Below are 119,970 nucleotides of genomic sequence, written 5' to 3'. Positions count from 1 at the left end.
CCGGCTGCTTTAAGATGGATCCTGTGGCGCTGTGGTGTTTCCGGGGTGCTCCTGGCAGCTGCCGAGGACAAAAGCAGGAATCCTGTGACTTTTCCAGGGATGCTGACTCCTTTCTTTCCTGGAAAACCTCCCCCCTCTTTGGCAGACACCGAGGGGCTGCTTTGTTCCAAGACAACTTTGCTTTCTCTCCTGAAAGAAAACTCAAATTTGGCATTTTTTTGCTCGATTTCTGTTTTTAATTTTGCTGTTTCCCAGTTCAGGGCTGGGCCTTTGCTGCTTTTCCCATCTTTTCTGTGTGGTTGTAACGTGAATCCAACATAAATAATGCATGGAAAAGCGCTGGGCTGGCAGGCAGGAGTTGTTAGGTTGGAAAAGTGACTTTGTTTACAGGAGTTGGGACCTGGGCCTGGTTTTGTGTCAATTCTGGCCTTAACAAAGCTCCATCCTCATCCTCATCCCAAGGGATTTGGTTGAAACCCAGCCCAATCCAATCATCCCTTCTCCCAGCTGATGATTAAATGGGGAATATCCCAAGTTTTCCAAATTAATTATCAGGATTTTTTTTTTTCCTCTCATTCTCTCTGGATGTTTTTTGGGGGGGGATAAAACCCCCCAAAATCTGCTGGAAAAACTCCACCACAAAGGGTCCCAAAAATGGGGGGAAATAGTGAATAATAATGGGAAAAATGAGGATTTTTTTTCCCATGTTTTTGCTCCTGGCAGGTGGTTTGGATACTCTGAGTAGGATACTCATGAGATACTCCTGGGTGTAGAGGGGTTGGACCCTCAAATCTCAGGTGTGAGAAGGGAAGGGATTGGGATCAGGTGTGAAGCACAAAGTGAGTCTGGAGCAGAAGGAGGAGGCGAATGGGAATCTGGGAATGAAAATGGGAATTTTGGAATGAGAATCTGGGAATTCCATCCCAAGGAACTCTTGGAGGTTCCCAGGATTGTGAGGAAAGGGATGAACATAGGCAGCAGGAAAAGGGAATTTTTTTGGTGTTTCCTTTGGTGGGAAAAGGGGGAACAAATGGATTTAAGGAAGTTTGGCTTCTCACTGGAGCCATTGTGAATCCCAGTGCTCTATCCCAGCTGGGGTGACCTTGGGAAAAGGAATTATCCATAAGGATCATGGTCCTGGATTGGATCCTCCCTCTGGTCCTGTCACCCCACTGAGAAAAATGGGGAAGCTCTGGGGGTCTCCAAAGGAAAATTCCCTGGATAAAAATGAGTTTTATCCAGAAATTCAGATTACAGCAGGAATGGGGCAGTTCTGGGATGCTCCAAGGAGATATTCCCTGGATAAAGAAGAGTTTTATCCAGGAGTTCAGAAATTAGTAGGAATGGAGAAGTTCTGGGATGCTCCAAGGAAATATTCTCTGGATAATGACCAGTGGAGCTCACCTGGGCAGGTGAAACTTGGAACTGGAAACTTTGGAATTTGTTGGTTCCATCTGGAGCTTTGGAATTTTTCAGCTCCATCCTGCCTTGCTCAGGGGAGGAGGAGTCTCCAAGGGAAAAGTTTGGGATTTGTTTGAGGAATCTGGGAAAGTGGAGCAGCCCCATCCCCAGGACGTTCCTGAGGCTCTGATTTTATCTGGGAGTGCTCGGCAGGAATTTCTGGATTTGTTTTCCACCGTGGGGGTGGATTTTCTGTGGGGTTGTAATTTACTCATCTGGGAAGCACCAACCTTCCAAATCCCAGCAGAACTTCATTCCCAGGGAGAAAAACCTGGAAGTTCAGACAGAATTCCTTCGTTTCTTTGTTTTCTGGGAGCTGTGGAATTCCCTGTTTTCCACATTTTTTAAATGCAGCTGAATTTGGGAGAATCCAAACCCAGTGAAAAAAAATCAGACTTTCAGATAAGAAATATCAGATTTTACTTTAATTTAAACAGTAAAACCTGTGAGGAGACTCCTAAAAAAACAAGGAAAAAGCCTCTGGCACTTCCCTTTATTCCTCAGGTTTTGTTTGCCCTTCCCAAAATATTCCTAAACCCTGCCAGGATCCATCCAGGGCTTGGATTCCCTTACAATTTTGTCAGATCTTGTCAGGGAGGTCTGGATTCCTTCCTGCCCCGGAGGGAATTCCTTTCCAACCTCATTTTCCTCATTTTCCGTGTTGTTGGATGACTTCTGTTCCATCTTTTCCATTTTCCCCCCTCTTCCCGAAACCCCTTCATTCCTTTCTGGGCTATCCAGGATAATTATTGCATAATTCCAGGGATTCCAGCTCAGAATGAACTTGCTGGAAGTTTAAATGTTCCATAATCCCCGGTTCCCCCCCCCCCCTTTCCCCTTTTTTTTTTCCCTTTAATCCTGAGTTGAAAGAAACAGGGCTGGGTTATTACGGATTAAAAAAGAGGAGGATTTATCCCTCGGCTTATCGGGATCACCATTCCCACTTAATGAGATTGGAGGACAAGGATTATCAATGGGGAAAAAACCAGGGATGAGTTGGGGCGGACAGAAATTCCTTATAACATCTCCTTATGTTCCATCCTGGAATTTTGAGACCCAGCTCTGTTTTCCTCAGGGATGCCATTGGGAGGGAGCATCCAAAGGGCACAGCAGAGAGGGAATAGTGGAAATTTTCCCGTAAAATGAGAATTTGGGGGTTTTTTTCCTTGCATTCCTCTGCTTGCGAGCCTTAAGCAAGAGGTTGGCGCGTTCCCAGTTTGCTGGGAGTGCAATTGGAGCTTTGAGCAATCCAGGCTTGGGAAGAGCTGATGAATCCCTGTCCTGGATTCTGGGATGCTCCTTTCCCACCTCTGGAAGCAAACCTGGAGATCACGAGGAGTGGGGAAGTAGGAGCAGAACCCCCGGGGTTGGCGCAAGGTGAAGCCGGAGGTTCATCGCAATTCCTGGCAGGTTTTCCACAGCTTTCCACCTCCTTGGCAGCAGAATTTTGCTCTCATCTTTGGATCTCATCTTGGAATTTTGAGACCCAGCTCTGTTTTCCTCAGGGATGCCATTGGGAGGGAGCATCCAAAGGGCACAGCAGAGAGGGGATAGTGGAGATTTTCCTGTAAAATGAGAATTTGGGTTTTATTTCCGTTGCATTCCTCTGCCTGCGAGCCTGAAGCAAGAGGTTGGAGCATTCCCAGTTTGCTGGAGGAGCATCCAAAGGGAAGAGGGAGCATTGAGCAATCCAGGCTTGGGAAGAGCGGATGAATCCCTGTCCTGGATTCTGGGATGCTCCTTTCCCACCTCTGGAAGCAAACCTGGAGCCTCACAGGGAGTGGGAGAGCAGGGGCACAACCCCCGGGATTGGAGCAAGGTGAAGCCAGAGATTCATCGCAATTCCTGGCAGGTTTGCCGTCTCTTTCTGCCTCCTTGGCAGCGGAATTTTGCTCCTTTTCCCAGGGACAGTCGGAATCTGATCCTGCGGCTCTGTCAGCCTGAATCCCAAATTCCTCCTGAAATCTCCTGGCATGGACAGGCCAGGCTGGCAGCTCCAAGTGGGAGCTGGGAGGGCGGGAAGGTTCTGCTTGGATCTGTGGAAAATGCACCAAAAATTCCCTTTTTTCCCCTCTGAATTGTTCCCTTTCCCTGCTTATCCCGAGTTCAAAGAGCTGCAGAATCATGGAATAATTTGGGTTGGAAAATTGAAGCTCATCCCACTCCACGAGCAGGGACAACTTTCCTTATCCCAGGTTGCTCCAAGCTGGCCTTGGACACTTCCAGGGATGGGGCAGCCACAAATTCTCTGGAAAACCTGGGAATGCCGAGGCCGGGAATGTCCGTGGGTAGGAAAATCCTCCTGGATCCGGCCGCTCTCCAGGGTGCTGAAGCCCCTCCTGGGGATTTGGGAACCGCACGTCATTCCCCGAGTTCCCATCTCCCTGCTCCCACTGGAATCCAGGATGAAAAGGGAAAACTGGGATACACTGGAACAATAGAATGCAGGGAAGGTGGGAATTCCCCCTTTTCCACCCCCGATGTGGTTTTTAAGCTGGAGTTTGGATGCTGGGTGGTCTCCACAATTTAGGATGAATTTTAAACCCCGCCTGGGTAAAGCCTGGCTCTGCTGGGCTGAGTTTAGGGCTGATCCTGCTCCTGGTGGTGGTGACCTCCTGAGGTAATTCCAGCTGGAATTGTTTGGAAATCTGGCTGCCTCTGGGATTTTTGGGAGCAGGGAACAAGATCCTCTCCCTCTTTGTGTGGCTTTGGGGATTTTTGTTCTCCTGGACAAAGCTCAACTGCCCATCCTTGTAGGAGCAGATTTATTGGCTATTCCTTTTTAATGGATATTCCCAGCAGCTTTTAATGGGTATTTCCAGCAGTTTTTGGTGGATATCCAGAGCTGGTTTTGGTGAATATTTAGAGCACTTTTTTGGGATATTCTCAGCAGTTTTTATTGGATATTCCCTGCAGTTTTTGCTGAATATTCAGAGCAAGTTTTGTTGGATATTTACAGTGCTTTTATTGGATATTCCCAATAGTTTTTGGTGGAAATTCAGAGCAGGCTTTGTTGGATATTCAGAGTTCTTTGGATATTCCCAGCAGCTTTTTTTTTTTTTTTTTTAATATTACTGACAGTTTTAATTTGGTATTCCCTACAGTTTTTATAGGATATTCCCCCAACCTGTGAGCAGGGAAAGAATCCCAGCCTTCCCTTTTTCCCCAGGTGAAGATCAGCCAGCCCCTCAGGCTCTTCCCAACCTCTCAGGCTCCTCCCAGTCCCAGACTCTTCCCCTGGGTTTTGTTTGCCCTCCCCAAAGTATTCCTTTGGATTTTAAACCCGCCAGGATCCATCCAGGGCTTGGATTCCTTTACAATCTTTCTCAAATCTTGTCAGGGAGGTCTGGATTCCTTCCTGGCCTGGAGGGAATTCCTTTCCAAACTAATTTCCCTCATTTTTGGATGACTTGTGTTCCATCTTTTCCCTTTTTTCCCCTCTTCCCGAAGCCTTCTCAGCTATCCAGGATGGTGACACCACCAGCCACTCTGGATTTGCAGACACAGCCCCATTTGTGGGGCCGGGATCGCTCCGTGTGGGATAAAGGCCCCTCTGTGATTCCAGCCGGGGCCGATGGAATGCGGGGCGCAGGAGAAGCTCCCGTCCCTGCTGTCACTTCGGTGGTGTCACATTCCTGAAATCTGGCTTTGACATTCCCTGCAGAGCCGGCCACAAAGGCTCCTTGTTGCGGTCTCCTTTGGGATGGGGCTGAGGCAATCCCAGCTGGGAGCGGGAGGAGGGGAGGGACAGGACGGGGCTTTGTGCCACCCGCACGTGCCAGGACACCCAGGGAGCTCCTCTGGTGGCACTTCCGACAGGCTGAGCGTGGTGGGAATGGTCAGCCTGGAGAAGGGAATGTTGTGTGGGGAAACTGGGATTTGGTTTGTGTGGGGAAACAAACTGGGATTTGGTTTGTGTGGAGAAACTGGGATTTCGTTTGTGTGGGGAAACTGGAATTTGGTTTGTGTGGGGATATCGGGATTTGTTTGGTTTGCATGGGGAAACTGGGATTTGGTTTGTGTGGGGATATGAGGGTTTGGTTTGTGTGGGGAAACTGGGATTTGGTTTGTGTGAGGATATCGGGATTTATTTTGTGTGGGGATATTGGGATTTGACTTGTGTGGAGACCTCAGGATTTGATTTGTGTGGAAACCCAGCATTTAATTTGTGTGGAAACCTCAGAATTTAATTTGTGCGGATTTCATTGGTATGGAGACCTCAGGATTTGAATGGTGTGGAAAACTCAGGATGTGAAGGGGTTGCAAGGAATGAAAAGAGAATCTGCCTCAGGAATTGGGGTGGTGGGACAAGAGGATGGGTTCAGGGAGATTTGGGTGGGAATTTGGGAAAGAATTTTTCCCTGTGACAGAGGGGAGGCCCTGGATGGAATTTCCAGAGAATCCATGGGTGGCCCACCCCTGGAAGTAGAGATATCAGAATTTGATTTGTGTGGAAACCTCAGGATTTGATTTGTATGGGAACCTCAGGGTTTGATTTGTGTGGAAACCTAGGGATTTGATTTGTATGGGAACCTCGGGATCTGAAGGAGTTACAAGAGAGGAAAAGGGAATCTGCAGCAGGAATTGGGATGACAAGATGAGGGAATGGGTTCAGGCTGAAAAAGGGGAAAATTGGGTGGGATATTGGGAAGAAATCTTCCCTGTGAGGGTGGAGAGGCCCTGAGATGGAATTCCCAGAGAATCCATGGGTGGCTGACCCCTGGAAGTGTCCCAGGCCAGGCTGGATCCAGCAGGGATAGTGGAAGGTGTCCCTGTGGTGGCACTGGGGGACCTTAATCTCCCTCCCAACACAAACATTCTGTGATTCCACCTCAAATCCACGCAACAAATTGATAATCCCATTTCCTTCTTCCCCTGTATCTGGAAAATTTCAATTCCAACAGAAAATACCTCAAACCCAAACTTCCTATCCAAACCCCCTTAATTCCCAGGAAAGCTGAAATTTGGCTGAATTCATCCACATATTTTTTTTACACCCAACACCAGAACTGCACATTTTAGAGGGCGGATTTTTCCTGAATGTCCTTCAAAACCTGATTCTGCACATCCCAGGCTGCCATTTCCTGCTGACAGCTCCGGGATCCAGCTGCCAGCGCTCCCCAGGGATTTTATTCCTGCCCATCCCAGCAGCTGGGACCAGCCTGGGGATTTTTGGTTGACCTCTTCTGAATCGTGCTGGCCCCGGTGACAGCTGCGAGGCTGAGCTGGCCCCGGCCCAGGACAGCAGGCTGCTCCCCCATGTTTGATTCCAGGAATTCTGGCTTCTTTGTCTCCCTTTTCCAGCCTTTTTGGACAGGCCTGGGATTGGGATGGGGGTGGGAATGTTTCCTGGGACTGACACAGCTGAGCTGGAGGGAATTTGGGGTTTTCTAAGTGTTCCTGGCAGGATTTTTGACCCAAATCTCAGATTTGGGAATAGACACTTCTTGGGAATTCCTATCTGTGAATAGTTCTCAGAATTCCTCTTCCAAATCCCAGAGCAAGGTGAAAAGCAGGAATATCCAGGGATGAAACCCCCTAGGAAACAAAACAAAACCCTTTTTCCCAAGGGAAAAGCAGTTCCTGCCCTATTGTCCGGTGAAAAGGGGGTGGGAATGGCTGGGATTGATCCCAAACAGCTGCTGGGACGTGGGAGGACAGATGGCTCAATTATGCTCCAGAATGGGATGGGCAGTGTGGGGTTTGGGAGGCTTTGGGATCCTTTTCCCTGGAAATCTGAGCTGGGAGAGGGCGTGGAGGGGATTTGGGAGATCTTGGGATCCTCTTTTTAGTAAGGGAGGGGCTTTGGGAGGTTTTGGGATCCCCTTCCCTGCAAATCTGAGCGAGAAGAGGATGTGGAGGGGATTTGTGAGATTTTGGGATCCTTTCCCATTAAATCTGAGCTGGGAGAAGCCATGGAAGGGCTTTGAGAGATTTTAGGATCCTTTTTCCACTAAATCTGAGTGAGGACAAGCCATGGAGGGGCTTTGGGAAGCTTTGGGATCCCTTTATCACTAAAGGAGGGGCTTTGGGAGATTTTGGGATCCCCTTCCCTGCAAATCTGAGCGAGGAGAGGATGTGAAGGGGATTTGGGAGATTTTGGGATCCCCTTCCCTGTAAACCTGAGTGAGGAGAGGATGTGGAGGGGCTTTGGGAGATTTTGGGATCCTTTTTCCCCTAAATCTGAGTGAGGACAAGCCATGGAGGGGCTTTGGGAAGCTTTGGCATCCCTTTCCCACTGAGGGAAGGTCTTTGGGAATTTTAGGATTTTATTCCCACCAACCTAAGCCAGGAGAGGCTTTCGAGGGCTGTTCCCAGGAGATCCCCCCGGTGCCGGTGGATGTGCCAGTTTGGGATGTGTCAATCCCAAATTGTGCCACCTCGGAGCGCTCCGTGCCACCCTCCTGCTATTTCTGCTCCCGATCTGTGCCACAGCCGGAGCTGTCCTTGGGATGGGGCTCCAGAGGCCATAAAACCCCACAGGATTTGGGATTTGAGTTGCCCAGGGATAATTTTAGCCCCGTGCTCTGCTAGAGGAGAGGGAAGAGTGGAAATGGGGCCCTGGGATGGAGCTGAGCCCTCTGATCCAGGGTGTGGGATTCATCCAGCTGGAATCTCATCCCAAAACCTCATCTCAGGGGGTTTTTATGGGAAAAGAACCCAAAGTATTCCCCTGCGAGCCAGGAGAGGGGGTGGGATGTGATTTTAAGCAGGGAAAGATAAAATAGGAGTGCAGGAATAGCTGGGAACGCTGGAAGAAGAGGAGCGGGAAGTTCAAGGTGCACCGAGGTGATAATTGGGATTTCTGAAGTGTTAATTGGGATTTCTGGAGGGTTTTTGCAATTCAGCTTGGAGTGATCATCAGGAAAATTCTTCCCTTTAATTCTTCCCTTTATTCCCCCTTGTTCTTCCCTTTGTTTCCCCCAGGAGAAATTTTTGGGACATTTCCAGGGTCAGGAGAAATTTCTGGGGACATTTCCACTCTCCAGAGTCGGGGAAGGTCCCAAGGATGTCTCCAGAATCAGGAATAATCCTGGGGACATCTCCACCTTCCCGGATCAGGAGGAATTCCTGAGGAATTCCAAGAGAATTCCTCCCAATTCTCCAGGATCAGGACAAATTCCTATGGACACCTCTAGTCCCCAAGGAAGATCCTGGGGACACCACCAGGAGATGTCCCAGGGCCAGCACAGCTCCAGCGGCACAGAGCCAGCTCCAAACCCAGGAAATTGGGAAGCTAAGGCTTCTCCAGGTGGAATTTCCTTGCTCTGGGAAATCCCAAAATCCTTGTGGAGGACCAGTCCAGCACTGTCAGAGTGACCTGGGGGTTCTGGGAAGTGCCACCATGGCCACCCTTGGGAATGCCGCTGTTCCCTCCTCCTCCTCTCCCTCGGAAATCATGGAATGGCCAGGAACACCCAGGGCAGGAGCAGATCCTCTCCAAATCCCATTTTCCCTTTGATATCCCAACAGAACATCCCAGGAGCTGCTTCAGGGAATGAAATTAAAACCCGCTCAACCCCGCTCAGATCTTGTCTCTCTTTCATGTTCCCTCTCCAAGAGGCTGGAGCGGCTTTTAATTCCAGCAAATCCAGGGAAAACGAGGAGAAGGAACAAATCAGCAGGGAAGCAGTTTTATGGTTTCAAATCCTGAGTTTGCTTCTCTCAGTGTCCCATCCTTCTCCCTCCCGGCCCCATTCCGATTTTCCAGCTGTTGGAAATCTCTCTGCCGTGCCCGGTGGGCATCGCCCAATCACAGAAAATCAGGGATCAGCCAGGCTGGAATTATCCTGGAGGCTCCTGAGGGTTTAATGAGGCTCAAAGTGGAACCAAAAGGGGTTTGTGGTTGGAGAGGGAGGATTTGGGGTGTCCTGGAGATGGAGGGATCTGGGATGGGATTTGGGGAAGCACCAAAACCTCGGGAGCATCTTCTGGAAGCTCCAAGTTCTCAAAATCGCTCAAAAGAGGGAATTTTGCTGGTGGAGATAAGAAAATTCCCCTTGGCATGATGTTCATTCCATATGGGGATGGGGGAGCTGGAAAACTGGGAATGTTGCTGTGTTCGTTCCCAAATATCAGAGTTTGGATTCACCTGGGCCAGGATAAAGGTGAATCCTTGCAGAGCACATTGGGAAGCGGGGAAATGGGAATTCTTGCCCCAAAAGGGCTCGGAGCCGGCACCGGGACATCTCCTCCTCCCTGCCTTCCCTACTCCCAGCCGTTTAATCAGGAAAATGGGAATTGCATATTAATGAGATGCTAATGAAGCCGAGGATGGGATCGGGCGAATCCTCATTTAAAGCTACAAAGCGGAGCTTTGTTTTTAAGGCGGGTTTATCGCTGCTGGGCCCGCCTGATTAGTCCTAATCTCCCGCTGCTCTCCGTTGGGAAATTCCCGCTTTTATTCTTTGGGAAGTCTCTCCCGAAGTTCCTGCACCACCCTGCAGGGAAATCCCGGACAATTGTCCCAACAAAGATTCCTCTCCCCACATCCTCCTTCCTCCATTTACTCTCGAATTTCTGGATACCCAGCCAGGCTTCATCTGGATTTTTAATTTTATTTTCAGTGAAATTCCCTCTTTTCCCCCATTGGGGTTGGCTCTTTCCCAGCTGGAAAATCCCAGGATGAGCGATGACGGTGCAGGAGGTTGGGAAATGCGGATCCTTGTGATCCACTCCCCAGTTCCTCTGGAATTTTCTTGCTGTGAAAGGGAACTGCCACCACTGCAGAGGCGAAAACCCCAAAAATTCCAAGCTGGAATATCAGTGGGATAGTCAGAAATTCGTGGCTGGGAATTCTCAGTGCTGGGGATGTCTCTGCTCTGCTTTTCCCCAGGGCTGGGAACAAAAGGAAGCTGCATCTGGGAACAAAACGCTCTGGGAGCGTGTCACCCGCTGGGGACACGGGGACAGGCCCAGGCTGGCACTCGGGCACGGGGAGGGCACAGAGTGGGCAGTGTCCTGTGCCCCATTGTTCCCGAGGGAAAAGGCAGGGAAAGAAGGGAAGGACGGAGAAAGTCGGAATTACGGATCAGGGCTGTGGAGTCTCGGTGCTTCTCCGGGATGGAGGGGTTGGGAAAAGTCAGGGAGAAGGAAAGGGGGATTTTGGGGGTGTGGGGGGCTCAGGGCATCCTCGGGATGTGGGAAATTTTAGGAGGAAACGGGGACTTTTTGGGATGTGGAGAGTTCAGGATGTCCTTTTTAGAATGTGGAAAATCTTCGAGGGAAATGAGGATTTTTGGGATGTGGGGAGCTCAGGTTGTCCTTCTCAGGAGGTGGAAAATCTTAAAGGGAAATAGGGATTTTTTGGGATGTGGGAAGCTCAGGGTGTATTTCTCAGGATGTGGAAAATCTTAGGGGGAAATAGGGATTTTTTGGGATGTGGAGATTTCAGGATGTCCTTCTCGGGATGTGAAAAATCTTAGAGGGAAATGAGGATATTTGGAATGTGGGGATCTCAGGACATCTTTCTCAGGAAGTGGAAAATCTTTGAGTTTGGGATAGAGAGAGGGAGAAGCTCAACCTGAGCTTTGGAGGGGGAAAAAAATGGGAGAGGGAATGGGAGGAATTCCCTGCCCTTGGAATAATGTGTGAGGAGATGGAGATTTCCTGTAAATCCTGGGATTTGAAGAATTTTTGGGGGTAATTCCCTGCCCTTGGAATAATCTGTGACAAGGTGGAGATTTTCTGTAAATCCTTGGATTTTAGACATTTTTTATTTGAGATAAAAAGAGGGAAAACCTCAACTTTGGAGGGGAAAACTGCCTGATGTGGGAGAGGGAAAGGGAAGTGGCTCCCCATTCCTGGAATAACCTGTGACAGGGTGGAGATTTCCTGTAAATCCTTGGATTTGTGACATTTTTTTGGGGGGATAAAGAGAGGGAAAACTGTGCTGGACATGGGAGAGGGAAAGGGAGGTTACTCCCTGCCCTTGGACAATGAGGAGGTAGAATAAATCAAGTCCTTGGAGATGTGGGATCTGCCCCGCTGTGGGATGGGGACATTCCTGTGGGAAGCACACGGGAGAAGGTTTGGAGCTCCCTGCAGCCTTCAGGAATTTGGAGGGAAGTGGGATTTTTGGGATGGGGCTAATTCCAGAGCAGCTGGGCTGCCCTTCCAAGGGCAGGGATGGAGCAATGGGAAGAACAGACAGAGAGTTTGAGAATTCAGAGCAGGAGCTGATGGAGCAGAATTCCCTCGGGAGCAGGGAATCAGCACCCAGGAATGGGACAATTCCAGGACTATTTAAAGCCAGGCTTTGCCTGCTCTGCTTTCCCAAATTCCCCTCCTGCTCAGATGCTCTGAGCCCAGAGGCTCTGGAAAACCAGAGGAGTAGGAGCAGGGCTGGGATCACCATGGGTTCCTCCAGGAAGATTTTCCTCCTAATTAAGCTCAACAATAACAACAACAAAAAGGAATTTTTCCCTTTTTAATAATAAATCAGGAGCGTTTTCCCGATGGGAACACCGAGCCTTTTCCCACCAGCTTCCAGAGGGTCTGCTCCGAGCTCTCTCTCATTCCTCATGAATAATTTTCCGGATTTCTCCCCTGTCCTGCATGGATTGGTGTTGCCATGGCCACCGGTGAGGGATGCGATCCTGAGGGATGCGGGAGAGCGGCAGGAAAAGGGTTGGGAAAATGGGAAAATCCCAAAAAGGGGTCTGGCATCCTGCAGGGATGCTCCAGATAATCCCGCTCCCAGTTTTTTGTGGGGTTCCCTGACATCCTGAAGGGGTTTTGTGACTGGATTTTGTGGGATTCATCTATCCCAAATGGAAATTCTGGTTTTTCCATGCTCTGAGCACTTGTTCCGAATTGGGCCTGGAAAAAGGGAGAGAAATCCTTCCCAAAGCCACGTAAGGGAGATTCCCAATTTTTCACATCACCTCAGCCACAGTGGGACATGGTCCACATTCCCACATTGTCCAGGGAAAAACTTGGGATGGTTTTTTTGGGACAGATCGTGCCCGGATCCTGTGCCTGAGGTGTGCCAGAGGTGGGATCCTTCCCCCTCTCCTCAATTTTTCATGGAAAATCTTCTCAGTATTTTACCAAAGTTGAATTCCAGCTCCAATTTCCAATGTGCAGAATTCAAGGAATTTGCTGATCCAACCCTCAGTCCCAATTCCTGCTCTTTGTTTCACTCAGCTCCGGGGTTTTAATGGATTTTCACGCTTTTCCCATTGAATATTCCCAGCAGGAAACTTTGGTGGATCGGAGATGAGGTGGGAGGAGTTAAATATTGAAATTTCCCTTTCCTTTGTTTTTTTCCCTCAACTTTAAACTCCGTGATTTTCCTGCGGATTTTCCCTCCCTCTTCCAGTGGTGTCAGCAAAGGGAGATTTATGTTTCCAAGGATTTGCAGGACACAGATTCCACCTTTTCCAGGGATTTTGGAAAGTTTTAGCAGATAAAAATCCTCACTTCATTCATCCCTGTCTCAATCCATCCTTTGACATTTTCCAAGGAAACCCTAAATTCCAACCCGACTTTTTAATTCCCCAAAGTCGCTTTTATTTTTATGGAATTTTTAACCACGGCTTCCCTGGGCTCCCTCCTGAGCTGGGTTTGTGCCAACTTCATTATCCCAGAGCCAAAAGCTTCTCCCAATTAATTTATTCCCATTCTGGAGGCAGCTCAGGCGGCAGATGGAGAGGTGGTGACACCGGGATTTGATGATTGAGTGACAAAGGGTGACAATCCCATGGAGAGCGACGGGAAAAGTTGTGAGAAATGCCAGGGAATGGTGAGAAAAAGTACAGAATGGTGGGAAATAGCAGGGAAGGGTGTTGCCCTCCTCGGGGAATGAATAAATTTGAAATTTCGTCGTGTTCCTGTGGAAAATGTCCTCGAGGGCTGTTGCAATTCCTGGGAAAAGAAGTGGGAATGGGATCACCAAAACCTGCCAGGAATGGTGGAGCACACCTGGAACATCAGCTTTGGGTCACCAGGTGGGTTTTTTGGGAATGAGCTTCATAGAAGTGTCCGAGGCCAGGTCAGTTCCCACTGGGATCATTTGGTTCCTACTGGGATCACTCAGTTCCCATTGGGATGAATCAGTTTGCAGTGGGATCAGTTGGTTCCTGCTGGGATAAATCAGTTCCCACTGGGATCATTCAGTTCCTACTGGGATGAATCAATTCCCACTGGGATCAGTTGGTTCCTGCTGGGATCAGTTGGTTCCTGCTGGGATAAATCAGTTCCGGCTGGGACCAGTTGATTCCCACTGGAAATCCCACTGGGATCAGACAATTTCCAATGGAATCAGTCAATTCCCACTGGAAATCCCACTGGGGTCACTCAGTTCCCACTGGGATCAGTTGGTTCCTGCTGGAATCAGTTGGTTCCTGCTGGGATAAATCAGTTCCCACTGGGATCATTCAGTTCCTACTGGAATGAATCAATTCCCACTGGGATCAGTTGGTTCCTGCTGGAATCAGTTGGTTCCTGCTGGGATAAATCAGTTCCTACTGGGGTCACTCAGTTCCCACGGGGATCAGTCAATTTCCACTGGGATCAGTCAGCTCCCACTGGGATCCCTCAGTTCCCACTGGGATGAATCAATTCCCACTGGGATCAGTCAGTTCCTGCTGGGACCACTCAGTCCCCGTTGGGATCACTCAGTTCCCACTGGGATCACTCAGTTCCCCCTGGGATCATTCGTTTCCCACTGGGATCAGCTTCACCTGATGCCCTTGGCAGGATGGAGAGCCAGGTCTGGGATCCCAGGATGGGATCAGGATCTGCTGTTCCTGTGTCCAAGGGTTCCTCTCACACAGGAGAGGAATCCCAAGTGTCCCTGCTTCCCCGGGTGGATTTTCCCATGGGAACAGACGTCCTTGGCACGGATGAGCTGTGGGTTGTGTCCAGCAGGGAAGGGAATTCCAGCCAAACCCTCTCCTAGCTCCGTGTGATCGGAAAAACGCGGAGTTTTCCTCTCTCTGAGTGTTGCATCCATCATTTTATTCACAAAACCTTGGAACATCCCGAGTGGGAAGGGACTCCTGGGGACCCCAAAAATCCCAAACATTCCCGTCCTTGGAGAGGCTCAGGCTGCTCCAATCCCAGGTGCAGAATCCGGCAGCAGGAGCTGAGGTGGGACCCGAGAATCTTTTCCAGAGGCTCCGGATCCATCCCAGGGCTGTTTTCCCACCTGATTTAACCCTTGGCTGATCCCAGGGCCAGATGCCACCAGGGAGGGGTGGCCTGGGGACACTCTGGGGACAGGCACAGACCGTGTCCCCCCGTGCCACCAGCTCCGGGGGTTTTCTGGGAGCAGCGTGGGATGGATGGCCCTGGAAAGGAGGTGACAATGGCACAGCGTCACCTCCACCTGTCCTGGGCTGCCAGGGGGGTTGGGATGGGATTTATTGGGATTTTCTGCTCCATCAGGAACAGGACAAGGAGACTGGAGTATCCCTGAGTCACCACCCCGCAGATTCTTTGGGATTTTCTGTTGGGATTCCTGGGAAAATGGTGCTGGAGCAGCTCTGGTGCCCCCCAGTTTTTTACAGCTTGTTTGTGTGTTCTGTTGACTTATGGGGTTTTGTTGTAAAGATTAATTGTTTAAAGATAAAAACCAGGTTTTTATCATTTTTTTTTATATCATGACACCAACCCAAGGGGATTTTCTGCTGGTGGCAAAGCTGCTCCGTGCTCCTCAATCAGCTTTAATGAAGCAATAAACGGAGCTGCCGGAATGTTCCCCGGGAACAGCAATTCCCAAAGTTTTACTGTTCCTCCTGCAGCCATAAATCGGGATAAGCTGGGATAAAAATCCAACTGCTGCTGGGAGCATCCTGCTGGTCCTAACGAGCTGATTAAATCAAATCCCTCACTGTTTAATTTTGTTGAATTCCAAGCCCAGATTCCCTTTGCTTCCCATTTCCTGCTCTGGGAGCTGGGGCTGTTTTCCAGGAGTGGGGGTGTAGGGAAGGGATTTTTCCCATTGTTATCCCAAAAAATCTCATTTTAACAAATGGGAATAAATGAATTCCAGCCCGTCCTCAGAGTGATTTGTGCACCCAGTGGATCCCAGGGGACAGGGGGACATTTCAGGTGCTGCTGGTTTTAGGGATTTTAGGAATTCTGATATGGAGATGACTTTGGGGCAGATTCCCTGCAGGGGGATCCATGTCCTGGCTGGTGCTGGAGTGGGATCTCCTGGGAATTTCTGCAGGAAGAGGAGCTGTTCCCATGGGTTGTTATTTCAGATCCTGGAGAGAGTAAAGAGGGAATTCCACAGAATTCTGAGGAGCAGAGCAGGGCTCAGCTTGTCCTGCTGGTGAGGGACCAACCCCAACCACCCCTTCCCCTCTCTGTGCCTCCCTTTGGGATTTAGGGATGAGCCTGGCAGATTTTTCCTGCTTTTTGGGCTGCTATCAGATCCTTTCTATGCCAGAAAAAGGCCGGGAAAATGCTGATTTTTGGGAAAAGCTTCTCCCCTGCTTTTGCCCCGTCTCCAGCACCCCGAGTTCAGAATGTCCCTGCTCCCTGTGGCAGCTCCAGCCTCTGTGTGACAGGAGAATTCCCCGTTCCCGACGGGAGCAGCGGGGACAATGCGGGGCTGTGTTCTCCAGGAGCCACCTACACGCGCAGGAATTGTTCCCGTGGATTGTTCCCAGGGATTGTTCCCTCTGCCCACATCTGCTCCGGACAAAAGGGCCCTGGAGGAGCCTGGAGGAGCCTGGAGGAGCCTGGCATTTTCTAGAGGATGAATTTCCTGTGTGCTTTTCCCTGCTCCCAGCCAGCGCTTCTCTATGTGATCCTCAGGATCGTCCTGGATCATCCAGCCAGGGCATTCCTGCAGAATTCTGCCCATGGTTCAGGCCAGAGATTCTGTGCTGCTTTTACAGCTCAGGAATTGTAAAAGGAATATCAGGAATTACATTTCTTCCTGATATTCCTGGATTTTTACAGCAGGGCCTAGAGGGATTTGTAGGAAGAAGCTGCCCTTGGATCCCTGGAAGTGCCCTATGCCCAGTTGGAGAAATCTGGAATAGGAGAAGGTGCCCCTGCGCTTGGGATGAGCTTTAAATTCCCTTCCCAACCCAAACCATTCTAGGATTCCGTGATTTCCCATCAGAGCTTGGGCTCAGCCCTTTTCTATTCCTGTATTTACAAATATCCCCCAGGAATCTGTGCCAGGAACTTCCTCCTTCCCTCTCAGCTATTCCGCACCCCCAAATCCAAGGAAAACAAGAAATTCCTCACTTTTCAGCCCCAAACTCTTCCTATTTAGACCCTTTTTAACCCTCTCTGCTTCCCTCTCCTAAAATATCCCTGTTTGAAATGGATTTAGAGCTTTTTGTTGTCTTTTTGGGGTCTGCATTTGTTACCAGAGGGATTAAAGGTGTCTGCGTGGAAAATCCTGGGAGCTTGGATGGGATCTTGTCACTGTTGAGTAAGAAATGACACAGACTCACCAGAAGGATGGTTTGGACAGCATAACACAACTTTTCTTCAGATTCCCCATTTTTTTATACATTCTTCCCATACAGATAGACCTGATTTCTCAATTAATCAATACATTTCACCTGATTGGCTCATTAACAAGGCACCTTTCTTATAAACAATTTTTGAGAAAAACAGGAAAACAGAGAGTAGGAAAACAACACCTGCAGGTTGTTTATAATAAAAATAAGCTATCATTACTTATTTTCAACTCCCTGAAGTCTCAAAAGCCGATTCTGGGAAAACTTACCTGGTTTTCTCACTCTCTGGCCAGGCTGTCACATCCACAGCATCTGGCAGCAGCGAGGGGAACATCTGGATCCTGGCTGGGAATGGGATTATTTGCAGACCAGCTGGGAAAAATCCCAATCCTAGAATTCTGCTGGATCAATGTCAGGATTTTTGGGACAACAGCTCCAGACCCCTAAGCTCATCCCGATGCCCTGAGGGATTGGATATTCCTCAGTGATTTTTACACATAAAATATAATTATTGTTAATTTTTTTCAACAGCAAATCCACATTTTATTCAATCCCATGGGCTCCATTTGGATCCTACTGCTACCAGGAATTTTCTCTTTGTCCCTGTGCGCTCACTCCAGGACCGGAGCCCAAACAACCCCATAAATCCTTCCAGCAGGACAATCCTGGGCTCAGGAGAGCTGTTCCCACGTGTCCCCCAAATCCTGGCCACCATTCCTGGCCCCATTCCCACCATTTTTTGGGCGGAAACGCCGTGTTCCCGAAATTTCCAAAGGGAAAACTGAGCCAGGATTGGCTCAGTGATGTGACTCTGCGGCTGTTTTTTTTCCAGCTGAGGATCCCTCTGCGCGTGCCACCACCCCAGGGGACACCCCAAAGTCACCCCAAGGGACATCCCAAGGTCCTGAGGCCACACAGGGAAGCTCCAAGATGATCCCGAGGAGAGCCCAGGTCACCTGCGCCGGAATTGCCTTCGCCCTCTGCCTCCAGCACCTCGTCAGCGCCATTGAGGTCCCCCTGGACCGTAAGTTTGGGATTTATCCTCTCCCAAAAACTCCTCGCTGGGATGGGAAGGAGGTGGGATGAAGGTGGGAACATTCCAGGTGGATTTTCTCCTCCACAGCTGAGTTTTCTCCTCCACATTTGGATTTTTCTCCTCCACATTTGGGTTTTCTCCTCCACATTTGGGTTTTCTCCTCCACATTTGGGTTTTCTCCTTGACAATTGAATTTTCTCCTCCACATTTGCGTTTTCTTCTCCAAATTTGGGTTTTTTTCCTCCTCAATCAGGTTTTCTCCTCCACATTCGAAAGGAAAAGGGTTTTTTGTGTAGGGTTTCCAAGGCCTGCAAAAACTGGATTTGCTTTCTGGCTCTGCTGGGAACAGGGTTGGAACAGGTTGAATTAACCTCCTGTCTTTTTCCCTCTATGCTTTCCCTTTGGGAATAACAGCAAATATCCAGAGTGAATGTAAGTGTTCCCTTCCCCAGAACTGCATGAAGGGTCCCTGAGCAGTGGCACAAGGGGGATGTGGCCCCTTCTGAGCCACGTTTCCTGCATGTCCAGGTTGGGAAAGTCATGGAAAGGCTGGAGCAGCTTGGGAAGAGCTCCCAGCTCTCTGTGCTGTCCCCGGAGCAGGGGCCGGGCTGTGTTTGCCATGGAAAAGTTGTTCCTGCAGGATTTGGGTTTGGAGAAGGGCAGGAATCCCCTCCTGGCTCCTGTTCCAGGCTCAGCCTCTCATCCTGATGAGTTGGGAGCATCCCTGGATGCTTGGATCTTCACAGCCTTGGATCTTCTCCCCAGGAGATGGGATCTGCAGTTCAGAGATCAGGGCCGGGTCCTATGCCATCCATGGGGTTCCTGTGTCCCCTTTTCCATCCCTGCCCTCCTAAATTCCAGCTCTGAGCTCCTTTGGGCTCATCCTGGGGGGTTGGGATCTCTTCCTTGCACCAGGAATTTCTCAGGATCCCTGACCCAGCCCCTTCTGAGCTGCAGATCCAGGATGAATTCCCACTGGGTTCACCCTGTGGGAACAGGAGGCTGGAACTGGGACATTCCCTAAGGAGACCAAGATACAGGGAGGGAATTGAGGATTTTTGGTAGCTAAAGGACACTGTGATGCTCCGAGAGGTGATGAATTCAGGGAATTCACAGGAATTTCCTCAGGATTCAACCTCCAAATCACAAACCTGGGTGGGGGAAGGGGATGAGATCCCAGCAGGAACTGCTGTGGGATGGCACTGAGGGATCTCCCCCGGTTCCTCACGGATTTCCCTTTCCTCGCAGTGCCGCAGCCCCCCACGATCACCAAGCAATCCATCAAGGATTACATCGTGGATCCCAGGGATAACATCTTCATCGAATGTGAAGCCAAAGGCAACCCCGTTCCCATGTGAGTGCATTCCCAGCGCTCATCCCGCTGTCCCTTGTCACTCCGGAACCTCTCCCACCCTCCCTGCCCAGCCCATCCCACTGTCCCTCACCGCTCCGGAGCCTCTCCCACCCTCCCTCCTAATCCATCCCACTGCTGGCCCACCACAGGTAGGGACATCCCTGGGGACATGGTTCCAAACCCAGCTTTTCCTTGCTGTTCCAGCTTCTCCTGGACGCGGAATGGGAAGTTCTTCAACGTGGCCAAGGATCCCAAGGTGTCCATGAGGAGGAGATCGGGGACTTTGGTCATCGACTTCCACAGCGGGGGCCGGCCCGACGACTACGAGGGCGAGTACCAGTGCTTCGCCAGGAACGATTATGGCACGGCTCTTTCCAGCAAAATCCACCTCCAGGTTTCCAGTGAGTGATTCCAGGGAAGCAGAGCAGGGCCATGGGAGGTCTGGGGGGAATGTCCAGCGCTCAAATGGCTCCAGGTGTGTCCAGGTGTGTCCAGGAGACGGGGAAGAAATGGGGTTGTGGTTGGGAATGGCTCAGGGTGGAAGGGGATGGATTTGAGGGTGTGGAATTGAGGATATGGATTTAAGGGTATGGATTTCAGGGATGGATTTGGGGGCATGGGATTGAGGATATGAATTTAGGGGTCTGGATTTCACGGATGGATTTCAGGGGTATGGATTTGAGGGCAGAGAATTGAGGATATGAATTCAAGGGTGCAGATTCCAGGGATGGATTTGAGGGTATGGATTTGGGGGGTTTGGATTCAGGGGTATGGATTTCAGGGATGGATTTGAGGGTGTGGAACTGAAGATACGAATTTAAGGGTATGAATTCCATGGATGGATTTGATGGATGAATTTAAAGGGATGGATTTCAGGGTATGGATTTGAATATAGGCTTGAGGACATGGATTTGAGGGGATGGAATTGAGGATATGAATTCAAGGGTATGGATTCCAGGGATGTATTTGAGGGTATGGATTTGGGGGGTTTGGATTTAGGGGTATGGATTTGACGGATGAATTTGGGGGCATGGATTTCAGGGGATGAATTCCAGGGAGTTTTGCACACACCTAGATAAATTTTGTTCTGAAACCAGGCTGGATCCAGCGGGAATCACTCCTGAGGAATCCTTTCCTCCTTTCCTCACTTTCCTTTGCTTCCCGCGGCAGAATCTCCGCTGTGGCCCAAGGAAAAGGTGGATGTGATCGAGGTGGACGAGGGGGCCCCGCTGAGCCTGCAGTGCAATCCCCCACCCGGCCTCCCCGAGCCCGTCATCTTCTGGATGAGCAGCTGTGAGTTGGGAGCGCCTTTCCCACCTGGAATTCTGGGAATGGTGGCTCCATTACCTGTGGGATTTAAAATAACCATGGGTGGGGTTGTTGCTGATAGTTTGGTGTTGGTTCTGTCAGCCTGGGGTTGTTCTTGTTAGATTAGGCTTGGTCCTGATAGTTTAGGGTTGTTTCTGCTAGTTTAGGGTAATTTCTATTAATTTAGGGTAATTTCTGTTAGTTTAGGTCACTTCCTGCTACTTTAGGGCTGATCCTGATAGTTTAGGGTCATTTCTGCTTGATTCGGATTGTTTCTGCAAGTTTAGGATTGTGGTAGCTAGCTCAGGGTCATTGCTGGTAGTTTAGGGTAATTACTGCTAATTAAGGGCACTTTCTGCTAGTTTAGGGTAGTTTTTAGTAGTTTGGGGTTGTTACTGGTAGTTTAGGGGTTTTTTTCTGCTAACTTAGGACACTTTCTGCTAGGTTAGGGTAGTGGCTGCTAGCTCAGGGTCATTGCTGGTAGTTTAGGGTAATTACTAATTAAGGGCACTTTCTGCTAATTTAGGATCGTTACTTTAATTTGAGGGTTTTTTCCTGCTAACTTAGGACACTTTCAGCTAGTTTAGGGTAGTTTTTAGTAGTTTAGGGTTGTTACTGGTAGTTTAGGAGTTTTTTTCTGTTAACTTTGAACACTTTCTGCTTATTTTGGGTCGTTATTGTAATTTAGGGTTGTTACTGTAATTTGAGGGTTTTTTCCTGCAAACTTAGGACACTTTTGGCTAGTTTGGGGTAGTTTTTAGTAGTTTGGGGTTGTTACTGGTAATTTAGGGTTTTTTTCTGCTAACTTAGGACACTTTCTGCTAGTTTAGGATCGTGGCTTCTAGCTTAGGCTCATTGCTGGTAGCTTAGGTAAATTACTGCTAATTAAGAGCACTTTCTGCTAATTTAGGATAACTTTCTGCTTGCTTAGGACACTTTCTGCTAGTTTAGGGTCGTTATTGTAATTTAGGGTCGTTACTGTAATTGAGGGGGTTTTTCCTGCTAACTTAGGCACTTTCTTGTAGTTTAGGCTCATAACCACTAATTTAGGGCATTTCCTGTTAATTTAGGGCAGCTTCTGTTAGTTTAGAGCCCTTCCTCCTACTTCGGGCTCACCATCCCTACTCTCCACCTCACATGCCCCATTCCTTCGCCATTCCCGTTCTCCGTAATTCCCGCCTAGCCCTGAATTCCCACCTGGTCCTGAATTCCCACCTGGCCCTGAATTCCCACCTCTGCCCCGCAGCCATGGAGCCGATCCCACAGGACAAGCGCGTGTCCCAGGGCCACAACGGGGACCTTTACTTCTCCAACGTGCTGGCGCAGGACGCGCTGACTGACTACAGCTGCAACGCCCGCTTCCACTTCACCCACACCATCCAGCAGAAGAACCCCTACACCCTCAAGGTCAAAACCAGTAAGTGGCTCACTGGGGGACCAGTTTGGGCTCCATCCCAAAGGGTTTTCCAGCCGGGAATCCAGTAAGGGAAGAGCAGCTCCCGTGGTTTGGTTTGGGTGGGGTGAGGATGGGTTTGGGTGGTTTTGGGGTGGATGGGGAGGGAGGGGTTGTAGCTTCCTTAGAGGTGGTTTGATGTAGGAATTGCCAATTTTGTGTGTTTGGGGTAAAACTGGGAGTGCTTTGCAGATGTGGCATTCCCAATGTCTCCAGGGAAATGCAGGAATTGCCAGTTTCGTGTGTTTGGGGTAAACTGGGAGTGTTTTACACCAAACTGTCTCCAGGGAAATGCAGGAATTGCCAATTCTGTGCATTTTGGGTAAAACTGGGAGTGTTTTGACAGAGATGTGGCATTCCCACTGTCTCCAGGGAAGTGTAAAATATCCAGAGGTAGCTTGAAGCAGGAATCACCAAATCCCAATGTTGGTATAAAACTGGGAGTGTTTCAGCACAGTTGGGGCACTCCCACCACCTCCAGGAAAATGCAGGAATCACCAATTCCATGTGTTTGGGGCAAACTGGAGAGTGTTTCACAAATGGGGCATTCCCACATTCCCGCCATCTTCAGGGAAATGGGATCTTTGGTGCAGGGATCACCAATTCCGTGTGTTTGGGATTAATTGCAGAGTTTTGACACATCTGGAGCATTCCTACTGTCTCTAGGGAAATGTAAAATATCCAGAGGTGATTTGGGGCAGGAATCGCCAATTCCGTGTGTTTGGGATAAACTGGAGAACGTTTCCGTGTCATCAGGGAAATTCATCTCCAGGGAAGTGTAAAATACCCAGAGGTAACTTGGAGCAGATCTTTGGAATAAAACTGGGAGTGCTGCCACATTCCCACCAGGTTCAGGGAAATGTAAAATGTCCGGGGATATTTTGGGAAGGTGGAGTTGGCCATGGCTTGCTCCAGGGGATTAGAGCTGGAAAAATGAGTGTGGAATGTGGCTGTGGATATTCCTGGGCCTTCTTTGCTCTGAGAAGTGCCTCTGGGAATGTGGGAATCTGGTGGGAACCTCTGGAATCTGGTGGGACACTCGGGCTGGGCGTCCCCAGGTGTCCCCATCGAGCACCGATGAGGGGACACCAGGGGCTCTCTCCAGAGCCTTTACATTGGTTCCACGCCATTCCAGGGCACATTTTCCTCCAGGAATGAGAATTCCTGAAGGAAAAGGAATTCCTGGTGCACTGGGGTGACTCTGGAACAGGGAATGGGGGCAGTCTGTGGGACATGACGACCTTGAGCTGTCACTGGGTCTCGAGGTGACAAAATCCTCCATGAACATTGACCATCAGCGGGCAGGAGATCCTACCCATTCCCAGCATTCGCAGGAAAATCCAGCTGGGAGGTGCTGGCGGGTTTTTGGGAAGCACCAAGCACTCCTGAGTGCTGGTGGGAGGAATTTGATTTCCCGGCAGCTTGAATGAACAGGAATGAGATGAGAGGGACCTGGGAGTGACAAGTTTTCCACCTCGGTGTAGCAGCTCCTCCTCGGTGCAAAGCTGGAGTAGGGAATCAGGGATTTAAATAATTCCAATGGGTTCTTTTCCAGTGCTGGGAATGTGGGCAGCTCATTCTGGATACAATTAGTAAATTCCAGATATTATTTGTGAGTTCCAAATATTTGTCTGTTTGAAGAGCTGGGCAAAGAAAATCCTGGTGTTTATTTTTGGGAAAAATCCCAGCAAACAAAGATCTGTGGGGTTTGGAGCCTCCAAGGGCTCCACCCTGGTGATTTATCCAGCTCTGGAAGTGACCTGGATGAAATCCTGGTGGATTTTCATGGATTTGAGCTCCCCTCATGTGCCCCCACATCCCTTCACTCCCAGACCTTGGAAAATCAAATCCTTTTCTTCCAGTTTTCCTTGGGATAAAACTGTTGTAGGATCAGAGGCAAATTCTACCCCAGGAACCTCCTAGATTCCTTAAAAAATTTGTAACTGAGGCTTTAATTTCCAATTAAAAAAATTCTTTATCCATAAAGTGTTGGAAGGGGACAAGGTTGGATTTGTCCCAAGCTCTTGGATCATCTCAGCCTTAATCCTTGAGTTTGGGTCCTTCAAAGGGATTTTACAGCAGCTTGTGCTCTAAAAAAAAAAAAAAAAAATTATTATTATTGTTATCGTTATTATTGTTATTATTATTATTATGTTACAGCAGCTTGTGCTTTTAAAACCTAATAATAATAATTAAAATAATAATAATTATTATTATTTCATCTCCTCCTTGCCTTCCTACATCATTGTCCAGCTGTGTCCATCCCATGGGAAAAAGCAGCTGGAATACAGAATTTTCATAGTCAAAAAACAGAGGAAAAAAAAAATTTCCCCTCCAAATTGCTCCGATTTTTGGGTTTTCCCAAAGATTCCAAAGAGTAAAACATTACGAGGAAATATTTTCAATACATTTCCCACACTTTTAGCTCTTCCCACCCCTTGGAGAGGGAAATCAGCCCCTTTTCCTGCTGCTCCTCCTGTGTTTGTCCTGGAAGGCGCCGCGCTCCGAGTGCTTTTGGATCCCTGCTCCAGCCTCTCCCATGCTTGCTGATTTCTGGGTCTTTGCTGATTTCTGGGATTTCTGGTATTCCTTGCCCTGTCCTGTCCTTGCTGATTTTTGGGAATTCTTGTGTTCTCCACCCTCTCCCACCCTCGCTGATTTCTGGGAATTCTCATGTTCCCTGCCCTGTCCTTGTCGATTTTTGGGAATTCCCCATGTCTCCATCCTGCCTGTTTTTTGGGAATTCTCCATGTCCCCCACCCTGGATGTTTTTTGGGATGTCACCATGTCCCCTACCCTGTCCCATCTTGCTGGTTTTTGGGATGTCCCTATGTCCCTAATCCTGGCTGTTTTTTGGGAATTCCCCATGTCACCATCCTGTCTGTTTTTTGGGATGTCCCAGTGTTCCCCACCTTGTCCCATTCTGGCTGTTTTTTGGGAATTCCCCATGTGTCCATGCTGGCTGCTTTTTTGGGATGTCCCCCATCCTGGCTGTTTTTTGGGCATTTCCATGTCCCCGTCCTTGTGGTTTTTGGGATGTCCCCATGTCCCCCACCCTGTCCCATCCTTGCTGGTTTTTTTGGGAATTCCCCATGTCTCCAAGGTGGCTGTTTTTTGGGATGTTCCCATGTCCCCACCCTGGCTGTTTTTTGGGATGTCCCTGTGTCCTCATCCTGTCTGTTTTTTTGAATTCCCCATGTCCCCCTCCTGGCTGTTTTTTGGGATGTCCCCGTGTCCCTCATCCTGGCGGTTTTTGGGGAATTCCTGTGTCCCTCACCCTGGCTGGCTTTTGGTATGTCCCCATGTCCCTCACCCTGGCTGTTTTTTGGGAATTCCCGTGTCCCCTTCCCACGCTGTCCCGCCTCCCCGGCGCTGCTCACGGTGTTTTGTTCAATTGCAGAGAAGTCCCATAACGAAACGTCTTTAGGAAATTCCCCCGCCATGTACCGCGGTGAGTCCACGCTGGCTTTGGGAGTCCCGGCTTAACCCAGTCCCGCCTAACCCCACTGACCCCATTCCCTGCCCGTGTCCTTCTGCTGTTGCCATGTCCCCATCGTGGCCTCAGCTTTGCCAAAATTTATCGGCATAAATCCACCCAAGCGACCACAAAACCCCACAAAGTTCCCCATTTCTGCTGAGCGAGGTTTAAGTGAGTTAAGCCCAGCTTGGGAGGTTTGGGGTTTGTAGGGTCTGCCCACGTGGCTGAGCTGAGTTTGGTCTGCTCAGGATTTAAATGTCAGATCCTCATCCCTCTTTTCTGCGCCTCCAGAAGAACATTTCCAGCAGGAGCATTCCTGGGATTTTCAGATGAACTCAGGCAGGATTAAAAGAGGGAAGAAAAAGAGGGATATTTGGGTTTTCCTGAAATCTGGGTGATTCCTTTGAAGAGAGGTTGGACATGAGCTGGATCCTTTGTTGGGACAGGAAATTCCCTCTGGATTCTGTGCCTGGTGGGAGAATCCTATCCCAAAATCCTAAATCTGGGCAAGGAATTCCCTCCGGATTCTGTGCATATTGGGAGAATCCCATCCCAAAATCCTAAATATGGTTAGGGAATTCTCTCTGGATTCTGTGCCTGGTGGGAGAATCCCATCTCAAAATGCTAAATCTGGGCAGGCAATTCCCTCTGGATTCTGCCCCTTCTGGGAGAAGCTCATCCCAAAATCCTAAATGGTACTTCAGGCACGAAAACTCCAGGGTGGCTGCCCTGGGAGTGGGTTGGAATTGTCTGGGATGTGTTGGGATGACAAGGGCAGCCGTGAGGGATTTTAGGGAGCGGGAGACGGGGCAGGTTTGGGAATCCTGGGAATGTCACCACCTCTCCAAAGCCCCCTCAGATTCCAGCTGCTCCCAGATCCCAGACAGGATTCACTTCCTGCCCTTCCTGCTGCTTTTGGGGCCGGGATTGTGTGGGGTGAGCTCTGGGAATGTCCCTTGCTGTTCCCACCATGTCCTGGAGTGAAATCCCTGTGGAGCTGGAGCTTCCTCAGGGCCTGGCACAGCCCAGGGCACAATTCCCATCCCATGGGGACTTTTGGGGACAAGGAGGGCATTGCCAGCTGGGAGAGCTGGAGAAGAGCGGGGTGTGCCAGGCCAGGGCACGGAAAAAGGAATTGGGATCCTGGCATTGGGAGCAGGAGGATTTGGAGGGAGCTGAGGAGACGGGAAAGGCTCAGGAGCAGAGTTGGCCTGGGAGGAAACGCTGGAATGGGCTGGAATATTTGGAAAAATGGCTGGGAAAAAGGATTAGCAGCAAAATCAGCTTTGGTGGGAGCGGCCTCAACCACCTGGAAGGGAGACAGGAAAAGGACAAAGGGAATTCCAGTGAAGAGCTTTCCTGGGCTTCTGGATTTCCCATTGGATATCTTCGTTCAGGGAAAAGGGATCTTGAGAGTGGCTCCATCAGGAAAATGGGATTTTATCCACACAATCCCATTCTGTCCCTCATTTCACGGGTGCACAGGTGAAACTTCCTGCTCTTTGTGTTGTAACATTCCCTGGAAAACTTCCTGGCCCCAGAGGATTCAGATCCCCCTCTCCCACCCCTGCGCAGACCTGGACTCCAACCCAGGCCTTAATTAACTCAATAATTAATGAGCTGGGGGCAACAATTCTTCTCCTCAATCATTTTCCTGTGGCTGACCCAGTGCTCCTCCTGGAATGACCTGGCTGGGAATTCTGAAGCTTTGGGATGTGAATCCCAAGGATTTGGGGTGCTGGGGGGATTTGGGGCTCTTGGCTGTTGTTCCTTGGGGTGCAGATCCCCGTGATCCCGGCTCAGCTCCAGAGGAAGTTGGAAAAGGGGTCTGGAAGGCTGGGAATCCCATTCCCAAGATGTTCCTGAGCTTGGGAATGTGGGGTCTGCTGGTGGGGACGTGGAGCATGAGAAATTTGTGGGACACTTGTCCCAAATTCCTCTGCAGGGCCAGGATAACCACAGGAAGTGTCACCCACCCCTTGTCCCCAGGGCTTGGAGTGATGATTCCCAGAATTCTGTGGATAATTATCAGGGAAAAACCATCCAAAAGGATAAATGGAGCATTTCATTTCCCAGCAGAATTTCCTACTTTATTTCCCTTTTCAATGGAATTAAAACCTTGTTTTGTTCCTTTTCCTCTCTTTTTTTGCCAAACCTGAGGCTGTTTGAGCTTGTGCTGGGGCTGAGCAACTGGGATGTGTTGGGATGAGCACATCCTTGGAAAACAGAGCTGATGGAGGAATTTTAGATGGGAAAAGGGCAGCTCTGGGATGGGAATCAGATGTTTCTGGGAAGATCCCAATTCACAGCAAAGTTTGGGAGCAGAGTCAATTTTTAAGCTGAAATAAACAGCTCCGAAATAAACAAAAAACAGGATTTGTTTTTCCAACTTGGATCCCTCCAGAGGGATGAGGGAAACCTTGACATTTCCAGCTGGAACTTCCACATGCTCAGAACCTCGGGTTCTGAGGGAATTTCTGGCTGCTCCCTGTTAGAAACAGCAAAATATTTATTATTTATTAATTGTTATTTATTATTTATTAATAGTGCTGTGCTGAGGCAAAAAATCAGTGTTTTTTCCATGCTGTCCTTAGGTTCATTAAAGCCAGGAGGGTACTAATTAATCCCCCTGATTTTTAATTGCCATCATTAATACAGGCTTGTAAAATCCAGCTTGCTCCGCTTAGTGCTTCCAGTTATCCCACAGGATTCAGAGTGGGAATAAATCCTGATCAAAGCCAATCTTGGCTGATAAAATAATTAATTCCCATTTTCTGATTTGGCGGGAGAAGCTCCCGTTTGTGGTGGGGGTTTGGGAGCTCTGCCCTGGGATGGGTTGAGCATGTTTCACCAGGAATGAAAATAAACCAGGAGCAGGGATGCAGACAGACCTGGAGAAGTCAGATTTTCGGGATAAAGTTGGGATTTTACTGCCCTGGTAATCCATTAATCCATAATTGACTAACCGGGAGCACACGCGGAGCCCGTGGGAGCGGTGGGATGTGGGCGTGGAGCCAATTCCAAACATTCCATGGATGAATCCTGGGGTTGGGTTTACCTTCCCTAAGGAGGGAATTTCAGGAAGAGCCCCCCATCCTTATCCTTGCTCCCCTCCTCCTTCCCCTGCTGCAGCTCTGGAAGTTTCCCAAAATTCCCAAAATCCTCCCGCTCACTGAGCCAAGGAAATTTTGGTCTGTCCCCATGGATCACTCCAGGATTTTTTGTGTCCCTGTTCTGATACCATCCCATCCCTTTCCTCATCCCATAACTTCCATCCCTGCTACTGCTGCTTTCCCGCCCATCTCATCCTGTTTTGTCCTCACTGATCCAGATCTAGGTCAATCATTCCGCTCCTTAATGGAATTTTTTCCATGAATAATTAATTTTTTCCCCCTGCACAGAGGCCTTCACTGTGTGTGGATCCATAGGGAATTGTCTCGTGTCTTCCCTTTGTGTTTTTTCCCATTAAAGTTCCCTGTCCAGCCCTAAATGGGTCATTTTGGTGGCTGATCTGTCCCTTTCCAAGGGGAACCGTCCTTCCAGGCCTCCAGGAAAGCTGGAAAACCTCCTTGATGCTGCTGGAGCCTTGGGAATGCTCTGCATGCTGGAGAATTCTGTGGAAAAGCAGCTCTGGGTCTGAATAAACCCTTCCCGCGCCCATTTTTCCTCCTGTCCTTTGTTATATGTTACATCCATCAATGTTCCCCAATTCCATCTGATTCCAGCCCATTTTCCAGAGGCAGGGAGGGCAGGAAAAGCAGGAACTGATGGAATGGGGACCATCCCCAGTGCTCAGTCCCCTCTGCTGCTCCTTCTCTCCCCTGTCTCCCAAACTTCCTCTCTATCCCCTTCTTTTTCCCAATCCCAAATTCATTTGGAGCTCTCCTTCCCTTTCCAGGCACATTCCTGGGTGAGTTCAGAATCCCGGGATGGCTGGGGAGGTGACATCTTCCATGAATTCCCGGAGACTTTTAAAAGACCTGTGCTCTGTTTTCTTTTTTCTTTTTTTATTTTATTTTATTTTTGGTTTTGTTTCGTTTTTCCTTCTCTCCCACTGATTTCAGCCCGAGGGATCTCAGAAACCACTCCCAGCTTCATGTATCCTTACGGAACTTCCAGCAGCCAGATGGTGCTCCGAGGGGTGGATCTCCTGCTGGAATGCATCGCCTCCGGAGTGTATGTACCATGGAGAGGGTGATTCCCAGCAATTCCCAGCAGGATCAGCGCAAGGAATCACCCCAGGATTGGGAAAAAGGAATCATTCCCTCCTTTTTAGCTGCTAACAATGCTCCCATAACCTGCTTGATAAGCAAATGGAAATGCTGAGGTTTCCAGGTGTCTCCAGATCCTTGTCCAAGGATAATTCCTAACTGGTTTGCCCTAAAATTTGGGAATTTCCTGTGAGTTCCTCACCACGCTGTGAGGGAGGACATTTGTGTCCCCCAGAAGTGTCCTGGGCTCATGGTCCAGCCCACACCATCAGACCATGGTCAGGGATGGGCTTTGAGGTTCCTTCCACCCCAAACCATTCCAGAATTCCACGATCCTGCATTCCCAGGAGGATCAGGAGGAAAACAAAACTCCTGACCTGCTGGGAATGCTCAGGGCCGTGTTTTAGGGGTGATGGTGGGAAGGAGGGTGATGGAAAGGGTGGTGGGAATAAGGGTGGCCCACCAGTTAGATCAGACCTTCCCCCTGGCTTTTGGTGGTTCCCAGGATGGGAATTTCACTGTTATTTAGGAATCACAACTCTTTACTTGGGAGTCATTCCCTGGCCTTTGGAAAAGCTCTGATCTGCTCCCCCTCTCCTCAGACCAGCGCCGGACATCATGTGGTACAAGAAAGGCGGGGAGCTCCCGGTGGGTAAAACCAAGCTGGAGAACTTCAACAAGGCCCTGCGCATCTCCAACGTGTCTGAGGAGGACTCCGGGGAATATTTCTGTCTGGCCTCCAACAAGATGGGCAGCATCCGTCACACCATCTCCGTGAGAGTGAAGGGTACGTCAACTTTACCTTCCCTCTTCGGGTCCCAGCCTCCTGGAGCCAGGAGGGGACGTTCATAGAATGCTGGGATGGACAGCAAGGCCTTTCCCTGGGAATGGGTCCATGTTCTTCAGGGAATCATGGAATGGGTTGGGTTGGAAGGACGTCAGAGATCGCCCAGTTCTGGGACACATTCTATGGTCCCGTGTTGCTCCAAGCCCTATCAAACCCTGCCTTGGGCACTTCGAGGGATGGAGCAGCCACAGCTTCTCTGGGAATTCCATCCCAGCCCCTCCTCACCCTGATTCCATCCCAATAACCCATCTAAATGTTCCCTTTTCTGAATTAAATCTTGTCCAAATGGCCCCAAAAGCAGGAGGGGATGGGAACCCTCTGATAGAAATTGTGGTGGGTTTGTGCGGCATAGGAGAGGAAAGGGGTCTCTCCTCCTTTAACAAATCCTGGGAAACCCACTTGGTTTTTCCATCATCTTCCTCCCCCAGGGAGTGTTGGAGGGGGGAATTTGGGGTGGTGCCACTGTCCCTGTGTCACCGGGGTGGGGCTGTTTTCCAGCTGCTCCCTACTGGCTGGATGAGCCGGAGAACCTGATCCTGGCCCCCGGCGAGGACGGCAGGCTCGTGTGCCGGGCCAACGGCAACCCCAAACCGACCATCCAGTGGCTGGTGAATGGAGAGCCCATCGAATGTGAGTGCAGGAGAGACTGGGCCTCCTTCTCCAAAATCCCTGCCAAAATCCCAGCCAAGGATATCCTGGCTGAGCACTAGCCAGAGTGGCTTCCTCCTCCAAAATCTCAGCCAAAATCACACCGAATTCCCAGCGAAAATCCCACCAAAATTCCAGCCAAGGGTCTCATAACTGAGCATGAGCCAGAGTTGCCTCCTTCTTCAAAATCTCAGCCAAAATCCCACCAAATTCCCAGTGAAAATCACACCAAAATCCCAGCCAAGGATCTCATGTCTGAGCATGAGCCGGAGTTTCCTCCTTCTTCAAAATCTCAGCCAAAATCTCACCAAAATCCCAGCCAAGCATCTACTGGCTGAGCATGAGCTATAGTCGCCTCCTTGTCCAAAATCCCAGCACAAATCCCAGTCAAGAATCTCGTGGCTGACCAAAAGCCAGAGCTGCTGGTGGGGTCCAACACCCACTTGAACCCCCCTTCTCTGGGATGGGCCCAGTTCACCCAGTGGCTCCCAGTTTTGTCTGTGGAGCTCACACACCATCACCAGGTTTGAACTGGGCTGAGCTGAGAGGACGCTCCATGAGATTAAGGGGTGGATTTTCATTTGGAACCGAATTAAAGGAGCTGTCCTTGTTTTGAAGCGTCTCCACCCAACCCGAGCCGGGAGGTGGCCGGGGACACCATCGTGTTCCGGGACACGCAGATCGGCAGCAGCGCCGTGTACCAGTGCAACGCGTCCAACGAGCACGGCTACCTGCTGGCCAACGCCTTTGTCAGCGTGCTGGGTGAGTCTGCGGCAAGGGGAGCTCCCAAAACTCAAATTTCCACAGAATCCGAGGTTGGAAAGGACCTTAATGCTCAGCTCAAACCTCGTCTTAAAAGAGTGGATGTGGCTCTTAATGCCAAGGTTGGTTTCATAGGTTGGGTCATAGGTTGGACTTGATGGTCTTAAAGGTCTTTTCCAACCTTGCTGGAAACATTTTCTGACCTTTTTCCAACTGGTTGGTTCTGGGATTCATCTAAAATTCCACCCTTTTGGAAGGGTGGGTCGTGGAACCTTACACTATCCCAGGGTGCTCCAAGCCCTATCCTACCTGGCTGTGGATTTCCAGGAATCCAGGGGCGGCCACAACTTCTCTGGGAATTCCATCCCAGCCCCTCTCCACCCTCCCAGCCAGGAATTTCTTCCCAATATCCCACAAAAACTCTCCTATTTTAGTTTAAAATCTTTCCCCTTTATCCCATTACCATATTCCCATGTAAAAGTCACTCTCCCTGGATTTTCCAAGCCCTCTTTTCCCTGCCAAAGTTTTCCATGAGTTTTCCCCTTTGCTGCTCTGAGGGAATGCACAAAGGCGTCCAGGTTTTGGAGCAGGAATCCATTGCCATGGATTCAAACCAGAGAAAAGGCTGGGCAAATCCAGGGATACGAGTCAAAAAATGAGGTTAGGAGAGGCAAAGTGGGGTGAGGTGGAATGGAGAAGCTCTACTGGGTTTTGAAAGCACCAGTAGGAAAAATGAACCAAAAAACCAGGGAAAAGGCTGGAAAAGAGCAGCAGAATCCATTTTTCCTCCTTCTCCATGGCTGGAATTTTGGTGCTTGGCAGATGTCCCCCCCCGGATCCTGGGCCCCCGGAACCAGCTGATCAGGGTGATCCAGAACAACAGGACGCGCCTGGATTGTCCCTTTTTCGGGTCCCCCATCCCCACCCTGCGCTGGTAAGAGCCGGATCCCATCCTGAGGGGTGGGAAAGGGGGGGTTTCCTGCTTTTCCTTCCCTTCCAACAGCACTTTGTGGTGTTGGGAGGTTTAAGGACGGCCAGGGGAACACGCTGGATGGAGGCAACTACAAAGCCTACGAGAACGGGAGCTTGGAGATGTTCATGGCTCGGAAGGAGGACCAGGGACTCTACACATGCGTGGCCACCAACATCCTGGGGAAAGCTGAGGCCCAGGTCCGCCTGGAGGTCAAAGGTAGGGGCATGGAGGTGCCAAAATCTTGGATCTTCTGGAAGTTGCAGTAGAAAGAGTTGAGGCTAAAATCTTGGATTTTCTGGGAGTCGCATCAGGAATAACCCTTGAGGTGAAGGGGGGTTGGTTGTGGCTGATCTGATCTTCCAGCAGGTCAGGGCTGGGAGCTTTGAAATGGCAGAGATTCCATTTTAATGTTGGGAAAAGCCAAGGCTGGGGTTGGTGGGAGGGTTTGGGTTGGGTGTCAGGCTGGGAGAAGCCACCAGCAACACCAACACTGACCCCAAGTGTTCCTCAGGGTTAGCTGAGGACAATAAAACATTTTTGGAACTGTTTTTACCCCACTCAGGAAATCTGGCTACTGACTCCAAAAAATGGTTTTTTTAAAAAGCTCAGCACAAATTGATGACTTGTTAAATTAATTTATTTGTTCAAAGCTGGACAAACACCCCAGCTGTGCTTGTCCTTCCCTGCTCTCTGTTGAGTCCCTGAGCCAAGCCCCACGGTTTTGGGACATGACGTTTTGTGACTTCCTGCAGACCCCACCAGGATCATGAGGAGACCTGAGGAGTTTGGGACGTAACCCTTGACCCCGTGCAGACCCCACCAAAGTTGCGAGGGAACCTGAGGGGTCTGGGGTGTGACCCTTTGTTTGTGACCCTGTGCAGACCCTGCCAAGGGTTGTAAGGGAAATTGAGGAGTTTGGGACATAACCCTTGACCCTATGCAGACCCCACCAATGTCACGGGAGGACATGAGAAGTTTGGGAGAGGGCCCCTGAATTCATGCAGACCCCACAGGGATCATGAGGGGTCCTGAGGAGTTTGGAACGTGTCCCTTTGTTTGTGACCCCACGCAGACCCCACCAGGATCGTGAGGGGCCCCGAGGACCAGGTGGTGACAAAGGGCACCATGCTCCGGCTCCACTGCCGAGTCAGGCACGACCCCACGCTGCGGCTCATGGTCAGCTGGCTCAAGGACGATGCCCCCCTGTACCTGGGGAACAGGTCTGTGCCCAAAAACTCCATCGATTTCTCTCCCAGAATTGTTGGGTTTTTAGCAGAACATTCCAGGTGTCCCCAGGGATAAATATTGAGCTCCCACCTAAGCAACATCTGATGTTTTTGGCACTTTTAGTCTCATTGGCTCCCTCCAGCAATTCCAGCTGATTTATCAGTAAATCCAGACTTTGCCGTGGGTTTTATTCCCGGATATTTCAGGACATCTTGATAAAACCTGGGAGTTCATAACGAGCCGCTCCAGAATTAATGTTTCTCTGCTGCGGCTGGCACAGCTCTAATTTCCTTTCCGTACCTGACTCCTGTTTCTTGTGAGGCAAGATCTGATCCCAGGGCACGAGCCAGAGCTGGCTGTTGTCCTAAAAATGTGATTATTCCCCAGATACGCCCCAGGGCGCGTGATTCCTTAGGAAATGAGCTTTCCCAGAATAACCCAGCACATCCTCAGCTGATGCAACCTCCAGACCAGAGATGTTCTCCTGCTCTGGTTGGGTTTCCAGCTGGATTTTGTCAGGGAGCATCCAGCCTTCAACGCTGCTTCCTAAATATGTTGGGGCAGAATTCTGGGACGTTGTTTCTTTGAAGGATGAAGAAAGAAGAGGATGGTCTGATGATCTATGGAGTGACTGAGAAGGACCAGGGCGATTACACGTGTGTGGCCAACACGGAGCTGGACAAGGACTTGGCCAAGGCCTATCTCACCGTGCTTGGTAAAGCCCTCCTGACCCCACAGCTGAATGCTTGGCTTTGAACAGGACACCCCAACCTCGAGGTCAGGCTGGAAGGGGGATCTGGGCTCCAAGATTGTCCCCTGGATGCTCAGGGAGGTGCTGGCAGAGCAGGGGTTCCATTGTCACAGGATTTGCTGCCTCATCCCCGATGACGGCACTGAAATGATGCAAAAAACCTGGGATTTGAGGGCAAAAAATTAAACAGGAATTGTGGCACACAGCCCAGAATATCCCCAGGCAGGTGTTGAAGATCCATGAGAAAAGTCCCAAACTTGGGGGTGAATTTAGTGGGGTGTTGGGGTGCTGAGCAATGGGATTGGGGCTGAGCCAGCTGCTCCTGGCCCTGTATGTCCCCTCTGCGTGTCCCCTTTACAACACAGGGAGGGACAAACTTCACCGCATTCCCCATTTGTGCCACTGCAATCTCTGCTTGGCAAACAGGGATTTATCATCCCCTGGCCACCTCAGATTCCCGGGAATGCCACAACCTGCCAGTGCCCCTCCACAGCTGGAACAGGATTCCCAAATAATCCCAAATAATTCCCCTGGGGTTGATTTATTTCCCCTCCTTTCCCCTAATGGCTCATTAACCCCACACCAAACTGGTATTTCCCTTTTGCTGCCTACTACGAGTGTGGGTAACGCATGGAGGTCTCGGGGGGAAGGATATTCCTGCTCTGCTTCCCAAACTGGATCAAATCCCACTGAAATCTGCAACTTTATGTTTGCCAGGTGCTCCTTTGGCCACCCAAGCTTAAACTAACCCGGTTTAACAAGCACTGTCTTACCTTGCAGCCATCCCTGCTAATCGGTTGAGAGATTTACCCAAAGGTAATCGTCACTAATTCCTCGCTTTCCTTTCATTTCCCACCTTGGTTTTGGTTTTCCCTCACCAGTAACTCCAAGAGAAATGGGTGGCAGCTGGAAAAACTGGGGGGTGATGCTTCCAGGTTGAAGGAGCTGGAGCTCCAAGTCCTTCCCAAGCTGTCCTTGAAGCAGCAGGTTTTTCCAAGTTCCATCCAAACTTTCCTTAAAAGCCCATCCAGATGGGTGGAATGCTCCTGTTCCACCATGTTTTGTGTCCCACAGTGGCAGTTCATGAGTGCAGGAATCACTTCACCTGTGCTTGAAAATCCTGATGGAAAAAAACCCAAAAATGCATGGAATTCCCTAATTTTTACCTGGAATTTATTCCTGTTATTGCATGAGCTGGTCCTTGTGATCACATTCAAAAAAAAAAAAAGGCAAATTTCTATCAAATTTATATTTCCACTAAGGTTTTGTGTCCTTTTTCTGCTGTTCATTTGCACTTTTCTGTGTAAGGTCACAAATCCCCCTAAACCAGCACACAGTGCATTCCCCACCACTTTTTTGGGGAGAAGGCAGGATTTTTCCTGGAAAAGCAGGATTTTTCCAGGGAAAGGAAGATTTTCCCTGTGAAAGGCAAGATTTCCAGCCAAGACACTGTCAGAAATGACCACATTTATATTTTAAAAATCACTCCAGTCCCCTAAAGAGCTGCAGGATGTGGATTGTGCCCTGGAGGGCGTCCTGCCCACAGGGCTGGGAGAGGTGATGGGAACTGGGACTCGGTCCTGGGACAATTCCAGCCTCCCATTTATCCCATTCCAACAGCACGACCTGACCAGCCCCGGGACTTGGAGCTGACGGATCTGGCCGAGAGGAGCGTGCGGCTGACATGGATCCCCGGCGATGACAATAACAGCCCCATCACAGGTCTGTCCCCAAAATCCCTGTGATGGAAAATCCCTTCCCATCCAAACCCTTCGTGTCAGAACACAGGAAATTCCTCTGGCTGCCCTGGAGTCCCAAGACCCCTGTGCCTTTGATCTTGATCCATGGAAAAAATTCCCAGCCTTTATATGAAGATTTACAAGCCACAAAAGTTTAAGTAGAATGATAGTGAATTTATCACAGGGTGAAAAATAGATTTTTGTGGTTTATAGAATGGGGGCTCAGGGTCCCAAGATGGAGGAATTTGGGCGTGCCTTGTCCTTTTTCCTTCTTCTTCCTAGCCTCCATCTTCTGGGTGATGTTGGCACTTTTAGATTGGTTTGGAGTAGAAACTCACTGTCTAACATAGGTGATAGGTATTGGGAAGTTATGGTAAATAACACATTATTTACCATAACTTCATACTAAAAACAGGTCGTTTTTAGTATAAAAAGATAACACCACCTCTGAGGTAGAGTGGTGTTATCTCCTGACTTCATCAGGCCAGGAGAAAGAATTTTATAGATAAGAAACCATAAACAGCCTTGAGAATGAGAACTGAGGAGTTCTGACTCCTTCAACCTCCAGGCTGGGAAAAGAGACTTTCTAACACATCTCAGGGTCACTCCGAGCAGCAGAGATTCCAAGACTTCACCCACCTCTCCCTGCTCTTCCCAGGCTACATCGTGCAGTTCGAGGAGGATCGCTTCCAGCCCGGAGTGTGGCACGACCACTCCAGGTACCCCGGGAGCGTCAACTCGGCCGTGCTGAGCCTGTCACCGTACGTGAATTACCAATTCCGGGTGATCGCCGTCAACGACGTGGGCAGCAGCGTGCCCAGCGCGCCCTCCGAGCGCTACCAGACCAACGGGGCACGTGAGTTTTGCCCAGGTTTTTTTTTTTTGGGCCTTGGAATCCACTTCTCTCCATGGAGGCTCCTCCCTCCATGACAGGAATAGGTTGGCAAGGGCGGCGCGAGGAATTTTCCGTGTGGAATTCTCGAGCTTGGGGGTGGTGTCCTTCAAGGGCAGCAAAATGCAGAGGTTTATGCAGAAGTCAGTCATTTGTTATAGAAAAACCTGGTTTTAATTCTTTTCCCTAAAGGGAAGAATCCTAAAGGAATCTTTCCGGTCCTTTCAGACTACAGGAAGCTCAGAAATCTGTAGGAAAATCAGACTTGAGTGCAAATATTGTTAATTATTGGCTGCTGTTAAAGCTGGTTGATGCTGTGGGGGTGGCGAGGCCCTGGCACAGATTATCCAGAAGAAACTTGGCTGCCCCTGGATCCCTGGAACTGTCCAAGGCCAGGTTTGATGGGGCTTGGAGCAGCCTGGGATAGGGAAAGGTGGAATTGGGTGATTTTAAGATCCCTTCCCACCCAAATTCCACAACAAAAGAACAAAACAATCTCCAATCCACAATCAAGACTTGAGTTGTCAGCCCAGCACTTTGTGAGAGAATATTTGGGAAAATTCCACACAAGGAATTCACAGGAATCTCAGCAGTCCTGCTGCATTTCTCCCTTTACCCATTCCAGGGCGATTTTTGGAGGATCTGCTGGCATCTAGTGTTGGCTCCCAACACTGCCCGCCGTGATTCAGGCTCAGAGTGACAAACTCTGCTCCCTCCACAATGGTTCCTTTTCAAAGATTTAGGACATTTAGGGGACAAAAAAGAGTCTCCTAAATAAATGGCCTGGTTTTTCCAGAGGACTGAGAGTCTCGTGTCCCATTAACCTGAATGGGAACTTCTGGAAAAATCAGGCCATTAACTTCTGCCTTGGAAGGACTTTCGGTTTGCAGGGTTTTAACCCCTCAGTGGTTGCTTTTTTGACATTGAAAAATTCATTGTTTTGGTTTTTGATGTGAATTTCAGGTCCTGAAATAAATCCAACAGGAGTTCAAGGGGCAGGGACCCAAAAAAACAACATGGAGATAACGTGGACTGTGAGTTCCTCTTGGATGACTTTTGGGGTGGAGCTGTGGCATGAGGGGGAATGGGTTCAGAGTGCCAGAGGGCGGGGATAGGTGGGACATTGGGAATGAATCCTTCACCTGGAGGGTGGGAAGGGGCTGGGATGGAATTCCCAGAAAATCCACTGCTGTCCCAATCCTGCAAGTGTCCCAGGCCAGGTTGGATCAACATAGGATCATGGAAGGGGTGGAATGCAATGGGATTTCAGGTCCCTCCCAACCCAAACCACTCCAGGATTCCATGAAATAAAACACAGGAAGTACAAGAAAGGCCATTTTTATAAATGAGAATAATTCTAAAGAGAATAATTCTAAAAACTGAAAGTAAAATAATGCAAAGATGTGGCATCCAAAGATGCCGGATTCCAGACTCAGCTTCCTGAGGATGAAGTCGAGTCCTTGAGCAGCTCAGAGGATTTATGGGGCTGCTCCTGCTTTGCTCCCTGCACCAGCAGGTGTCAGCCACAAATCAGGGATGAGTCGTGGGGAGAGCTGGAATGGCAGCGGGAACAGAGGCTGGAATAGGGGGATAGTAAATATGGAATATATGTTGTGTAATTTGATATTATGCACATATTTGATTTATTTTATATCATATATAGATAAGGAAGTTGGACTAGTGGAAATGTCCCTGCCCATGGGAGGGGCTTGGAATTTAAATCCCTTTCAACCCAAACCAGGAATAAAATCTTGGATTTTTGTACTGAAATTTTGAATAAAATTTCCCAGCCCTGCCATGGCTCTGGAGGACAAGAACTCGTTCTGCCTCTCCTTGGGAGCAAAACCTCAAACCTCACCCTCCTTTGGGATTTGCTGATGGAGCCTGGAATACAACCCCACTGCTGAGCAGAACTTTGAGATGAGATATCCTTGGCAGAAAAATTAATTTTTTTTAAAATTTGTTTTTCCTCCTTCTCATTTTTCCTACTGTGTTTCACCCCACTGAAGCCTCTGAACGCAACTCAGGCGTACGGGCCCAACCTCAGGTACATCGTGCGGTGGCGGCGGCGGGACCCGCGCGGGAGCTGGTACAACGAGACCGTGCGGAGCGCGCGGCACGTGGTGTGGAACACGCCCATCTTCGTCCCCTACGAGATCAAGGTGCAGGCTGAGAACGACTTCGGCAGAGCCCCCGAGCCCGACACCTACATCGGATACTCCGGGGAGGATTGTGAGTATTCCATCAGCCACAGGTGGGATTGTGGGGATGGGCCCATCCAAGGGCAAGGAGTGTCCGGGATGTGAGTGAGGCACTGAGGGATTTGGGACAAAAATCCACTTTTAGTTTGGACAAGGTTTGGAGGACCTGGACTGTGGAAGGTGTCCCTACCTAGGGCCTCCTGGGCTATGGAAGATCTTCTGGTCCGTGGCCACCTGGGCTATAAAAATTGTGCCTGTCTGTGGCCACGTGGGCTATGGGAGGTGTCCCTGTCTGTGGCCATCTTGGGCTATGGGAGGTGTCCCTGACGATGGCAACCTGGGCTATGGGATTTGTTCTTGTCTGTGGCCACCTGGGCTATAAAAGGTGGTCCTGTCCATGGCCACCTGGGCTATGGAAGGTGTCCCTGTCTGTGGCCATCTTGGGCTATGGGAGATGTTCCTGTCTGTGGCCACCTGGGCTATACAAGGTGTCCCTATGTGTGGCCACCTCAGCTTTGAGAGGTGCCCCTATGTGTGGCCACCTGGGCTATGGAAGATCTCCCTGTCTGTGGTCACCTGGACTGTGGAAGCTGTCCCTGTCCATGGCCCTGGGCTATAAACAGTGTCCCTGTCCATGGCCACCTGGGCTATAAAAGGTGTCTTTGTCCATGGCCACCTGGGCTATGGGAGGAGTCCCTATGTGTGGCCACTTGGACTGTGGAAGGTGTCACTGTCCGTGGCCACCTGCGCTGTAAAAGTGTCCCTGTCCATGGCCACCTGGGCCATGGGAGGTGTTCCTCTCTGTGGTCACCTGGGCTGTCCGTGGCCACCTGGGCTATGGAAGTCCCCCTGGCTGTGGGACTTCAGGATTTTTCAAGAAGGAAGGTGGATGAGGCAGGAGGTTCCAGGTTTGAAGCCGAGGCACAAAAACTGGAAGTAAAGCTGGAATTCTGGGATAAACCAGGTGACCATCCATTGCCCCAGGTTTGAAGACAAGGGGCACAAGCAGGGCACAGAAATTGGAAGTAAAGATGGAATTTTGGAATTGGGATGGCACAGACAACACCTCCTCCAGCTGAGGATCTCCCAGAAGAGACAGGGCAAGGAAAATAGGGTGAAAAAGGGGGAATTAGGAGAAGACAAAGCACTGGAAGCAAACTGGACTGAGTTCAGGGGTTGTTACTGGGAAAGATCCATTTTCTATGCCCTCCCAGGGTTTTTTAAAAATTTCTTCTGGAAATTCCTGCAATAATTTGGAGGTTTGGGAGGATCTGGATGAGCCTCCAAGTGTGTGTGTGTTGTATGGAGGCAAAGCAGGGAGATCAAAACTTCTGCCTTTGTTTGAGGGCTGGGATGGGTTAAAGATCCCAAAAATCCACAAAAACTTTTCCCAAAAATAGTCAAATCTGAGCTGCTTCACTCCAGGTCTCTCCACACAGCAGAAGCTGTAGAAAGGAGGTAAAATCTCAACTGGATCAACAGCAAATTGACCAAATTCTGATTAAAAATATGGAAATGAGGTTTTTTGGATCTTTGGGGTCCAACTTTGGGACAGGTGAGGAAGGAGAGAGTTGGGCGTGCTGGGATCCCTCACCTGGAGAGGCAGGTGAGCCAGATCCTTCCCTGCAGCAGGAATTTCCCCTTTTAGCTGGGTCAGGAATGTTCTCCTGATGGCTGGAGGTGTGAAATCGGATTTACTTTCTTCCCACGGAAGAGGGTGGAGCTGCTGCTCATGGGATTTGTAGTGGGAAAAGCACAGCAGGGGGTGTCCAGCTGTCCAGCTGTCCATCTGTCCGAGCTCCAGGGTCATCCCAGGTTCCTAATGGCCGCTCTGCTTTGTCCCTGCAAACCCAGATCCCAAGGCTGCGCCCACGGATGTCAGGATCAGAGTGTTAAACAGCACTGCCATAGCTCTGACCTGGACCCGGGTGCACCTGGACACCATCCAGGGACAGCTCAAGGAGTACCGAGTGAGCAAATCCCAAACTCCCCAGTCCCAAATCTGCGCCCAGCACTGACCATTAACACAGCTAAACCTCCCAAAATTCCCAGCTGGCTCCCAGGGGATGGAGCTGCTGGGTGTGGGGATGACAGAAAACTTCCTTTGGTCACCAGGAGCTTTGGGTTTGGGGCAGCACCAAGGATTTGCTCTTTGGGGTGTCAGGATGGGGTCGGGGACGTCTCCTGTTGCTTCCTCTGGGCTTGGCTGCAGGATTTGGGATGCTGCAAGAAAACAGGGAGGGGTTGGGGTGGTGCAGGCCACAGAGCAAAGGGGCTCTGAGGGAGTGACCCAAACCAGGTCAGGTTTTGTGTCATCCCCAAAGTACTGACAGTGTTTTTTACTGATCAACAACCCCTGTAAGGCCTAAACCTGCAGTCAGGACTAACTGAGTGCTAAAACCAGTGTGGATCCGTGTTTTTCCAGGTCTTTCCAGGTTTATATTTAATATTTATCAGTCTATCCAGACTTAGATCTAATATTTAATTTTACTGCTGATGCACAGAGGATGGAACCATTCAAACCAAGCCAAACCCTGAGCAGGGCCCTTCCCTGGGTGTCAAAACATTCCCAAAACTTCACATTTGGCAAAGAATCTCAGCATTCCCTGCCCGATCATCAGCTTGTTCCACTTTTCCTGTTTCTGGGGGATTTTCTGAATGGATTCCTGTTTCTGCATGGAATAGGATTTGCAGTCAGGAGCTTGAATGGGAGATTTCCCAAATTCAGGATTTTATTAATGCCTGAGTGTGTCTCACCTTTCCTTGTCCATTGTGAGCAGAAAGGGAGAACCACTTGGATTTTAATCCTTGGGAATTAAGAACACCTTTAGTCTGAGCTCAGTGGTTTTGCTCCATGTTTTGGGAAGATCTTAACCCCCTGCTCAGCCTCTTCCTTGGATAACATCCAGATTTTCCTCATGGAGCTTCACTAATTCCTCTAAAAACTCCCACCCTTACAGACAAAATTCTGCTTTTTAACATCTAAAAACCCCCAAAACCCCTTTATTAAAGGGGGGGAAAAAAGCTTCACCTGGCCTGCCTGTTTCTTGAAGGCCTATTTCTGGAGAGACAGCAGCTTGCTGAAGAACCTGTGGGTCTCCAAAAAACGGCAGTTTGTGAGTTTTCCTGGAGACCGCAACCGGGGCATCGTGTCCCGGCTGTTCCCTTACAGCAACTACAAGCTGGAGATGGTGGTCACCAACGGCCGAGGGGACGGGCCCCGCAGCGAAATGAAGGAATTCCCCACCCCTGAAGGAGGTATGTTCCCACAGGGAATTCTTTGGGATCCCTCTGAGGAGGGATTTTAGCTGAGCATCACTTGGCGCTGTCGCCGTCAGTGGCATCGTTGAAGCCACAGCTGGAGTTGGCTCCTGATCCCTTCAGCATTCCCCAAAAATTCCCATTTAGGGGGTCTGGACACCTCAGCCAAGAAGATTTTGGGCTGAACAAGAGAAATATTTGCAAAATCCATTCCTAGGCACAGCACAGCGACCTTGGTTTCCTGCCTGAGCTGTCCCTGAGCTGCAGTTTGGGATGTGGCAGTGGTTGTATCCTGTCACATAGGACACAAAAGAACACAAGCTCACACCGCTGTTCTCAAGGTGAAAGAAAAGGGAAAGTTTATTTTCTGACTCCAACATTTATAGTTTTCTAAAAGTGACAGCAGATCAGAGGGTGACAGTGCCACCTCTCCAATGACACTGGACAAACCAACAGCCCATCAATGTTCTCCTCCTCCATAAAGAAATGCAAAACAATGAGTTATTTACAGAAAGTGTGTGAGAAAGTTCAATACAAGAATGTCGACATCAGAAGGCTTAGAAAATCTTAAAAAAACAGGGTGACAGGATCCATCCTGGAAAAGGCAGGAAAACCTTCCCAGGACCTTCAGGAATCACTGCCAGGCTATTAAGGCAAGAGCACCTCGTTCTTGTGTCAAGGATGAACTCAAGGGTTTAATTTTGTCGCTGGCACAGGAGGTATTTTTAGACACGCTGATAATTCAGAGTTGGAGCCGCAATTCCAACGGCTGGGAGTGACTTTTCCTACAGCACAGGAGGGAATTCAGGCACAGAAGGTCGCAAAAATGCAAGAAAAGATTTGCAAGCCTTGTCTCAAAATATTTTGGGGTCTCCCCTTTTCTCTTCCTTTCAGTGCTGTCTCTTCCTTCACAATTCCTTTGGAAAATCCCAATTTTTTAAGGATTTTTTGTGGATAATTGAGGTTTTTTCAGACAAAAAGGTTCAATTCCTGAAGATTTTGCAGGGAGGGGCATTGTAACTTTATTTCTGGGGGATCTGGTGTGGCTTTGGACATTTGGGGTGATGATAAGGATATGAGGGTGGCATTAATTAATAATTATAGATTTTACTGTTATCAAGGGGAAAATGCAGATTTTCTTTTTCCTACACCACCAAGCCCTTTTATCAACTCAAACTGACATTGAGGAGGCTGAAGGATATCCTGAACAACTAAAAATAGATCCCCGAACTCTCCCATCTCTCTTCCCCCAATTAAGACACCGCAATTAGGAGGAAATCAGGAGAGTAATTTAACTCCAGGCTGGATAATTCTTTCCTTCCTTCAGCAGTTAAAGCAGCGATAACCCCAAACATTCCTTAGGGTGAGGAGCAGTGGGAAGCTGAGATCTCCGGAATTCTGTTTCCCGGTGATTTTTTGGGATAAGAGAAGCCACTTTTGGGGGTTCTAAGAGAGAAATCTGTGGGATGAAAACTTTGGGATGGGAGGGAGGGGTGTAAGGAAGGTTGGGAAATTTGTCTCCAGCAGGCAGAAACGGGGCTGGAATTAAGAGAAATTTTTGGGATATTTATTGTTCTTCTAAGAGAGAAATCTGTGGGATGGAAAATTTGGGATTGGTGGGGGGATGTAAGGAAGGTCAGGAATTTGGGTCCAAGAGGAGAAGTAGGGCTGGAGTTCTGAGAATTTTTTGGGATACTTTTTGTGCTTCTGTGAGAAATCTTTGGGATGGGCGGGGGATGTAAGGAAGGTCAGGAAATTTGGGTCCTAGAGGAGAAGTAGAGCTGGAGTTCAGAGAAGTTTTTGGGATACTTTTTGTGTCTCTAAGGGAGAAATTTTTGGGATTAAAATTTCCCAACCTTCACATGGAACGGGGGTGTAAGGAAGGCCAGGAAGTTTGGGTCCAACAGGAGCAGCAGGGTGGGAGCTGCATTCCAGCTCTGTGGCCTCACTGGAGAATCCCACGGGAATTTTTGGCCAAAAGCCTCACCTGGCTCCTGATTTTTGGGATAAATCCTTGTGTGATCCATTCAGGGTGTGTCTGCGTGGGATTTTGGAGTGGCCGGGGCCCCAGCGGCAGGTTCGTTACCCCGTGTGTGTTTTCTCCTCTCTCCCCTCTCCTCCCCGCTCCCCTCCAAGTGCCCAGCGCCCCCAGGTACCTGCGGATCCGACAGCCCAACCTGGAAATCATCAACCTGGAGTGGGATCACCCCGAGCACCCCAACGGGATCATCACGGGATACACCCTCCAATACACACCCTGTACGTCCCGCGTCTTCCTCCCGCGGATAAATCAGGAAATCCTTCCCTTCCTGTTTTTTGCCAGATCCATGAGGAATTGGAGACTTCCATGTGGGACAAACTGGTGTTGGGAGGGGTCCTGGCCATCTGTAAGGGGGTTCGTGGGTGCTCAGCAGCTCCCCAGACTCAATTTTTGAAAGGAGATTGGTTTTATCTCAGATTTAGGAAGATTTTAGGTGCAGCCTGAGGCATTTTTGTGCTCACACAACACAAATTGGTTGATGTCCAGGGCCTGAATGACCCTGAGCCTTCTCTGCCCACCTGAATGTCCCCAAGTGCCCCAAACTGGGAGTATTTAACAGCTCTGAGCCCCACAGTGACCCCACAGAACCTCTCTGGGGTGAAGGGACAAGCTGGAGACATCTCCACCTAATCAAGGAGGGGGTGGGTGCTCAGCAGCTCCCCAGACTCAATTTTCGAGGGAAAATCAGCTGGATCTTGGATTTAGGAAGATTTTAGGTGCAGACAGAGTCATTTTGGTGCTCATCCAAACACAAGATTTAGAAAGCGATACCCCAGAGCCTGGGACAGTAGAGAGCACCTGAAGGTCCCCCCCAGCAGGTCCCCAAGCCAGGGTGTCACCAACTGCCCCAACCTGGCCATGTTCAAGAGCAGCAACAGCTCTGAGCCCCTCAGAGTCCCCACAGTGACCTCACAGACCACCTGTGAGGGGTGAGGGATGAACTGGACACCCCCAAAATTCCTGAGCCCCGCCTGCCTGCCTTCCCTCTGCAGTTAACGGGTCCCGGATGGGCAGGGACGGTGGTGGAGAACCTGTCCCCCAACCAGACGAGGTTCACCCTGCAGAGGTCAGACCCCATCTCCCGCTACCGCTTCAGGCTCCGCGCCCGCACCCAGGTGGGAGAGGGAGAGATCCTGATGGAGGATTCGCCGGCGCTGCTGGATGAAGGTAAGGGCAGCACTCGGCTCGGCCGAGGGGACAGGGATGTGTCAAACCCAAAAAATGGCATCGTGGCAGGATGTGGCAACCCCAAAAATGGTATTGTGACAGGCCATGGAACAGCCCAAAAATGGCACCGTGATAGGATGTGGCAACCCCAAAAATGGTATCATGGCAGGATGTGACAAACACCAAAAATGTTATTATGTCAGGCCATGGAATAGCCAAAAAATGGCATTGTGGCAGAATGTGGCAACCCCAGAAATGGCATAAAGACAGGCCTTGGGAAATTGCAAAAATATCTTTGTGGCAGGCCATGGAACAGCCAAAAAATGGCATTGTGGCAGGATGTGACAAATGCCACACATGTTATCCTGACAGGCCATGGAATAGCCCAAAATGTTATCATGACAGGCCATGGAACAGCCAAAAAATGCCACTGTGACAGGATGTGGCAAACCCAAAAAATGACATTGTGACAGGCCATGGTGAACCCAAAAATGGCATCACAACGGGCCATGGAACAGCCCAAAAATTGAATTAGAGAATCCCAAAAACCAGGAGTGCAGGGCAGCAATGGGCACTGAAGTTTTTTTGCAGAGGTGGAGGTGGCCAAATGCTGCAGTAAAAACCCAGCTGAGATGACCTGGGGACTGTCCCAAGGAACCTCCTGGTGGTCCTCAAAGGAGGGACATTCCTTGTGTGCCCTAGAGCTGGAGAATTTGTAGAATTTATGGTTTTTACCAAAAGAGGGCAGGGCAAGATTGGATTCAGGAAGGAATTCCTCATTCAGAGTGTTTGGAAATGCTGGCACGGGGAGGTTGTGGATGATCCTGCACCTCTGGAAGTGTCCAAAGTCAGCTTGGGATGTGGAAGTGTCCCTGGGTGGGACTGGATGAGATTTGAGGTCCTTTCCAACCCAAACCAATCTGTGATTTTGGGATCTCTCTCTCCTTGCGCTGAGGGTGAAGCTCTGATTTGCTCCTCTGTGTTTCTCTGTGAGCTCAACAGGGGCAGCTTTGGGGGATTTTTGAGTGCAGGGACCTCTGTGCCACCTCCCTGTCACCCCACGGGTATCACCTGAAGAGCCCCAATCTCAGCTCCATAATCAGATAAAATTCTCAGTATCCCCTCCCTGTCTCCCCATGGGTGTCACCTGACCCTAAAAGCCTCCAGAGCCCAAATCTCGGCCCCATAATCAGATAAAATTCCTGGTGCCACCTCCCTGTCACCCTACAGGTGTCACCCCACCCTAAAAGCCTCCAGAGCCTAAATCTCAGCTCCATAATCAGATAAAATTCCTGATGCCACCTCTCTGTCACCCCATGGGTGTCACCTGACCCTAAAAGCCTCCAGAGCCCCAATCTCAGCTCCATAATCAGATAAAATTCCTGATGCCACCTCTCTGTCACCCCATGGGTGTCACCTGACCCTAAAAGCCTCCAGAGCCCCAATCTCAGCCCCATAATCAGATAAAATTCTCAGTATCCCCTCCCTGTCTCCCCATGGGTGTCACCTGACCTTAAAAGCCTCCAGAGCCCAAATCTCGGCCCCATAATCAGATAAAATTCCCCTTGTGGAACATCCATCGAATTTAAGTGGAAGTTCTGGAGCCCTGAGGGAACCAAGGGCGGCTCTCTCCCCTCTTTAGGCTCGGCTGGCAGAGCTGGGATTTGGTTAGAGCTGGGATTTAATGGGGTTTTCTCTCCTTCCCTCCATCCCCCATCCCAGCTAATGGCCCTGAGTGGGGAAAGTGATTCCTGCCCGGATCCAATGGGAATAAAAGCATTCTCGACCCCCCTGGGGTGGGATCTGGCAAAATTTATTGGATGTGGTGGGGAGAAAACAACCAAGGAAAACATGAGAAGGGTCTGGAATTGCTTTAAAAGGAATTGTGAGAGCTCAGGGGTTGAATTGAAGCTGAAAAGTGAATATTTTTAACTGGTTCACACCCAGATTTTGGACACTGATAATAGTGACATGACAGTCATGGTGTATAAATTTTAATTGATTTGGATCAATTTTATGTATTGGAAATATTCAGGTGGTGTCCAAATCCACTGGACAAGATAAGGAACCTCCTCTGTGGGGTTTGGGTGAGGATGTGGCAAAAAGACAAAATTTGCTGTCAAAACACAAAAATTTATAACATTTGAGTAATTTACTCCCGTATCACAGAAATTTGCACTCCAAACACGAGGTAAAGCACAAAATAGGTGAGTTTTACTCACTTTGATGGGACTTCCTGCCAAGCTGAGGGAGAGACGCGGCTGGAATTTAAGGAAAATAAGCAGATTAAGGAAATTAAACCCATTTGCATGCTCCAAGGAGGTTTCCTGCTCACCACACTCCTCCAATCACAGAATTTAAATCAGGTGGGATGAGCAAGGAAAAACCGATGCAAAATTCAAAATGCAGAGTCAAAACCAGTTTAAAACCATGGTGAAGTTCAAAATTCAGTGTCAAAATCGGGTTTTGTTGGTATTAGACCTAAATACCCACTTAAGTACTCAGCTTAACACCACCATTGTCACCTTGATGCCACTGTTGTCACCTCAGTGCCACCTCTGCCCTCTCTTGGGTGTTTAACCTGGATCCTGGTGTGGTTTATCCCAGATTCCCTGGCGTGGTTTATCGCTGATTCCTGGTTTATCCTTGATTCCCAGTTTATCCTGGATTCCCTGACATGATTTATCCCTGAATCCTGGTTTATCTCAGATTTCCTGATTCCTGGTTTATCCCTGATTCCCTGGCATGATTTATCCCTCATTCCTGATTTACTCCAGATTCCCTGGCGTGGTTTATCCCTGATTCCTGGTTTATCCCTCAGTTCCTGGTTTATCCCTGATTCCCTGGTGTGGTTTATCCCGGATTCTCTGGCATGGTTTATCCTTGATTGCCTGGCATGGTTTATCCCTGATTATTGGTTTATCCCAGATTCGCTGGCATGGTTTATCCCTGATTCCTGGTTTATCCCAGATTCCCTGGCATGGTTTATCCTGATTCCTGGTTTATCCCAGATTCGCTGGCATGGTTTATCCCAGATTCCTGGTTTATCTCCGATTCCTCATTTATCCCAGATTCCTGGATTCCAGAGCCTGCCTCACGTCGGATTTAATCCCATTTTCCCCCTCCGTCTCCTCTCTCCGATGACTCCGAGTGTCCTGGCGGCGTGTTGGGGTTGTTTGATAAATTCCTGTGTTTTTCTCTTCCCTCTTTCTCTCTGTTTTCCCGTTTTTCCCCCCTTTCTCTCTCTCTCTATCCCTGGCGCTGCCCTCCGAAGCCACGCCAAGCCCAGGTACCGTACCCGGAGGTAACCGGCATGGGGGCAACGGAGCTTGCCAATTAAGCTGCCAATTAAGCCGAGAAGTTCGTTAAAACCCTTCCAATGGCCACGCCAATTGGGCATTTCAATCCTTCCAGACACAAAGGGCACCAGGGCGGCTCCACAGCGGGGCAGGCGAAGATTAAAAGGTCTCTAAGCCAGGCTTAAAAGCCGCTCAAAAATCTCGTGAAAACCAAACCACGGTGGCCATGGGCAAGCCCAAAGGAGAGTCGAGTTCCCATTAAAATGGGATTTTTCCCTATTAAAAAGGGGTTTTTTTCCCTATTTAAGAGGGGTTTTATTTTCATTTTAAAGTGGGGTTTTTTCCCCCATTAAAGACTTTTTTTCCCCTTTTAAAGTGGTTTTTTTTCCACTATTAAAAATGATTTTTTCTCTATTAAAGAGGGGGTTTTTTCCCTAAAAAAGTGGGGTTTTTTTTCCTCTTAAACAGGGTTTTTTTCAATATTAAAGATGGTTTTTTCTTTGTTAAAGAGGGTTTTTTTCATATTTTAATGGGTTTTTTCCCCTTATATTAGTGGGGTTTTTTTTTCCCTAACAGACAATTTTTTCCCCTTTAATGAAGGTTTTCGCCCCTGTTTTAGAGGGCTTTTCCCCTGTTTTAGAGGGGATTTTTTCCATATGAAAAATGTTTTATTCCCTATTAAAGACTGTGTTTCCCTCTATTAAAGGCATTTTCTCCCGTTTAAGAGAAAAGGGATTTTCCCCTATTAAAGACTTTCCCCCCTTTTTTGAGGGGCTTTTTCCTCTATGAAAGAGAGGTTTTCCCTATTAAAGATTTTTTTCCCCAATTAAGAGCTTTTCCCCCCTCTCTCAGAGGATTTTAACCCCCAGCTCTGCACATACCTCTCTCCCTTTTTAACCCTCACCATCCCCACCCCACAAACCCCAGAACATTTCTGGCTCCCAGCACCTGTGGGATCACAGCTGGAGATCTGGGATTTTTTTGTTTGTTTGTTTTTTGGAGATTCCCTGTAGCTCTCCCAGGGCTTTCATCCAGGAGATTCCTCCCATTCCCGGTGTCCATTGGAAGGGTTGAGCAGGAATTTGAGCTGTGCATGTTCTGCATGGAGCCTTCTGCTGGCTTTGCCCTCCTCGCTATTCCCAAAACGTGGGAGCAGGGAAAGAACTTTTCCAGCACCAGGGACAGCTCCTCCTTCTCCTCCTCCTCCTCCTCCTCCTCCTGCTTCCATGGAAAACCCGATCCCGGACATCCCAGCTCCACCCTGCATCGCCACAACACAATTCCAACTCTCCCAAACTTGGAAAATACTGATTTTGCCACACCCAACACACATTTCCCACATTCCAATCATCTTTTTCCCAGCTCAGAAAAGAGGGAATTTCCGAGCAGGGGGTGCAGCCAGCCCCAAAACTGTCCCAAAAAAAGCTTTTTTGGGAGCAGCAGCAGCTCCCAGGCTCTCAGCAGGTCCTGCTTTGCCTCTGCACATTCCAAGCAGGAACAGCTTCCCAGGGAAGGTTTTCCCGAGGGATCCAAGTGCAGGATTCGCTTTCCCGCCTTGTGGATGTTCCTTTTCCTTGGATTTTGCTGCAGCGATTTCTCTTCCCAATTTTATTTTGCTTCCCCCCCCCCCCCCCCCCCCCAATTCCTGAACAGATGCCAATTTTTCTCATTTCTGTCTTTTACTCTTCCCCCTCAAAAAAAGAGGAATAACAGATTGGTCAGGTTTACGTGGTGGGGACTTGAAAATGCGCTTACAAATCCTGGAAAGGCACATAAAAATCCTGAAAATTAACATAAAAAATTCTGGAAATGAACATAAAATCCCTGAAAATCTACATAAAGAACCTCAGGATCAGGACCACCCTCTCCTCCAGCTCCTTCTCCATCCAGGTTTTGGCTCAGCCAACAGAATCCAGATTTTCTTTGTGGATCAGGATCACCTCAAGCCCTTTTCTGCTTCCAGAGGGTCCTGCTGAACTCTGGAATTGCAGCCTGATCTCTTCATCCTCCCAGCACCAAATAATTCCATTCATTTCTTGCCCCACTGGAATTATTTGTGATTTCAGGGATAATCCCCCAATTATCCAGGGCCCATCCCTCCATTTCCCCCTTTCCAAAAGGAGAAATGACACTTTGGAGAGTCGGGAAGTGGAGCTGGAGGTCGGGAATTGCTGCCTCATCTTCCTCCCCATGCCAGGCTCCAGGAGGGGACTCAGGGCATAGAAAATTCCCTTTCCCACCCCAGTCCTGCTCCAGAGCTGGATCTGCTTCTCCTCATGCTCCAGAGGATGTTTCTCTTCCCAAAAAATCCTTGGAAATGCTCCCTGACCTTCCCCATCTCCACTGGCTGACCCAGATCTGGTGGATTTTTATGGAATTTGTCCTGAATTGCAGGAAAATTCTCCTGGTGCTGACAGGGAATGAAAAGTTCATTTTCCAGGAAAAACCTGACACAGGTTAAGGAGGAACCAGAGCAGGTGATGAAATCGAAGTGAAGTGCAGGGATTTTCCCTCAGGAAAGGCTTCACCTTTCCTAAGCCAGGCTTTGGATGACAGGAGAGGAGATTTGGGAAAAAGAGGAGATTTAAAAAGAGTTTTTATTTATGCTCTGAGTGAGAAAAAAATCCAAAACTGGATTTTTGATTTTCCATCCTTATGGAAAAAACTTCATCAGGGAGCATAAAGAAATTGGGTTTAGACTCAAAGGGAAAATCCTGACTTTTCTCTGTCCATAAATGGGAATTTGAGGAGAAAAATCCCATTTTTCATTTTAGAAACAGAAGGAATTGCTGAGTCCTCTCTTTCTGCTCCATCACCTCCTTCTCTTCTCCAATTTCTTCTCTTTCCACGTCAGATTTTCAGCACTTTGCAGCCATGGACTCTCAATTTCTTTCTCTTGGTAAAAACCGGGAGAATTAAAATTAACCTCTGCCAATGTCCTCAGCCCAATCATCAAAAATCATAAAAAATTCATCCCAATTTCTCCAAGCCTCATTATTTTGTAGACACACCCCAGGGAAAGCTGTTGCCACAGCCCAACAACACATTAAAAGCACCTTTAAATAATTAAAAGGCAGCACAGATTGGGATTGTTTCATGCATTTTGAAAAAAAAAAAAAAAAAAGGAGCCACTTTTAATGAATTATCCTACTCTGAGCAGGATTTGTGTCTTTTTCTTAGAGCTTCCCTTAAAAAAATCCTGGTTTTCTTTTAGGATTTTCCCTCTCTGGGATTTTTCCCCCTAATCTGAGCTTCAAACAGGTTTTGTGAAAGGTTTGGACTCTTTATTTTATTTTGTTTTTATGGCTCACTCCCAGCTGGGGAGGCAGCGAAGAGCTCAGCATCTCTCATTAGTGAAATTATTAATTGCTGCATCTTCAATCCATCATCTTCCCCCCATCCTTCCCTGAGAGGGAATAATGGATCTCAGAGACAGAAAAAGCCTTGAAAGGGAGGCAATTAAAGAGCTGAGTGCTCGTTTGGCGCTTTCCAGGAAGATGGGCTCGGCTAAAATGGAATAAAGAGCTGGAATTGCTGCTGGTGGTTTTTAATCCGAATTTCCCGGGTGATTTCTTCCCCCTTGGAGCAATTTCCTGATGCTGCCCTGTCTGGGATGGGGAATTGGCTGCTCTCTTTGGAAAAGGGGAATTTCCCCCCCGTCCCACAAATTCCAGGTGCTCCATCCTGGCCCCTAACTTTCTGTCCAAGCCCTGGGAATGCAGGAGAACAATTCCAACTCCTCCACAAAGCTCGGGAATGCCGTGCCTGGAGCACCACGGTGTTTTTAGGAGAATGGATGGGATTTCCAGGCTTTCCAAAGGTCCAGGAAAGCCACCCTGGGTCTTCTGTCTCCCTTTGGGATCTTTGTCACTCCTGGTGGCCGCGAGAGGGGACCCCAGGAAGGGATTGTTGGATCCCTGACATCCCTTTCCTTTGGGGGATATCAAATCCCTGAAATCCCCCTTGATCCCAGAGATCTCTTTTCTTTGGGGGATCTCGGATCCTTGGGATCTCCAAAAACCCTAAAATCCCCCTTGATTCCTCTGCTCCCTGAGATCCCTCTGATCCCTAAAATCCCTCTTCTTTGGGGATATCAGACCCCTGGGATCCCTGAAATCTCCCTTGATCCCTGAGATCCCTTTTCTTTGGAGGATATCAGATCCCTGAAAACCCTCTGATCCCTGAGATCCTTTTTCTTTGGGGGACACTGGATCCCTGTGATCCCTGAAATCCCTCTGATCCCTGAGATCCCTTTTCATTGGGGGATATCAGCTCCATGGGATGTCTGAAATCCTCCTTGATCCCTGCGATCCTTTTACTTTGGGGGATATCGGATCCCTGGGATCCCTGAAATCCCTTTTCTTTGGGGGATATCAGATCCCTGAAATCCCCCTTGATCCCTGTGATCCCTGAGACCCCTGAGATCTTTTTTCTTTGGGGTATATCAGATCCATGGGATGTCTGAAATCTCCCTTGATCCCTGAGTTCCCTGAGATCCCTTTAGTTTGGGGGATATTGGATTCCTGTGATCCCTGAAATCGCCCCCAGCCCTCATTGGGGGATGGATTCCAAAGACCAGCGAACGCCCCCCATCTCCCCCTCCCCAAATCCGAGCTCTCCTCCCGCATCCATTTCAGATTTAAACCCAGACGAGGCCTCAGCTCCTCATCCCGGGGCGGTTTAGGATCAAACCCCACCTTTCCCTCTCCATGGGAACCACACTCCCACCCTGCCCTCCCCGAGTTTTCCAGCTCACCCCATCCCACTCTTCACCTGTCCCCGCTCCTGCCAGGCTGATTTTCATCCCTCCATCCCCTCCCGGGTCTCTCTCGGATCCATCCCCCGTTATCCTGATGGGAAGTGACGGCTCCGCTGGCGGGGATCGCTTCCCCCAGAGCCAGGGAAGTGGGGCAGGGAGGGCAAACCCCGCCTGGAGCCGCTGGCAGCTCATCCCGCTGCTCCAGGAGGGGCAGAATCCCGGAGGATTTGGGTGCGTGGGGGATGCTCAGAGATTTATCCCGGATAATCTCTTCCCATCTAAAATCTGGAGGAGCATTAAAACCTGAATTTCTGCTTCCCCCATGGAAGCTGGAAAGCTGTGCCAGGTTTTCCACCGGCTCCCGCCTTCCCCAAATTCACTTTGTGCCTTTTGAGGTCTCGTTTTCCTCCGAGGGGAGCCGGGATTCCCATGGGAATGCCGAGCCTGCATTAGCTGAGTGTTCCCAGCCTCCGGCGCGGCTCCATCCCGTTAATGGGGACATTAACCCGGCGACACCAATCTCTTAACCCCAAAAACCCTCCAGCAATCCGCGGAGATGGATGGGGACAAATCCCAGCGCAGGAAAAGCTTTTAGCTGCCTTCAGACCCGCGGAACAAACCCAGAAGGGCAAAACGCAAAAATCCCTTTTTGGTTTTTTGTTTTTGGCTCACCACGAACACGCGAGGGCAAAGCCGAGCCTTTGGATGTGTCCCCTCCCTGTCACCTCCCCCTGGCCGGGGCAGGGACGGGCTGTGCACGGGGGGCTTCGGATTGGGGTGCATGAGATTGGGGGATGCTGTGGGGTCAGCGCCGAGAGGGGTTTTGGGGTGGCTGTGGCTGCTCCTATGGCTGGACGTGGTTTTTGGGGTGACTGTGGCTGTTCCTGGGGCCCAATGGGGGTTTTGGGGTGGCTGTGGCTGCTCCTGGGGCTGGACGCGATTTTTGGGGTAACTGTGGCTACTCCCGGGGCTGGATGGGGGTTTTGGGGTGACTGTGGCTGCTCTTGGTGGTCGGGCTGGTGCTTTTAAGGAGCTGGGGGTGCTCTGGGGGCACCCCTGGGTATGGATGGGGTTTTGGGGTGACTCTGGCTGCTCCTGGGGCACTTTCAAGGAACCAGGAATGCTCTGGAGTTATCCCTGAGGCTGGCCTGGAGTTTTAGGGGGACTGTGAGGACCCAGGAGTTCTCTGGGGGCACTCCTGGAGCTGGGCTGGAGTTTTTGAGCACCTGGGGCTGCTCTGGGGTCACCCCTGACCCCGGCTGGTGCTTTCAGCTGTGCTCAAACTCTAATTTTGCATCTCAGAGAGCTCCTGCCCCTCTCAGCCTTTGGATGCTGAGTTTCAGGGCTTGGCTCTCCTTGGGGATGGGCTGGGTGTGGAAGAAAAGCCTGGCTTGCTCCTAGGACTGGTTTTCAAGTGCTTCCCTAGAGCTGTTGTGGTTTGAGGGAGATATTTATAAAATCTGGCTTTCTTCTCCCATCAGAGGGATTTGGAATCCTGTGGCCTGCAGGAATAATGATGATAAATATAATTTAACCTGAGCGTGCCGGGGTGAGTCCCCTCGGAGTCACCTTTGGTATTTCTGAATTCCGGCTGCGTTTTCTGCTGGAAGGTTCCAGCCCCATCCAGTGCTCCCCTCCCTCCTGTGGGACCCTCACCCCACTCAGGGTGGGTTAAAGGACACATTTCCCCCTTTCCTTGGAGCACATTCCCGCTTTTCCTTGGGATCACAGCCCGAGTGAGACAATTAACAAACAAATCGCTCTCAGTTATCCCCCCTGGACGGCTCGGGGTGTTCCAAACCCTCATTTCAATGTAAATTGGGAGGGACAGCCCTGCCCGAGCTCCAAGCCTCCCTCCCCCGCGAGTTAAACCTCCCTCGATGCCGGAGCTGCTCCTTCTCCAGGCTGGAAAAAGCTGGGAAGCTGCAGGCAGAGCTGGCAGCTCCAAAAATGCTGCAGGTGTAGTGCAGGGCCAGCCGGATTAATGGGATTAATGGGATTAATGGGATTAATGGGATTAGTGCGTTTTCCTCGAGCTAAATCCCATTCCCTGGAATGCCGTGGGACAATGGGGTGAGGACAAACCTGAGGGTTCCCTCAGCTGCATTTTCTCAGGCTGGCAGTGCTGGTTTATCCCAGGAGGGTGATGGGCAGGGAAAAGACAGAGGAAAAGCAGCTCGTTCAGGCCTGGGACTGGGTTTGGGATTGGGATCAAACTGGGGGAACAGGAGCAGCCCCAGCACCTCTCTGGAATGGGCTCAGGGGGACAGGGCTAGGAAAAGGGGTTTGAAGAGTGGCTCAGCCTGGCATTCCCAGTGGGATTTGCTCCTGCACCTCTCCCAAATCCTGGGATGGGATCAGGACACCCTTGCATGGGGACAGGGGTAGGAAAAGGAGTCCAGGCATGTGTTCCCAGTGGGATTTGCTCCAGCCCTTGGGATGGGCTCAGGCCATCCTTGTGTGGGGCCAGGGACAGGAAAAAGGAATTCAGCCCTGTGTTCCCAGTGGGGTTTGCTCCTGCACCTCTCCCAAGTCCTGGGATGGGCTCAGGACACCCTTGCATGGGGACAGGGGTAGGAAAAGTGGCTCAGCCCGGCATTCCCAATGGCATTTGCTCCTGCACCTCTCCCAGCCCCTGGGATCAGCCCAGGCCATCCCTGCATGGGGCCAGGGGCAGGGAAAGGGGTCCAGCCGTGTGTTCCTGGCGGGATTTGCTCCGTTCCGTGCCGCCCCAGGGAGGGCAGTGCCCAGGAGACGCCACCTCAGGTACAAAGCCGATGTTTCCCTCTCCCAGAGGCAACTGGGCCACCTCCAACCGCAGTGGAGGAAGCCAGTGCAGAAACCAGTCCTGAAACCACTCCTGAAACCAGTCCTACAATCAGTCCTACAACCACCCCAACCACCACCGACACCACAACCACAACAACCACCACCACAACAACCACAACCACCACCAGCACCGCCGCCAGCACCGCCGCCAGCACCAGCGCCGCTGCCGAGAGGGCTCCGGCAGCCACCACCAGGCACGAGTTGGGTACTGAGCTTTCCTTCTCCTCTAACCCCTCTCTAACCCTACTGGACCCTTCCCTGCCTCGATTCCTTGGGATAACGGGAAAATCTGAGCCATCCCATGGCTCCGGGATGGGAATCTGGGTGTACAAGTTGGAATTTGGAGGGTTCTGCAGAATCTGAGTGAACGAGTGAGAATTTGGAGAGTTCTGTGAAATCTGGGTGTGCAAGTTGGAATTTGGAGTTTCTGTGGAATCTGAGAGAACCAGAATTTGGAGGGTTCTGTAGAATCTCAGTGTATCAGTGGGAATTTGGAGGTTCTGCGGAATCTGAGTGTACAAGTGGAAATTTGGAGAGTTTTGTAAAACCTGGGAGTACAAGTTGAAATCTGAGGGTTCTGTAGAATCTGGAAGTACCAGTGGGAATTTGGAGGGTTCTTTGGAATCTGGAATCAATCTGGAATTTGGAGGGTTCTGTAGAATCTGGGTGTACTAGTGGGAATTCGGAGGGTTCTGTGGAGTCTCAGTGCACCAGTGGTAATTTGGAGGGCTCTGTGCCACAGGGAACAACCCCAGCCCCTCTGGGGGTGTGGTGATGCCGGATGCAGTTTGGGAAGAGGTGGAAAACCCTACAAATTCCCCCCAAAGTGTGATGTGGCGTTTAGAGCTGTTACAAACGGGTTCTGGTGCTCCTGCAGGAGATGTCAGCTCGGATTTAGCACCTCAGCTGTTAGCAAGGAGACCTGTCAGGATTTATCCGAGTCCTTGGGTTTATCCCGCTGCTTCCTGCACTGCCGGAGCCCCCGGGAACGCCAGGGAAGGGTGGGAGTTCCAGCACCATCCCCGTGCCAGGCGTTTCCCAGATCTTCTCATACCATCAGGAGAATCAAACTCAGCTCTGGTGGGGAAATCTTCCCTCCTGGATGTGTTTGAGGGATAAATCTGGAAGGATTTATCTGGGGTTGAAACGCCAGGGTAACGGAATTGACGGTTTATAAATAATGTTTGAAAAATAAATCGAGGTAAACAGGGAATGAAATCTGCTTTAAAAACTTGTATGGGGTTTGGAGCAGCCTGGGATAGTGGAAAATGTGGATTCCTGCTCAATTGAGTCTGGATGATTCTATGACTGAGCTCAAAGCCATTTCTCTATATTTTTGCATAAAATCAGTTTTAAATGCTTTAAAGCCACCAAAAGTTTCTGGAGGGGGGATCTGCAGAGAGCAGAGCAGGGAAAGAGGACAGGAGGCAATGAGGAACCTCCGGGGTCCCCATCCAACCCAGTTGGGATTTAAGGGATTCCAGGTCACCCCACAGCGTCAAGTCCTAAAAACCCCAAATTGGCTTTTTCCAAGGGATTGTGGCGGTTAATCCCAGATTTATGGCATCAAAACATTGAAACACCTCGAGGAAAAATGACAATAAAACCCCAAGGTGTCACTTCTCTGCTGTCCCTTAAAACCCCACTAAAGTGTGGGGTTGGCTCCCACTTCTGTAGGAACGGAACTCATCCCAAGCAACGCCGAGATCCCTTAACTTCAACCTCACACACGAGTGACCTCATTGTCCCACCGGGGCCACGGTGAAGTGACAATTCCCTGCCACTCCCAGCACTGGATCCGTGCTCATCCATGCAGGAATTCCGAGATGAGGTTTCCCCGCTGGCCCAGATCCTCAGGGATGTGCCCCAGAAGAATTCCGGGATGAGCCGAGTGCTGTTGGGTTTAAACATCCATAAAAATTCCCTAAAAATGTTGGGAATCCTGGAAAGAATCGATGCAGCCTTCGGCTGAGGTTTGTTCATGCCTAGGCTGAGACCAAAGTGTTCGCTTCAGGTTTATGTAATGATTTTGAAAGGATTTTTTGAGGTTTTTGTGAGGTTTTAGTAAGGATTTTGTGAGGTTTTGTAAGGATTTTGTGAAGATTTTGTAAGAATTTTGTAGGTTTTTGCAAAGTTTTTTAAAGTTTTTAAGGTTTTTTTGAGGCTTCTGTAAGGTTTTTTGTGAGGCTTCTGTAAGGTTTTTAAAGGTTTTTTATGATGCTTATGTGTTTTCATGAGGTTTTATAATGTTTTTGTAAGGTCTTTTTAATGGATTTTGTAAGGATTTGTGAGGTTTTTGTAAGGATTTTGTGACATTTTTTGTAAGGCATTTGTAGGGCCTTTTAAGCTTTTTATGAAGCTTTTATGATCCTTATTTGTTTTTATGACATTTTATAAGGTTTTTGAACAGTTTTTTGGGGTTTTTTGAGGTTTAATAAGGTTTTGGTGCAGTTTTTTATGGTTTTTGAGGTTTTGTAAGGCTTTTGTACCATTTTGTTATGGTTTTTTTGAGGTTCTGTAAGGTCTTTGCCAGTTTTGTAGGGTTTCTGTCAGGTTTTCGAGATTTTTCACCAGCTTTGACCTCTGAGCTGGGCCTAACCCCACTAAAGACTAACTCGTGTTCTAACCTGTCCCCCAGCCGCCAATGGATCGTCCATATGGGACATCAGAGCCATGGCAAACAGTAACTGGGCAAACATCACCTGGAGCCACAATTTCTCGGCAGGAACTGACTTTGTGGTTAAGTATATCACCAGTAAGCATCAGATCGCGTGGGGACTCTACGGGGTGGCTCTGCCCTTAGAGATCCTGCCAGCTCCCGCCCTTTCCTTGGATTTAATTCCATGATTCCATGGCCAGCTTGGAAAAAAAAAACAGAGGGGAAAACATGGTGGTTGTGGCGGTTGGGGTAGATCAGAGGTGGTTCTCCAGGGATTCCCTCTCCGTGCGCCGACGGCCGTGGGGTTTGATGGTCTTTGGGAATGTTGATGTCAATGGGAAGAGAAGGAAAACGGAGAGGAAAATGAAATTGACGGGAATTTGGAAGATGGGATTCCTGAACCTGGAGTTGGCAGAATCCTCTAAGATCCCAAACCTCCTCCTCGGTGTTCCTTAGCCTTGTACGGCTCCGTCCTGGGCTGGAAGCAGAGCTGGGATCTCTGGGTCTGGTGCCGGTTTAGGGAGAGGTTTTTTATCTTGTTGGTTGGTTTGGGGTTTCTGGAGAGGCAGTGACGGCTGCTGCTCATCCCCGAGTTTATTTCCCAGCCCTCGCATCCGCTGCTGTGCTGGTCCAGAATCCCTGAAATTGTAATTCCAGGCAGGGACCCCCTCCTGGTCATTCCAACTTCCCTTAGGAGATGACCTTGAATTGTCCTTTAAACAATTCCCTGTGCAATGCAGTGCCTGGCCTCCAAAATTCCCATATTTCAGGATATGCATGAGCTTGCCAGGCCCTAAATCCCAAATATCCCAGCTCCCAACCCACCCCTATTTTTTCCCAGTCACTGGGAAGCACAAGGAGCAAGCCCAGGTGCTGAATCCATGCAGCAGCATCAATCCCTTGGGATTCCCTCTCCAGGGTTTGGCTGAGGGAGGAAATCTTGAAGATTTCAGCCCTTTCTGGACAGCTGTGGTAATCCTCCCCTTTTGGTGGCATTTGAAGGAACAAAACCTCAAAGCCAAATTGTCAGTGGGTAATGACCCCAGCAGCTCCTTGTCCCCAGGGCAGTGACCCCAAACCAGCAGCTCCTTGTCCCCAGAGCCACATTATTCCCACCTAATCCCAGGGATTTCATGGTGCCTTGCCTGCAATATCATGACCCCAAACCAGCAGTTCCTTGGCTTGGGAAATGACCCCAAACCAACAGCTCCTTGTCCCCAGAGTAGTGACCCCAAACCAGCAGTTCCTTGGCTTTGGTATCAACCTCAAACCAGAAGTTCCTTGGCTCGGGAAATGTCCCCAAGCCAGAAATTCTTTGGCTCAGTACCAACCCCAAACCAGCAGTTCCTTGTGTCAGTACCGACCCCAAACCAGCATCTCCTTGGCTTTGCTATCAACCTCAAACCAGAAGTTCCTTGGCTCGGGAAATGACCCCAAGCCAGAAATTCCTTGGCTCAGTACTGACCCCAAACCAGCAGCTCCTTGGTTCAGGAAATTACCCCAAACAGCAGCTCCTGGGCTGTGGTGCCAACCTCAAACCAGAAATTCTTTGGCTCAGCACCAACCCCAAACCAACAATTCCTTGTGTCAGTACCAACCCCAAACCAGCAGCTCCTTCGCTCAGTACTGACCCCAAACCAGCAACTCCTTGTCCCCAGAGTAGTGACCCCAAACCAGCAGATCTTTGTCCCCAGGGTAGTGACCCCAAACCAGCAGTTCCTTGGCTTTGGTGTCAACCTCAAACCAGAAGTTTCTTGGCTCAGGAAATGACCCCAAGCCAAAAATTCCTTGTCTCAGTATTGACCCCAAACCAGCAGCTCCTTGTTCTCAGGGTACCGACCCAGTATTGACCCCAAACAGAAGCTCCCTGCCCCGGGAGCCGTGTCATTCCTGGCCAGCCCCCAGGGCCAGCCCCACGCCAGGCAGTGTCCCCGGTGTCCCCGTGGGGTGTCCGGGCGGGGTTTGATGTGCGGTTTCTGTTCCCCAGGTAACAAGACAGAGAAATCAATCCCCGTTAAGGCTCAGGGCCCGTCCTCGGTGCAGCTGGCGGATCTGACGCCGGGGATGATGTACAAGCTGTGGGTGTTCCCCATATGGTCCCACCCCAGCGAGCACTCGTACATTACCTTTACCACCAGCTCAGGTGAGACAGGCGTCGGCCGCGTGTCCCCAGAGTGTCCCCGGCGTGTCCCCAGCATGGCCCCGGCATGGCCCCACCATCCCCATGGTGATGGCTGCATGGAAATCCCTCATCCCACCGCCCTCAACTCAGGGATTGCTTGGCATTGCATGGAGGATGAGAATCCCAGGAAGGGACAGAGATTCATTTGGATGGGGATCCCTTTGAATGGGAATCCCTTTGGATGGAGATCCTTTGAATGAGGATCCCTCATGATGGGGATCCTTTGGGATGGGGATCCCTCATAATGGGGATCCTTTTGGATGAGGATCCTTTGGATTGGGATCCTTGGGATGGGGATCCTTATGGATGGGGATCCTTTGGATGGGGATTCCTTTGGATGGGGAATCCTTGGAATGAAGGAAAGGAAGGAGAGCATGTTCATGTTGTCACAGCCTCTGCTTGTGGCCCCTTGGTGCCCGTTGGGACTCTGGGGGACAATGAGGTGTCACTGACGGGACGCAGGATTGGGAATGGGAATGTGGTGTTGGCATAAGATTATCCCTAGGGGTTTCCATACTCCCAGCATACTTCCTCTGGCATTTTGTGTAGAGTTTTCCAGGCTTTGTTTCTGCGTGGTTTCCACATTTTCCTGGTTGTGGATTCGCCCATTTCCCACCCGGTTCCAGATGCTCCCTCCTTTGTCCCACAGGGGCTTTGTGCATTTGTAAAACTCCGCCGTTCCCTCCTGATGATTCCCAGTAAATCCAAATTCCCTAAATCCCTTCTTATCCACCTGGGGCTTTTCCTAAGGGATCTGTGCACAGCTCTTGTCAATTCCACTCTGCTGGAATTCCACAGAGCAGGAAATACTGGAGCAGCCTCCCTGACAGTGCTGTAGGTAGAGGTGGGGATTTCTAAGGAATTAAAACAGTTTTGCTCGGCTCCAGCTGTGGGATGGGAAGCTCTGGCAATTTCCAGGCCCTGTTGGGAATGGCAAAAGGAAAATGGGAATCTCAAAGAGACAGAGCTGTGGGAGCTGGGGAGCAGAGCTCCCCACACCCCCTGTGCACAGCCAAAATTGTCATAAAATCTGGAATATCACCCGGTAATTCCCAGTGGCTGCTGGTGTTCCATGGAATTTAACATTGGAAAAGCCTCTGCCGTCATAGAGTCCCACCATTCCCTGGCACTGCCAAGACCACCATGTCCCCAGGTGCCACATCCAGGTGGTTCTGGAGTGTCCAACCCTGCTCAATGCTGACAAAACGCCAGCAAGGTCTGCCCTTGGCTCTGTCCCCAGACTGCTCTGAGACTGAGCACATCCATGGCACAGCAGCCCCTGGAATATTCTGGTTCCATCAGAGCTGATTTTGGACTCAGATCCCTCCCAGCACAGCTCCAGTTTTGAGTTAAATCCCCAATTTTGTTTCTCTTTCTGGATCTTTCCCTGAGTCCGAAATCTCCATCAGCTCCCGCCCTCCCATGGGAGTTATCCCTATGGATAACAATTTTATCCCTCTGAATAACCATTTTATCCCTCTGGAAAACAAATCCCAACCTGGACCCGCCTCTTTTCCTTCCTCCCAAGCTTTTCCCCTCATTTGGGATCCATGGGGTGATGGAGGCAACAGCAAGTGGCTGGGCATCATTAAAAAACAGCGAAAAAAAGCACAATATCCTTGGCTGATTCCTGCTGGGAAGACTCTGCATATATTTTCCATAATTGAGAGGTTCCTACTGATATTTTCATGGAGAATAAGGGATGGAGCCACCTTTATCCCCGGGATTGAGGCTGGTGCTGACCTGAGCCCTGTGGGATGCTCGGAGCTGTCGCCTTCCCTGCAGGAATAAACGCTCCACATCCATTTCTCTCCTGGCTGGATGCTGCTGACACAAGTGCCAGACCCCTGCTGACAATCCTATGGCATTGGGAATGCTTTGGATAAAAAGGAATTGAGCAGTTTTAGGGGTTTTGGGGTTTTTTTTTTCATGTCTTGTAAATCATTGTTCCAAAGGTTTCTTCAGGCTGGGGGCAGATAAATAAGAAATATTCCCCTGCAGGAGGCTGAGCTCTGATTTCATTCCTGATTAACTGGCAGCTCATTAAGCCAAAAAAATTCCTCCCAGGAGCAAAGGGCACTTGGAAACGACAAAAATAGCGGAGTAGAGAAGGAAGGTTGCTAAATTTTAAATAAATAAATAAATAAATGGGTTTCTTAGCTTGTCCAAACACTGGGAAGAGTGTCCAGGGAAGGGAATGGAGATGGGAAGGGTTTGGAGAGTCCTGAGGGAGCTGGGAAGGGTTTTGAGAGCCCTGAGGGAGCTGGGCAGGGGCTCAGCCTGGAGCAAAGGAGGCTCAGGGGGAATTTCTGGCTCTGCACAACTCCTGCCAGGAGGGCACAGCCGGGGGGGATTTGGGATCTTATCCCAGGGAACAGGGACAGGAGGAGAGGGAACGGCCTCAGGCTGGGCTGGGGAGGCTCAGGTTGGACATGAGCAGGAATTTCCTCATGGAAAGGGCTGGAAGGGGCTGCCCAGGGGGGTTTGGAGTGCCCATCCCTGGAGGTAGCACTGAGTGCTCAGGGTGGGGATCGGGCACAGCTTGGACTTGATGATCCCACAGGGATTTTCCACCCTCAGTGATCCTGAGATTCTGGAAATAGGATCACACAGGGCTGGAGTGAGAGGGGACTTTTCACACCCAAAGTTCTCTTTTGCAATCCAAGAAAAAAACTCAGTGGAGCTGAGCTCTGCTCCTGGCATGTCAATGATGACTCTGAGCTAACGAATATTCTACCACCAAATTATCATTAATTATTTTTAAAAAAGGCTCTGCAGCTGCAATTCCAATCAGGACCTGTCATATCCTGCAGCTGCTTTTCATTTTCCCTCGAGGCTGGCCTCACCTTAAAGCAAATCACAAAATCCCCTGGGACAGCCACGGGCTTCAAACCTTTCTGATAGTCCCTCGTTTACTTCAAATCTGCCTTTGCAGGGACTTTGGTTTGGTCCTCAAGTGTTGCTTTTTTGGGAAGGGTGGATTTATCCTCCTTTTTTTTTGGGAAGGATGGATTTATCCCCCTTTTTTGGGAAGGATGGATTTATCCCCCTTTTTTGGGAAGGGTAGATTTATCCTCCTGTTTTAGGAAGGATGGATTTATCCTCCTTTTTATGCCCCCGTCCTCCTGTGAGATCTCCTGGGGGCTCAGGGTTTAAAATCCTCCCTCCTTTCCAAACCCAGCTCCCACCCCCACCCTACCTCTCAGACTTCTCTGGAATTTCATATTTTGAAGACCTCCTTGTTTCTCCCTGGAAAAATCCCATCCCATCGCTGTTCATGGAATTTTTCCATCTCCAAGCTTTCCAGCAAAGCTTCCTTACCCTTCCCTTCCCCAGCACTCGGATTATTGAATCCATTTGTCATCAGTTCATTCTCTCCATCTAAATGCACATCCTTCAGCACTCTGGAATTCAGGCTGGGATTGAGGAAATGTGGGATTTGGCAGTGTTGGAGCCAGAGGAACCATCAGGCAGCTCCTTCCCCTCTCGGTGCTGCCCAAAATCCACAAAACATTCCAAGTTCAGCATCACTTCTTGACCAGAGATTCCCTTTTGTGTCATTCTCCTCTTTAATCCCAATTTCCTTGTCATGGTTCACCTGCAATTCCCTGCATTTCATCCTGAGGAAAGCACTCCTTCTTGTGGGCTCACTTCCAATGGAACAAGCACAGTTTGGTCCCTGAAATTTTATGAGTTTGGAATTTTTGCCAATCCAACCCATTTTTCTCTTCGCTGCCTCACTTCCAAGATCCTTTCTCTCTGAACACATTAAGGGAGGGCTGCTCCCTGCTTTCTTTATCCCTCTTTTTCCTCGCCAGATTTTCAGGATTTTCAGGATCTCCTGCCCATCTCCATTCCCAACCTCATCCCAACCACCCTGGCTCTCCCACATTCCCACCCGGAACGCCTCAGTTTTCCCTCAGCTTGGATAAACCCAGCCCCTCCGCCCTGCTGAAGGTTATTTTCTCCTCTGCCTCGCTGAATTCCAAGGAGAGGCTGGAAAAGGCAGCCTTGGAGCTATTTTCAGGCCATGGATTTGTCTGTCTGACCGTGTGGGAGAGCTGCGAGCCGGGAGTCGGGGAATGGCAGGGAGGACACGGGAGCTGGAGGATGGGAACAGGCTTGGAATTAATCCTCTAACAGCCTTGGGAAGGCACTGGAAGTGGGAATTTGCTCCAGGAGGAAACACTTGGAGCTATCACTCGCTCTATGCTCCAGTTCATCCCAGTTCATCCCAGTTCAAGGCTTCCAATGAACCCTCTGAGCTCAGCAATTCCCTGATCCAGCGGTGCTGCCCAAAATCCCTGGAGACCAGGGTTGGATCCGTGGCATTCCTGTTGGCATTCCAAGGAATTCCCACTTGGTCTTCAGTTGCCACCAGAGGCAGCAGGAGCTGGGTGGTGGTGGCAGAAGAGCCACCTCTGTCATCTCTGCATGGACACCAGTTCATCCCAGTTCATCCCAGTTCATCCCAGTTCATCCCAGTTCATCCCTGTTCATCCCAGTTCAAGGCTTCCAATGAACCCTCAGAACTCAGCAATTCCCTGATCCAGCAGTGCTGCCCAAAATCCCTGGGCAGCAGGACTTGGGAATGTTCCTCTTGGATCTTCCCACACCCAGGGTGGTTTTCAGATGCAGCAAATTCCATCAAACTCATTCCCCAGCTTCTTTCGTCTTTTTTTGCAATTCCCTTTTCCCAGGTTTTCCTTTCTGTTGGGCCCCTTCGCTGTTTGTGGTTCCTGATAAAACTGATTTTATTTTCCACCATAAAAGAAAAAAAAAAACAATGGAAAAACATCACCAAAAAAATACAAAAAACCCCAACAAAAGCCTACCACAAAACACCCAAAACCCCCAAAAAAACCCACAGAAAAAAACCATCAAAAACACAAAAAACTCCAATAAAATACCAATAAAACACCAACACCAACCAAAATATTGTGGAAAAAAACATAAAACCCCCCACAAAACTCCACAAAAATCCCCCAAAGAAACACCAAGAAAACACCACAAAAACCCACCTAAAAATAACCAAGAAAACACCAAAAGTTCGCACAAAAACCCACCAAAAATTCACCAATAAAAAATCAAAAAAACCACCAAAAAACCACCAAGAAACCACAAATCCCTGCACTACAACCTCAACCACACCTCAGACATGCCCAAACCAAAGAAAATTCCTGAACCAGCGCCCTGAATTCCTCTTCCTCCATTCCCTGCATGGTTGGCTCCATTCCTTAGGAATATTTTCCCCCTTTTTCCGCAGCCTACACCAAGAACCAGGTGGACATCGCCACGCAGGGCTGGTTCATCGGCCTCATGTGCGCCATCGCCCTCCTGGTGCTCATCCTCCTCATCGTCTGCTTCATCAAGAGGAGCCGCGGCGGGAAGTATCCAGGTGAGGATGGGAATGGCCATTCCCAGGATTTCAATCGGTCTGGGCTTGTTGAGGGTTATCCAGTGGTGGGGAATATCCAGGTGAGAGTGGGAATTAGAAATCCCAAGATTTAAATGGGTGTGGCATCATCCAGTAGTGGGGAATATCCAGGTGAGAGCTTGGAATGGTCATCCCCAAGGTCCAAGATCCTTGGGGAATGTCCAATGGTGGAGAATATCCAGGTGAGAGTGAGAATGGGAAATCCCAAAATTTCAATGGGTGTGGCATCATCCAGTGGTGGGGAATATCCAGGTGAGTGGTGGGAACGGCCATTCCCAAAACTTAAACAAGTCCTGGAATCCTGGGGATCATCCAGTCCTGGGAAATATCCAGATGGGGGCTGGGAATGGCCATTCCCAAGGATTAAACAATTCCAGGATCCTTAGGGATCATCCAGTCTTAGGAAATATCCAGGTGAGGCCAATGCCTTTGTAACCCTTGTTAAACCCCTCACAAACCCTTTGCAGACCTTTTCCACTTTACAAACCCTTTGCAAACCCTTTGTAGCCCCTTTGTAACCCTTTCCAAACTCTTCCTGGTGCAGTTTTCACCTCTCCGAGCTCTTCCTCCTCAGGGACACCCCCAGGACCCTTCCCCATCTCCTCCCAGTTCCCAAACCCTTCAATCCTTACTGGTTTAACTGGGGAGGGGTTTCTGCTCCTTTGCAGTGCGGGACAACAAGGACGAGCACCTCAATCCCGAGGACAAGAACGTGGAGGACGGATCCTTTGACTACAGGTAGGACCCCATGGAATGTCCGACCCCCCCATCAGCCCCTCCCCTGCCATCACAGCCCCCTCCCCCACCCTGTGGTGCCACGAATCCCCCCGGAACGATCCCTGTCCCCCCCCTTTCCTCCTGCTGCCGCCTTCCCGCTGTAATTCCCGAAGGAAACGGCTCCAGGAGCCGCCAGGTTGTGGGGTTCCACCTCCTCTTCCTGGGATTCTGGAATCAGACACCTTGGACAGCTCCCAGCAGGAGTAAACCAACCTTAGTGGAACTTCTGACACATAAAATCCCAAAAAGAACCCCGAAAACCTGGAGTCTGTAGCAGCCTGAGGGCATTTCTGAAGCACCCTAAGGAGGATCCATGGGAGAAATGCCCAAAATTCCATTGGGGTCAGGCTGGGCAGAGCTGGGATTCTGGGATCAGCTCCCACCAGGAGCAGAACAACCTTACTAGAACTCCTGGCAAGTAAAACCCCCCAAAACCCCAAATTTTGTAGCAGCCTGAGGGTATTTCTGCAGTCTCACCCCACAGCTCAGCCCCTGTCCTTCCCACAAAGGAATATCCAGGAGAAATGTCCAAATCTCTGTAGGGATCAGCCCTGGAAGCAGGAAAGGGGAATGATTTGGGGTCTGCCTGTGCTCCAGCCCCATACAATCCCACAAAACCCCCCTGAGGGCTCCAGCAGGGATTCAGCTGGAACCTCTCCGACTGCCCCGGCTCCATCCTGCTCTTTGCATGCAAATGTCACCCCTGAAGAGCAGCAGAGCCTTTTTCCCTCCAGGAAAATTCCTGGGATGTGTCAGAAAGGGACAGGAGCTTCCCAAGCATTCCCAGCTCTCCATGATCCCCCAGGAGCAGGTTCTGCTGTCAGGGCTCACCCAGCAGCTGAGGGGATTTGGAATATTTTAATTTGAATTCCTTAAAGAATAAAAATTCATTTTCCCACCTGAGCTGGAGACAAAACCCAGTGGGAATTTTTCCTCATCATTTAAACCAGGGTTTGCTTGAATCCTATGTTATTCCCAGCATGGGAAGAATAGGTTTGGGATTCAGGAAGGGATGGAGTAAGAGTGGATTCTGCCAGAGGATTTAGGGGAAATAAATGAATCAGAAACAGAACCAGAGATCACATTAATTTCATCAGAGGCACAGAAACTCCATTTCAGAGGATTTTTTTTATTCCAGATGATTCCAGGAAGCTCCCCAGACTCCCAAAAATCATGGAATACAAGCAGGATGTTGTAGGGAAAGGCTGGCATTCCTAAATATCCTAAACAACACCCAGGGCCGACACTTTCCTCTCCTCCCTGCTGCTCAGCGCTTCCAGGGGTGGCCAAAAATTCCATCTGTGAATTGTTGGGGTGCTCCCTTTGTATTCCAGGCTGGGACAGGGAAAACAGCAGAGGAGGAATGAGCCCAGCCCAGCCCTGCTGCAGGTTTTGGGGTCAGACCCATCCCTTCCCAAGGCAGGATTTTATGGGGCACTCCTGGCTTGGGAATGAGCCATAACCAGGACACAGCCTGGCCCCAAATGGTGATTCTGATCAGGAAAGGGAGCCTCGTGCTTCCCAAATTTGTGGGGTGGTTTGTGGGAAGCCTGAATCTCCATTTCCACAGGGATTCCCACAGGGATTCCCACAGGGATTTCCCCAGTATTCTGGCAGCACTCCTGGATTTCCCGGCTCTGCTTCTCTGGACCCCACAGAGGGAGATCCAGCCACCCCCTCCTGGTCCCATCCACCATTCCTGAGGCAAATCCATGACCAGGCACGTTCCTGCTCTGAAGGGAATCCAAACTCTTGGAATGGCTGGCAGAAATCCCCTGGCACCATCCAAGGGGAAGGATTGGGGTGAATTCTTCATCCTTCTGCTCAGCCAGAGCTCTGACTTCTACGGACCACCCCATTCCCAAAATTTCCAAGGGAAAGGCAGGAGTCAGTGGAAGGACAGTAAAAGGACAATAAAACTCTGGGATGGAGTCCATGGAGTTTTATGGACTAAATAAAGGAGGAAAAAACCCAATCTAATAAGAACAACAACAACAACAAAAAAACCTAAAACCCATGAGTCCACCAACGTTGCCCCCTCCTCCTGAGGAACACCAGGATTGCTGGGAGAATTCCAGGAGGTTTCCCTGTGGGAGGCAGAAGGGAAGGTGAAGCCAGAGGCTGGAGCTGTTGGCTGGTGGAGCTCGGGGCTGATTGCGGGGCCGGGCTCCGGGAGGGGCAGCATTTAGGATTTCAGGGAAGGGCAGGAACTGAGCCCATCCCAGCTCCCGCCCCCTCCTCCCCATGGCATGGCTGCTGTGCCCTCGTCACTCTCACGTCCCCAGCGCCCTGTGCATGCCACTGTCCGTGCTCCTCATCCCAAGATTCCGTCACATCTCTGCTCCGATTCCAGGATAATGGTGTTCCCAAGCGGGGAAGCTCCTTCCCAGGCCAGGACCATTATCCATGGACAACGTTCCATGCCAGCACAGGTGCCTCATTATACCAAATGTTCTGTGCTGCCCCTGGGGAGGCAGCTGGAAACTCCTGGATGCCAGGAAGGGGTTTTAGGGTCTGGATTCCCTGTCAGGATTTCCAGGAAAAGGGCACATGTGACATAGTGCAGGCAGTGCTATTGAGGAGGGGACATCTCAGCAGGCACAGAACTGTCCCAGGAGCCTCCTGAGGGAGGAAAGCTCTGGAAAAGCTCTGGGAAGGTGCAGGTGTATCCATAGCACCATTTCAAGGAATCCCAGCAGGACTCTGGGGTGAACCCAGCCACCCTTGTCCTGCTGCACGCGGCTCCCCAGAGCCGCCACTGTCCCCTGGACGCCACCCAGCCCTTCTTGGATGGCCCTTTCCATGCTGGGATTGCTTCCAAGGAGGCTGATCCCACCTGGAATGGCTCTCCCAGCTCCATTTGGTATAACGAGGCGAAAAGTCCTGTTTTTTTTTTTATTTTTTGGGTTGTAGCACCGCCCCTGTGAATGCAGAACCTCCTCATTTCTCTCTCTGATCAGGCTCTTTCTGCTTCTCTCTGTTTTATTCCCATTCCTTCTCCTCCTTTTCACCTGGTCTATCCACATGGACCGTGAAGGTCTCTTGAAAGGTAGGACCTCGTGCTGCCAGAAGTCCGGCACATTCCGCTTTTTTTGGGAATTTTATTTTCCTTCCTTCCTTCCTCCCATTGATTTCTTCACGGCCAAAAATTCCCCTGTCCCTGTTCCCAAATCCCTGCCTAACACATTAAACAAGATCCCTCTAATTCCTGCTGCTATTGGGGCTTCTGGAGACTCAGATCCAGAAGCCTGGAATTGGATCCTGCTTGGAATTGCTCCATGGGCTGGGTGTACCCCCAAATCCAGCCAGGCCCCCCAGCTCCAGCTGCCGATCCCTCCTGGTGGAGCAGGATTGAAGTTGGGAATGCACGTGGGACTTTTCAAGGAAAAAAAACTGTGGATTTTCAAGGGAAAACTGGATTCTCAAGGGAAAACTGTGTTATTTCAAGGAAAAATGATTGTTTTCCAAGAAAAAGTTCATCCCAGGGGATGGGGGCAAGGGACATGAGCCAGAGCTGCTGGATCCTGTCCAACTTCCCACTCTTAGTCCTGAAAATCCTCCCTCTGGCTCCAGCCTCCCCCTCTTCTTGATGATTTATGGGATTCAGGAGAGCATTTCCCACGTGATTCCCATCTGGGCACTAACACCGGGTCCAGCTGCACTCCCAGAAATCCATTTTAACCGGGTTAGATCCCATCAGGAGCTGCCGGAAAACCGCTGCTCCCTCCTAACGCACTAAAGGGATAAACGGTCCTGGAGAGAGGTAAAACCAGCAGGAATTCTCTGGGAATGCATTCCCAGTGGGAATTTGGTGCTGCAACCCCTCAGTTAGGGATGATCCAGCTCTGGATTTGAGCTTGAGCTGCCCCCCAAAGTTTGGGAAGGGGTGTTGGGAATTGAAGATCTGCATTTTGCCGCTCTCTACTCCACGTTTTTGGGGCTTTCTAACCAGTCCTGCTTCCTCACTGAATTATTCCTCCCTTTTTCCCCCAAAAAAATTCTGCTTCCAGAGCTAACAAATTAATTTTTTTTTTGTTGTGATGCCAAGTTAATAGGAAGTCTCAAATATTGGGGTTTTGTTATCGTGGGATTCCCAAAGTGCCGATCCAAGGAAAGGCGCAGTGGGATCCCGAATTCCTCTCCCACTTCAGGGAGCTGATGAATCCCATGGAATGAGGGAGAATTAATCCCATGGAATGAGGGAAAATTAATGCCTTGCCCTGCTCAAGAGCCCAAGAAAAGTGCAAAAAAACCAAAATCCCTAAATTTTCACCAATTTTAAGGAAAATAAAGGAATGGAGTGGAGCAACCCTGGCAAATCCCAAGCTAAAAAAAAACCAACAGGAAAAAGACAGGAATGGAGGTGGGAGGACAAATAATTCAGGGATATCTTCAGGAATATGACAGAATTTGCATGAACTAAGGAATTGTTGATATAAAAATTAATTTTTATATCAATTTAGAGCAATCCACTCTCATCCTTCCCAAAATATCTCAATTTATGGGATACCAATCCCAGTCGTCCAAGGAAAAACAACTTTTCCTTTGTTGGATTTTGTTTAAAAGGAATTCTTTAAAGTGATTTTTTTCCCTCTTGGGTCAAACTCTTTATTTTTAAGTGACCTGGCTTTTAGTGAAAAGAAGGAAAACCCAGACTGAGCAAGGAAAAATTCCCAGAAATAAACTGGGAAAGGGAAATTTCCAGGAGTTTTGGAAGCTGCACAAAACTTTGCATCCTAAAAGTGTCCCCTCGCAATGCTCCCCATTGCACGTGGTTTTTTCCAAGGAAAAACTGTGGTTTCCAAGAAACAAACTGCATTTTTTCAAGGAAAAACTCTTTTCAAGAAAAAATGTGATTTTTCAAGGGGAACTGTTTTTTCAAGGAAAAACTGCATTTTTTTTTCAAGGTAAAACCATGTTTTCCAAGAAAAAAAAAGTGTTTTTTTCCAAGAAAAAACTGTGTTTTCTCAAGGAAATCTGGGAATAAACCACTCAACCAAGGGGGGGCTAAAACTCTGAGAGAAAAAGATTCCAAGGGAAAAATATTCCTGATGTTCATCCAGACCCATTGGTCTAAGTTTTGGGTGGAGTATTGAGGTTAAGAAATCTAGGACAAGAAATCGAGGTTAACAACCTGAGATTTAGAAATTGAAATTTAGAAACCGAGAATAAGAACCTGAGATTAATGAATTGAGGTTAAAAAACTTGAAATTTAGAAACCGAGAGTAAGAAATTAAAATTAAGAAACTGAGGGAAAGAAATTGAGAGTAAGAATTCGAGAGTAAAAAATTGAGAGTAAGAAATCAAGGTTAAGAAATTAAGGTTAAGAAATTGAGGTTGAGAAATTTAGATGTAGAAATTATGATTAAGGAATTGAGGGAAAGGAATCGAGATGAGGAAATCGAGGTTTAAGAAATTTGAGATGAGGAAAATGAGGTTAAGAAATTCGATTTCTGAGCTGAAAAATCACAAAATTGGGTGTTCAGAGATCCCAACCACCTCCACCTCCCACACCCCTCAACACCCAGATGAATCCCCATTATTTAGGGCTCTACCGAGCCACATTCCCGCTGCGGATTGATTTAGGACCTCCATCCCTCGGGGGAAGGTTCTCAGCCCCGTTTCTCAACCCTTGCCGTGTCTGTCTGTCTTCTGCTGCCAGCGATGAAGACAACAAACCTCTTCCCAACAGCCAGACCTCGCTGGACGGGACGATAAAGCAGCAGGAGAGCGACGACAGCTTGGTGGACTACGGCGAAGGGGGCGAGGGCCAGTTCAACGAGGACGGCTCCTTCATCGGCCAGTACACGGTCAAGAAGGACAAAGAGGAGACCGAGGGCAACGAGAGCTCCGAGGCCACGTCCCCCGTCAATGCCATTTATTCCTTGGCATAGCAAAAAAAATGCCGGGAAAAAAACACCCAGAGCCCGAGGGGTTCGGAGCGGGCGGGGGTTCCGCCGGCAGCCGCCGCCGCCGCTGCCTCCGACAGGAAAGTGAATCGAGCGAGGACTGAAAAAAAACAAAACAAAAAAAAAATAGAGAAAAAAATTAAAAATAGCAAAAAAAATACAAAAAAAAACCACAAAGGGAAAAAAAAAGAGAAAAGTATTCCAACCAACGAGGCAGCCCAGGCGGCCGCCAATGCCATTTATCCTTAGCAAACGAGCCAACGGCAAAGGACGCGCGGGGCGGGAGCTGGAGTAGGAATCGGGGCTGAGCTGGAGCAGCTGGAGGGGAGGAAATGCTCGAGCTGCTCCCCAGTTTGGGATTACTCCCCAGTTTTGGGGTGCTCCTAAGTTTGGGGTGCTCCCCAGTTTGGGGTTGCTCCCCAGTTTTGGGGTGGTCCCCAGCTTTGGGGTTGCTCCGCCAGTTTGGGGCTGCTCCTTGGTTCTGGAGCTTCCCAGTTGGGGATTGCTCCTCATTTTGGGGTTGCTTCCCAGTTTTGGGGTTGTCCCCCAGTTTTGGAGTTGCTCCCCAGTTTTGGGGCTGCATCAGGACCAATCTAGAAGGGCTCCGTGCTGGGCTCAGCTCCCCAAGGCTTTTTTTGTTCTTTTAGGGAGCTCCAATTTTTTGGGTTTAATGTTTCCAAGAAGGTTCTGGATCAGAGGGGAAGGGGGAAAGAAATCAAAGAATTTTGGGGAGGGAAGAGGGGTGAAAGGGGCCTGGGCAGAGCAAAGGCATGGAAGGAGGAAAGGGGTGGATTTTGGGGTGAAAACACCAGATTATTGAGCCGTCCATCCTCACGGCAACACCTTGCCCATAACCTCTCCCAAAAAACCCTCCTTCCTGAAAAAACCTATGCAGGGAAGAGCAGGTCCCCACCACCTCCCTCAGCACCGGGATTGGTCCTTGCTGAGGCTGGGAAAACCCACAGGGAGCTCATCCCCCATTCCCACTGAGCTCCGGAGCACCCCGGGAGGAGAAGAGGCTGTGGAGAAACTTTTGGGATTTGTGGAAGGACAGGGAGGAGCCTCTCCCCTGCCAAGCCCGGGGTGACAGCACTGCAGAAAAGCCTTTTTGGTTTTAAATTTGCTTCATAGGGATTTTGGCGGGAACCGCCCCCCTCCCCACGCCTGCTTTCTTTCCAAGGCAACTCCATAAATCCAATGTAGCAAAGAGGGCCTGGAAGCAGGAGCGGGATCGGAATAGGATGAGGAGAGCAGAATGATGAACGAAAAAATAATCCTAGCGAGCTGCTGAGGATGGGAAAACCCCTGGGATCAGGTGGAGGATTCCCTAAAGGATTCAGGGCCACATCACAAGGAAGGAACACCGGATTGGAACCCACACCTCCGCAGGCACTGGGATGAGCTGGACGGACACTGTTTTTCCCACCAAACCCCCTCCTCCTTTCTGACAGTGGCCTTTCCCCCCTCCAGCACTCAGCCAAGCCACCGTGGGACCCCCATCCCGCCTGGAGACTCCCAGGATTTCAGCGTTACCCCCTGAGCGCTCCTCACATGCCTTACACAGCTTGGGACTCGCCGGGGAGTCACTCCAAGGATGCTCTTCCCACTCCGCTTCCGCGCCCCCGACGGCCTCGGATCCACCTGAGCAGTAGGAATGGGATGTCTGGGAGCGTTCCCAGCTCTCCCAGCACGGATCAGGGTAGAAGGCAGGGATTCCTGACGGACTGCGTCCCGTGAATCCTCCCACTTCCTGCACTTTTGAAACCAAAGGTACCTTTGCGAAGAGAGAGAGAGAGAGGCTGGGTTTCCTTCGGAAAAGATGGATTTTTGGATGGATTTTCCTTTTGTTTTTTTTCGTTTTCTGTTTTTGTTTTTTTCTGAGGAGGATGGAGGTTTTTTTGGATGGGATGCAATGGGATTCGTGCAGTTATTCTTTCTGCTCTGGAGACATGTCAGTGACAAGGATACTCCCACTGATATGGAGTGTGGAGAGGGACTTTGCCACATCTCGATGGATCCCAGGAAGAGCCCGGAGCGGGCCCACAGGAGAGATGGATGCAAATTAATCCAATGCAAATGCCTTCCTTAAAATAATAATTATCATTTATCTTGGTCGTCTTCTCTGATAGGTCAAACATGGGGTGAAGGTGGAGCTTGTGGGGTTGGATTTGGTGACCTTGAAAAGGTCCCTTCCCACCCAAATTGTTCCATGAAACCAACAGCAAAGGAATTCCAGGGTTTAGGTCAGTGTCAGGAGGCAGAGCCCCCTCACAGAGCTGGGGGAGCTGTCCCAGGGATGTCCCTCATGTGTCACCCCCTGCCAGGACCCTCCAGACATGTCCCCTGGCAGGGACAGCTCCGTTGTGACCCTCAGTGTGGACACAGCCACGCCCCAATCCCAGTCCTGTGACTCCCAGAATTCCATCCAGCTTTTAGGCAAACACCCCCCAAGGCCAAAGGTGACACCGCCCCTGGGATGGGGACAATCCCATTCCCAAAGGTGACACAGCCCCTGGGATGGGGATAATCCCATTCCCAAAGGTGACACTACCCCTGGGATAGGGACAATCCCATTCCCAAAGGTGACACAGCCCCTGGGATGGGGACAATCCCATTCCCAAACCATTCCCAACTCCCAGTTGAGTTTGTGCAACTCCCTGCCCAAGCACCACTGGGAATGAGAAACAAATCCAGCCTCTGGATCTGGGATCTTCCCAGTGCTCCCAGTCCTTGCTGCTGACAGAGACCACAAAACTCCTCCAAACCTCTGGAAATCAGGCCAGGATTGCTGGAAGCTGGCCCATGTTGGGTATCCATGGTGCACCATTCCCATGAAAAGCCGTATTCCTGAACCACCTCATCCCTGAGGAAATCTCTCAGCATCCGTTTGGAAAAAGGAATGGGAAGGAGCTGGACTCTGCCCAACCTTATCCCAAATTTCCTCATAAAATTCCCCAGGTTACTTTGAGTAATGACAAAAGGCAGGAGATGCAGATGTGAACAAACAACTCAGTGTAAGTTACTCACAGTCCTGTCTCAGCTCTGTGTAAAAGTTACTCAATGTTTGTAAGGTTTAGCAAAAATTCTGACATTTCTTCAAAATTTCCCCCCTGGAGTTTTGGAGCCCAAAGAAAATTCAGGCTAAAAACTCATCCTGAGCTTCTCATCTCTTACTCCTTTGAGTAAAGTTCAAGGTTTGCACAGGGAGAAAAGCCCTGATCCCAAACCTTCCAAAGCGCTCACAGGGTGACCCCACAGATCCCAAAAACCCAGACAGGGCCGGGATGAACCCACACTGTGTCCCGGGAGCATCCTTGGAGCAGGAGATGGATGGATGGCTGGATGGATGGATGGATGGATGGATGGATGGATGGATGGATGGATGGATAACCCACACAAGGATTTGTGGTGCTGAGGGATCTTCCCCACCCTGATCCTGATTCCCTGGGATCTGCTCTGCTGCTCCATCCCCTCTCCAGAGGGGACATCCCGGTCACCTCCTGTCCTGATTCCTGCGGTGGCCCCCAGGGCTAGCAGGGATGCTCCCATTCCCATCACAGGGACAATGATCCCCTCCTGGGATCTGCACAACCTCTCTGGGACAGGGAACACTTCCAGCTCTCCAGGAGAAAGAACCCTTTCTTCATCAAGGGTTTAACTTCTCATTCAGAGATAAAAAGTGAAGAGCCAGACCCAAAACTCCAGCACCACACCCCAAATTCCAGCACCACACCCCAGATTCCAGAGTCAGACCCCAAATTCCAGCACCAAACCTCAAATTCCAGCAGTCTCAGGAGCCGAGCTCAACCCCAAATGTGTAGATTTGTCCTGTTCCTACAACATTCCAAGCCAACTCCACATCCATGTCCTGGAGACGAATCCAGGCTCCATCTCAGTTCCGGGGACCTCCCTGGCACCCAGCCCTGGGACAGCTGACAGGAACACCAGGAATTTGGGATACGAGGACATCGCTGTGCTTCCCTGATCCGGAGGCTGCTCCCATTCTCCCTGAGGTGACACCACAACTGGAGGCACAAAACCAGCGGGAAAAGCTGGAATTTCCATCCAAACCCCAAAATCCTGCTTGGATAAACCCAACCCAACAGGACACGCTGTCCCTGCTGCCAGCATTGCCTTCCTGGAGGTGACAGATCCCAAATCCAGGTGTCACCAACAATCCAGGAGGGAGAAGGGAAGAGCTGGGCAGTGTCACCGGGGCCACCACAGCACTCGCTCTGGCCGTGCCACCACCTTTTCCTGGCATATCCCAACGCCACAACGCACCCTGGCACATCCCAAACCCTCTCCTCATCTCCAGCAGAGCCGCGAGTGCCACCTGCGACGTCACCTCCTCGGCCCAGGCTTTCCTGCAGCAACCAAGATTTCAGTTAAGCAATAAAAATAAACAAAACCTTATCAAGGAAAAAAACAACAAAAAAAGGACAAAAAAAAGGACAAAAAAAAAAAAAAGACACCTCCTATTTCTTGCACTAAAAGCTGTTTTATTAACGAGAATAACGACGCTTTTCTGGTCCTCACAACACCACCCACGGCATCAGTAGCGCCCTTTTCCTGTGTCTCCATGTCCTCACATCAGGGTTTGGTTGTTCAACGTTGTCTAAACCCCATGTCGGACCCCCAAAATTCTGTGTCAGCCCCCAAATTCCATGTCAAACCCTGAAATTTATGTCGAACCCCAAAACTCTATGTAGACCTCCAAAACTCCATGTCAAAACCTCAAATTCCATGTCAAACCTTCAAATTCCATGTCAAGCCTCCAAAATTCTGTCAGACACACAAATTCTATGTCAAGTCCCCAAAAGTCTGTGTTAAGCCCCCAAAATTCTGTGTTAACCCCCTAAAATTCTGTCAGACCCCAAAACTTCCATGTCAACCCCTCAAAATTTCATGTCGACTCCAAAAATCCTGTGTCAACCCCCAAAATTCCATGTCAATCACCCAAAATTCCATGTCAACCCTCAAAATCCCGTGGCAGACTCCCAAAATTCCATGTCAACCCCCAAAATTCTATGTCCACCCTCCAAATTCCATGCCAACCCTCCAAAATTTTGTCAACAACCCAAAATTCCATGCTGGACCCCCAAAATTCGATGTCAACTCCAAAATCCCACATCAGATCCCCAAAATCCCACGTCAGACCCCCAGACCAGAGTCCTCCCTCCAAAATATCATTTTAAATGTCTGTTCCTCCCTCTCACATCAGACAGAAAGTACCGGGACTGTTTTGTTCTAATTTAATTTATAAATATCTCGTGATCTGTCCGTCCTCTCTGTCCAAGCTCCCGGCTGGTCTCAAATATCCTGTGTATTCATTTGCCTTTTTTTAAAGCAAAAAAATAAAAACAAAGAAGAAGAAGAAGAATTCACCACCTCTGCGTTAACCCCACCTGTTTCAGTGAGAAATGTAAAGCTGAGGCTGTAAAAATTCAGTTTCCAGCGAGATTTATGGACTAGAAGGGAAAAAAAAAAAGGGTTTAATTTAAGGACTTCTAAACCAACTGCATGAGAGATGAGAGAAGGCCAAACTACTCAGATATCTTCTTTTTTTTTTTCTTTTTTTTTGAATCACTATAAAAAAAAGAAAAGACTGGATTTTTTTGTATAGAGAAAACACTAAACATATAATAAAACATGGTTCAAAACTCATGCTGACCCTGAGAGTCATTCCTGTCAAATTCCAAGAGGGAAAAGCAGAAAAGCCTGGTCCTTGGCATTCCCAAATTCCCAAATTGACTAGGAAAGGAGAATATTCTCGATCTTATCCAGAACCAGATCCTGGATTGTGCTGGTCCTTGGCATTCCCAAAATTCCCTCCCTGGCCAGGAAAGGCGGATGATCAGTGAAGCTCTGGATCTCTCCAGAACCAGAGCCTGGATTTTGTTGGTCCTCAGCATTCCCAAAATTCCCAGCCTAAACAGGAAAGGAGGACACTGGATCAGCTGGATCACCTCTGGATCCCATCCAGAACCAGAGGCTGGATTGTGCTGGTCCTTGGCATTCCCAAAATTCCGTCCCTGGCCAGGAAATGGGGATCATCAGGTGAAGCTCTGGATCCAAACCAGAACCAGAGCCTAGATGGTGCCGGTCCTCAGCATTCCCAAAATTCCCTCCCTGGCCAGGAAAGAGGGATACTGGATCAGCTGGATCAGCTCTGGATCCCATCCAGAACAGTGTCTGTATTGTTCTGGCCCTCAGCATTCCCAAAATTCTCAGTTTAAACAGGAAAGGGGGATCCTGGATCAGCTGGATCCAGTATCCAGATCCTCTCCAGAACCAATCCTGTATTGTGCCGGTCCTCAGCATTCCCAAAATTCCCTCCCTGGCCAGGAAATGAGGACGCTCAGGGGCAGCCCTGGATCCTCTCCAGCCCCATTTCCAGCCCCCAAACCTTCGGGAAGCAGAGGAGGAGAAGCTCCCAGAGCTCAGAAAATGCGCGATTGACCCCAGCCCCCCATTCCCGGCAGCCAAGCGCGGCTCCCGCCGGGATCCATCCCTCTCTCCCAGCCCTTCCTGCCCGGGGCTCCAGAGCGCTCCTGGCAGAGGCTCCCGGGGCGGAGAAGGGGCTGAAAGGAGCGGGAGTAATTTGGTTAATTGAGATGTAATTGCGGCGGGCCCGGCTAAGAGGATGGAGGGCTGAGTGCTTCCTGCTGCAGCGGGGTCTGCTCCCGCCCCTTTCCCGTCGTTTCCAGGAACAGCAGAGAGGGGGGAAAGCACTTATTGCCCAGTGGAGACATTCCCGGCTCGGTGGAGGCACCAGCCGCGCTCTGTCCGTGCCCCAAGGAAGGATGGAATTGTGGAAAATTGTGGAATTGTGGAAAATTGTGGAATTGTGACTGACTCCTGGTGCAGAAATTCCATCAGGGATTCCTCCAATCCCCCAGTTCCCCATTCCCGCTGCTCGCACCAAGCACCAAGCCCAAGGTCTGGGGCTCTCCACGGGCTCCTTCCAGCATTCCCATCGGGATTTTATCCCTCCCGGAGCGGCGGCTGGACCGTGCTGATCCTAGGGGTGGATCCGGGCCAGACGCGCTTGGTGCCACTTTGATGGCCCAGAGGTGACACCTGCATCGTCCCCAACTTCTGGAGGGGCAGGACCGGGCCAATGTTGGATTCCCTCCTCATCCGCCGGGAGGCAGCTCTAGCCTGTTGCCCATTCCCATGGCTGAGTTTTCCCTGTTGGAGCTGGGGACATCCAAGGGATTCCTCAGAGTGGCCTCCCTGTCCTGGTGCGTTGGCAGCACCCGAGGGGTCACTGCTGTCCTTGTCACCTGCAGAGGCACAGAGGGGAGGGGACAAAGGGCAGGTCCCCCTCCCTCCTCTGGGACAGGGCTGATCTTCTCCCCTGCATTTCCATCCATCCATCCATGGATTCCATCCATCCATGGATTCCATCCATCCATCCATCCATCCATCCATCCATCCATCCCCCATCCTTCCTTTCTCACCCCCAAACTGGCAGCGGGGAACCCAAACTGGGACAAACTGGGACAAACTGGGCCAGGGGAAGCGACCCGCCACCCTCAGGCCCCCTCCTGCCCGCGCACCGCCCGCCCGGCCCGCGGGAGCTTTGCCAATCAATAGAGACACTAATGCCTTAATTACTTTTCTCTAATTGCAGCCCATTAACCTGCGGCCAGCCCCGGCGCCCGCTGATCTCCCGACATCATTAACAGGAGCAGGGAAGGGCCGGAGGGTCCCAAATCTTCTGTTCCCACAATCTGAAGCTCCTCTCAGCACGGGCACCCTTCACCCAACACCTCGGGGTGTCCCGGGGTGTCCCTGTCACCTCCCCATTGTGTCACTCCGCCGGAGAGCCCGAGAACAGCCGGGATTGTCCCGGGAAAGGCGCTGGGGGAGCCCCTGGGGCAAACTTGAGCCCCTCGGGACAGCCACGGCCAAAGGGAGCTCGGGCACACCCAAAAACCCGAGGGTGACCCAAAGGGGCTCAGGGACACCCAAAAACTCGAAGGTGACCCAAAGGGGGCTCGGGCACACCCAAAATCCCGAGGGTGACCCAAAGGTGACCACGCTCCATCACTGTGATTGAGGAATCCCCGTCCTGGCCCCGCGGAGGGTCAGGGACCCTCCAGGCCAGCCGGAGCACCCCAAAATTCGGCAGTGCCGCGATTTCCTCGCGCGAATCCCATCCTGGGCTGTCTGCAGACACAGAAACCCACGGGTACCCAGGGGGGGATTGTGTAATTACGGATCGATTGTGTAATCCGGGATATATTTAGGCACGGAGGGTGCACACACCCGGACCCACACAGGGATGGGGGGCTCTGGGGCTGCTCCCACCCCACAGCGAGGGGCTCCGAGCCCTCCAACCCCCCCGGCCCCACACCTGCTCCGGCCCCGAGGGGGCTCTGCCGGTGGGCGCAGCAGGCGGGAGAGGCTGCGGGATGAATTATGCATCACCACCACGAGGATGATGATGATGATGCTGCTGCCCGAGCCGCTCTGCCTGCCCGCCTTGCGCTGTGGCAAGCGAGGTAAAAGCGAGGAGGGAGGGAGGGAGAGAGGGGGGAGAGGAAAAAAAAAAAATAAATAAATTAAAACCCCAACAATTCCCCGTCTCCAGGGAGCGGCGTGGTGGTTGGCAGCGAGCGAGGGAGCGCGCACGCAAGGAGGGAGGAGAGGGAGGAGCACATCCTAATGCAGAGATGCTGCAGTGGCTTTGGGCACACACATCCACCCTCGGCCAGCCACCAGGCGAGCGCTGCCTCGCAGCCCAGCTCCCGGCAGCCGCCAGGCCCCGCGGGCCCTCGGCTGATGCCCACGCAGCCCTCCCGCCGCAGGTAAGCGCTCTGTGCCGCTCTGCTGCATCCCGGAGCCATGGAGGGGGCTGCGGGTGGGTCTGAGCATCCTCCGGCCGGGGGGACCCTGCGGGGTCCCGGTGGGCTCCGAAGGGACTGGGACAGGAGCTGAGGGTGGTTTGGGCATTCCAGGATGGTTTGGACATTCCGGAGAGGATCCAGGGGTGGTTTGGGCATTCCGGGGTGGTTTGGGCATTCTGGAGAGGATCTAAGGGTGGTTTGGGTATTCCGGAGAGGATCCAGGGGTGGTTTGGGCATTCCGGTGTGGTTTGGGCATTCGGGAGAGGATCTGAGGGTGGTTTGGGTATTCCGGAAAGGATCTAGGGGTGTTTTGGGCATTCCGGAGAGGATCCAGGGGTGGTTTGGGCATTCCGGGGTGGTTTGGGCATTCTGGAAAGGAGCTGAGGGTGATTTGGGCACTCCGGAGAGGATCCAGGGGTGGTTTGGGCATTCCGGGGTGGTTTGGGCATCCGGAGAGGAGCCGAGGGTGGAGTTGGCAGGAGGCGGTGGCACTTGTGGCAGCGCTGCCTGCGCGGCCGAGGTCAGGGCGGCTGTCAGCAGAAATGTCTCTTACGTGGGGAAAAAGAAAAAAAAAAAAAAAATCGGGGAATATTTCGGTTCTCAGCGATTGTCGCGAGGTTTTTTCCCGGCGCGTTCCGGCCCGAGGCACTTCGGGAGAGCGCTGGGAAAGGGGGGATCGGGTATTTCCAATGTGCTGGGGGGTTCTGCTGCCCAAAACTACTTCAGCACCCCCGGAAGGAGCGGGCAGAGCCCTGAGCAGCCCCAGGGGCTCCTCTGCAGGGAGGAGAGCCGTTTTGTCCCAGTTCACCTTCCTGAGGGCAGATCTCAGGGCAGGGTGGGATTTGGGATTTGGGGGTGCTCCGGGGGGGTTTGTGTGTCTGGGGCTGTGCCAAGCCGCGGATCCATTCCCCATGGGCACCCCACAATGAGTGCACCCCTCTGTTCCCATTCCCGAGGGACGAAAGCTGAGGGCATCATCCTGAGGCTCCTTCTCGTGTCTTCAAACTCCCCCAGCTCCCTCCTCACCCCACCCACGCTGACCCCAAAACTGCCCCGGCCCCCAGCAGCCCCCAGCGTTATCCCGGCGCTCGGAGCGGGGCGGATTCCCGGGAGATCGCGGCTCTCCCGGGGAACACCGGTTGCTGTGAGGATGGGAGGCAGCACTCGGAGCTGAGAGAAATCCCGAGGTTTTCCCCGAGCCCGGCCCTGCTCCTCCCAGGCAGATCCAGCAGGAATTTCGAGGGTGCAGAGCTGGAGCACGGGGTCTCGCAGGAGATTTAGGATCAATAAATGAACCTCTCCAGGCGGGGGATTTGAGATTTAGTGACACAACCCCAAAAACCTCTAGTTTTGCTCAGCAGCCAATCCCAAACTTTCCAAAATTCCTCAGAATTCCCAAAAACTCCAGAAAACGGGAGATGGGGAGGTCCTGTGAGCCAAGCTGCACTTGGGCTCAGGTGGAGTGAGACAAAGGGTTCCCAAAGCTCCTCTCCGTCCCCTGATTAATTCCCACAAAACTGAGCTGCCACTTTTATCCCTTTGGAATATTCGCCGAGGATTTGATGGTCTGGCTTAGGATTTTCCGAGCGGATTTACCACAAATAAACCAGAAAAGGGCAGAAAACCCAAACCGTGTGTTTAGGATTTCACACAGCACGCGGAATTTCCACCCCACGGAAAAATGGGAAAGCCGTTAAAGGTGGACTGGAAATTCCCAAAATCCAAATTATCCATGAAATATTTGAGGAGAGGGTGAGCCCTGCCGGGGTTTCTCTCACCGTGGCATTGTGTCCCTGTCGCTGGCAGCGCCACCACCCCCAGAGGGGCACCTGGAACCCCTGGCACCTCCGGGGGTCTCCCGGCAGCTCCGGGAGCCGCTCCCGCCTCAGCCGCATTCCCGGGATCGGGGCCGGCTCCCGGAGCCCGCCGGAGATCGGGGTGGGGTCCCAGGGAATTTGGGATGGAGTTCCAGGAATTTGGGGTGGGGTCCCAGGGAGATGGGGAAGAGGTTTTCAGGGAGATTTGGATGGAATTTTCAGGGAATTTGGGATGGGGTCTCAGGGAGATCGGGATGGGATTTCCAGGGAGATTGGGATTGGATTTCCAGGGAAAATTTGGGATGGGGTTTTCAGGGAAATTGGGATGGGGTCTCAGGGAGATTCCGATGGGGTTTTCAGGCAGTTTGGAATGGCAGTTTCAGGGAAATATGGATGAGGTCCCAGGGAATTTGGGATGGGGTTTCAGAGAGATCAGGATGGGTTTTCAAGGAGCTCGGGATGAGTTTCCAAAGAACTCGGGATGGGGTTTTCAAGGAGTTTGGGTGGGGTTTTCATGGAGTTTGGGTGGGGTTTTCAAGGAACTCAGGATGGCGTTTTCAGGGAACTCGGGACGGTGATTTCCCCATCTCCCACGGGTTTGCTGAGCGCGACTCTCCAGCTGCCCAAAATCCCTTTCCCTGTGCCCAAAATCTTTCATTTTCCATGACAAACACCCCCAGTCCCGCTGTAAAATCCAGGATCCCAGTGGGATGATCCCAGGGAGCACAAGGGCCATTCCCAGCCGGAGCCGGCTGTGAATCCCAACCCCAGCCCTGCCCAGCAGCCCTGACCCTAAATTGGAACATTCATTATCTACCGGGCAGCCGTGAAAACCGGGACGGACCAGGAAAATCTGTTTAGTGCTGATCCCCGACAAGGCTGGGAATGTTTGAAACCCAAACCCCAAACCCAGGAGCAGGAGAGAAGGTTGGACACGGGTGTGGAGCATCCCAAGGAGCAAAAACCCGGCAGCACGCCGGGAGCAGCTGCAGCTTCCCCCGAGGGACGATTTTAACCCCAGTATGACCAGTACAAGCACCCAGCGCTGACTGGGAGGGCTGAGGAGCTCGGGGAAGCTTTGGGAAGATCCCTGGAACCAGGCAGGCATCCCCAAATCCCAAAACCTTGTGAAAGCGCTCGCTGTTGGATCAGCGCTCCCCTTCTCCAGGAGGTTTCCCGAGCTCCCAGCTCGTCGTTCCCGGCTCCCAGGAGCGCTTCCAGCGGCGGGGAGGGGCTGGAGCAGGTGGGAGCTATTTATACCTGAGCACATCAAAGCAAAGCAAAGCGCGGCCGCTCTGACGCCACCGCAGCGCGGGAGGAGCCCGGGATAGTCCCGGCTTTGGGCCGAGCTTCCCCGAGCTGAGCCGGGCCTGGAGAGGGCGGTGGGAAGCGGGAATGGGGGGTTTGTTATGGGGAGGGGGCTCAGCTCCGTCCTGGCTGCCTGAAATCACACCCGGCCCAGGGAGGGTCCAACAAGAGCAGCCGGGATTTCCCGGGGAAAGGGAACAATTCCCCGGAAAAAGGAACATTTCGCGGGAAAATTGAACATTTCCCGGGAAAAAGGAACGTTTCCCCAGAGGGGTTGGCAGCAGGGGAATGCGCCTATGGGAATATCCCTGACTTTAATCAAGATTTGGGGCCCACATCGTCTCTCAAATTCCCGCTGGAATCGCCCCTGGGTGGATTTACAGAGTTCCAAACTCATCCCGGCTGCTCTGGGCTGAGCTTTGAGTTGGAATTCGAGTCTGGAGGGAGAGCAGAGCGGCAGCCTGGCTTAACACCAGGCCCATGCCCAGCCTGGGGTGAATTCCCTTCCCGAGCCAAAATTCCCCCATCCCTGGGGGCTGGAGATCCATGGAAATGTCTTCCGACTCTTCCCGTTGGTCCCCTTGGCTTTGTCACCTGTCCCAAGGCTTTTCTCAGGGCTCAGCCACCCTGGGGGTCCCGAGGTCCCACTGGAGGTGACCCAAACCCAGAACCCCCAGGAGCTCCAGCCCCAAACCTCCGGGAATTTTCCAAGGGATATTTGAGTAGCTCAGGTTGGAATTCCATTTCCCCCTGGAAGGCACCGAGGAGAGAGATGGGAATGGGTTTGTTTGGGGAGGAAAAAAGACAATTAAAATATAAATATAAATAACTATGAATATAAATAACAATATAAAGATGACTATAAATATAACTATAAATATGAATATAAATAATAAATGTAACTATAAATTATAAATATAAATAATATATTTGTATAATATAAATATAAATATAATTCTTAAAGGGAAACTAGCTCACTGCAAAGCTCGCATGTAAAATCCACTCTGCCCAGACCAGGAAAGTCCCACTCATAATAAAATATCCTTTTTTTTTTTTTTTCCAATTGGATTTTCCCCCCAAGCCCACCCTGCCCACTCCCCTTTCCATGTCCGGACCAAAGGCACCTCCCGGCTTTGTCTCCTGCACAAAGGCAGAGTTTGGATCAAAAGGAAACTCCCCCAAGCCCTGGGAACAGCCCAGAACTGTGATCAATTATTTAGGAAAAGCACTTCCAGGATCAGGATCTGTTTGGGGTGAAAACTCCACCCCAAGCCCCTCTTTTGGTCCTCATTTGGAGCCTTCCTTGCTCAGGATGGGTTTGGAGTGGCCCAGAATTCCTGCAGGACCTGGAGGCGCCGACAAATCCAACCCAAAAAAGCTCTGGGAAGGGCTGAATGCAGTTTCCCTCTCGATCCACCCCAGATTTCCAGGAGGACAAACCCGTGACAATGAACCCGTTTGTCCCTCCCCAGCCACGCTGTGCCGGGACGGACACGATGTCCCCAACCTTGGGAAGGTTCTGAGAGTCAGAATCCAGGGGACATCACACGCCTGTCCTTTCCTTTTTATCCTTATCCTTTTTATCCCCTCTTTTATTCAGGGGCACAATTCCTCCTGTGCCCCTGAATAAAAGAGGCACAGGAGGAATTGTGGCCGGAGCGATCCCTCCCTGGGGAATGCTGCGGCAGAAGGAGCTGCCCCACTTAATCCCAAATGCTCCTCCGGTGGCTGAGAGCAGGGGATGGAATTACACTGATTTATCCCGGTAATGGATAGCGCTGAACGCGGCGTCTCCTGCCAAAACCCACCCCTGACCTTCCCAAAATCCCGCTGGAATCGTCCTCCAGAGGATGCAGCTCTGCAGTCAGAGCTGGGGGGGGGGCTGTTCCAGGCTGTTCCCCCTCTCCAAATCTCCCCGAGCTCCCTGAATCTGCCTCCCTGATCAAGGATCGCTCCCAGCTCCGGAGGGAAGGGATCCTGTGGAGCTCTCCATCCCAAAGGGAAGGGATCCTGTGGAGATCTCCATCCCAAAGGGAAGGGATCCTGTGGAGCTCTCCATCCCAAAGGGAAGGGATCCTGTGGAGATCTCCATCCCAAAGGGAAGGGATCCTGTGGAGATTTCTGCTCCCAAAAGGAAGGGATCCTGTGGAGCTCTTCATCCCAAAGGGAAGGGATCCTGTGGAGATCTCCATCCCAAAGGGAAGGGATCCTGTGGAGATCTCCATCCCAAAGGGAAGGGATCCTGTGGAGATCTCCATCCCAAAGGGAAGGGATCCTGTGGAGCTCATCATCTTGCCCCATTCCCAAAGGGAAAGGATCTTGTGCAGCTCTCCATCCTGCCCCTGTCCTGGAGGGATCCTGTGGAGCTCTCCATCCCCGAGAGAAGGGATCATGTGGATCTCTCCATTCGTCCCCATCCCAGAGGGAAGGGATCATGTGGAGTTCTCCATCCTGCCCCACTCCCAGAGGGATCCTGTGGAGTTCTCCATCCCTCCCCATCCCAAAAGGAAGGGATGTGGAACTCTCTGCCCCCAAAGGGAAGGGATCCTGTGGAGCTCTCCATCCCAAAGGGAAGGGATCACGTGGAGCTCTCCATCGCTCCCAGAGGTATCAGTGATAGCCTCCATTAGCGGCGGTGACAGATCCCCTCTCAGGACACCAGCAGGCTCTCGGGTGTCTGTCAAAAATACCCCGGGAACAGGGAAAAAACTGCTCCCTGTGGCCCTTCCTTAATTAGGGATGGGAGCAGGGCTCAATGTCCAGTGCAGAATGCTCCGGAGCTTTGGAGGAGCTGTGGGTCAGAACCAGGGTCAGGAGCTTGGGGTTGGATCCAGGACCAGGAGCCTGGGGTCAGATAAATCCAGGGAATGTCAGGGAAATTCCATGGATTTTGGAGCTGCCCCAAGGAGCCCCCAATCCCAGGAGAGAGGATGGGTCCAAACCAGGCATCCTCCTGCTGCCTCCTCCTTGTGGAAGAGATTTCAGCTGGCAGGGAGTGGGTTTGGATGGGATATTGGGAGGAATTCCTGGCTGTGAGGGTGGTGAGGGGCTGGGATGGAATTCCCAGAGAAGCTGTGGCTGCTCCATCCCTGGAAAAGGCCAAGGCTGGGTTGGAGCCACCTGTGGAAGATGTCCCTGCCCGTGGCATGGGGTGGGATGGGATTTAAGGTCCCTTCCCATCCAAACCAGTCTGAAATTCCACGAAAATAACAAAATCCAGCTTTCCCCTCTCTCTTTCCTGTTTGTTTTCGAAGTGTGGGAGGGAGAGAGGGAACAAAGAGAGCAGAGCTGCAGCTGGAGCCCTCCCGGGCAGCTCCCGGGGCTCAGCAGAGGATTCAGGCTCGGAAAACGGGGCTGGAGCAAAAACTCCCCGAGTTTGATTTGCAGCCGCTGGTGCAGGAACAGCTCCCGCCTCTCCCAAAGCCTCTCCCAAGCCCCGGGGCGAGGGAACTGCGGAGATTTGGAAAAGTCAACTCATTAATTAGCGCAGGGCTGGCATCTCCCAGCTCAAAGCTGCCCCTTGTCCCCAGGGCGGAGGGACAGGCCGGGGGAACAAAGGGACAGTGTTGGCCGCAGGGCCGTGGGCTCGGGACGCTGTTTGGGGCAGGATTCTCGGTGACATCAAGTGACTCCATGTGACCGAGCCGCTCCAGGGCTGCTGGAACCAGCGGCTGCCGCGTGGGAGCGGCTCCCGCCCCGCTGGGCACTGTCCCCAAATTCCCTGTCCCTGTCACAGCTCGTCCCCAAATTCCCTGTCCCTGTCACAGCTCGGGGCTCTCCCACCTGGAGCTGCCGCCTCCCTCCCCGGCCAGGGGGGATAAAGGAGCTTCGGCTTTATTTTGGGGCTGTCAGGGAACAAAATCCCAGCAGAGCTGAGGGTGGCTGTCACCTCTGTGTCCTCTCCTGCCTGTTCCTTTTGTCCCCTCCTGTCAGTTCCCTCTCTGTCCCTTCCTGCCTGTCCCTTCTTTCCCCTCTCTGTCCCCACTCTGTCCCCTCCTGCCTGTCTCCTCTGTCCCCTCTCTGTCCTCTCCTGACAGACCCCTCTGTCCCCTCCTATCAGTCCCCTCTGTCCCCACTGTCCCCTCTCTGTCCTCTCCTGCCAGTCCCCACTGTCCCCTCTCTGTCCCCTCTCTGTCCTCTCCTATCCGTCCCCTCCGTCCCCTCTCTGTTCCCCCTCTTGTCCCCTTTCTGTCCCCTCCGGTCAATCCTCTCTGTCCCCTCCTACCTGTCCCTTCTGTCCCATCTCTGTCCTCTCTTATCAGTCCCCTCTGTCCCCTCTCTGTCCCCTCCCTGTGTCCCCTGTCCGGCTCTCGGTGCTGGGCTCTGCTCCGGACACCGGGATCCGGCCCTCGAACCCAGACAAGACAAACCCCCAGGATTTTGGGATGGATTTGGGGACAGATTTTTGGATAGATTTTGGGATGGATTTGGGGATAGATTTCGGGATGGATTTTGGGATGGATGGATGTTGGGATGGATTTCAGGATGGATTGATTTCAGGGTGGATTTTGGGACGCTGGCAGCAAACCCTTCTCTCCGGCCGAGGACACAAAGAGCCCGGCTGGTTCCTGCAGCCCGAGCCGGGCTCTGCTGTTTGCTCAGGTGCTGCTGGTAATGAGGGGGGGTTGGGAAGGGGCCGAGCATCCCGGGGGATGCGCTAATCCCTGCTCCGGGGGCTGGGGGCGGACAGATGGGCAGGGACGGCAGCGCAGGCAGCACCAGCTGGAGCAGGGGGATGAGCAGCAGGAGCGGCCCGGGAGCTCTTGGCAGCATCTTCGGCTCCTTGCGGGGCGTTCTGGGGAGGGCAGCGGGAAATGAGGCCCTGCCGGGCTCCAGGAGAGCTCCGTGAGCCGTTTCCAAAGGGTTTGTTAACAAAGAGGGACAAAACAGCCCCAAATCCCGGCTGGAGATCCGGGGGAAGCGGTGCAGCTCCCACAGAGGGCTCGGGGCTGCACAAAGAGCTCAGGGTTTGGCTGGGGGTTTATTTTCGTGAATCTTTAGGGATCACAGGAGGCTGTGAAAGGGACTGGGAAGGCCATCAGGAGATGCCCTGGCAATTAAAGAGTCTCAATTAAAGATTTCTTTGTCACAGAATTCCCAAATTCTGGAGTGATTTGGGTTGGAGGGACCTTAAAGCCCGCCCAGTGTCACCCTTGTCATGACCTTCCACTATCCCAGGCTGCTCCAAGCCCCATCCACCCTGGTCTGGGACAATTCCAGGGATGGAGAATCCTTTTCCAGGGCATCCCAGCCCTCACCAGCCAAGAATTCCTTCCCATTGTCTTCATTATTTTCACAAAAAAACCCAAATTACTCCCCAAATTATTCCCCCAAATTATTCATTATTTTCAGAAAACCCCCAAATTATTCCCCAAATTATTCATTATTTTCACAAAACCCCCAAATTACTCCTCCCTTCTCACTCCCCACCAATATCCCCCGTGCTTCTGCCTTGGTGTTTTCCACCAGAAACGCTTGGAAATGAGAGTTTATGGAGGAGGGGAGAAGAATGAGAAATAGCAAAGGAGGAGGGACAACAATTCCGCTCTCTGATTGTCCCCTCCCATGGGGACAGAAAGAGCTCCTTCAGCAGCTCCTGCTCCTCCGGGCACCGCTGGAGTTCTGCCCTGGAGTGAGTCTCACTTGGGCTGGCGGCCAGCGGAGAGGCACAGCTGGACTGTGGAGAGTCTGGAACAGCAGCTCCATGGAATATCTGGGGCTGGAAGGGTCCTGTTGACTCTGGAATTGCAGCCCCATGGAATATCTGGGGTTGGAAGGATCCTGTTGACCCCAGACCCTTTGGAATTGCAGTTCCATAGAATATCTGGGGCTGGAAGGGCTCTGCTGACTTGGCAATTGCATCCCCATGGACTATTTGGGGCTGGAAGGGCCCTGCTGACCCCAGAGCCTCTGGAATTCCAGTTCCATGGAATATCTGGAGTTGGAAGGGCCCTGAAGGGCTGCGATCCCCAGAGCTTCTGGGATTACAGCCCCATGGAATATTTGGGGCTGGAAGGGCCCTGATGACTCTGGAATCACAGTTCCATGGAACATTTTGGGCTGGAAGGACCCTGTTGACCCCGCTGTGTGTCCCCCCAGGGCCGCCGTCCCCACGCGCCCATAGAGGCTCCGCAGGACCCGGCGCAGGATGGGAGGCACCGCTGGGCTCATCCACACCTCCCTGGCCATCGGCACCTTCCTGGGTAAGAGATTCCCGTGGGAGGGACTGGGGGAGGCGGGAAAATCCCTCGGGATTCACCGGGAGCCTCCTGCACGTGGGATGGAACCTCCTGCCCGCAGGATGGAACCTCCTGCCCGTGGGATGCGGGCGCTGCCGAATCCCAAATCCAAGCATGGTTTGGGATGGGCTCTTCCCGTTTCTGCGCTATTCCCAATATCCCTCTGAGCCAGGAATGTTTGATAAAATTCCCCCTTTCTAAACCCAAATTTAAGGAGGTGCAGGAGGAATTTCCTGCGTTCATTTCCCTCATTCATGGGGAGTGGGATTCATTCCACTCCCCATCCCACTTTTCCAGGGATTCTTGCTGGCCGTAACCCGAAGAAATCTCCCTTGCTCCTGAGGGAGCATTTCTGGATGCCAGGGAGGATTTCTGGATCTCAGGGAGAAATTCCAGATCTCAGGAACCTTTCTGGGTTTCAGGGATCATTTCCAGATCTCAGGAACCTTTCTGGGTTTCAGGGATCATTTCCAGATCTCAAGGACCATTTCTGAATCTCAGGGAGAATTCCTGGGCATCAGGGAGAAATTCTGGATCTTAGGGACCATTTCCAGATCTCAGGGAGAAATTCCACATCTCAGGGACAGTTGTGGATGTCAGGGACCATTCCTGGATTTTGAGGACCATTTTCAGACCTCAGGGACCATCCCTGGATCTCAGGGAGGAGGTCTGGATCCCAAGGACCATTTCTGGATTTTGGGGAGGATTTCTGGATTTGGGGAGTTTTTTCCAGACTTCAGGGCCTACCTCTAGATCTCAAGGACCATTTCTGGATTTTGGGCATGATTTCTGGATTTTTGGGAACCATTTCCAGACCTCAGAGCCCATCTCTAGCTCCCGGGGAGGCTCAGGCTGCTCCCTGCAGGTCCCTTTTCCGCAGGGAGACATTTCCTCTCCAGCTGAGCCTGGCTAATGTCCTCCAGCCCATCCATCAGCCCGGGCAGAGCCTGCTGGCCCATCCTCATAAATATCTAATTACCTTTTAATGTTCTTTGCTTCCCTGAGGAGGCCCAGGCAGGGGGAGCTGCCCTGGATCCAGAGGCAATTATCCCGCTTGGAAATCGCCCTGATCCTGGAGCTGGACTTGGGGTCTCCCAACAACCACCTGAGTTCAGGCAAAACCCCCCAAAAATCACACCCTGGGGGGGTGATTTTCACTGAGTTTTGGCTGGTGGTGCCATGGAGATCCAAGAGCAGATGGGACAGGGGAAATCCTGGGAATACGAGGAGATATCGGGACAAAAGGATGGAAGCGATGGATGAAGCTCAGGGAAATGTTATGGAGTGGGAAAAGAGCCAAAACCTCCAGGTCTGGAGGGAGATTTAAATATTTAAAGCTTCTGAAGTGCACAGAGACCAATCTAAAATCCCAAACTTTTGTTCAGTTGGGAAAACCTCTGGAAAATCCGGGAATCCAAGCCCTGACCCTTTGTTCCTCAGAAAGCTGCTCATTAAAAACAACTCAAAATAAAGCCTGGGTTCCTCAGAGAGCTGATCATCAAAAAAGCCCAAATCCAATTGGATTCTGGGCATAAAACTCCTGAAAAACCAATTTATTGTCCAGCTCCCTGCTGTGATCCAGGGCTGTGCTGTGGATGTCCTCAGAAAAAGGAATTCAGCTTGGAAAATGTTCCACCGAGGAAATTCATCATTTCCTGGGCTCAGCACAAAGTGCAGCCTCCTGCACACCTGAGCTTTCAGCAAATTCCTAAAAATATCCTAAAAAATATCCCAAAAGGGAGACTTTGGAGTCACCTCCCTGCAGCTGCTACTGAAAATCTTCGTTTTCAGGTGTTCTGCTTTCACCTGTTTCTCACGATTTTGGGGTTAATTATTATTTTCCCTGATACTGAAGGTTATTCCTGAGGCATGGTGGGGTTTTTCCTGTCGTTCCAGCTCTCCCAGCTGGATGGAACATGGAAAATTCCCATCTGGTCACTCCTTCTGAAATTCAGCTTAAAATCCTTTTTTTTTTTGTGTCTTCTCCCGATTTTCCAAATGCCAGAGCTCCAGGACAGATCCTGTATTGGCAATATTAAAAATTGCAAATTCTGTGGTGAATGAAAAAAAACCAGTTGGGAATTCTGGTCAGAATTGGCCCAGATCAGTCTCAGAACTCCTGGAATTTATCAGTTCTTGTTTTTAACCTCATCCCCACCTCGTAACTGTTTAATTACTGCCTTAATCAACCCCTGATTCATTTAATGAGTGAAATCCAAGCGTTTCACCCCCAGAACCTTGGAATTGTGGATTAAAATTCACCTGAACCCCTGGCATCGATTCCAAGTGGGAAAATCGATGCCTGGCACTGGCAGCCACAACCTTGGCAGGGACAAAGGGACAGCAGAGGACAGCAAGGGGACACGGGCTCCAGGTGGGATCAGGAGGGAGGATGAGCCTGATTTGGCTTGATTGGAATAAAAAATCTCACGGGAAAGGGCCAGGGATGGGAGTGGTACCAATAGATATTTTATTTGTTAAATAAATAGAAATTATTTACCTTATGCTCCCTAATTAATCTCAAAATCAAAGCTGCTCAGCCTGGATCCCGCCACCGCCATCTATCAGAGCACAATTAACTCATCTATCAGCACTCAATTAATTCTTTCTCATTAATTCCCCATTAACTCATTATTGTTTCCCCCTCAGTCAGCAGAGTTTATTCCAGCCGGGGCTCCCTCAGCACTGACCCAAACAGGAGAGGATTTCCAGCTTTTCTTTTAGGAAAGGAACCATCCTAGATGGAGAGGGGAATCAACCCCAAACCCCTCGCTTTTCCTTAATTCCGAACAACCCCAAACCCGCTGCTTTTCCTCAATTCCAAAGAATCCCAACTTGGTGCCTCTCCCTGTGCCGCTCTGGGGACTATCCCGTGAGCACATCCAAAGGGGAGAGGATTTCCAGTTTTCCCTTTAGGAATTGAACCATCCTAGAAGGAAAACAGCTCTGGCTGGGAGGGGAAAAGATGCCAAACCCGCTGTTTTTTCTCAATCCCAAAGAATCCCAGCTCAGAACCTTTCCCTGTGGGGACCATCCTGTGAGCACCTCCAAACGGGAGATATCCATCTTTTCCTTTAGGGACAGAACCACTGTAGATGGGAAATAGCACTGGCTGGGAAGGGAAACAACGCCAAACCCGCTGCTTCTCCTCAATTACAAACAACCCCAAACCTGCTGCTTTTCCTTAATTCCAAAGAATCCCAGCTCAGAGCTTCTCCCTGTGTGGCTCCGGGAACCATCCCATGAGCACATCCAAAGGGGAGAGGATTTCCAGCTTTCCCTTTAGGAACAGAACCATTGTAGATGGAAAACAGCACTGTCTGGGAAGGGAAACAACCCCAAATCCGCTGCTTTTCCTCAATTCCAAACAACCCCAAACCTGGTGCTTTTCCTCAATCCCAAACAACCCCAAACCCGCTGTTTTACTCTATTCCAAAGAGCCCCATCTCGGCACCTCTCCCTGTGGGGACCATCCCGCGGCCACATCCTTGCAGAGCCGGGATAATTGCCTGGAGCAGGGACACGGGGAGCAGCTGCTCCCAGCCCGGAGCCAATTAGCAGAGCCCCTCTCCCATCCCATCCCAGCCTCCTCCCGGAGCAGCCGGAACGCGAGGAGAGCCCCGGGAGCTGCGGGTCAAGGGCTGCTCCCGCTGATCCCAGCCCGTTCCCGGCTGGAGGTGACTCTTCCATCAAACACCCCGGGAACGGCTTCATTGAGGAGCGGCCCCGCTGAGCAAGGGGGGGAAGGAGACAGATTGGCCTTGGCACAGCGGGTTGGAGACGCTCATTAATTCAATTACAGAGCAGGGAAGGATCCCGGAGCTGGGGAAGCAGCTCGGAGCTTATCAGTGCTGGTGGCTCCTTCCCTGATAAGGGCCAGGCGTCTCCAGGGGGACAGGGACAGCGAGGACAGACGTGCTGGCAATTATCCCACCGGCTGTTCCTGCAAGGAAGAGATTTCCAGGCGGGTTCTGCCTGTTGGCTCAGTGTCCCTTCCAGTGACCACCCTGGGCTCTGGGAGCTGTCCCAGCCCATGGCACGGGTGAAACGGGATGAGCTTGAAGGTTTTTCCTACCCAAACCAGTCTGGGGTTCTGGGATTGCCCTGTGTGGATGGAACGGGATGAGCTTGAAGGTTTTTCCCACCCAAACCAGTCTGGGGTTCTGGGATTGCCCTGTGGGGGAGGGGATCTGCTGGAATTTGGAATTCTGAGACAGGAGGGCAGCTGGCACTTCCCACATTGTCCCCAAAGGGTGGGCCAGGCGTGGTGTGGATCAGGCAGGTGGGGCCTTTGTCCTCTTGTTCCTTCTCAAAACCAGAGACAATTCTGTGTCTGAACACCCCAAAAGCAGCTTCAGGCTCATCCCAGCCATGGAACAGAATGGTTTGTGCTGGTTTGTACTGGTGTGTACTGGTTTGCACTGGTTTGCTCTGGTTTCCACACCAGCAACCAACTGGTTTGTGGTGTCAGGAGCTGGTGGAGCTGCAGGGACAGAGGGGACCTGCAAGATGTGTCCAGAGCCATGAAGATCCCAGTTCTCTCCTCTCCTTCCTCACCCAGGAGAGGATTTTGGAAGAATGAACCAGGCAAAGTCTGTGCAGGCAGAGTAGGAAGCTCAGGGACCAGGGGACATTCCCAGCTCCAGCTGCAGTGTTCCAGGAGGTCCCCACTCCTTGCTCCACGTGTCCCCAGGGGTGCTGGTCCCTCTGGAAGGGCGGGAATGCTGCGGGATGCTCGGTGGGAGTGGCAGGGTGTGTCCCCACAGGCTGTGCTGACAGATGGGGTGCGGTTGTCACGTTGCTCCTTCTCTCCTCCTCGCGGCTGGGCACAACCTACAAAACTGAAAAGGAGGATTTTTTTAGGAAAAGCCAAGTGGAGCTGAGCAGTTTTTCCCCTCTCCCACAGTTTGGTGCCAAGCCCAGAGCGGGATGAGGAGCTACGGGCCGGTGTTCGAGGAGCAGCCATCCCACACCCTCTTCCCTGAGGGATCGGCAGAAGAAAAGGTGACCCTGGCCTGCCGAGCCCGAGCCAATCCCCCCGCCACCTACAGGTGAGCTCAGGGCTCCCTCTGCACCTGGAACGGGATAGAAACATCCAGAATTCTATATATGGGAAATTATTGACTTGGGAATGAGATTCCTTGTCCTGTGAGGAGCCGAGAGAGCTGGGGAAGAGTTTGGAGAGTCTTGAGGGAGCTGGAAAGGGTTTGGAGGAGCTGGGTAAGGGTCTGGAGAATCCTGGAAAGGGTTTGAAGAATCCTGAGGGAGCTGGGAAGGGTTTGGAGAGTCCTGAGGGAGCTGGGCAGGGGCTCAGCCTGGAGCAAAGGAGGCTCAGGGGGAATTTCTGGCTCTGCACAACTCCTGCCAGGAGGGCACAGCCGGGGAGGATTTGGGATCTTATCCCAGGGAACAGGGACAGGAGGAGAGGGAACGGCCTCAGGCTGGGCTGGGGAGGCTCAGGTTGGACATCAGCAGGAATTTCCTCATGGAAAGGGCTGGAAGGGGCTGCCCAGGGGGGTTTGGAGTGCTCTTCCCTGGAGGTGTCACCTGGAGGTGGCACTGAGTGCTCTGGGTGGGGATCGGGCACAGCTGAGACTTGATGATCCCAGAAGGATTTTCCACCCTCAACAATCCCACAATTCTGAGAAGTTCCACCCCTCCCAGGGCACAGCTCACATCCAAATTGACCTCCAGCTGGAAATCCACCAGGCTCAGCCCCATGAGTGCGGCCATGGGCATTTATCCCTGTCCCTGCCCCGTTTCTTCCTGCAGGTGGAAGATGAACGGCACAGAGCTGAAGCTGGAGCCGGATTCCCGCTACAGGCTGGTGGCCGGGGATTTGGTGATCAGCAACCCCGTGAAAGCCAAGGATTCCGGCTCCTACCAGTGCGTGGCATCCAACTCCAGGGGCACCGTGGTGAGCAGGGAGGCCTCACTCCGCTTTGGCTGTAAGTCTGGCACCGCCAGGTAAATTAAACACAACCCCAGTTAGGCTGGTCTTAAACGGAGCCTGCCTGGGAAAAGGCTGGAGAGAATCTCTCCAGCACATCATCCCATGGAGAAATCTCCCAGCACTTCCGTAGAAATTTGGAGAATTTGGAGATTTATGGAGAAAACCAATGATATTTTTGGATCTCCCACCCAAGGAGGGGCAGAGAAAGTTCAGAGGTTCCTCCAGCTGTGTTTTCCTGTCCGGGTTTCACTCTGCCTGTTCAGTTTTGCAGGAATTCTCGGCAGAAGAGCGGGACCCCGTGAAGATCACCGAGGGGTGGGGAGTGATGTTCACCTGCAGCCCCCCGCCCCACTACCCAGGTAAGGGGGACACAGCAGAGCACAGGGTTCCCAGATTTTCTGGGAATTCCATGGAAGGAAATTCGAGGTTAATTCAGAGGTGGGACTTGGTGTGTCCATGCAAGGGCCAATTCCAGCTGGGAATCCCACTGGGTCCATCCCACCTGGGAGGTCACAACAATCAGAGCAGTCGATTCCCTTTTCCTCCCATGGAAAGACCAATTCCAGAAGGGAATCCTGCTGGGTCCATCCCACCTGGGAGGACACAACAACCAGAGCAGTCGATTCCTTTTTCCACCCTTGGAAAGACCAATTCCAGCCTGGCATCCCACTGGATCCATCCCACCTGGGAGGACACAATAACCGGAGCAGTCGATTCCCTTTTCCTCTCTTGGAAAGACCAATTCCAGCCTGGAATCCTGCTGGGTCCATTCCACCTGGGACGACAAACCAATCCACTTCATTCCTTTCCTTTTCCCCTCAGGTTTATCCTACCGGTGGCTCCTGAATGAGTTCCCCAATTTCATCCCGGCCGACGGGAGACGTTTCATCTCCCAGACCACGGGCAACCTCTACATTGCCAAGACGGAGGCCTCAGACCTGGGCAACTACTCCTGCTTTGCCACGAGTCACATGGACTTCATCACCAAGAGCGTCTTCAGCAAGTTCTCCCGCCTCAGCCTGGCTGCAGAGGGTCAGTGCTCTTGGGTTGTCCCAAAAATGCCAATTCTTATGGGAAAAATCTGAATTAACAAAACCCCACAAAGCATTTGGGGACAGTGCCCAAGTCATCTTCCAACCTCTCTTAAGAGCTTCAAAAATATGGATGGGCTGGGATGGGAGGGAAGCAGCTCTCTCTCCAAGATTCCCTGTTTCCACTCCATCTGTGGGGTTTCTCTATTTTTAAAGGAAAGTTCTGGTACAGGGAAAAGGGAATTAAACAGGAGGAAGGCCTGCATGGACATGGATTGGAGCAACCTGGGACAGTGGAAAGTGTCACTGTCCATGGCATGGGTGGGACTGGATGGGCCTTAAGGACCTTCCAACCCAAACCATTCCAGGATCCCGGGGAATCCAGAATTCTCAGGAATTATGGAGCCCTGAGATGTTATAAAAGATTTTTAGAGACTTCAGCAAGAGCTGTCTGAAAAAGAAAATGAAACTTCTGTCCCCTCACCCAAACGGGTTGGGAAGTCACCTCATGGCTCCCTCTGCCCTTTGACAACCTCTGGGTGGCATTTTGGTGTCACCCAGGTCCCCTGAGCGGTGTTTTCCCCATGGCAGATGCCAGGCAGTTCCCACCCAGCATCAAGGCCAGGTTCCCTGCGGACACCTACGCTCTGACCGGGCAGGTGGTGACCCTGGAGTGCTTCGCCTTTGGAAAGTGAGTGCAGCTCCACGTGGATTGGGATTGAGATCAGGATTGGGATCGGGATCAGGATTGGGATTGGGATCAGGATTGGGATGGGATGGGCAGAACTTCCACACCTCCAATGGAAGACCAGAGATGGAGGGAAATGGGAAAAGGGAGGAGCTGGACAAAGCCAAGGCCCGGTGGGATAGGATGAGGGTGGCCACATGGGGATTGAGCTCAGCCCAGGTTCACCAGCTTGGCTTTTCCGCAGCCCCGTGCCCCGGATCAAGTGGAGGAAGCTGGATGGGCCGCAGTCCTCCAAGTGGATCGGCAGCGAGCCCCTGCTGCAGATCCAGCAGGCTGGATTTGAGGATGAGGGGACGTACGAGTGCGAGGCGGAAAACGCCAAAGGGAGGGACACCCACCAGGGCCGCATCATCATCCACGGTAACGCATCCAAACTCATCCCTTATTCAAGGGACACACCTAAACACATCTTTTATCTAAGGGGACACATCCAAACTCATCCCTTATCCAAGGGGACACACCCAAACATGTCCCTTATCCAAGGGGATGCACCAAACTTGTCCCTTATCCAAGAGGACATATCCAAAAATGTGTCCTTCACCCAGAGAACACATTTTAACTTCCCAAGGTGCCTCAGGCAATGGTCCAAGGCTTTGGGTCTAAAACCACCCCCTTTAATCCTGCCCCTTCCCAGCCCTAATTAAAGGTGTTGCAAAGCCCCAACCAAGACCTGCAGGGATCAGGGAAACCTTTCCTTGGTGGGCACATTTGGGCTGAGGCAAGGAGAGAGAGAGAGAGAGAGAGCTCTTAACAGGCTCTAAAATCATCACTGCAAACATCAGGGAACCAGGGAAGGAAGGAGAGTGCTAAAAATCAAACTTGGCTCGCGCTCAAGATCCTCTCCAAGCCTGAGGATCTCCCACCAGGGGTAACGCTCCGAGCTGTTGAGCAGATCTAGTCAAATTTAAAAACTTAAGCTGGTTACCTCATCCTGATCCCAGTTTTTCCTGAAGTTCAGGAGTGGCCTGAAGCTGAGAGATGGAGGATTTAGAGGAGATATCATAAAGAAATTCTTTACTGTCAGAGAGTGAGGCCCACAGGGTGGATGGGGATGGTGACACAAGGGCTGTGGCTTCCCCATCCCTGGAAGTGTTCCAGGCCAGGTTGGACAGGATTTGGAGCAAGCTGGGATGGTGGAAGGTGTTCCTGCCCATGGCACTGGGGGATCTTGAAGTTCCTTTCCAACCCAAACCATTCCATGATTTGATGGTTCAGGAATGGCCGAATTTACTCTTAAGAAGAGAAACCAATTCCTCAGCCCTGGCCTCTGCCCTGATCTTGCACAGCAGGACCCGGCTGTGCCTCTCACTGCACAAAAGGCCGGGGCGGTTCCCGTGGCAGATCCCGCTGTGCCAACGACTGTGCCGGCAGCGCTGGCACCGGGACATCCTTCTGCCAGCCTGGCACCGCCACCTCTCAGCTGAGCTCTTTGGCTCTGCCCTCTCTCTCTTGTCCCCTGCAGCCCAGCCCGACTGGCTGGACGTGATCTCGGACACCGAGGCCGACATCGGCTCCGACCTGCGCTGGAGCTGCGTGGCCTCGGGCAAGCCCCGGCCCACGGTGCGGTGGTTGCGGGATGGGCAGCCCCTGACGTCCCAGGTACCCCCCCCAGCCAGCTCTGACCCGGCTCCTCCAGCCCCAGCCCCTCCTCCTGCCTCGCTCCTGCATCCCCACCCCGGTTCTCACCCCGCATCCCTCCTCCATGTGCCCCCATCGGGCTGCGAAGCGACGGCACGATCCCCGAATCCCCTCTCCCGGCGCTGCCATCCCAGCCATTGCTTCGTGCAGCTGCAGGGACTCACAGCCGGCCAGCAGGGAGGACAAACAGCCCCTCGTGCCTGTCCTGGTGTCACCTGCACGCTGCTGCTCAGGTGTCTCGGCAAGCAGAGCACGGCGACGCGGGGGAGTGAGCGCACAGACATAAAAACAATTCCTGAGTTTTCCCCCCATGGAAAACCAGGCCACCCCAGGGAGTCTGTGACGAAACTCAACCCCGACCCAGCCGAGGACTGAGTTCCATTTTTATTTTTTTTGGTTTTCTCATCTAATGGGTTCATCCTCTTGTTTGCACAGAACCGCATCGAAGTGAGCGGTGGAGAGCTGAGATTTTCCAAGCTAGTCCTGGAGGACTCTGGCATGTATCAGTGTGTGGCTGAGAACAAGCATGGCACAGTTTATGCAAGTGCTGAATTAACAGTGCAAGGTAATTCCTCCTTTCCCAGAGCTCTGGGTTCCAATGGCACACTGAAAAAAATCTCTTCCTAATATCCTGATGTGATCCTGACATTGTGATATCGCAGCGAGATAAGAGCGGGCAAAAACTGCTCCGCTCACCACTGAAATGGCTGCTGGTTCAACAAGACATTGTGCAAGCCTTGAAATTCTAAATCCTGTGTAAATTCTGTGTCAAAGTCGACAAAAAATTTGTTTAGCTGCAGGAAGTGGCCAGGACACCCAGCAGCAGCACTACAACCTCTCTTCCATTACAAATTCCTCTTTTTTGGAGGAAAGAGGTCAAAAAAAAAGAATTCAGCCTCCATTCCACCTGGTTTGATGGATGGTAACTGGAGCTGAACTGCTGCCAAACTTGTTCCACATTAGTCCAAAAGTTTATCTCCTCGTGGAGATGCCAAAGATAAATTAAAGGCCCTAAGCACCAACTGCTCAACATTAACACACCAAGGCCAACAGGTAAATCCCGATTCCATCTGCAATTCCAGGAGGAGTTTCAGGCAAGCTGGATGTCTGCGCTGGTCAGGATATTGAAGAGATTATCCTCGACATGTTCCAAAGCAGCTGTTGTTGTGTCTCTCAAAGACCTTGCACTTGTTAGGGTCATTCCCATCGCTCCGTCCCACTCGTGTGCCACATAATTCCTGCCTGGCAGGCATCAGGATCCACCCTTGGCAGCCGAGGAATTCCTCCCTTATCCCGCTCTCCAGACTCTGCCTCGCTTCTCTTACCGAGCCATCCAACAAACAAATCAATTCCCACTCGCACGGTGCTGAAATTCCCCCCAGGGCAGCGTTTCTAATCGTGCCTTAATCCTCTCTTTTTATCCCTGTAGCCTTAGCTCCAGATTTTAGACTAAACCCGGTGAAGCGCCTGATCCCGGCAGCCCGCAGTGGGAAGGTCATCATCCCGTGCCAGCCACGAGCAGCACCAAAAGCCACCGTGCTCTGGACCAAAGGGACAGAACTCCTGGTCAACAGCAGCAGGTAGCAGCACAGAGTCAGCTTCCACCTAGAAAACGTAGCTGAAATAATTTTATTTTCTTTAACAGAAGACTGGACTCGATGATCCAAAAGTGCTGCTGGCTCCCTGAATTTTTTTATTCCTCTAATTTCTTCTTTAGCAAACTCCTACATGATTTTTTTTCCACCTGATTTTGTCCCCAGTTTCTCCAAAATCAGTGGAAATTCCCAAATGTCCAGTGAGCATTTTAACATTTCTTTGTGTGGCTCCTCCTCCTTTGCAGGGTGACAATTACGGCGGACGGGACCCTCATCCTGCAGAACATCAGCAAATCCGATGAGGGAAAATACACCTGCTTTGCTGAGAACTTCATGGGCAAAGCCAACAGCACTGGAATCCTCTCTGTCCGAGGTAGGGATGATCATTTGGGGTCAATCAAGCAAGAAACAGCCAAGAATGAATGATGTGATGTTTCTCCTTTCCTTACACTAGCAAAAACCAGAATAATCAGGGAATCAAAGTGATTTCAGGTGGAACAGCAAAACTTCTGCCTGACCCGCCAACAAACAGCTCTGGAGCAAAGCGTTTCCATTTCCTAGTCCCTCCTCTTTCTCCTGTGAAGCTCCAGCTGTTGGAGTGGGATGAGGAGCTGAAAGGAATGGTTTGGATGCTGGGATGAGGACATTGACTGCTAACGGCCCTTCCCGCTCATTCCCTGCAGATGCCACCAAGATCACGCTGGCACCATCGAGCGCCGACATCAACGTGGGCGAGAACCTCACCCTGCAGTGCCACGCGTCCCACGACCCCACCATGGACCTCACCTTCACCTGGTCCCTGGATGATTTCCCTATCGACTTTGACAAGTCTGAGGGGCACTACCGGCGAGCCAGCGCGGTGAGTCCAGAGGGAATTCCGGACCATCCAAAAGGGTGGAAAATGAATTCCACACTTGTTGATTGCATGTTTGTGCCCACCAAAGCTGCTCCGTCACTTTGCCCAGAGTGGTTGTGAATTCCACATGCGGAAGTGTCCAAGGCCAGGTTGCATGGGGCTTGGAGCAACCTGGGATAGTGGAGGGTGTCGCTGGCCATGGCTGGGGTAGAAGAGGATGGGCTTCAAGATCCTTCCCAATTCAAGCCATTCCATGATTCCATGGTCATTCCCCTCCTAAACTGGAGGAGAAAGGGAAAGGCCTGTGGATGAAGGGAGGCAGAGATCACCCAGTGATCCCTCAATGATGGATCAATGACCACTCATTGATCACTCAATGATCAATCCGTGATCACTCAACATTCAATGATCACTTAATGTTCATTCAATGTTCAGCCAATGATCACTTAATGATCACTCACTGATCATCAATGACCACTCATTTCATCACTCAATGATCAATCAATGATCACTCAACAATCAATCAGTGATCATTTAATGGTCACTCAATGATCACTCATTGATCATTCATTGGTCACTCAAAGATCACCCAATGATCGCTCAATGTTCACTCAACCATCACTAAATGATCGCTCAGCGATTGCCCAGCAGTCACTCAATGGTCACCCATTGATCACTCATTGATCACCATCCCAAGCCAAAGAGACCCAGCACAGCCTCAGCCTTGGCCAGCACTGGATCCATCCAGGATCCATCCAGCTCCATACCCCTGGGGGAATCTTTTCCCATCTCCCTCCTCTCCACCTCCACCACCACCCACCCCCCCAAACCCACCCCACACTGGATTCTGTCCCGTGACTGGTCACCTTCTGGTGCTGTCCCCACCGTGTTGTCCCGTTGCCCTGCAGAAGGAGGCCATCGGGGACCTCAGCATCTCCAACGCGCAGCTGCGGCACTCAGGGCGTTACACCTGCACGGCCCAGACCGTGGTGGACAGCGCGTCCGAGTCAGCCATGCTCACTGTCAGAGGTAATTCCTGTGGGAGTGTTCCCTGCTCCTGGCAATGACACGGCCGATGCCGTCAGCTACTCTGTAACCACCTCACACCCTATAATTCCATTATAAGGCCCAGTGGGTTTTATTTTCACCTAAAACTTGGGTTTGATCATCTTGGAGGTCTTTTCCAACCTTTCCAACCAAGCTGAGGAGCTTTTCTAGAGGCTAAAGCTGGCGGTGAAGCTCCCCAGCTTCCAGAAAAGAAAGGCCCAATGTGAATTTAGGACTTGCACAATGCACAGAGTGACAAACCTCCAGATTTTCCAAGTCAGTGACACATTCTCCACATCCCCAGGACCTCCAGGCCCACCCGGAGGGGTGGTGGTGAGGGACATCGGTGACACCAGCGTCCAGCTGAGCTGGAGCCGTGGCTTCGACAACCACAGCCCCATCGCCAGGTACCTCATCGAGGCCCGGACCCTCCTGTCCAACCAATGGAAGCAGATGCGCACCAGTGAGTGTCCCCACAGTGGCACTGGTGACACACCGAGGCCACCGGCCACCGGCCAGTCCTGGTTCCATGCTGCTCCTCACTCTATTCCTTCCCCTCTGGTGCTGTTGGATTTTACAGATCCCATAAACATCGAGGGCAACGCGGAGACGGCGCAGGTGGTGAACCTCATCCCGTGGATGGATTACGAGTTCCGGGTCCTGGCCAGCAACATCCTGGGAATTGGGGAGCCCAGCCTGCCCTCCAGCAAAATCCGCACCAAGGAAGCAGGTGAGTGTGGAGACAACCCCAGGTCCCTGCCCGGGATGGTTCCAAGGGATGAATCATCTCCTGGAGAGCTCCCAGAGCTGAGGCCACCACAGGATTTTCCATCTTTTTGCCCATTTCTGTGTCAAAGATGAGCAGGGTTAGAGCTGCACTTGCCAGCACTACATCCAGCTGGGAATGTTCGTTGCATGTCCAGCTGCTTGGACAGAAAGAATGGGAGAACAGAAGGAGAACCTCACCCAATCCACCAAATGCAAACCAGCTTCTTCCTAATAAAACTCCCCTCCACATCCCTGCTTTTGAGCTCCATCCTTGTCCCTGAGGACACCAAATCCTTGTCCCTAAATCCCCTGGTCAGGCACAAGCTGGAATTCCACAGAGCCCAGTCCTTTCCTGGGAACTGTCCCATCCAGTGTCACACCGTGTTTGTGCCCCTCTCCATCGCTCCCACCTCCTTAACCCAAACTCTGCTTTATTTTGGGGACCTCACAGCACCGACGGTGGCACCGTCCGGGCTCGGCGGAGGCGGAGGGGCTCCCAACGAGCTCATCATCACCTGGACGGTGAGTTGGGAACAGGGAAAGCACCAAGGTGCAACCACGTGGCGTTTCTGGGGGGAAATCAGTGCTGCCATCCCAGTTTGGACATGGGGATGAGCCAAGGGCTGGTTTGGATGCACCCAGTGCAGATTTCCTTCAGGAAATCAGCACCACCATCCCAGTTTGGACACAAAGCTGAGCCAAGGGCTGGTTTGGATGGACCAAGCACACATTTCCTTTGGGAAATCAGTTCCAGTGTCCCAGTTTGGACAGGGGGTTGAGCCAAAGGCTGGTTTGGATGGACCAAGTGCAGATTTCCTTTGGGAAAACAGCATCATCATCCCAGTTTGGACAGAGGGCAGAGCCAAGGGCTGGTTTGGATACACCAATGCACATTTCCTTCAGGAAATCAGTCCCAGTGTTCCAGTTTGGAAACAAGGATGGTTTGGAGGCACCAAGCACAGATTTCCTTTGGGAAATCAGTGCCACCATCCCAGTTTGGACATGGGGTTGAGCCAAGGGCTGGTTTGGACAGACCAAACACTCATTTCCTCCGGGAAATCAGCACCACCATCCCAGCTTGGATGAGCCCAATCCCAGTTTGGATGGACCAAGGCTCTCTCTCTCTTCCCAGCCAACGCTGCGCGACTACCAGAACGGGGAGGGCTTTGGGTACATCGTGTCCTTCCGGAGGAAGGGCAGCCAGGCCTGGCTGAGGGCACGGGTGCCGCACGCGGAGTCGCTGCACTTCGTGTACCGCAACGAGAGCATCGCGCCCTACACCCCCTTCGAGGTGAAGATCAGGGCCTACAACAGGAAAGGGGAGGGCCCCGAGAGCCTCACGGCCATCGTGTACTCGGCAGAGGAAGGTAAAGAGCAGCAGGAGAGCTGGGAGTGTTCACCTGGAGAGGAGAAGGCCCCAGGGAGAGCTCAGAGCCCCTTCCAGTGCCTGAGGGGCTCCAGGAGAGCTGGAGAGGGATTTGGGACAAGGGATGGAGGGACAGGACACAGGGAATGGCTTCCCACTGCTAGAGGGCAGGGATAGATGGGATTTGGGATGGAATTGTTCCCTGTGAGGGTGGGGAACTGGGATGGAATTCTCAGAGGAGCTGTGGCTGCCCCTGAATCCCTGGGAATGTCCAAGGTCAGGCTGGATGGGGCTTGGAGCAGCCTGGGACAGTGGGGAGTGTCCCTGCCATGGCAGGGGTGCCACTGGATGAGCCTTAAGGTCCCTTCCACCCAAACCATTCCACGACAGCACAGAGTCAGAATTCCCAGTTTTGTCCAACCCATGCCTTTCCCCAGCCAGACCCTTGCAGATCCGTGTCCGTCCAGGAGCTCAGACATTCCTTTGGCTCCTCTACTCCTCCAAACCCCAGAGCGAGGATCCTCTAAGCCCAGCCCCGGCTGCCCCACAGCCTCGGGGCAGACACGGATCCCAGAGCTCACAGCTGTGGCCCTGCTTGTCCCCCTAAGTCCCTAAATCCCTTACACCAGCTGTCTGCCAGGGGATGACACTCTGGGAAAACCTTTTGTTCCCGATGGGCCCAAAGTCAGGAAAAGGATTTTATTCCTGTCTTTCAGAACCCAAAGCGGCTCCTTACAGGGTCATTGCCAAGTCTGTCCTGTCCTCGGAGATGGATGTGTCCTGGGAGCCCGTGGAGCAGGGGGAAATGACCGGAGTGCTTTTGGGATACGAGGTAGGAGATTCCAATGGGAATGGGAGACACCAGCAAGGAAAATTCCCCCGGGTTATGTGAGGTGAAAGGAAACAGCGTTTTGATTCCAGAGGTTGGGGGATAATTCTCACACCACGTGGTTCTAATGGAGCTGGCACTGCTCTCTCAGGAGAGATTAAAGGGAATCATCCCATTTTTCCTGCCTGCCTTTTCCGGGAGGCTGTTGATGCTGAATTTTGCCCCAAAAGGCAATAATAAGCTGCCCAGAGACTGGATTTAAGGCCTATAGGCAGGAGGTATTTATTGGCAACGCATTGGAGAAATCACTAAATGGATTTCTAAGTTATGTACAGCAAAAGCAGGTTTTTATACAATTTTAAACAAGGATTACAGCATTTATTACATGCATATTCATAGGCAGGCAGGAGTATAGGCGGAGTCTTCCGGGAATTCTTGGTCTTCCTTAGTTAAATTTTAAGCTTTTCCTAATTTGGACATCTTCCTGTTATCCTTGGCATGTTTTTCCATGGCTTGGCTGAAGTTACTGTTGTACTTGGCTTGATTCTAACGGCTTGGCAGAATATTTGAAGAAGCAGAAGTGGAAGCCAACAGGTCACTTTAACTTATTGGCTTCCACTTCTGCTTCTCCAAACATTCTAATTCCAAAGTTTCTTCTGTGAGTGTATTTTAGATTATTTATTAACTTATCTAGATATCTGATCAAAGTTCTCCCTAACAGCGTATTTTAGGTTATTTATTAACTTATCTAGATATCTGATCAAAGTTCTTCCTAATAGTGTATTTTAGGTTATTTATTAACTTCTGCGATTCCCTTGATATACTTTTAAGTGTCTTTTAATTCTTTTATTTCTCAGAAACTATTGTTCATTATAATAAATGGCTTCACCGTGGCCTCATTCCTGGGCACACACAAAGCAAAACACACAGAAACAAACACCCAAAGGCCCTTCAGGGCGGGCTGATTTGGGATTTGCAGATCTCTCCTTCCTAAATCCCGTCCTTTTCCACAAAGATCCGGTACTGGAAGGACGGGGACAAGGAGGAGGCGGCTGACAGAGTGAGGACAGCGGGGCTGGTGACATCGGCCCATGTCACCGGCCTGAACCCCAACACTGATTACCACGTGTCAGTGCGAGCCTACAACCGAGCAGGGACCGGCCCCCCAAGCCCTGCCACCAACGTCACCACCACGAGACCTCGTGAGTGAGCCCTGACCCCTCCACCTTCCACAGGATCCCCCAAAATCACCCAAACTTTGATCTTGGTCCCCTGAACGCCCCACAGTGGTGACAGCTCAGGGGATGGCTGGGACCAGCACAGCCTTCTCCTCCTCCCTCCCTGATTTACCCAATCCTGTCTGGTTTTGCATCCCTCAGCACCAAAAAGGCCACCTGGGAACATCTCCTGGACCTTTTCCGGCTCCACGGTCAGCATCAAGTGGGACCCCGTGGTGGCCAAGGCAGACGAGTCGGCGGTGACGGGGTACAAGGTGAGGCCAGCGAGGCTGGGGTTCTCCTGGAGGTGATCCAAGGAAGTCACAGGGAATGGGAGCTCAGCAATCCCTGTTCCCACAGATGCTCTACAGGCAGGATTCCCACTCGGCCCCCACCCTGTACTTGGCCAGCAAGAGCCAGATCGACATCCCCATCCCTGAGGATTTCACTCACGCCTTCGTCCAGATCAGGGTCACCGGGCCCGGCGGGGACGGGACTCCAGCAGAAGTTCACATCCTCAGGAACAGCGGTACTTGTGCTCCTCTGGCCACACCCACCCTGCTGACCACACCCCCTTCAACTGACCACACCCATTCAACTGACCACACCCACCCAGACCACACCCATTCAACTGACCGCACCCACTCCTCTGACCACACCCATATCCACGTTCTCCTCTGGTCAACACCTACCACTCTGACCACACCCACTCCATTGACCACACCCACTCTACTAGCCACACCCATAGCATTGACCACACCCACTCCACTGACCACACCCACTCCCCCTTCCAGGGCCATTGGGGGAACGTCCTCCCACAGGGTTTTAGGTTCAAACCCTGGAATTGGTCATTTTGCTTTTTCCTGGAATCAGCCTTGGGTTCCCTTGTGGTGTTCACTCATAGGAATTCCTGACTCTTCTCCTTCTCCCCACTCCTCTTCCTAAACTCAACTTTAGGAGTTGAGTTCCTGACCCAGCTTTAGGATCTGCAGCCTCCAGACCCCACAACTCCCAACTTCCCAAGAGTTACGACCTAAAAACCATTTAAGTTTTCCACCAAGAGTGAAACCCCATTTCTGTGGGGCCGCAGCTCCATCGAATTCCCTAAATCCAGGGGCAAATTCCCAGCGCCCACCCCCAAATTCCTGCTCCCAGCACTCCCAGGAGTTTCACCAGCACCAAACACACAAAAACCCCCACAAAACCTCCCTTAATTCCCTATTCCCTGTTTTTTCCAGGGACGAGCATGATGGTGGAGGACTCGGGGATGAGGCCAGCGCCACACGTCGTGGTCGTCACCACCAACTCCTTGCTGATGGTGGCCCTGATCAGCTCCCTGGAGCTCTGACCTCGGCTCCTCCCCGCCCCATGGGAACAACGCAAATCCCATGGGAACAACACCAAATCCCATGGGAACAACACCAAATCCTATGGGAACAATATCAATCCCATGGGAACAATGCAAATCCCATGGGAACAACGCAAATCCTGTGGGAACAACACCAAATTCCATGGGAACAGCACCAAATCCTGTGGGAACAACACCAAATCCTGTGGGAACACCACCAATCCCATGGGAACAACACAAATCCCACTTCGGGGCAGCACCGCGGGGAGAGGATTGGAAGATTGGACCACGTGGTTGGAAGGGAGGAAGAAATTAAAAACAGCTTTTCTTTTTTTTGGTTTTGAGGAACAAAAGCTTTCGTACAAGACATGGGTCTCTTTAACTGATTAAATGTTTTTTAAGGAAAATGAAGAAAACGAGGAATTCTCCGGGAATTCTGCAGCCAGCTGCCCCCGCCCTCACTGTATCCATAGGTTTTCTGCCTTATTGAAGCCATGTAAGAGATAACCAGACTGCTAAATTTGACTTTTTTTTTTTAACTCTGTACAGTGAATTCCGTGGGGGGACGGGGACTGAGGAGTTCAGGGAGCAGCATGTTCCACACCCATCCCACCACAGCCAGCTCGGAGCATTTGTGGGACAGGATTGATCCCTTTTCCCACAAAAAAGAACCAAATCCTGCAGGAACCAGCCCAAGGAGACAAACCCACGGGAGGGACGAGCTCTGCCCCAGCCTGAAAAGCTTTTTTTACTACTCTGGTGTTCACTTGCAGCCCCAGCCTGGTGCTTGTCTCAGCTGTGAGGTGCAAATTCTGTGTTTTCCCATATCCCACGTGCTTTTGGGGTGGATTTGTCACCCTGTTTGCCTCTTTGGGAAAAAGGGAACCTTTCCCAGAATCCTTAATTTGGGCCAGCTCTGCCTAAAAACAGAGGTGTCAACAAATCCAATTTCAGAGGGGCTTAAAGAAGCAATTTTTAAAAAAATGACAAAATTAAAACAGGAATGGGAGACTCCAGGAAGCCACCACTGGGACAAGAAGGAAAATTTGGACTCGGATTCATCTCCCTGCACTGAGAATTCACCCAGCCAAAATTCCAGGCTCGGATTGGGACTGTAAAGGCTGAGATCCAGCCAGGGAGAGGCTCTGGATTCCAGCTCCGACGGCTGCCGGACATCCCAAGGAAGTTCTGGGATGCTGAGGAGCCCCCTCCACTCCAGAGGCTGGGAAAAGCAGGAATGCTGAGCTGAGCACCCACAGGACTGGCTGGGAATCGATGTTGCCTGTTGAAATCTCTGTCTCCCAGTAAAGCAGTTGACCAAAGTTAACGAGAATTGCTTGGTGTTGCTGCTGGTTCCATCCCAAGGGGGGTTTTAGGGATTTGCCCTGGCTGTGATCCCTCAATCCAAGAGAAAACTGTGCCAGCCTGGGCAATCCCAACCCTGGAATTTCCTGGCTGGGCCCTGATGTGCAGTTTTCCCTTTAAATGCCAATTTTTAGCCCAGGTGGTGGCAGGGAAATCCCTCTCCAGACAGAGAGGGCAGCTCAGGCTTTGTTAAGCCCTGTTTTGGGCAGCTCCTTCTGCCATTCCATTAATCCAGGGTTGGGAGAGCCACGGGGAGGGATCTGCACCTCCAAATCCGGCATCTGGACCTTGGGAAATGACAAAAATCTGCATTTTTGGCTTGGAATGCTCCTTAAAACCTCTCAGAGCTTCCTAAAATACAGCCCAGGGGTTAAAGGTGTGCAGAGCCAGGGAGAGAAGTGGAATTCGGGGGTTTTGGAGGGAGGATGGAGAGAGGGAAGGATGAAGGAATGATGGAGAGAAGGAAAAATGAAGGATGGATGTAGAGAGGGAAGTTTGAAGGATACAGAGAGGGAAGGATGGAGTGAAGGATGGGAAGGATGGAGTGAAGGATGGAGAGAGGGAAGTTTGAAGGATGGAGAGAGGGAAGGATGAAGGAAGGTGGAGAAAGGGAAGGAAAGATGGAGAGAGGAAAGTTTGAAGGATAGAGAGAAGGAAGGAGCCCTGGCCAGCCCCAGCCTCTGGTGATCCCAAAGGTCCCAGAGTTCAGAGCAGACAGAGACAATTTTTCCTAAATTTCTGCCCTTTATGGTGGGAATTCATGGGCAGCGATGAAGAAAAGATTGTTTTGCAGGGAGAGAGGGGAAAAAGGAGGGATAAAAAGGGGTTTTACTTTCCTTCTTGCACCAACCTCTGCTATTCCTTTTTCCTTCCTTCTCCCTTCCTTCCCCTATTATGATAAACATCCCCCAATCCTTAATATCCCTTCAAAAATCAAAGAGAACCCTAAAAAAAAAACCCATTAAAGGCCCTTTGTGACAGCTGGACCCCAGTGGCCGTCCCAGCCCTCGGTCTCCAAATAAAAACTCCAATTATGGATTCGTTTTCCCTGCTCTGAGCATCTGGCTCCCCTCAGAAATTACAAAACCCCGCAATCCAAAGATGAAGGAGATTTTTGGCTCCCGCCCTGACCCCCCCAGCAGAGCTGGAGCTTTCATCCCGCTGGATTTGGGAATCCCAGCTGGGCCCAAGACACTGAAATTTCCATGACAAAGAGCAGAGAGGCTCCTGCAGATGGGGCAGCTCTGGACCATTAACTCCCAGCCCGCTGTGATGGGTCATTCCCAATTTTTCCATGTTTAGGAGGTGAAAAAAACCCTCTGGGAATCAGCTCTGGGAAGTGCCTGGTTTGGTTTTCATTCAAATAAATAAAATTATTTCCTTCCATACCCATGTTTTTTGATATCAAAGAATTTTTGTGTCATTCTGGTAAAAAGAAAAACCGTGGACGACCCCAAGAATGCCATCCTGAATTCCTAATCCAGGCTCCAAAGTGGCTGAAAATATTAATTTACAAACTGTGTCTGTTGCAAATAAATTCTAAATATCTAAATATTGAATACTTATGGGATCCATGGAACGTCCTGAGTTGGACGGATCACCAAAATCCAACTGTGGATGACCCAAAGAATCCCATTCTGAATTCCTGAATTCTTAATCCAGGCTCTAAAGTGGCCAAAAATATTAATTTATAAACTGTGTCTGTTGCAAATAAATTCTAAATATATCATTAAATAGTTATGGGATCCATGGAACGTCCCGAGTTGGAAGGGGAGGATCACCAAAATCCATCTGTGGACAACCCAAAGAATCCCATTCTGAATTCCTGAATTCCTAATCCAGGCTCCAAAGTAGCCAAAAATAGTCAATAATAAATGGTGTTTTTGCAAATAAATTTCAAATATCCCATCAAATGGCTATGGGAAACATGGAACGTCCTGAGTTGGAAGGATCACCAAAATCCCACTGTGGATTTTGGAAAGGGAGGATCACCAAAATCCAACTGTGGACGACCCAAAGAATCCCAAAGAATTCTTAATCCAGGCTCCAAAGCAGCCAAAAATATTGAATAATAAGCTGTGTCTGTTGCAAATAAATTCTAAATATACCATTAAATCATTATAGGATCCATGGAACATCCTGAGTTGGAAGGGGAGGATCACCAAAATCCAACTGTGGATGACCCAAGGAATCCCATTCTGAATTCCTGAATTCCTAATCCAGGCTCCAAAGCAGCCAAAATATTCAATAATAAATATTGAATTATTGCAAATAAATTTTAAATATCCCATTAAATAGTTATGGGATCCATGGAACGTCCTGAATTGGAAGGATCACCAAAATCCAACTGTGGATTTTGGAACGGGAGGGTCACCGAAATCCAGCTGTGGATGACCCGAGAATCCCATTCTGAATTCTTAATCCAGGCTCCAAAGTAGCCAAAAATATTCAATAATATTGATCAATCCATGGAACACCCTGAGTTGGAAGGGGAGGATCCAACAATGGACGATCCCAAGACTCCCACCCCAAATTCCTGATCCTAACAAAGAGCCAACGCCAGGGAATTGCATCAATCTCCGTTCATTTCTCGTGCTGCTCTTTTCCCGCAAACCCTGCCCAGGCAGCAGAGCCCGAGGCCGAACACGGTCCCCATGATCACCCCACTCCCAATTCCCAGCACGACCTCGGAAAACCACTGCTTCTCCCAAAAACGCTCCCGCCGCTCCCAGGGGCCCGTGGCGTTTTCCGGCACTTCCAACCCTTTGGCCGCCAGCTGCTGCTCCCAAGTCAGGGATTTCTCGAAGTCCAGGTTCACCAGATCCCTGGGGATCACCCTGAGGCCGAAGTAGATCCTCTTGACGAGCTGGAAGGAGCTCAGCACCTGCACGTCGCAGCGGTAGGTGCCGGAATGCGACTCCAGCACCGGCGAGAAGCTCAGGGAACGGCTGGGATTGCTGAAGGGATGGAACAGGAGGTCGTTGGTGGTGATGAGCCCACGGGCGAACTTCCAGGTGTAGCCGAAATTGGGTCCCTCCAGGCTGGCGGCGTCCCGGGAGAGGCAGGTGAGCTGGAGGGGCTTTCCCTCGGGAACGCTGAGGTGCTGCAGGCCGCAGATCCAATCGCTGAGGCAGCGCGAGCGCACCAGGGAGCAGTTGCGGTGCTCCCCGGCCGGGCTGACCTCGCACAGCTGCTCCTGCTTCACGCCCAGCCCGCAGGTGACGCTGCAGGGCGTGGAGTTCACCAGCACCATGGGCTTCAGCCCCAGCGGGATGGACCCCACGCCCGGCGGGAGAGTCACGTCCAATGCTGGTTCTGAGGGAGGCTCCGAGGGAAGCGCTGATCCCGATCCCGATCTCGCTTCCGAGGGAAGCTCCGATCTCGAGGGAGGCTCTGAGCCTGGTTCTGAGGGAAGCTCTGAGCCTGATCTCGCTTCTGAGGGAAACTCAGACCCCGGTACCAAGGGAAGATCCGATCCCAATTCCAGTTCCGAGCCCGGTTCCAAGGGAAGATCGGACCCCAATCCTGGTTCCGAGGACAATTCTGAGCCTGGTTCCAAGGGAAGCTCCAATCCCGCTCCTGAGGGAAGCTCTGATCTTGATCCCGAGGGAAGCTCCAATCCCGAGGGAAGCTCTGAGTCTGGTTCCAAGGGGAGCTCAGATCCTACTCCCGAGGGAAGCTCTGATCCCGATCCCGAGGGAAGCTTCGATCCCGATCCCGAGGGAAGCTTTGAGTACAATATCAAGGGAAGCTTCGAGTACAATCTCAATGGAAGCTCTGATCCCGATCCCGAGGGAAGCTTTGAGTGCAATCCCAAGGGAGGCTCTGATCCTGATCCCGAGGAACGCTTTGATCCTGACCCCAAGGGAAGCTCCAAGCCCATTTCCAAGGGAATCTCCATCCCCGGTTCCATGGGAAGCTCCATTCCCAGTTCCAAGGGAAGCGCCGCTGGAATGCACAGGGCACACAGCAGGATCACCACGATGGGGCTCTGCTCCATCTCCCAGGTGCTTCTGTGTCTGGGTTCAGCACTCCAAACCCCCTGGAATCATTCCATGAATCTTCCAGGTCCTTCGGGATGTCTCTAACATCCCACCAGATCTAATCCTTCCACCTGGGAAAATCCTCCCGGATGTGGAGCTGGAGGCACAACTAAAAAAAGACACAGCAAGGTGTTATTGGATCCACCAGGGCGGGAATTCCAGGAATTCCATCGGGAATGCTCTTTGAACAGGACAGGAGGATGTTCTGATCCACTGGATCCAACCCAACTCTGCCCAAATTCCATCAGTTTTGGGTGTGTTCGGCAATTTCGGAGTGAAATTCTCTCCTCTCTGTAAGACTCCTATCATTATTTTTGATGGGTTTCATTTTGGATGGATTCCCACTGGAAAAGGAGCAGCTCCAGTTTCATTTTCCCCACCAAACTCCGAATTTCCAGCAGGAATTACTGCTGGAATCTCCCAAATAATGGAGGAAATCCCAAAATCCCAATTCCTCATGGAGGCCCTGTCCAATCCTCACTTATACAAACATATCCCAGTGTGGAGCACTCCCCAAATCCAACCCCAACATTCCAACCTCTACTGGGGCTGATCCATAGGAATCCAGGGTGGTCTGAGCCTGGTGGGCTCCGGTCACTCCGTGTCCACACCAGGCCCTGGAGCTGTTCCCATGGGAGCAGCTCTGATGTCACAGACGGGGCACAACAGCCCCAAACATTCCAAGGAAGAACCCTCAGGAAGGTCCAGCAAATCCTGGGGCCTTCAGAAGCTCCAGGGGAGGCTCTGGATGAAGTTCCCAACCTTGGAAGGAGCCACAGGATTTGGGAGAGCTCTCAGAGCCCTCATTCCTGAGGGATCCAACCCCAAATCTCCCCTGATGGATCCACAAGAATCATTCTCACGCTGCCATCCCAGGAAAACGCTCGGAGAGGAGATTCAGGTAGGATCATGAGGTGCTCAAGCATCCCAAAAAAATCATGCACTGGTGAAGTGTTCTTCCCTGGAAAATCCATTTTTTGATGGAGGAACTCCCCACAGTTCTATGGAAACAAATCATGCACTGGTGAAGTGTTCTTCTTCCCTGGAAAATCCATTTTTTGATGGAGGAACTCCCCACAGTTCTATGGAAACAAATCATGCACTGGTGAAGTGTTCTTCTTCCCTGGAAAATCCATTTTTTGATGGAGGAACTCCCCACAGTTCTATGGAAACAAATCATGCACTGCTGAAGTGTTCTTCTTCCCTGGAAAATCCATTTTTTGATGGAGGAACTCCCCACAGTTCTATGGAAACAAGTCATGCACTGGTGAAGTGTTCTTCCCTGGAAAATCCATTTTTTGATGGAGGAACTGCCCCTAGTTCTATGGAATCCTGTTCTCCATAGTCTCTGACCACAGTTTTATGGAAAAGGCATCCCATAATCACAGCGTCCTGATGGGCACCCCTGGATTCCCACAGGGATTTGGGTTTGCTGAGTTCCTCTGCTTGTAATGAACATCCGGATCTATTTCCCTTCCTCACACTCCTCAAACTGAACTGAGGAATTCCCAAAGCTCCAGGAGGATTTTCCACCCTCAATCCCCCCTGGGGCTGCCATCCACTCCCAGCTCCGAGAGCACTCAGGGATCTGGGAATTCCAGACTGCTTTGGGTGGGAAGGGACCTCAAATCCCACCCATTCCACCATCCCAGGGTGCTCCAAACCTCGTCCAGCCTGGCCTGGGACATTCCCTGGTCAGGAATTCCATTCCCTGAGCACTCAGGGTTTGGTTTTACTCCTTTCCCTTCACTAAAACCAACAAAAAAATACCCTAAAAACCCCAAACACGGCGTGTTTGAAAGATTCCCAAATTCCAGCACGACAGGAACCGCCAACTATTCCATGGAAAAGCCAAGATTTACCCGTGGATTTTAGGAAATGGAAGGTACCTCTTTATTTACAAACACAGAACCACCACCGCCGCAGGAGCTGCTCCAATATTGTACAAAACCAGGGAATAAAATAAGGGTGGGAATAAATCAGGAAATAAAATAAAATAAGGATGGGAATAACCAGGAAATAAAATAAGGATGGGAATAAACCAGGAAAGAGAATAAGGATGGGAATAAAGCAGGAAAGAAAATAAAATAAGGATGGGAACAAAGCAAGAAAGAAAATAAAATAAGGATGGGAACAAAGCAGGAAATACAATAAAATAAAGATGGGAATAACCAGGAAATAAAATAAAATAAGGATGGGAATAACCAGGAAATAAAATAAAATAAGGATGGGAATAATCAGGAAAGAAAATAAAATAAGGATGGGAATAAAGCAGGAAAGAAAATAAAATAAGGATAGGAATAATCAGAAAATAAAATAAAATAAGGATGGGAATAATCAGGAAAGGAAATAAAATAAGGGAGGGAATAACCAGGAAAGAAATGAAAATAAGGATGGGAATAAATCACAAATAAAATAAAGATGGTAATAAAGTGAGAAATAAAACAGAGATGGGAATAAGGCGGGAAATAAAATAAAATAAAATAAGGCTGTGAATAGCCAGGAAATAAAATAAAATAAGGATGGGAATAAAGCAGGAAATAAAATAAGGATGGGAATAATCAGGACAGAAAATTAGGATGGAAACAAACTGGGAAATAAAATAAGGATGGGAACAAACCAGGAAATAAAATAAAGATGAAAACAAAATAAAGATAAGAACAGACCAGGAAAGAAGGATGGGAATAAAGCAGGAAATAAAAGAAGGGTGGGAATAAACAAAGGCATTTACACTGTACAGGGGGGAAGCTGCGTTTGGGGGCATTCAATGCTTTAACCCAACCTGCAGAACCTTGGCCTGGGCATTTTTAATTTGGGTCAAACCCCAGGGTGGGTTTGGCACAGCAGAGTCACCCCACAAGCAAAAAAGAACCAAAAATAAAAAGGAATTTTACACTCGTGGTCATAAATTTCCCCAAATGTCCCCAAAGCTGGGAATGAAAACATCAAGTTTTGAAAAATTTCAAAACCTCTGATTTCCAAATGTTTTCTTTCTCCTCATTTTTACACCTGCACGGTTCTGGCTGCAAATCTGTCGTTTTCCAGCTCCCTTCCTGCTTTTCGTGTCTGCAGGAAAATTAAACAGCTCCTGATAATCCCAACAATTCCACCTGGGGGAACACTGAGAGCAATGAAACTCCGAAGTCTGGAGGAATAAAAAGGGATTTAGGAATGAAATTTCCTTTGATCAGGATGTTGGTGTGGGATAAGAGCCAGGCTGTGAGTGCTGGACAGGGAAATGCCATTCCTGTTCCTACAGGAATTCCTGAAGGAATAAAAATTGGGAATGAGCTCCCAGATTCTGTTTTAACCCAGAAGTGGGAAAAATAGAAACCTTTGGGAAAGTTCTGCTTCAGTTCTGACAAAAAAAATTTGTTTTTTGTTTATCAAGGAGGAGCCTGGATATTCCTGGAGGAGAAATTCCCAGGGAAGAGAAGGAACAAAACCACTGGAAGGACAGGAGGGAGCTCCAGCAGAGCTTTGGGAATCACAGGCTGGGAAAAAAAAACCATTGGAAAATGACTTTTTTTATCAAAAGCTGCTCCTTCTGCCACTGGCAGAATGGGAAAAACGAACACAAAACCAAGGCAGATTCCAGAGGGGCCTCAGGAATTGCAAATTCCTGAAAATCTGGGCTGGGATCAGCAGCTCTGCCCTGGGAAAAGCCAGGCACGGAGAGCTGGGAATTCCCAGCTGGAAAAGGAGGCAGGAGACAGTCAGGAATCCAAACTCACACTTTGGGCTGTTCTTCCATCCAGGAATGCTGAGAGATTTTGGGAGATAAAAGGTGGAGAGGCTCTGGAGTGGCAGGGAAAGGGGCTCAGGTCACTTTTGGGACAGGGATTTGTC

The 119,970-nt window shown here is 50.8% G+C and overlaps 3 protein-coding genes across 3 annotated transcripts; 2 read left to right on the top strand and 1 right to left on the bottom strand.

Annotated features, from left to right (window-relative positions):
* The first annotated feature begins 17,740 nt into the window (after positions 1-17,740).
* Positions 17,741-74,204, top strand: NFASC (neurofascin). The gene is given in 31 exon segments (XM_054294512.1): positions 17,741-17,919; positions 19,180-19,285; positions 19,490-19,686; positions 20,456-20,578; positions 21,840-22,010; positions 25,447-25,497; positions 29,589-29,700; positions 30,338-30,522; positions 31,081-31,212; positions 31,849-31,992; positions 32,815-32,926; positions 33,015-33,181; positions 34,038-34,185; positions 34,783-34,907; positions 35,724-35,759; positions 36,564-36,665; positions 37,341-37,538; positions 38,538-38,608; positions 39,584-39,806; positions 41,630-41,745; positions 42,829-43,033; positions 45,173-45,295; positions 46,070-46,095; positions 46,097-46,244; positions 49,519-49,533; positions 57,097-57,336; positions 59,770-59,886; positions 61,778-61,933; positions 67,239-67,370; positions 68,078-68,147; positions 73,849-74,204. Coding segments are annotated over 31 exon segments (4,077 nt in total). The 5' UTR covers positions 17,741-17,825; the 3' UTR covers positions 74,081-74,204.
* An 8,618-nt stretch (positions 74,205-82,822) lies between these two features.
* CNTN2 (contactin 2) lies at positions 82,823-112,046 on the top strand. Its single transcript, XM_054294514.1, has 23 exons — positions 82,823-82,914; positions 92,178-92,281; positions 97,224-97,368; positions 98,090-98,265; positions 98,534-98,629; positions 99,093-99,302; positions 99,893-99,992; positions 100,234-100,409; positions 101,512-101,648; positions 102,123-102,252; positions 103,117-103,267; positions 103,528-103,655; positions 103,966-104,141; positions 105,047-105,167; positions 105,490-105,648; positions 105,766-105,915; positions 106,405-106,475; positions 107,086-107,320; positions 108,036-108,151; positions 109,164-109,350; positions 109,528-109,640; positions 109,726-109,894; positions 110,604-112,046. The coding sequence occupies exons 2-23, from the start codon at positions 92,227-92,229 to the stop codon at positions 110,711-110,713; spliced, it is 3,111 nt and encodes a 1,036-aa protein (XP_054150489.1). The 5' UTR covers positions 82,823-82,914; positions 92,178-92,226; the 3' UTR covers positions 110,714-112,046.
* A 2,604-nt stretch (positions 112,047-114,650) lies between these two features.
* Positions 114,651-116,125, bottom strand: TMEM81 (transmembrane protein 81). Its single transcript, XM_054294515.1, has 2 exons — positions 116,015-116,125; positions 114,651-115,366 (listed from the first exon to the last, which is right to left on the bottom strand). Exons 1-2 carry the CDS (start codon positions 116,076-116,078, stop codon positions 114,651-114,653), a joined length of 780 nt encoding a protein of 259 aa, XP_054150490.1. The 5' UTR covers positions 116,079-116,125.
* Positions 116,126-119,970: the final 3,845 nt, after the last annotated feature.

This window comes from Melozone crissalis, unplaced genomic scaffold (genome assembly GCF_028551555.1).
Source record: "Melozone crissalis strain CALT ecotype California unplaced genomic scaffold, PUWL_Pcris_2 ptg000253l_1, whole genome shotgun sequence".
NCBI lineage: Eukaryota > Metazoa > Chordata > Aves > Passeriformes > Passerellidae > Melozone > Melozone crissalis.
This window is presented reverse-complemented; position numbering and strand designations above follow the sequence as displayed.

Bases quoted from the DNA above. Each gene is read 5' to 3' on its own strand.
- CNTN2 (XM_054294514.1), top strand. From the start codon at position 92,227: ATGGGAGGCACCGCTGGGCTCATCCACACCTCCCTGGCCATCGGCACC. The intron at 98,266-98,533 runs GTAAGTCTGGCA...CTGCCTGTTCAG, and splicing joins GGCCTCACTCCGCTTTGGCT to TTTTGCAGGAATTCTCGGCA. The intron at 109,351-109,527 runs GTGAGTGAGCCC...TGCATCCCTCAG, and splicing joins CGTCACCACCACGAGACCTC to CACCAAAAAGGCCACCTGGG.
- TMEM81 (XM_054294515.1), bottom strand. From the start codon at position 116,078: ATGGAGCAGAGCCCCATCGTGGTGATCCTGCTGTGTGCCCTGTGCATT. The intron at 115,367-116,014 runs TGGAACTGGGAA...TGACTCTCCCGC, and splicing joins CATTCCAGCGGCGCTTCCCT to CGGGCGTGGGGTCCATCCCG.